At 37.3% G+C, this 130,845-nt stretch overlaps 3 protein-coding genes and 1 long non-coding RNA gene across 5 annotated transcripts; 2 read left to right on the top strand and 2 right to left on the bottom strand.

Annotated features, from left to right (window-relative positions):
- Nucleotides 1-2,002: 2,002 nt before the first annotated feature.
- On the bottom strand, nucleotides 2,003-10,246 carry gpd1l (glycerol-3-phosphate dehydrogenase 1 like). The gene is made up of 8 exons (XM_056256891.1): nucleotides 10,071-10,246; nucleotides 9,536-9,713; nucleotides 9,303-9,443; nucleotides 7,851-7,989; nucleotides 6,097-6,209; nucleotides 4,121-4,357; nucleotides 3,870-3,976; nucleotides 2,003-2,643 (listed from the first exon to the last, which is right to left on the bottom strand). Exons 1-8 carry the CDS (start codon nucleotides 10,112-10,114, stop codon nucleotides 2,547-2,549), a joined length of 1,056 nt encoding a protein of 351 aa, XP_056112866.1. The 5' UTR covers nucleotides 10,115-10,246; the 3' UTR covers nucleotides 2,003-2,546.
- A 1,017-nt stretch (nucleotides 10,247-11,263) lies between these two features.
- osbpl10b (oxysterol binding protein-like 10b) lies at nucleotides 11,264-65,077 on the top strand. Of its 2 annotated transcripts, XM_056256904.1 has the most exons (12): nucleotides 11,264-11,699; nucleotides 14,647-14,822; nucleotides 16,484-16,563; nucleotides 21,223-21,456; nucleotides 34,520-34,742; nucleotides 34,952-35,094; nucleotides 51,850-51,996; nucleotides 54,624-55,113; nucleotides 59,931-60,117; nucleotides 60,742-60,924; nucleotides 62,810-62,963; nucleotides 64,858-65,077. In XM_056256904.1, the coding sequence occupies exons 1-12, from the start codon at nucleotides 11,488-11,490 to the stop codon at nucleotides 64,900-64,902; spliced, it is 2,274 nt and encodes a 757-aa protein (XP_056112879.1). In that variant the 5' UTR covers nucleotides 11,264-11,487; the 3' UTR covers nucleotides 64,903-65,077. The 2 variants fall into 2 exon arrangements, with proteins under 2 accessions (XP_056112879.1, XP_056112887.1); XM_056256912.1 differs by lacking the exon at nucleotides 21,223-21,456.
- Nucleotides 47,191-49,094, top strand: LOC130089546 (uncharacterized). The gene is made up of 3 exons (XR_008807586.1): nucleotides 47,191-47,830; nucleotides 48,813-48,855; nucleotides 49,043-49,094. It is a non-coding gene; the product is annotated as an uncharacterized LOC130089546 (long non-coding RNA).
- Nucleotides 65,078-70,246: 5,169 nt separating the features above from the next.
- stt3b (STT3 oligosaccharyltransferase complex catalytic subunit B) lies at nucleotides 70,247-129,038 on the bottom strand. Its single transcript, XM_056256932.1, has 16 exons — nucleotides 128,551-129,038; nucleotides 95,725-95,833; nucleotides 92,028-92,315; nucleotides 91,212-91,277; nucleotides 88,638-88,737; nucleotides 82,433-82,531; nucleotides 82,099-82,245; nucleotides 79,288-79,336; nucleotides 76,594-76,748; nucleotides 74,267-74,478; nucleotides 73,389-73,576; nucleotides 73,144-73,315; nucleotides 72,819-72,992; nucleotides 71,550-71,663; nucleotides 71,190-71,396; nucleotides 70,247-70,359 (listed from the first exon to the last, which is right to left on the bottom strand). The coding sequence occupies exons 1-16, from the start codon at nucleotides 128,805-128,807 to the stop codon at nucleotides 70,279-70,281; spliced, it is 2,418 nt and encodes an 805-aa protein (XP_056112907.1). The 5' UTR covers nucleotides 128,808-129,038; the 3' UTR covers nucleotides 70,247-70,278.
- Between the last annotated feature and the right edge of the window lie 1,807 nt (nucleotides 129,039-130,845).

Genomic DNA, 130,845 nt, shown 5'->3' on the forward strand with positions numbered 1-130,845 from the left:
AGAGGAAAGAAAAAAAATGCATTCTGGAATAAAATATTTTTTACCACCATTTATCTTGTGCTGCAACTTGAAATTCTGAAGATAAATCATGTATCTGTGTTCAGGAAGAAATCTCATAAAAAAAATCTAAATAGGATATTTTATCAGCATTATCAGTTTGAGTGAAGTTACACTTTAAGAAAAAAAAAAGGAATAAATACAGCCAATGGTGTTTGGCACAGAGCACATACACATTGATATTAATATATAACTTCCTGTATATTTTGTGGTTTTCAAATTTTTTTATTCAAAGGCCAAAATAATATGCAAAGGACCCCTATATGATAATAGATAATATAATAACTATAATACATGTACAAACACATTATATATATATATACAATTTAATGACACACACATTTAGGTATTTCATCCAAGTATTTATTTAGTTAATCTTTATTCAATATTTAATGAAATGTGTTAAATACATTTACTCTGAATATTTTAGTCCTCCAAACTCCTTTCTGAGTTGGTGAGTGTTGATCATATATATATATTAGTTTATGCAAGAGCAACCAAGCCTGTCATCAACCACATTCAGTGTGATCAACACTCATATATATGTGTGTGTGTAAATTAACCACAATTTATTTTGTTATAGGCCTACCATAAGTTTTAATTGCATGTTCTTCAATAAAAAAAGTTATTGAGGGTAATTTTTATTATTATTTCAGTTTACATATTGATTGTATTTTAATTTAGATAGTTTTAATGCATTAAAACCATAAAAATAAATAATATAATTTGAGTTTTCAGTTCTTCATCCACATAACTTGTGATCTAGAGTTTACATATTGATTGTATTTTAATTTAGATATATTATGATATTAATTAAAACTATCTAAGTTTTCAGTTCTTCCACATAAATTGTGATCTACAGTCTAAATTGTGACACATCTTATGCTACATTAGGATCTTAAAATGTTGCTTCATATTTAAACCAAGATCAATGCATTAATGAAACAAACACAGAGATTATTTTATTGGTTACTTACAAAAGCAGCATTTGTTTAAAGTTCAGCCTTGATGATGTTTGTTAGAACAACTTGCAAAGATGATCACATTCTCAGAGGAGAGAATACAGGACGGGTCATTAAACAACATGGAGCAGTTTGATATACTTCATCCACTGGAGTGTTACACTGAGCTCACTGCAACATTTGCACAGTTGAATACTTTTATATGATTCAAACTCTTACATGAACACTGAAAAAATAAAAACAACACAGGAATAATAGACACACTGTAACAGCTACATGCAAAAAAACTAATCTTTTTGGGTTAGGGTTAGGTATGACCTAACCGATTTGTAAGCACAGTACAGTGCTAAAAAAAGGCCATTATGGATTCAAACACTAGCTGATCACCTAACAAGCTCCCTTGTTTGAAAAATACAGATCTCATTCCTTCATTTTCATAGTACAACTACAGATTAAGTATTTTTAATGCTAATCTCCATAAAGATGTGAGTACTAAAACGGTAACGTGAACTGTTGTTCAGCTTTTCAGGATGCTAGAATGATTACTACATCAACGATTAGGGGTTTCAAACAAGATGTTAATGCATTCCTGAAGCTTAGATATGCAACATTGTATTATTTTAACACTAACACAATAAAAGTTGTAGTAGTCAACAATGTTGTTCTGTAACAAGTTTTCAGTCCTAAAAGGGGGTTGCTGGAAAGTTGAGATGACAGATTTCAGCCCCTTTTATAGAATATATTGTCATTTGAAACAAAACAAAACAACCTCAAACCCAAAGTGAGTCCATTAAAGTATTATTTGAACTGTCTGAGAAATGTTCCTGACCAGTAAGGCATCTTCACATTTAAAGAAATCTAAATCAAATGTCTCCCAAAATGTTAGGTGTAAATGGAAGTTTCAACATTTATCAACATGAAACAATCAGAACTGAAATAATGAATGTGTATACTTAGTATTAAACCTTAGTAAAGTATCGAACGATGTGTAAAATAACCCCCCTGTTTTCTGTTTTATTAAGGATAGTGGTATTGTGCTGGTTCAACAGGATATTAACACTCATGCTATTCATTGATTCTAGTCGCGTCGTGTTGCTCTCAATGTGGACGTGGAGTGAACTTTTATGATTAGATCTCTCTATGGTCATTTAAAAAAAATAAAAATAGGCATTTCATCTCATCTGTCAGTGAGGTGATATTGTGGACCATCCACAAGAGGGCAGTCAGACAGAGAGAAAATAGTTAAAAACTCCATATTGGCTCAAACAGAGTGAACAACACATGGCTTTTCCAAAAGAAAAACTGCGTACATTCTGTCATGCACAAAACCTGCGAGGTCGGAGGCAAACCCCTGAGTTCAAGCCTAACCATTAGTCAAAAACTGGAAAAGAGAAGCTTAAAATCTAACATTGTATGAGTATATAATAGAAAATGAGAAGTGTTAGAGGTTGGAGCACCTAACAGACCGTAGGGGACGGGGGTGGAGAAGGGGGGCAGTCGCCGGGGGTTCTGGTCCCTGTCAGACACTCACAGGTGCTCTGGATGGCTCTGCATGCAAGTGATCATGTCCTGAACCGGTTTGTCCTCGAAACAGATCTGATAAACAGCCGTGAACAGGGGGAACCTGGAGAATAATGCAGATTTGAGATGTCACCAATTTTGTAAATGCATCTTGACAATGAACATTGTGCCCTAGAGCGAGTCATTTAAACGCCAGGTTGCTCCAGGAGGATTGTCACAGCAGTAGACATGTTCTGTAAGTCACTCTGAATAATACACAGTCTGTTAAATAAAGAATAATCCCAATGTATCCTGTTGTTTTTTTAGGTGATAAAAGCACAAATCCCACCTTCTAGTATTAGGTACACTACTGTTCAAAAGTTTGGTTGCTAAGATTTTTTTTATGTTTTTGAGAAAAAGTCTCTTATTGTCACCAAGGCTGAATTTATTTAATTAAAATGACAGTAAAATCAGTTATATTGTGAAATATTAATATGATTTAAAATACCCGTTTTCTATTTTAATACATTTTAAAACATAGTTTATTCCTGTGATGCAAAGCTGAATTTCAGCATCATTACTCCAGTCTTCAGTGTCACATGATCCTTCAGAAATAATTCTAATATGCTGATTTGATCAATAAACATTTCTTAGTTCTTATTATTATCAATGTTGCAAACTGCTTAATATTTTGTGGAAAATGTGATACATTTCCTTTCAGGATTCTTTAATGAATAGAAAGAAATAGAAAATTTTGCAACATTATAAAATGCCTGTTTTGAACAAATTCATACATCTTAGCTGAATTAAAATGTAGCCTTTTAAACGGTAGTGTATGTAAGATCATTTTTTATCTAAATAAAAATTTCTAATAAAATTAACATTCTAAAATTAGCAAGTAGCTAGTTTAAACGCAACAAATGTCCGTACTTTCTCTAAAATGGGAATTATTATCCAATAATTAAAATCATGTTATAATTTTGACATCCTGGCACATTTTTTAAAAGCATTTAATTGGTATTTTTATTTTGTTTACTAGAATTACTAGAAAATCACCACACTTTTCAGATGCTTCGGCGAAATAATAATTCCATACATAAAAAAAAAGAGATTTTTACTCTGCAAATGTCTTATAATGCATCAAAAATAAGCACATTATAAAATTCTAGAATCAGATCTCTTTTATATGGACTGTATTGCTAGGATACAATTTTTTAACTTTAGATTTTTATTCAGTATTGTGTCACGTGCATGAACACCATGTCAGGAGAATGTCAACCGACATAAAGGCTAATGCAAATATATAATAGAGTTATAATAACATGACAGCCACAAAATGGTTACACATACTTATCCACTAGGCCCTTCTGTTTGAGGATGTGATAAACCTCAGCAGAAGTCAATGGTCCCTGAAGCTTTTGTCCATTTAACATCTCCTTCTCAAGTTCCTCGATGCTCTGAAAGAAAAATAAATCTGTATTGATCTTTTGTGCATCAGCAAATGTGCCTAATGCTCAGCATCTTCCTTCAATCCATAAAACGTACATTACATGCCATCAGGCAAGTGGAGAAAAACAGAAACGGATGGGTTTTCTGTTTACCTTCCCTGTCCTGGCAAAAGCCTCTGCCACGCGACGGTTTCGTCCTCCGTAGCAGGTGGTGATGAGGTCAGCCACGCCGCAGCTCTCGAGGAATGTGGCGGAGGACACGGAATCGTCTTTGCTGAAGAGTTTGGCGAAAGCGATCATCTCCATCAAGCCCAGCCGGATGACGGCTGCTTTGGTGTTGTCTCCACACCGCAGACCGTCACAGAAGCCTGCGCCCACTGCAACAATGTTCTAAAACAGGGACAAATAAGGATGGAAAGGTTATTAGAATGCCAGAATGGTGCAATGCATCCAGCACTTTCCAGAAATATGGTACAAATTAGTGTCCAGCCTATTAACTTTGTAAGCGATAAAAGCATAAATGCTATATTATATACGCTACTGTTCAAAAGTTTGGGATTTGTAAGATTTGTTTTGCTCACAAGGCTTTATTTATTTGATTAAAAACTGTCAAATTATGAAATATTATTACAATTTAAAATCATTTTTTATTTTAAAATGCAATTTATTCCTGTGATTGCAAAGCTGAATTCTTATTAGCCATTACTTTAGTTTTCAGTGTCACATGATTCTTCAGAAATTGTTCTAATATGCTCAAAATAATGGTGAAATAAGCAAGCAAGGGTTATTAGAATACCAGTAAGATCTAAATCGGGGGTTCTACGCAACAAACTTCTGCATTCATTTAAACAGGTTGCATTACTTCCGGTTCTTTCTTTATTTCAGGTCTTTTGTATAGAGCAGTTTTACTCCAGACGCCTTTAAAAGGAGCAAGCAAAGATAAGCATAAGCATCCATCGCATATGCAGATTGATATCTAAAAAATGTTTTACTTTTGCTTCTTCTCACTAACATTTAGATATTTAAATCGAATAAAACGCCAACACAATAAAAAAAAAACGAACTAGGTTTGCTGATTACCTCAAAAGTCCATAGATATCGCCGTCAGTTCGTACTGTCGTTAACACTTTCTCCGACAAGCAGATGCAATGAGACATGTTTTCCTGTTTTGTTTATGTGACGTTCGGCATAAAGCCTATTGGTAACTTTGGCAAATCAAATACTAATGGACTTTACATAAATATTCTGGGCTGGACATGTCTATGTGCAGAATCTATGGCAGATATACAATTACATAGAAAAAGAATGTAACAAATAACCAACAGATGATTCACTTAGAAAAGTAGTCCCTCCTCAAAAATGATGGAAATAACTTTACAGCTGATGCACAAATTTACAGCGGAGAGGAAGAGAATAAGTTAGATTTGGGACTGTTTATCAAAGCGTAACAAAGCTATAATTTGGCTTTGGCAGACACATTTGGACAAATTTTACGATACTTTCATGGTGCTTTTCTGTCTCTTTCGAGGTTGACAGCTTAAATTCCCATTCACTTTTATTATATGGGGGGAAAAAGTACATTCTTTATTTAACATATTACAAAAAATAAAAATAAAAATCATAATATATTATGGGGTTGCAACATCATTTTTTAATAGAAATTCTGTTATATTTATTTAGCGTCGTGTCACTCCAAACCTGTATGACTTTCTTTCCTCTGCAGAACACAGAAAAGGTTTTGAAGAATGTTGGTAACAAAACAGTTTTGGTGGCCATTGATTTCCATTGTATGGATAAAAATAATGCCACCGAGACATTTCTAAAAACTTCTTTTATGCTCCACAGAAGAAAGTAAGTCAAAGTTTTGGAATGAAATGAGGGCGAATGAAAGATCTCTTTAGGTTATAAATAACCCAGAATATTTGTCAAAACTTGCCAATGTTACAACGATTTTTACAATGTATTTACGAGGAGGAAGACAGCGGCCTTACAGCATCTAATTGTAAATTCAGCAGCGCAAGCTCTTCTTTACACAGAGGTCTGAGTCGTGCCCCCGAAGCCCTGCATCTCAGGTGCCTGCATCCAGATATTTCCCTTGGGATGAGCAGCAAGACAAGACTGATATTTACCTTGAGGGCTCCACAGAGCTCTACTGTGTCAGCATCATCCACCACGGTGATTCTGAAGTTAGGCGTCTGCAGGAGCTCTTTGAACAAGTGGCCGTTCTCCAACACCTTGCTGCCTGTGGATCGAACAAAATGTTTGTTGAGATTTCCCATGGTGCTGCTTTTGAGGAAATTACTATGTGTACTACAGTACACCCATTTAAACATGAGAGTGAATCCCTTATATTTTCATTGTGTGTGTACGGAACACAGTTTGCTCAAGAAATTGCGATGACTGACATTGTGGTAATCACCATAGCAATGTTCTGCTGCCTTGTGTGTTTGATATCCGCTATTTTTGATCAAAGTAATATTACAGTATCCAAATACTCATGTTATATATATATATTTATTTATGTTCTACTATTTTAACTAAATCATTGCCAACAGAGCCGTCGTGGTTTGTCTATTCTTGGAAGGCTGCTTTGCAGAGCGTTCTCTTGAAGTGTTGCCATATCCACTTATTCTAAGCGTTTTTTGGGGTTGCTATAAAGTGATCAAGTTTATGGAGTTATTAAAGTGGGAAGGTGCAGGTCGCACTAGTTTGGTCTTATTTTTCTAACGTGCCTTTAAATATGCCATTAAAGGGATCCTAAATTGCCTTTTCAATTTTTCAACTTTAGTTAGTCTGTAATGTTGCTGTTTAAGCATAAAAAAGACCTGCAAGGTTACGAAGCTCAAAGTCCACTCCACAAAGAGATATTTTATTTAACAGAATTCACTTTCCAAGAACTACAACGAACGACTCGTTTGGACTACAAAGTGTTTTTTCCGGATCGTATGAAGTCATAATGTTACTCATTAAAACAATCCCCGCCCATGGAATATGCAAAAAAATGGGATGAGGCCTGGCTGAGCTGTGTTAGAGAAGACGGTGTTGATGCTGTCAAAGAGAAGCTGGTTTTTTTCCACCCTGTTCCCAAAACGGATCAGTTCTCACTTTGTCGGGACGATCTGTTGTTTATGGATCAAAACTTGTAAGTATGTCTTATTATTTGGAATTGCATTTTCTATTAACAGTTCCAATTATACGTTTTATGTTGTTGTTACGATGTAAACAAAGGGCAGAGCTTTGCCTGCGCTCGCCTGCTAGCCAACATTAGTGTTGATGTAGTGTTTACTGTAGCTTTTGTAAGCTCTCACTTTTGTAATACTGTTCACCACCCCTTAGAAAAATTAACCATTAAACATACTTAAGTCTGAATCAGGCTTGAAATTGACACCATACTTAATATTTACACCTGAGCAGATGAAACTCACGGTGAGGTAAGGGGGGTGGCATTTCCCAAACACGTGGTGTCAATCACAACACACTGGGATAGCTAACCAATCACAGCACATTTCATATTTCGGAAGGAGGGGCTTCATCGAACTAACGACGCGTTCGAGCCAGACTGGGGAGAGAGGAGCTGTAATAATGTAAAATATGTGAAAAAGAATGTGTTTTTGAACAATCAAGCATATTCTAGTACACACCAAAAACAAAATCTAGACTAAAAAGGGCATAATAGGACCCCTTTAACAACTGGTTGTCCAGTTCGGTTTCGTACACAATGCAACATTTTGTAAATGCGGTTGTCACTGCTGCAAATTAAACTTATACAGAACAGGATTAAACGTTAACAGGTGAACTGAATTTACCCGCAGTGTGTTCGTGGTCTATGTGGTTCCTTACAAGCACCCTATCTACAGTATTTTCTCAGTTTACATTCACTCACCAATGGTGCTCTCGCAGAACTTCTCGGCCGCCACTTCATTAGCAATGTTGGCCCCCATTAAGACACTGACATCGATGCCCATTTTTTCCCGGATGATGTCAGAGATGAGCTTCAATCCTTCTGGTCCTTCATCTATGCCCTACAGAGAAGGAAAAAAAGAGCGAATTCTATCAACACCAACGTTCTTTTAATGTAGCGTCACACCATTTCCCCCTCAGTAGATATAACTCTGAAACACAGATGTTAGGAGGACTATCTTTGCCTAATGACTCAAAGAATGAGGAGGAACACCAAAGCAGAACAAAAATAATAAGGGAGGTGGAATGAGTACACAGGAAATGGGCAGAAATCTGAAAAAGAAAACAGACAAACCATATCTTTTCAAATTAAACACGGAACACTGTGAGAAATGTAATGAGGCTACTTTTCAAATAGCGAAGTGAAGAAGATACGTTTAATTTGGTGAGGTACAACTACAGAGATGAAGCCCTGGGTGGCATAGTCAGTAACAGAGGAGACAAACTAGCACCAGGAGGTAATTTGCACGCAAAGAGTTTTTGCCAGCAGGACAGAGGGTCCTTTTTTACCCATGAGTCACTCCACATATGGTGCACTGTGCTGAGCTTTTAAAAAGACATCAAGTCTGAGACTTCTCAGCATTCTTCAGTCCTGAACATCCTGTCTGCATGGAAGAGGATTCTCAAGGTTTGACCAAAACTTGGGCTGTGTCCGAAATAGCCCCCTATACCCCCAATCACTATTTTTTACATTAGTCCACTAATATAGTTCACTGGAGGGAGTGAATGATGAGTGAGCGAATTCGGACACCGAGTGTGCCGGAAGGGCTGCTGCTTTTGCATTGTTTGTGCTTGCTGTTTAATAATCGTTTGAAATTTAGCAAACTTGCAGCTCCAGTAATAAGATGAAAAGATTTATCTTGAACTCTGTCATGGAAACTATGTATAAACCTTAATTAAACAATTTAACAATCAATTAAAAAGGAAGTTATACCTGTATGGTATTACGCTATACCCACATTGGACCAGCGAATTTTGAAAATTGATGGAGGGACAATTCAGCTGCGGGCACCATCTTCTGGTCAGACGAGGGGAATTCATTCAGTGTGCGACCCTCACAGTGCATTATGGGTATTCTCTAGCCGTTGAGCATACATCGGTTGTACACTCGGTATTGTGGTGCATTGTGGGATTGAATTAGTGCACAGTCACACACATTAAGAGCAGTGAGTAGTGAACACACTCGGGGAGCGATTAGTGGTTGGGTGAGCCATTTCCTGCCGGTATTGAGGATCAAACCTTACAAGTCCAACTTTCTAACCATTAGGCCACAAGTTAACTACCCCATAATAAAACCTTCCCTCTTCAGTATAGCTTAGGAAGCCTTTCAATACAAGTCAATTCTGCACAATGCAGATTTGCAGAGTATTCTCACTTTGATTAGTGTAATTCCACGAGCCTTCTCCGAAACGCAGCCGACCATCTCATCGCACAGTTTCCGGATGAATTGGTGAGGGACCACGAAAACCAGGAGGTCGGCACCATCCGCCGCATCCCGAAGCTGCGGCACAGCAACCTACCGGAAAAACACCATTAATCTGACACTTATTTCCACATCAGATCAAGCTAGCATTAAACAATATTTACGCACCCCACCCACTGTCTTACCACATTCTCTGGGAGTTTGTAGCCTGGAAGATACTTGACATTCTCGTGCTCTGTATTGATGATCTCAGAAAGCTTTTTCCCATTGACCGTTTCTTCAAACACCCACATCTTGACTGTTGTGGCAAAGCACTGGAGTTTCTGTGCATTGGAGCCAATAATTCTTGCAATAGCGGAGCCCCTTGGCACAGTACAACACAACAGTATATTTAATCAAAATGCCAGTCTGTTGTTAAACAGCAGTTCACTGAGACGTTTCAAGCAGGGTTTACAACCCTGAGAATCTGTTTTGCCAGCTGCAATCAAATGAGTGTTATGCAGCATGCAGCTCCATTAATCACTTGATTTTGCCCAGAATAACAATGTTTAACATATGGACCTGAACATCGATATGAATACGCAGGCAATTAAACTTGTGCTCCAGTTAATGTAAGTACTGTCTGAGCTATAGCAGTTGGTCCACGCCATATGTTCTATATATTAATCTCATTACCAATCACATATTGATCATATCTAATCATTACACGTTCATACTCACCAGTTTCCTGAACCAACAATACATACTTTCAGCGGAGCAGCCATCGCCACCTTTGCGATCAACTAGTGGATAAATGTTTCAAGTAAACAATATAGGCAATAATACTATAAAGTCAAGCAGTTTCTCGGTGGGAGGGAACGTGGTGGTCCACTTTTGACTGCGTCATCAATGATATCTAGGAATTCTGGGAGTTGTAGTTTTCTCTCTCATTTCTACAGGTTTCTTTTAGATGATTAAAATAGTTGCTGTAAAAACATTGACACACATTGGAGGATCATTTAATTCAGTTTATGTGTATAGCACTATATGGAAATAATTAGGCTATCCATTCTACTTGAGCAGATTTAAACCTAAAAAAAAAAATTAACAATAGCCTATTCAGTAAACCTATAGCTCATTATATGAATATCCATTAAATTAATGCATCCTCATAGTTTTCTTTCTTTCTTAATTTCTTTCTTTTTTTCACATGTTGCTCATAGAAGTAACAACATTTACACCTATTCCATCCTTTTCTTTTTGCAATGTGGTGGTCAAAACCTGGAAACTTTTTTACTGCTTATCTTTTGTTTTAGCCTTTTTTTTTGTAAAGACTTTGATCTACTTTTGTCTCAGACCCACAATTTCAAATGCTAAAATATGAAAATATAAAAACATGAATGGAAATTATCCCCCCCCCCCCACACACACACACACACAAATTACAAATGTTAAAATATGAAAACACAAAAAAATGAATGGAAATTATTTTTTGCGTGGAAATTATTATTGTTATTATTAATTACGACATCACAGTATAATTTTCACCCCAACGTACACAAAATAACAAAATACAGAAAAAAAATGTTGAAAATATAAATCATAAGTTAATCTTAAGTAGCTAGCAGAAATTAGCGACAGAAAGACAAATGAGTCGGCCACTTGCAACATAATTAGTCTACAAATTAATTACTAGTGAAAGTACATTTTTCAAGAGAGTTCATTTTAAATAAATAAATAAATGATAAGGTGAGTTTTTTATAATTTGTTGAATATTTTTATACTTATTCATTATTTAATTTGTATTGTTTTATTTCGTTTATTTATTATTATTTCACTTTTTTCATTCATTTTATTATTTCTTCGTGCCTATGATAATGAGGGGGCGTGGCTTTGCGTTCACTCGTCTCGCCTTCCTGATGCAGCATTCCTGTTTGAGGAGAGCGGGAGGGGAGTGACCACACACTGATTCCAATGGAAACACAGAGAAGCCCATTAAAGAGTCCAAGGCAAGGCAGCAAGATAAAAAAATGAAAGTAATCTCCAATCACGTCCTCTCCATACGATGATCATTTTAACAGTATCTTTGGTTTGGTTTTGAAACTGTGGATTTGGATTTTGAATCGTCATATTGTATGATCCAGAGTTTGGAATAATCATGGAAAAAACACTGAACATGTCGCATTCAGGGAGCAGTAAAGGAAAGTGTTCCGCGGATCTGGGGAATCCCGCACAGAGACAGGCAAGAAGCGGCTCGTATAGTCCGGGATCAGGGGCTGTTTCGGACTCTCATCCATCTCAGACCCAGAAGAGACACTTGGAGGGGATTTTGAACAAATACACCAATTTATTACAAGGTTGGCAGAGCAGGTAAAGAGTTTTTTTTGGGCGTTTGCTCACTCTTTACAACTTTTAAACCCTTACTAAATGTGGCAGGTTTATTAGTCCAATATGATGAAGATTGTTCACATTTCTGATCATATCATTCCTTCATTTTCATGACATCAGTATCTGGATCAAAGAATGAAGACACGTCATCTTCCAGCAATGCAAAGAAAGCGGTCTATTCCAATGCAATATGACGCTATGCATGAATGAAATTATATCTTTCACTGTTTAAATTTGTGGGATTCTCCCCCTGTTGATGCTGAGCATATGGGCAGCTTTATCCTCGTACTTCCATCGCATCTTAAGTTTTGGTCAAATATAGCACAATATAAATGAATAATGAAATTGATGTCGATCCGTTATGACATCATGCATGAAGTAAACAGTTTGGTTATATATTCTGTATATAGAATGTCTTATACAGAATGTCAAATCTTTGTTTGATGATTCTCCTAAAGGTTTTTGATTTGGACATCACTCTATATTATATAAAATAAAATATTTTTATCAAATAAGACTCCAGTAATGTTGCATTTTGTAAAATCTGATGCAATCTATTGAGATAGAAGATCCCACCTCTTAGTTTGCCTACCTGTTATCTAAGTTCTGGTGTTATGTAATAGGCGATTGTCTTATGATTTGATTTATCCTACAGTCTTATTGCAGATTGTATATAGTGTAATTGCATTAGTATGCTTAGTATACTGGTTGTATCTCTACAAAAGACACAAACTCTAATCTGGAAAGTTTTCTGCTTTTTAAAAACACATCAAAATATCATGATTTCATTAATAGTCCTATGTTTTAGAGGACCTTCCCAAAAATGTAAGTGTCTATTTGTAGTCAGGAATCTAAATGTGAAATGAGTCCTTTAACAGCTGAGCTGTGCAGAAACACTCCAAAGCAAGAGCCTCTCATTGAGAGCAGGAGGTTTTTTGTTTTTGTCGGATTTCATGGTTGTGTGTTCTGCAGGGTTGAGTGCAGCACAGCCCACAGTTAAGGCTCTTTCATCTGGGAGAGAGACTATGACTCATCCGTGATGGGAAATCCCTCACATCTATAATGTTGTGCTCATTCTCTTGCTTAGTCCAACGATCGATAAGGAAACAGGCCAAGCAAATAACGAGCATCAGGGTTACTGGCCCTCCGCAATGGCTCAGAAATAGCCCTCACGTTAACCCCAGCACTAGTCACTGTTTAGTGCTTAATGATTTGTGGGTGTGTGTGTGTATAACAGAGAGAGGTTTCCACACCACTCAATATTTTGACCTGATGAGAATTGGGCCTTGGAGAGAATAACTTGCTGAAAAGAACCGCTAAGAGAATGTCTATCACAAATGTAATTAATTCCCCCACTGACAGACACACATGTGAGCATGTTAGCACAGTTCGAGTTTGATTATGTCACATAATATGTCAAGCTATTCTTTGTAAAACCATGCATTTTTGAATAGCATGTAAATAATATAGAAATGGTATTATAACGTATTATACAATACATTGTGCCATGGTACCAGCATATATATATATATGTGTATATGTGTATATGTGTGTGTGTGTGTGTGTGTGTGTGTCTGTCTGTGTCTGTGTGTGTGTGTGTGTGTGTGTGTGTCTGTCTGTGTCTGTGTGTGTGTGTGTGTGTGTGTGTGTGTGTGTGTGTGTGTGTCTGTGTCTGTGTCTGTGTCTGTGTCTGTGTCTGTGTCTGTGTCTGTGTCTGTGTCTGTGTCTGTGTCTGTGTCTGTGTCTGTGTCTGTGTGTGTGTGTGTGTGTGTGTGTGTGAAATGTGACCAAAAGTAAATACATAAAAAAGTAAACATGTTATTAAAATGTATAACAATTTATGTATATTTTAATTTTTTTTAAACTAAGACCTAATCCTAGCTTAATCTAAGCCCTGTGAAACCAGGCCATAGAATAAACTAGGTCTAATTAGGTCTTAGTTTAATTAGGACATTTAAGTAGCTTTTATAAACTTGCCTTAGATTGAAACATTACTGGTGTGCATCTTTAGACAAAACAATGGCAATGACATATTGTAAGATTTTCAGTTAAAAAAGCTCAAATATGCATTTTAGTCTGGAACTAGGCTTAAGCCTTGTCTGTGAAACTGGGGGTATATTTTTTAAAGGGTGATGCGGTATAACACAATGTTCTTTTTTCACACTGGGGTAAGCAAATGTCACCAAAGGTCCACAGTGATTGTCTGTCCTGCACCATCAAAAGCAATGCATTTGTTGCTGCTTTGATCTTCATACTTTTAGCTGCTCTTTAAAATAATGATGTGTGTATGCCTAGCTTTCAGAGACCCCATCAGAGAGACTGTGGAAGAGAAACTGGCAGCACATCCATTTTTTACTAAGAGGGTGGCTGTTGTGTTATAGCACCCAAACCGTGTGATTACAATCCATTCCCTGCAGAGTTACGATCCCGTATAAAGCACCTCTCTGGTTGGCTCTGACAGTGGGGAACCAGACATGGCATGTAATGCATCACGAATAATGAGATAGAAAGAGAGAGAGACAGTAATAATGGCCACCGTAAAGCTCTCATAAGCTTTTTGTTGTAGGCCAGTTATACTGCATGTATGTTGTGTTTTCTAAGGCAAGCATCACTGTTACTACTGCTCATACTTTTGAAGTATTAAACTTTGGTGCATATTGTAACTCGCCCGACAGGTTTCTGTTACGGACATAAATAATACCTTAATTCTTGCAGCATTTTGAGAAGAAGTCCTGCTACTTTTCTAAGCGATCAGACTTAGAATTTTCAACCACTCAAAATTTGAGCAACCTCATAGCAAAACCAACGAGAACACCCTAGAAAATGCATATAATGCAATACACTCAGAACACATCAGGCATCACTCGCTGTCAAAATCCAGGTTAGTTGTAATGTCATCATCTTCTCCTCTCTGTCTTTCGTCATGCAGGTACTTTGTGTTGGACCCTGAGCTTGGCCAACTTCAGTATTTCATCAACGAGCACAATAAGGACCAGAAGCCACGAGGGTCTCTGCCCCTCATTGGCTCCTCGGTGGCCCTAAGCGACGAGTTTCCCTTCATGTTCACAGTCTATGCTGCGAATGGAGATCTCTTCAAACTGCGGGGTGAGTGTCCTCTCGTCTTCGTGGGTTTGAATCTTTTGCTTTTGCTTTTAACATGGTCATTTGTGTCCGATTTGATCCCTCCCGCCTCAATCATCCTTTAACTTGAGTCACCTCGTGCTATGTCTCTTAAGGAAGAATCTCTTTGAAAACTGTTTTCCCCTCAGGCATCCCTCTTTATCTGTGATTTAGTTGTCCACGCTCACCCTTTCTTTCCCGCCAGCTACTTATACATCAGATTAGATCTCTATACTTCTCCCTCTCTCTGTTTCTCTCTGTCATCTCAAGTACGCCTAGAGTTTTTTCATGGTTGGCATTCACTGTGTGCCACAATTTTTTATGATGGTTTTACATCAAAATTCTCTGTCAGTTCGGGGTGACTCTGAGAACTCATTTAGACTGTATCAGGAGTTTACAAGCAAAATGCCACCAGCCAAATCGGCCATTTGTAACAAAGGCAATTTCGGAGAGGTTGTGAGAGGATGAATTTCGCAGGAAATAAGCTGTCACCTCCAGCGTTATTCCCAGAAGTTTGACAAAGCCTCGTCTGCTCCCAGTGTTCCAGTCTTCTGAAATGATAATCTTCAGGTGCTGTTTTTCTCATTTCACACCTTCCCTCAATCTTACCCCAGGTAACAGACAAGCCACAAATTGAGTTTTTTGGTCTTGTGTCGGTGAAAATACTTGCATTTGTTCTACCTGGGTAACCATACAATACCTAATGGTTTATCATAGGCCATATAAAAACCCTGTCTGATATGCAACTTCAGCGTGTGCCGAAATGTTAATAATTATTCACTGAAAATCATAAAGCTTATGACATTTGGTTTCATAGGATAAAAAAGACTAATTATTTCCATGTTTGTTTGTTTTTTGCCACAAAATTATGTTTTATTATGTACAGAAAGCGAGAGAAAGTCTCTTTCTCTTGCTCTCTCTCCCACTCAAACGAGCACACATACAGTACGGACACACACTCGCACAGAAGCCTGTTGTCTTCGCTGCTCTGATGATTTTTTTGGAGTAAAATAGTTTAGCAACTTAAAAGCTACATGACATTTCTCTCTAGCGAGGTAGTAATGGCGCTGTTCTTGAAGCAGGTAAACGTATAGTTTCGCTATTAGTAGAGTTGCTGCTTCCGAACTCTGTTGAGAGATGCACAGACTCAGGTAATTCACACACGCTTAATCTCTCTCTCTCTCTCTCTCTCTCTCTCTCTCTCTCTCTCTCTCTCTCTCTCTCTCTCTCTCTCTCTCTCTCTCTCTCTCTCTCTCTCTCTCTCTCTCATTAGTCTGCTGTCAATGGCTCAAGCCTCCGTTACTATAGCTCTAAAATTACGTTTTGGAATTAGCAATGGAAGCGTGGAATGAGATGCGTAAGAAATTAATCCTACACACACGAGCGTTTCAAGGTCAAAAATATGATGTCTTGAATGTCTTAAAATTCAACATCTGAACAATGTCTTGAGGTGTGGTAGCGAATAAGTGGAATTATTGACTCCATTACTCCGCTTCACATTGTGGCCGCATTACCACCTCGGGTGTGCATTATTTTCAAATAATTCAAAGGCCAGTCGTCAATTATTCCTTACTTATTGGATTAAATTAGCTATTGAGACAACATGAATGAATGTGGCCATTTCTAGTATGTGTATCTTCTTCTAGCTTGTGATGCACGTGAGCAGCAGATGTGGATGACCCAGCTTCAGCTGTGTGCCCGACGCCACTCAGACGGCAGCGCCAAGGTAACCCAGTTACATTTAACTCGGCACACTGTGCTCTCATTTCCTTCCTTTACATCTCTTTCGCTCCCTTTTGCTTTTAAAACCAGTCTGCTCGAGGCTCTCCTCCTTTGATTTAGTTCGCCCTGTCATCGACAATGTACTTACTGTCCTATCTGTAAGTGCCTCTTGTCATCCTTCCTGTCTTTGTCTCTTTCTCTCTCACACACACAGACATTCTCTGTACTGACTGACTCGCTCTCCATTTCCTCTGACCTCTCCAGGCGCTACTCCGATGATAAACTGCCCCTGTAGTCGTGTGATTTGTGATGCTGCTTACTTTCTCTGTCTCTTTTCAGCAGAGAATAAAGTTAATCACATGATTGAATATAAGGTTCGTTGTAATGGGTGGCATTTCCAATGAGGTCTTGAGTTTGCTTATTTGGTTGAGATGTGCTATTACTTTTTTACCTGCGATTTGCGGATGATACAACAGGTGAAAAAAAATGGTAGTTTTAGTTCACAAATAACAACATTGCATTGATGGAGCCTTCTGTGACATTTTCTTCAGAAAATGTGAAGAAGTATTCTAATATTATAATCATGCTCATATATACAGAATTGCTATTGTTATTCACAGGTTTTAGTTATGATTATTATAATTCAGTGAGCAATAAAACTGCTGTATGGATATGATTTATACAGGTAACAGCTCGCCTGACATGATCATTTACTGTAAGTGTAGACTCATTTCTCTTTTATCCACATGGCACGGTTTATCTTTGTCCAAAAATATATGCAACAGTTTGATACTGAGAGGAGAAACAGACTTATCTTTATTGTGTCAGTTCACATACCATGTGACAAAAACACACTGCTTGTCACGCATTGTTTCCCACTATTGTCTGACTTTGAACAGATAGTGATTTGTATGTTTAACCTTTACTGAGTTAATCTTTAAGCGTTCGCCTCCTTAAAAACGTGTCATTTAAACATGCCTCAAGATGCAAAATGTTTGTTTCGTAGCCTAAAAGTTAATGTTAAATGCTGAAATACACATTCGACACTGGTTCAGACAGATGGTGTTTTTTCCAATTATTTATTGTAATTTTCAGCGCTCTTGAGTGTCAGAAAATGATGGTAACTCCAGCCAGATCTGAAAATGAGTGTTTACATATAGGTGAGACCAGCATTATCCACTAATTTAGAGCGTGGGTTAAATGGAATGGAATTTAGCCTTGAGGCTGAATCATTGTTTGACTTCTATTAGCATTCATTTTCAATATATGACCAACAAATGGTAGTCTAATAACACAACCCAGTGTTAGCTGCTAATGTATTCTAAAAGAAGAAAAATCCTTGCAGTCTATTTGATTAATCACATTATAATCACATTATAAGGAAAGTCATTTGAAACCACGGAAATCTGGGCCTTGTCTTCATCATCGGCCTAAGGCCAAATAACCAGTGTGTTATATTTATTCATTTAATGACTAAATCCATAATGCATGCAACAGATGCTCCATGGATTCTTTATACCCAGTTTACTTATTTTTAATTTTAAACATAACTGTAATAATTGGTGTATATATTTAATTATTTACTGGCACTGCACTGAATCTAATTATTACCTGCTGCAGTGTTAGCACGGTACTATTATGTTTTTGCATTATGTAATTTTGTCAACTTACAAAAAGGTTATAATTTTAGATAGATGTTGCTTTAAACAGCATGCCACTCATACAACGGTTTGTTTAATTTTACAGAGACTTGAGTTTATGAAGGCAAAACCGCAGCTATTGGCTCTATTTACACAACATTACACACAATTTTTTTAAGTTGCCCCACATGGGACTCAGACTCACAATCTATGGGTCAGGTTCCTGTCGCTCATCTTGTTGTGCCACTGGAAAGACGTGTTTTCACAGAGATGCCAAAAGCTGGCCACAGTACCTCTTGTCGTCTAGGCATGTGCCAAACAGGATTCGATCCCACGACCTGAATGGTCGCTGTTTCACCAGGCTGCCGAGGAGAGCCTTCGGTGTTAGAATGAGCACACAAAAGCATGACTTAATATTTTAACCAGATTAGCATGCTAAAATAACTTAATCCTAATGTCGTTTATGGTTAATCTGATAGCTGAAGAGAGCCACATTAGAAAGAATGGCAACTGGTTAGCATGTTAACCAACTAGCATGCTAAGCTAACTAGCATAAGATAACAAACACAGGCAGCGTCAACTTTGGAGAGATATTTCTCAGGAACGGTAACGAATATCAAAAATTTGTTCAGTAATTTCTGTGCGTGTAAATCTTTGGACAAAACTGGGCAAAATTTGTCGCAGTAGCGAAAAAACTGCTTTTCATTTGCTTCAATTTGGCAGACAGACACATTTTTGGAAAATGATAAACGAGATATCGTCGGAATTGGCATAAACCAAGGAACATAATGACACAAAGAAATCACATTTTGAACTATGTTTCCAAAAGTTATAAGCGTTTTTGCAAAAAAAAAAACTTATATCTCTAGAACATTAGATCACGCTGTGTTCAAACTTCTCAGGTATCTTCAGGACATGTCAAATCGTTTAAAAGACGGTATCATCGGATTTGGCATGACACAAGGAATCCATAGACACCAAGATCATGATTTTCAACATTTCAAATGTTCAACAGTTATTAGCAAAAATAGCCATTTTCCAGATCCCATGACCTGTAGGTGGCGCTGTTCACAAATTTGGCATGGACCCTCAGATCACGGTTCCAATGAAGTTTACCAATTTTCATTTTGATTGATCAAAGTTTGGCCGAGATACAGCCTCTGAACCAATTTTGGGTCTACCTCGTTAAGTCAGCTACAATACAACTTTTGAACTAAGTTCAATAAAAAAAATCTGTCATTTCTGTGCAGCTCAGTCCAAAAATAATCTGAGCCAATTTTCGTATGAATTGGACAAAATTTTAAGGAGTGGCGAAAAAAATTTAATACTGTCCTTTCTAAATGGCCACTACTGTAATGGGCAGAGTCTTAATGTAAGTTTTTGAATGTGATCAGCATGATGAGAGGAATCAGGTGCACTAAGTTTCATTTTTCCAGATCAAAGGGTTCAAAAGTTATAACTATTTGAAAAGTGAATTTTTGAACTAGTAGTGGTGCTATAGAGTTGGCCCAAAGTTGGTTTAGATTACTATTCATTACCATCACTCAAAGTATGCCAATTTTCATCATTTTCCTACGGTTCATAGGTCTGTCTTTGACTCCCATTGGGTAGGAATTATAATCAAGTAAACTTAAAATTCCAATAGGGGCTACTATATAATAACACACACACACACACACACACACACACACAATCTTTTTGTGGTTTTAAATCACAGCTGAAATCTTAGACGTCTGTACAATGGGCTGCCGTTTGACTGCAAACATAAAGGGTGGGGGAGCTCCATCAGACCTGAATAAAATACTCATTCCGGCTTGCACAGAAAACCTCGTAGTGTGATCTCATTTTGGGCCGTATCAAAGAGTGCGATCTTCATCCAGCCTAAGAGTCCATTTTGAAACTCCCAGGAGTGCAATGTTCCCTGTAGTTTCGTATGAATGCACAGGTGCTATTACATTTTGTTTTATTTTGACCTAACCACATCCTCTGTTTATATTTAATATTTTTGTGGAAAACATGATACTTGTTTTAATGAGTCTTTGATGAAAAGAAAGTTTAAAGAAACAGCATATATTTGATTAAAAAAATACAGTAAAAACTGTAAAATTGTGTAATATTATTACAATTTTAAATAAATGGTTTCTATTCGAATGAATTTTGAAATGTAATTTATTCCTATGATGGCAAAACTGAATTTTCGGCATCATTACTCCAGTCTTCAGTCACATGATCCTTCAGAAATCATTTTGATTTGCTGCTAAAGAAACATTATTATAATCAATGTTGAAAACAGTTGATCTGCTTCATATTTTTGAAAAGCATTTGTTTTAAATATAAGTAATTGTAAAAATAAAATACCCCAACTTTTGAATGGTAGTGCACATTAAATAATCGACCCAAACTATGGATGAGAATAACGATCGTTTGTAAAAGCCATGAAGCAGAGCGGTAAAATACACTCCCAAGTCTTCAGTAAACCCAGAAGCATTGTAGAAGAAAGTTTTGCTCATTGTTTTAAACAAAGTATAAATCTAGTTAGACTTGCATTTTAGTGACATTTGTGAAGCATGCATTAGACACTTGCCTTTGCGCGTTTTTCATCAGCAGCGCACTAAATGCTTTTGTGAATCATGGAAAAATGATGATGTCTATGATTAGCTTTGATGGAATGAGATTGCATTTCTGAGGTGTAGCTTTTAGAGATGAAAGCATTTGAAACGAGTGACAACCTTTATCTCTCTGCTGCGGAGAACAGGACTCCACAGGAAGCTCTCTCTCCTCCTCTCTCTGCCGTCTCATATTCTCATCTTCCACCATGCGATGCGATGCGATGCGCTTGCTTCCTCTCCCCCTCCCTGTCTCTACGTGGCTGCTGTCTTGGTCGTTTCAGGCCGATGATGCTCTTTTGCGTGATGGTAGACCGTGCTGGTGGCACAGGGCCTGTTCCTGTGCCCGTGGGGAAGCGAGGTCTGGGCGGCTGCTCTTCCTCTCGTTCCTGCTGCCATTGCTGCTGTCTCTTTCAGGGCTGCACCTCCTCCTCCTCCTGCAACACCTCCTCTTCCTCCTCATCCGGCCGGACCCGCAGCTTCTCCCTGCACCCACACCCCGTCCCACAGTGCTCCTCCATCTCCGCCCAAAGACAGACCCCCCAGCACGGGACGCCCGCTTCTGTCATCTCCATCACCCACCACAAGTCCCCCACCGCCAGCCACCGGGCCTGCAGTCAGCACCCTGCAGGACTGCACCAGGTCAAAGAGGTATGAACAGCGTCAGACAGAGCCAGCTAGACATTGCTATTAAACAAACTGATGTTTTACAGAGTCTGTCAGGGTTTTTAATTTGATTTAACCCTTGGATGCAAATTTTGTAGGATTTTTTTTTAGCAGTTCAGATTTTTTTCCGGCTGTCAATATTTTCACTTGCCCCACCACAACAATTACTAATTTTGTTTTTAGCAATGTATTTTTATTAAAACATGTTATAAAAAAATAAATGTTGGATATAAATAAAGAAAATACTTATTTATTAAATATAATTAAATATTTGTCTATTAAATTTGTATATAATATAAGTATAAAAGTATATTTTATATAAAATAAATTTTAATTTAACAACCAAATATTTAAATACGAATTTAATATATAATTATAAAAATGTATATGTAATTTTCTTTCTGTAAATGTATTCTTTATGTGTAACTTTATATATAATTTGATATATCTTTTTGTGTTAAATGTTACATTTTAGTTGCATAAACTTTCATTTCTATGTTCGTTTGTTAATTAAATGTTTATTTTTAGCACCATATTTCTATATAAAATATGAAAGAAGTGATATAACAATATAGAAAGAAAATATAATATAAAATATGATGTATACATTTAGTGCTGTCAAATCGATTAATTGTGAAAAACGTGTATAAATATATATATATACATATATATACACTGTGTGTATATGTGTAGCCTATTTATACATAAACATATATATTTACAAACTTTTAATCGCGATTAATCGATATGACTAATACACACACACATTTCTTTAAAATAAAACATTTGTTTAATATGATGCAATACATTCCTTACTGGTTTGTAATTTTCATCTTAACTGATGCTTTTAAGTCAGTCAGAAATCTATTTGGCTGTGTCTACAAAAAGCTCATCTCTGTTAGCCAGGCTAAAAATAGGCGTTCTGTCTGTAGTAGATGTTATACATAAAAGGGTTAAATATAGAATGTTGTCTCTGTTCTGCTGAGGAGTTTTGGGTTGTCACATGTTAGTAGTTATTAAACATAGCACAATGCCTCTTGCTTTAAGCTTTAAGGCTTGACAGAGGTCCAGTATGCAGTCAGCAGCACTGGCAGTTTTGAGCTGACTCCCTTACGGAGCGTCTCAACATTAGCCGGCCTGCGAGTGCTGCGTCAGCATCAGAAACTGGCTGTTCAGCAGGAAGCTTCTGTCATCACATTGTTTTGACATTGTTGCAGTGATACCTTAGTCACGATGGAGTGAGGGTGTTAGAAATGGTCAGTTTTTGACACAGAACTATGCAAATTAGACTCTTTCTCATTCATGTTTATTACAATTGTCAATTACAATTTCCTGATTACAGTAATTAGCGCTAATTGCTAAGACTAGCATCACTAGGCTATTGCTCATGCTTAGGATTTGGATGAATTCCTAATCCTAAGTATTAATCTTTGGCACGTAACTCGCCTAGTACTGCCTGTGCTATGAAAACACCTCAAACTGCTTAATCAGACTGAACAATGTTTTGTAATCTAAATAGTCTCAGACTTGAAATGAAGAAGGGAGGCGAGCCATACCATACGAGTCCAGAATTTTGCTATTGACAGACATTAAACCATTCAGAACGTACAGTTTGTATTTGCGTTAAACTATTTGCGCATAACTGTTATATTAAATGTATAAACTAATAGGCTACATTTAAATGTAATTGTTTATAAATATTAATATATTTTTTGCACAGGTAATATTTTGGTCATTTACTTTTGATGTAGTACATAAATTACTTTATGTAGTACTATATTAATATATATATTATACAGATATGGGGATTGCAGTCCATATACGCTGCGAATGCTCTGCATACCCAAGCCATTTGAGGACTTGCTAATTAATATTATCACTACTATAATTTATCTTGTTTGAGTTGTACCAAAAAGCTTAAATGAGAAAATGTTGGTAATACGTATGCAACTGTCCGTCATTTATTTATTTACCAAACTACCGTCATTTTCTTCAGATCTGTCAGTTACTAAGGGTTTTGGGGAAGCGGATGCACAGCAGCTTTGGCGCCTACGCTCTGTGTCGTCATCATTGTCCCGTGTTCTCATTGGTTTGCTGCCATATGGGGGATTTCATGCTCAGGGAAAGCTGTCCACAAATCGCTCGCCCAAACGGAAAAATGTGGTGTTGCTGCCAGATCCCAAACACCGAAAATCACATTTCATTTCATATTTTGCAAATGCCCCTTTCACACGTTGCACCTCCCTGAACTCAAACAACACTATCACAGCTCTCCGGTGTGTGTGCTGTCTCAACGGGTAAATGTAGGCTTATTTCAATAAAAGGTCCAACATATTAGAAATACTTTTAGCTGTGTTGCTGTGTGTCATATAAGAGTAAGCAACTGAGTAGGTAACACTCTATCTAGAGCGAACGTGTCTCGCTTATTACAAACCCATCCAGCATAGATGCACCGGGCACATTTTTTGACATGACGCGCTACCCATACCCGGTTAACCCTTGTGCACTGTTCGAATTCTGTGTACACCCTTTATGGAGCGGGTCAAATTGACCCTAATTGGATTCAATACAATTCCTCAAAAATCACACTATGAAAAACAACAAAGATTTAGATACAAACTGTAAACTTTTAATCAACATTTGTCAAACATTACAAAAACATTATATCTGAAAATATGATTTATAAAAATGTTTTTAAACCAATTTTGTCAAAACTGTCTTTTTTTGCATATACATTTTTTTTTACTTTTTTTTACTTTTTTTTTTTTTACTTTTTATGCTTTGAACATCGTAACTGAACAATAAAATTTTGCTGTATAATGAAAATTTTAAATTTTCCTAAGTTAACTTTCCCTAGTTTCCTAAGACCTAGTTCCCTAGTTTCATTATTCACTCACAGGGAAGTGAGAAACCAAACATAACAAAAACATACATCAAATAAATGTTTTTTATTAATTTTTTGGCTCTGTGAAGCTGCCTTTGAAAATCCTACATAAAAGTTTTGGTTAAAAGCTAGGTATTTTAGATATCTTGAATATTAAAATGAGAGCTTATTTTACTATCTGTGTCTGACAAAGATTTTCATCTGTAATTTGCAAATAATTCTAAACACTGTGATTTTAGCTTTTTCAAGTGTGTTTGGTTAGGGTTAGATCTTTTAGATACACTTGCACGTTAGAACTGGAGTTGAAGTGCCCTTACATACAATCAATCAATCAACATTTATTTACACAGCCCTTTACAACACTCAAGGTGAACCAAAGTGCTTTCCAAAAAAACAAAAAAAATTGACCCACGAACATCACAAACGTAATAGTAATTTTGTTTGTATATGTCAAAACACATCAGCATGTTGAAACTTTGCATGCACGTTCATCATGATAAATGAGAAAGTCACAAAATATCAAGAAAAAAAAACAAAGGTTAACCAGTATTTCCAACAACTAGAAAATCGAAACGGGTCAAATTGACCCGCAACATAACACAAGGGTCCCCATTCGCCACTGATATACACAGTATATCATTTACATTAAATTATAATTTCATTTTGCAAACATATGCAAAACAATTATTGTCTTCATAATATCATTCTTACAGAGTATAAATGGATGTTTAGATAAAAGCATTACTACCTTTTATAGTTTTGTGACGTCCTTGAATTGCAGAACCTTCTAAGAACCTTTCTTTTTGCTGTGTTTCAAACTATCAGTTTGTATGACCCTGCCTTGGTGTGACATTTTCGTGATAACCAGCTGCTTCTTCCATTTTTTAGGCCATATTTTTGTCCTCAAATTAGACAACACTGTCACTTTCCCTGACAGACCAAAGGAAGCATGCAGCAAGTCATTGGAAACCAGCTGAGACTCATAAAATGTGCTTTCAAAATGTGTGTGCATCTAAGCAATGAGGCGGAAATTATTATTAGCACTCTCTCTGAATATCTTGCCAGCGTATATTTTACTGGGTGTAAAGTTGGCAAGCATTTTTAAAGCGATAGTTCACATAAAATGTAAATACTGTCATTATTTACTCCCCCTCATGTCGTTCCTAAGGTAGTCATACAGGTTTACAATGACATGAGGGTGAGTAAATAATGACAGTGTTCACATTTTTCAGTAACTATCTCAAGTGAGTGCAATAGTTTACTGACATTCTCTTTAAATAGCATTTTGTGGTGGATTCGATCGTCCTCTCATTCGTCTTCAGTCATCTTTCCCGGTCCTGGAGCCAGTCCACTCCAATACACGTATTTAAACTCACCCTGGCCCATTTACACCTGCTGATATAGAGCTCAAAGAGTCTAATCTTTGGGCTGTCAATCAAAGATAGCTAGCACCTGTGCTTTAGAAAAGATACCCAGACATAAAGTGACCTCTTCTCCTCTGCCGACTGGAGATTGCATTGCTTTTTTGTCATATTCACACCAGTTGCTTTCATCTCTAATACCTTTTTTTTAAGCAGGTGGAATTCTTTTGCCGTATATTTTGAGGTTTGGCTTGAAGTTCATCCTTTCTATATTCTGTAGACGTATTAATTTAATGTCTTTGATGTTCAAAGGCTTCTTTTCTGCACCACTAGCGTCCCTAAACTAGAAAATACTAATGATGGTTTCAAACCATTTTTCGGAACACTCCCCCATCTGACATTGGTCGACTACACAGGTAGTCCCGACCCAATCTCACGCCATTGGTTGAAACAAAATTGCTGTGTTGGGAGTGGGACTTGGGATGCTCAATGGTGTGATAGCGCCACAGAGTTTATACTAATTTCTGGAAATCAACCTGCAAATGGCTTAGTTACTCACACTACCATTCAAAAGGTTGGGGTCGGTAAGGAATTTTTACTTTCAATGATTTTTCATCCCCAAAGCTGCATTTATACAGCAAAAACAGATAATGGTATATATTACTACTACCTATTTCTTATTATTATCAAGATTGACACATTGAGTCTCAACAATTGCCAGGATTATTTGGTATTTGTACGCACGAGAGAACTTGCAAAAAAAAAAAAAAAAAAAAATCTCTTGCCTAATTCACAACACGCACATGAATTTGCTCTTAACATCGTTCTGATGTTGGTGAATCTGGATTAGAGTGCATGAAGTTAGTCATTTGCATAAAAACACGCCCAAACCATGTACATATAAGGGCTTTCTGCACACGTTTTCCTTACAGCCTTCCGTCACTCTCGTCAAACTTGTCGCTGTTTGCCGACGCACTCTCGCCCGATCCTTAAGCAATGCCAATACCAAGTGTGCCATTCATAAAATTAAATTATTAAATTTATTATAAAATTTTATATGGATTAATTAATCCAACATACTTCAATATAATGAATTATAGTCATGTTAGGATGAAATATAACTTTTTAACACGATTATAAGGTTGTACAGTGTAGGCTAAGTGCTTTTTGCGTACCTGTGGTTTCAGTTTTTCCTATATTTTTTCGTAAACTTAGAATAAAATGTATTACGAAATTTTTGGTGAATCGTGATTTGTTCTAAAAGTCGTTCGTTCACACATCTCACGCACAAATTTGTGCTACGCGTGCTTAGTGAATGAGACCCATTGTTCCATTTATTTGAAATGGAAACTTTTAAAACAATGTAAAAGTCTTTGCTGTAACTTTTGATCCATTTAATAGGCTACATTCTTACTGAATAATTTTTTCAAAAATAAAAATATAATCTTACTGACCCCAAACCTTTGAACAGTATATAGCCTGGAGTTTAAGATGTTATAGAAAGTATTGCAATATTGAAAGAAATGACACATCACCTCCAGATACGATTTTGAAAGGCTCCTTGAATTGAAGTGACTGCTGTTATAGTTGCATGAAACTGTTGGCATTTTAATTATCCTGCTGCATTTATTTATATCCATGGCTTGATGTGCAATTAGTTACACTGTACTGTGAGAGGAAATTGCTCACACACAGAAATCATTTGCTTAGAGGTGATCATCGTTATAGGGATGTGCTGAAGTGTCTGTTTCAAGGTGATCAAGACTTGGTGTTTAAACTAAATTATTTAACTGCAGAATGATGTAATTGACCATTCAGAATCAGAAATGACAGAAATTGTACATGCAATGTTTTATGCATAACAGAATTTGTATACTGTATATAACTAAAGTTGGTATTATTTGACCCTAGTTTCTTTTTTTTAATCAAACACCTTCATTTTGGTATATGCTGTACAGTAAATTAGCTGATGTGTGATTCAGTTCAGTTACCAGTGTGAGTTAAAGCTGCAGTCCGTAGCTTTTCCTCTTTGTCGCCATCTCTGTTTGAAGTCTGCAATTGCAGTCATTCGCGGAATTATTAATTTTACGTGAGTTGTACATCGGCATGAAACAGCGCGGATGAACACAATGTTGTGAGGAGAGTGCGCGTCGCGGCTGTCGGTCACAGCACCGGTGTGGATACTGGCATTCAGAATCACACATTCTACTTTTTGGAAGTACAGGATGACCAACATAAGAATTTTCACCGGAAAATTTACTCTGAACAAGTAAGTAACATTCACTTTTGTTCAGATCAACTACGGGGAAAATGCATTGATTGCACTGCAGTAAATCGCGCTGATTAAATCTAACGATCGCTTATGTCGAACCGTGCAAATTATACTTTGTTCTCAAATTGTTAATGTTAACAACATCAGCTTTGCGTGACTACATTTAATGTGTTTTATGGTTACCTGTAGTTCAGAATTCATATTCTCCATAATAGCTAAACGAGAAAGGCACAACAAAGGAAACTCCATAACTGTGTGAATTAAGCAAACAATTTTGGTACTGTTACACGATTGAACTATTGAAATGTCTTACTTGTCCAGCAGAAAAAAGCCGTCTCTTCTTCCGTTTTGAACCCCTTCAAAACACGGAGTTCACGCACCAAACGCCCTGCCTATGTTCCTTGTGTTCGCATGAGACGGTTGCTGTCTTTCTCTAGCCACTTTAAATCCGAAGTAGGAAGTCTTATGGGTTTTATAACTGGTGAATCTCCAGTTGACACTGATGATTGTCGTTTGGATCTTTCTGGATCCGCCATAAGTTCAATTATGTAAAGTGCTGCGAGAAAAGGCTATACATCTCTACATCTCCACACCGTCAACATCCTCACGCGCAATATAGCTAGCCGAAACTCCTTCTTTATGTGTACGGATGTGTCGTAATGACGCAAAGACATGCTCGATTCTCCCGCGGAAACCCACCAGTACCACTGGAAATAAAATCATTATTACAAGCTAACCATTTTGAATCGAGATACGGCAAGCAGATAGTTTTGAACACTGGCTGAATATGTTTTTTTTTTTTATTATTATTTTGGATTATTTTTAACTTGAAAAAAGTTACGGACAGCAGCTTTAAAGTTGAATATTTGCATCTAACATCATGTCTGCAAAATACACTACAAATTTAGATGAGAAAACTACAAATTTAGATAGAAAATTGTGGTTTAACAAGGGCCTGTTTACTCCTGGTATAAAGACGCTTTTGGTCGATCGGATCACAAGTAGACGAGGGAGGACAATTTACATATGAACGTGGTCAGTAGGCGGAGAGTAGGCGTTGTTTTGTAGCTGTTTGAAGACGTTCGAGCGTTAACACTACGAAAGCAATTCGGTCGAATGCGTTTTCGACTGGAAGTGGTTGAAAGTGGCCAAGCTCAAAACGCTTTAGACCCTGTTTACACTCGTATTTAGTGTGGTTCACTTGTGATCCGATCGACATCAACACATCTTAATAAACATGTGAGCCAAGTATGTACACTAGGCTGTTTTTTTAAAGAAATTAATACTTTTATTTAGCAAGGATGCATTGAATCGGTGTGACGGTGACAGTAAAAACATTATATTGTTTTATATAGACCTTATGCACCAGAGAAACGTGGGCGCCGTCATCTTTAGAATATTGTCTTTGAACTTCCGTTTTTGCGGTCGCTCTGTATATTTCTATGGCATCGCTGTCCAGGAGTAATTAGCTGGTGAAGTGGATTTACTTATTGTAGAGTTAACAAAAGTTATCATGAGCATTGTAATGTTTATCATAAACATTGTAGGCTAAAGCAGATGTCTTAACAAATGTCGACCGTGAAATTTTTTACGAGCAGTTCATTCATACCTATGCAAGATCGCTGTGAAAATACAGACCGGAAGTCAAAAGACAACGAGCGCATCGCTGAAAAGGGGCGGGGCTACATAAGGTCTATAAAGTTCAAAAGAACAGAATTTATTTGAAATTTAAATTCTGTTCTTTTGAACTTTATATTCATCAAAGGATCCTGTAAAAAGTATCAGGGTTTCCTCAAGAATATTAAGCAGCACAACTTTTATCAACATTGATAATAATAAGACATTTTACTTGAGCACCAAATCATTATTAGAATGATTTGTGAAGGATCATGTGACTGAAGACTGGAGTAATGATGCTGAAAATTCAAAGTTGTCATTACAGGAATACATTTTAAAATATACTCCAATAGGAAACCGTTATTGAAAATTGTAACAAAAAAAATTATTGTATTTACTGTTGGCCTAATTTGGTCAAATAAACGCCTTGGCGAGCATAAAAAAGACTTACAGACGCCAAACCTTAAAAATAATTTTTCTCCCCAAAGTTTCGGATAATATCTAGTAGTGGCATTGCATGTCCTGTAAGAGAGCAAGCGAGAGAGAAATAATGATGTGTGTGTGTAAAAGTGACAGTGATGGAGGGTGACTGAGAAAATTTTAACCTTTCTTACTATGAACATTTTGACGGTGAAAAATGAAAAAGACATGACAAGAAAGACTGATTTTGTGAAGGAGGAACCAGAGAGGGGGAGGTAAAAAAAAAAAAAAGTAGCTGGAGCTCAAAACAATAGATTTTCTGTTCATTTCATGAGTAACATACCCTGAGAGACATGCTAGAATATAGAAGACGGATGAGTGTACTCTTACTTTGGAAAAAAATAAAATAAAGGAATTATGAGGAATTGCCAGTACCCAAGCCTGGTCAGCTGCACTTGTATTTTATTAACTAATGTGCCAAACATTGGTTACATTCTTCAAAGTTTCTTCTTTTGTGTTCCATGTTAGAAAGAAAGTCATACAGGTTTGGTATGAAATGAGAGAGTGTAAATGATGACAGAATTAAAAATTTCGGGTGAACTATGCCTTTAATGGTATTTTGGTCTTTTTCACTCAGAATTATGCAACAGTTTTGAGGGTGTGTGATCTCTCAGCTCCTGAATCTTGATCAGTACTAAACCCGTGCGCAGGGAACCTTGGGGATTCTGTGCCGAGAGCAGGTGACAGCTGTGATGTTCGTCTTTTTCCTTTAATACTCGCACAAAAAGAGAAACGGATCAAAGAGAGAGAATAAAGAGACGGATCAATTTTTCATGACAGTTGGGTTATGAACAACTGCAAAATCTCTTCTCTGCTCAAAGTTTGCCATGCTGTAGCAGACAGACAGGACAGTTAATATAAAAATCCCTAAAGTCTTTCACTTGTTGTAGAGAGAGCCGGCAGTGATATCCTGTTTCAGTGAATTATTTAAAGATGACGTCAATGTCTGTGGGTCTACAAACACATTCTAAGCCGTGAAACCACATTTAAAGGCGTAGTTCACCAGAAAACAACAATTCTGTCATCATTTACTCAATATCATGTTGTTCTAAACCTGTATGTGGAACACATATTAAGGAGAAATTTTGGATCATTTTCACACAGCCCTTTTCCATATAAAGGCCCATTCACACCAAGGGTGATAACTACAATGATTACGAAAAAGATGTAGCTCTAAGAATCGTTCTAAATATAAAAGAATAGCAGAGACCACAACTAACAATGACAGCACAGAGAAACAATATCGTTGGAATCACTTTCAGAACAATATTTTTCCTGCTGTAAAAACATTGACAGCCAATCAGAATCCATCCTGCTTTAAAGAGCTCAAGCATTTAATGTGGGAGACGACAAAACTGCAGCTCGTGGTTAGAATAAACAGAACGAAACTAATATAGTGATTGTTACTTATCTTTATAGTTATAATTCTTGGTGTGAATGGGTCTTCAAGGGATAGTTCACCCAAAAAAATTGAAATTCTGTCATCATTTACTCACCCCCAATTTGTTCCAAACCTGTATACATTTCTTTGTTCTGTTGAACACAAAGGAAGATATTTTGAAGAATATGGGCAACCAAACAGTTGTGGAGGACCATTGACTTCTATGGACATTGGACAAAAAATAGAAAAAAAGAATTTTCCTTTTTGGGTGAACTATCCCTTTAAAGGCCAATTCCCACCACACAGACAGAGGCCGACAGATGGCAACAAACACTTCGTCAGATCAGTGTGTTTCTCCTGTCAGAGTCTGTTAGTGTCTGTCGGAGTTTGTTGAACATGCAGAATCGGAGTTAGAATGTCTGAGAAGTGACGTGCTGTAATCTGGTGACTGTCGCCGTTGGTCTGTGTCTGTCGGACTCGGTGGAGTGTGAATTGGCCTTAACCGTTCAAATTTTCCTTTAAAGAAAAACAGTATATGAGTTTTACAATCAGTAATAATTACATAAATTTTTATTTTTCAATGAACTGTTGCTTTAAAAGGTTAATTTTAAGCTGATATACAGCAGGCTTGTGCAAAATTCAGAATTTCAGAATTGGCCTCCATTCAATTCATGAATTGGAATTTGAATTGAATTGACTCCGCCCCACAGGAAGTTGAATTGGAATTGGAATTGGAATTGGAATTGGAATTGGAATTGGAATGACAGGAAGTGGAATTAAATTCATGGCAATTCAAAGAAATTCTACACAGTCACACAACAGAAAGAATGCGTTGAATCTTACATACATTCAGTGTTAGGAAGGTTACTTTGGAAATGTAATTGCTTACTGTTATAAATGTGGTTTGGATTACTTTATTAATGTAAAGCAATTTCCTTTTAATTTGGTTAGTAACTTTGAAATACACATTTTACCTCATACAACTAAATACAATTAAATTCATTTTGTAATTTAATAACTTCATTTCATTACACCGTAACTAGTCACTCCTCAACCCTGCATACATTTTGTTCTAATATATATATATATATATATAATTTGAGGTGGACATTTGTTTTTATATATATATATATATATATATATATATATATATATATATATATATATATTCTGTATATAAAAACCAAATTGTTTTTTTGTTTTTTTAAAGATTTACTAAAGTAATGTCATGTCCTGACCATCATGTTCCACAAAATTACAATTACAGTAAATCAAACTTAATTATTTGTTCTGTGAAGATCACGTCTTCCACAAAAATATTATTTAACACAATTGTTTTCAACATTGATGATAATTGTTTCTTGAGCACCAAAACAGCATACTAGAATGATTTCTGAAGGATCATGTGACTGAAGACTGGAGTGATGATGCTGAAAATTCAACATTGCCATCACAGGAATATATTACAATTGAAAAATTAACTTAAATTGGAAAAAATATACACAATATTACTGTTTTTACTGTATTTGTTATCAAATTAAGTCAGCCTTGATAAACACGAGAATCTTTATTCATTAAAAAAAAACATCCCCAAACTTTTGAATGGAGAATGTGCATATTTTGTTTAATCTTATTCTAGTTTCTGAGGGTTTTTTAATATGTCTAGACTAAACCTGATTGGTTTAAGAGAGGCAGATATCTTGAGGAGACTCTGATGTTCCTTTTAAGTGTGAGTATAAGTTTCATCTATTAAAACTACAGCTGTGCTGTAATAGTGTTGCAATCACTGAAGTGTTTTGGAGAGAGAGAGAGAGAGAGGGAGAGAAATGAGAGAGAGAGAGGTATGCATGTACAGAGCAGCCTACAGTGATGAGTCATGTCCTGCAAGTTTCTGCTCCTCTTTAGTTATCTGTCTGTTTTTCATTAGAGCTGCCCAATATCTACCACCACAAAAGCCCATGGTCATTAGCTTCATGACGGACTCAAACGGGGGTGGCAAACACTACGAACTTTCCCTCACGACTCGCTTCACAGTCTTGTGCTCTAAAAAGTGAGGGTAAAGTGAGCAACATATATATACAAATATGCCATATATTCCCTGTGGGAAGGATTTGCAGTTGACAGGATGTGGTTTGTTTTGAACACTGGGAAGATGGGATTGAGCTAATCCAGGAGATTACTTTCACTCCGGGGGGATTACAGGTGTCTCAATCTACTCTAAATCAGACACCGTTAATAAAAGCCACAATATTAGATTATTGTACTGCACTTTTCATTTCTACTTTACCTCATTATATTATTTTTCTTTGTGTGTGTATATCTGCTCACCAAGGCTGCATTTATTTCACTTTACAAAACAGTAATAGCATGAATATTATTACAATTTCAACATGTTATTTAAAATATATACTATTTTAATATGTTTTAAAATGCGATTTATTCCTGTGGTGGCAAAGCTCAGTGTCACATGATCCTTTAGAAATCATTCTAAAATGCTGATTTGCTGCACAAGAAACATTTCTTATTATTGTTGAAAACAGTTGTGCTGCTTAATATTCTGGTGGAAGCTGTAATACATATATATATATATATATTAGTACACTGTATACATACCTGACCTGACCTGTGGAGTGAACTGAAGAGAAGAAGCACCAACATGGATCTGGGAATCTGAAGGATCTGGAGAGATTATGAGATGCCATTAATTCTGACCACAACTGTATATATATATATACACACACACACACACAGTATACAGTATATTAATACACACACAGTAGCCTACATACACTCTACATAAATAAAATAAGCCACAAATGCTGTAAAGTATACCAGCTGGCTGCATGTACCTGTCTAAATATTAGAGAACTAATTCTAGACACTGATTCTAATCAAGGATTAATTTACTCGAGGGCTGTTCTGTAGGTAATGGATGTAGCCCAACTGAAGTAGGTCTAAATACAAATGTGTGCTGTTCAGATTGATTTAATTAAGATGTCTTTGAAGTCCACGTGAAATCGATGAGAAGACTGTCTATTGCCCTGGCTTTTTAGGTCATGTCCCAGGCGGAGGGCCAACAGAAGAACCTGGTGAATTCCATCGAGTCGTTACCGAGCCGCGGGCCGCTGTCTTCCCTGGATCAGGACCTGCTCCTGCTCAAAGCCACGTCTGCAGCCACACTCAGCTGTCTGGGAGAATGCCTGAGTATCCTTCAGCACAACGTGTGCCAGGCTGCCCAACACATCACCCACAGCCACACGCAGGGATCCAATACAGGCGAGAGAATATGGCACTGTCTGTCTCTTCTGAAATGTGTGATGTGTGTTAGTTCAGCGTGCCAAAATGTGTTCTCTTGTTACATCATATAACATTATAGTCTGATTTATAGTATTGGAAGCTTCATTTGATGTTCAGTATCCACGAATTTTAATAATAGTACATAGTGAATGTATGATAACTGATATTTGTATATTGTACTTGTGCAGATAACATCTCTACTTGGTCAAGGCCCAAAACTGCCCCAGAAGACCACGTGATTAACGGAGAATTGGCACGTAACAACACCTCAGCTATACATCAGCCCCACTCCCCGGTTCATAGGAACAAAGAACGCCTCAAAGACACAGAGGTATTTAAAAATAGAATTAATTTGTATTATTATTATTGTATTTTTTAGAAATGGTGTCTGAAACTTTATCCATTACTGTCACTTTTGGACGACGTTTAGAAAAGGACACATTTATATTGTGTTTTTCCTAGCATCCTTTACATTTTGTATAACAGTTGCTAGTATAGATACCAAGTTTTATTTTATTTGATTATATATTCTATGTTATTTTAACTTTATCCATTGCTGTCACTTTTAGACAGTGTTGCTTTAGAAAAGGACATAGATATATTATGTTTTTCCTAGCATCCTTTACATTTTGTATAGCAGTTGCTCAATAAATATTTCTTCTTATTATTAATGTTGAAAACAGTTGTGCTGCTTAATATTCTTATGTAAGCTGTCATACATGATATATATGTATACATACATGCATATAAATGATATATAATATATTAAACTATATATATATATATATATATATATATATATATATATGTGTGTGTGTGTGTGTGTGTGTGTTACGGTTCCCTCAAGAATATTAGGGAGCACTGTTTTTTTTATTTTTTTTTATAGTTTTTTTTATTTAATTTATATTGTTTTGTTTTATTTTATTTTATCTTATCTTATTTTATTATTAGTATTATTATTTAAAAAACATATATATATAGATGCTGCCTGAAACTATATCTGCCGCTGTCGCTGTTATGAGTATATGAGTAATTTAGACACTATTTGGTCTCGTATTTCATTTCATTTTGCTTTTGGACTGCAAATAGTTTTCTTATCCAAGTTCCTTTGCAGTACTTTCTCCCTCGCTTTCTTCAAAGAAAACACCCCTGCAATATAGTCATCATTACACCCATCATTATCGTTCTGAAGCTGGCAGCTCTGTGACACGCTGCTTATCACTTTTAAAGGGAAATGATCTTTCAGGGGTAAAATCTGTCACCGGGATCTGTTCAGCTTATCTGATAATAGCCCATAAAAATCAGAAGGGTCTCTGACTCATTTAAAGTCTCCCGTAGAGTAGGCATGTCTTTGAAAAGTTTCAGAAGCGTGGCTGCGCTATTGTACGCACGCCTGCCAGACTTCTGCAGCGAAGGAGTGAAAGAGGAGCACTAATTGGACGTGTTCTAGTTTTAGCATCTGTAGCGGGTGACTGAAGATACCCACAATCCCTCTGGAGCCCTGAATGAGTCAGCCCGTCCCTCTTGGAAACCTTTTATCCGCCTGCGTTCCTCTGGATAGAGGCCAGGGCTGCTGTTTCTTCTGCGTAACTGTGCAACTGTTTGTTTGCGTGGCGTATGCATAAACAGGTTAATTTGTGTGTGAGTGTGTGCCTGAAGGGAGCTAATTCATTTTTGCGGTTCCTTTGTGTGTGCTTGTCATTAAATCGGCACCCTATGAGGATGAACACACTCCCAGAATGCAACAGACAGAATCTGTGCTATGTTTTTTTTTCTCTGAAATAGCCGGTATAATGCATCTAATTAATTTAACATTGTGACTCATATCGTTAAACCTTTAAATCACTCAGTTCGCACTGTTGAATATTAAAAAGATGATGATAGCACAATGCTGAAGTGTAAAACAAATGCACAGTATGTGTATAGTTTAGTTATTTTAAGGCGCTTCCAGCACCAAATGCAATTTTATATATGTAACATCAGCATCGACTGCATGGCTCATGGATTATCTAGGCATGAAACCAGCGAAGACAGTGAAATATGCTGATATCTGAGGTCTGAAATGAGTTCATATGAGTCCCATCAATCAATCCCATCATACTGCATATAAGAGCCTCCTTTTTTGGAAGTGCAGTGCATTTACAGTTTCTGCTGCTGTATGGATGCTGTGTGTCCGCGTCACACAGGAGTGCTCTGGTAATCTTTATCACACTTTGGATATTGCAGCCCTGGAGATACGTAATTATCCGAAGTCTTCGCACTGCGTAATGTAATTGCCATCTCCGAAAAGCCACTTCAGCTTCTGTGGGAATTAAAGGAATAGTTCATCCACAAATGAAAACCGTGTCCTCATTTACTTACCCTCATGTCATTCCAAAGTCAAACCATATGACTGACTGACTGACTTCCATAGAAAACAAAAAGAGACCTTTTGCAGGAATGAAGTCTTCTTCACTGCGAATTATCTAATCACCAATCACATGACTGTTGTGATCTACTGTGTTAAAGGAGTCATATAATGTCATTTTTGTACAAGCTAGTATGATTCTTTAGGGTCTAAATTAAAAGTTTGTAATATACTTTAATTACAAATTCTCATTAGTATTGTAAGAAAACACTTATTTTATTGGTCAAAAACAGCTATGTTTTCAGCACGCCGTTTCAGTGTATATGACTTTAAATGATAATGAGCTTTGCTCACCCCGCCTCTCTGTTCTGTGTGTACACCGTTTGTAACACAATAACACAATAACCATAACGCATTGTTCAGTATAAACGTGGGATTATGAATTATATTGAGAACATCATACATAGAAAACATGGCGTAATGTACCCTAAGTGTAAACCTTAGACGCATTCATTGTGAAGCGTGCAGCTAGCGATTTGCAAAGATTAATATAAATATTAATATAGAGTTTAATAAAACGTTACACTCACTTCAGGTGTTCTAGAGGTTCAGCAGGAACACGAATAGCTGGTACCGATCCTTTTTTCATGAGCAGCTTCTTAGCAAAACCAGCTTTATACTGACCCTTGTTTATAAAGCAGTCTGCTGAGAAATGATTCGCGCAAACATGAAAGCATTGACGTTGCTCGTGGGGAATATTCCCTTTGAAAACAAATTTAGCCACTGCGTCTTCGGCGGTTCGGATTAAGGAACATTAAAATGACTGCTGTGTTCGTTATTACACCCAAGAAGAGAACACCACAATCGCTTAGACGCCATTCTGCTCATAGACAGTGCTCCAGCATATCAACAATGACCGCGCCGGTCCGCGCAGACTATGATTGACAGCTCGCTCACGAGCGAGGGCGGGTCTGTGTTGAAACGTTGCTGTCAATCAACAATCGTGGGAGGGGCTTCCGAGCGTGTGACGTCACAAGGTCGAACGGCTTGATTTGAGACAGGGGAAAACATATAAGGAGATTAAAACAAAAACACTGGATGGATTTGTATCATTATATGATGGTTGTGTACAGGCACTGCCAACACACATTTCAGTACAATCAACTTGTAAAAGTGCATGTACCATTATATGACCCCTTTAAGCACTTTTTGGGTAAGTCTAGTATGTGATGTATATAGATATACATGGTCTTTGACCTAAGCATCCTTAGTCTGCACGTTTCTGCACATATGCACTTCTGAGACCATTACATAAAACATTTCCATCACAAAAGTGAATAAGAACTTAAAGGACATAATGCACTATAGAAGCCGTAAACAATATTTCAGACTTTATGTGAGGTAAAAGACCTAAACTTAAGTCATTATTCAATGAAAAACTTCACATCCACCCTATCTCTCAATAGCACATTCGTGAGTTCATATAAGTGGTGAAGTATGATCCACAAATTCATTTTTAATTTGAGTCGACTCATTTGTGATTTGACGACAAGCTTATAATCAATTAAATCATAAAAAAGTCAAAAGTTATAAAAATCATTTTAAGATAAAAAAAAAAAGATCAAATTTAAAAATCAGAAAAAAGATCCACACAAGATTTTATTGTCCAGAGGCCACAAATAAATTGCAAAAGTGCAAGGTGCGCAAACCTTTTTCGGGTTAAGCCCTTCATCAGTGTCATGTGCAGGGTTGGGTACCGAAACTCGGTGCCAATAGGGAACCGGTTCCGACGTAAACGGTAGTAACCAGACCGAATAAGAAAGAAAATTACGGTGCCTGATTTCGGTGCCTAACTTCATTAGGCACACACGCGCACACACACACACACACACACACAAGGTCTCTCGCTCTCTCTCTCTCCACCGTGCGTGTGCTACACAGTTTGGAGCACAGTTTCTTCTGTCTCGCATGCGCGCTCTTTCTCGCAAGGTTTGGCTGCATTTCACGTGTAAAATTACGTGTCAGAACGCCCTCTGGGTGTGCCGATAGTCTGAATCCCATATAGAATCAAGCCAATTCATTGGCTGATGGCGCCGCATCGACGCACTTACGTCGTCATACTATGCTGTCGCGCGCGCGCCATCTGCTCCTCAGATTTCTCTGCCGAAAAAGGAAGCTGGTCGGCAGCGCGAGGAGCTTGGCTGCGTCCCGTTCCCTATTGAGAGATATGTTACACCAACCAGAGATGTTCTCTTTCATAGGTTCACTCAACGCTGCGTAGCTAAGAAGCAGTGGATTTGTATTTGTAGGCTGCTGTATCACGTGCCGTTTGAACTGACGCGCTACAGCGATCTGTCACATTTCAAAGAGCCAAAACGTTATTTATTGTGTGAATCTCGTAAAAATATTGACAGAATCTGACAGCTGTGGATTTGTTCCATATCAAAAGTAACCTTCTCTGTCTTGTCTGTCAGTGTCCTCTTTGTCCACGATTTTTCTGTGTGAAAAGGGTCATTTGCGTGAGTCTCACGGTCAATGCGTGAGAGTTGGCAGCTCTGCCTGCTAGTAATCTCTATTAATCTCCAGTATTATTACATTGTTTGATACAATATTGTTTCATTTGATATTATGTAAATATGAATTTTTATTTTATATTGGTTTTATTATTACCATATGTTACTTGTATTTATATTGTTTAAAGATTTAAGTTAATATTGTGTCCAGTTTGGCCCTGTAAATTAAAGGGTATTATTTTTTGATAAAGTGTGTGCGGTTTCATTTTCTTAAGTACCGATTTAAGAACCGTTTAAGCACCGGAACCGTTTAAAAAATACCGAGTAGGTACTGGAATCGGATAAAACCCAAACGATACCCAACCCTAGTCATGTGTTTCCAAGCATACACCTGCAGTCATTTACAAACTTATTACCGTAATCAATGTAATATACCGGAAGTAAAAATATGAAATATTTTATTCAGTTGTGTACAGGTCATGTGACCATTATCCTAAATTAGAGAACCGTGAACATGCGAATATGTTCTTAGGGGGTATTTCAAGTAAAAATTTGAGGTCAAAAGTGTTTCGCCTGACAAAAAATATTGATATATATTAAATATTAAATGATGCTTTTGCCTCCTTTTTGGCGCTTACAATTTCCCTATTAATTGTAATCAAAAAGAGTGAATAATACAATATTCAGAAGGTCTTCTTTTGTGTTTCACAGATAAATAAATAAAATCATACAGGTTTGAAACGACATGAGGGTGAGGATCTTCACTTTTGGGTGAACTATCCCTTTAATATTTACAACTGTCCTTTCAGATACATTATGTCCAGATATTTTATTTGCATTTAAAACAGTCCAGTTTTGTAATACAGTATGATCAAATTAGTTGACCAGAACTAACTGCTGTATAACATTTATAATGCATTTCCCTTGACCTTTAATTTGATTTTGTGGTTATCCTACCTTCTCATTAAAGTAGACTCATCAGAATGTCCGATTACTTATTCTACATGAGTTTGAGATAATGTAATTATTTTTGATAGACAGGGCCATGAGTCGATGGTGTAGCTACCCTCCCAATGAGAATCGCCTGGCCGGTAGTTCAGCCATACCAGTTTAAAATTCACAGGGATTGCTCAAGGATATAGAGGGAACACAACAAATGATTAGCCAAGCGATTTATTCAGCAGCCGCCCCAGCGATTCTTCTCGTCTGAATGCAAAAACAGCAAGACATGCTGTAAAACTGCGCCCGAGAGGTTATAAATCTTGGCTGCGTTTGGGATTGGAGCGACGGGACTTCTGCTGGCCAAATGCCAACGCGTTCGTCTGAGTCTTTTAATTGACAAATATGTACCTTTGCGTGTTTAAATGCCTGCAGATTGTGTTTGCTCTGATGTAAATGAAACATAACACAATCTCTCGTGGCAGATTGCCTATTGTTTTCTTTATTAGAATGGTTGTACTTCATCGTAATATCCAGTAGAGGAAGGCAGAGTGCAGAAAAGATTGCTGTGATTGAAAATTGCAAGTGAACCGCAGAGGAAAGCAGTCACGACTAGCGGTCACGACTGAATAAAGCTGTCTGGGAAGGAAGTGTATAGCTTTGTGTTATGTACACAGAGCGTTTAACTGGTTCTTTTTTTTTAAGACAACATTTGTATTGGATTTTTGGACTCCTAGGATTGAAATGAGGCTGTCAGCAGTCTCAACTCAGAAAGGAGAGAGGGAGAGAGAGATTTCAGTGTTGTCTGTCTGTTCATGGTCTGATACTCTCTCTTATGTGCTGTCAGAGGAAAATAACGCCAGCAAAACTGCAGGGAACAGAAAAACAAAACCGAGCTGTGAGACATGGCCCATCAAGCATACAGATCCCAGATGTTTGACAGGAGAGGCAGCGGTGCAGATCTTTGTTAAGATTCAAATTGGTGTGTGTATGGGTGTTTAGTGTCTCTTGGGTGAGGTGTTTGTGTGTGTGTGTGAGAAGAAGGCAAACATCTGTCCTCGTCACTGTTGGGGCAGAAAGGTAACACACTCAGGAACACAACAGAGAGGGTTTGAATTTGTGTTCTTGGAAATGGTCAGTTCACCAGACATATTGGGGCTAAGACAGGTGTTCATAAGTAATTTATCGATTTGGTTCATATTTTGATTTCAGTAGTTCTGATTTACAAGAATGCAGACATTCAAGATCCATTAATGACGGTTTTGTAGGTAATCTCCCACAAGCACTAGCTATTATTAACAGTATTTGTTCTTCTTTTTCTTTTTTGTAACCCTTTACAATAAGGTCTCATTTGTTAACATTAGTTAATGCTTCAGCTAATATGAATTATCAATGAGCAATAGGCCTATACAGTATTTTTTACAGCATGTATTAATCTTTGTTTATGTTCATGTTAGTTCACAGTATTCACATGTTAGTTAGTATTATTATATTGTATCAATGTAATGTAAAATAATATTCAATATTTATACATTATTATTGTTATTGTTGTTATTATTATTTGATCCGTGTAAAATAATATTTTAATAACATTTTAAAATGTAAAAGGTAAAATTTAGTTTGTAGTTTGTAGCCCTGGTTTCACAGAGAAAGCTTAAGCCTAGTCCCAGACTGAAATGCATGTTTTTGAGCTATCTTAAGTAACTGAAAGCAACTTGCACTGACTCAAGTGCTTCTGTTTTGTCTCAAGAAGCACAATAATGTTTGCCCAGTAATGTTTTTTTTTTCTAAGGCATGTTTATAAAAGCTACTTAAATGTCCGAAATGAACTAAGGTCTAATCCTGGCTTAATCTGAGCCCTAAACCAGGCCATCAATTATTACTATTATCCTTATTTGTACACTTCAATTTAATGCTACTAGTATATAGATTTTTGGATGAGATTGGAATGTTGAATTCAAATGGTTTGACTTCTGTGTTTGCACTTGTGTGGTTCATGATCATTGTGTTCACCCCTGTGATCTGTTTGTTTCTACAGCTATTTTAATTCAACATGGTAGAGTTGATTAAAGGCCCTATGTCTGAGCAGCGTGGTTTCATCCTGTTCTCAGTGCGTAGGCACTCACGTTAACCGTGTCCCTGAAGACAACGTGCTGCCGCTGATTATTAATTCATGAAGGTGGTGCTGTTTTAAAACACTGCGTTCCCACAACCCCGTGCTGTTTTCTCAAGAGCTCTAACATGATGTCAGGTCACCTGACCAAAGTCAGCTGATTTTTATGATCGGGCCCTAAAAATGAAGGTTTCCACAAACAGTGTCTCCTATTATAAGTGGTTATTTTATAAAGTCTTTCACAGATGTCTCTCAATGCTTTTAAACCCCACTGTATTTCATCGAGTGTATAAGAGAGCTAATTGGATTCTGTATAAAAAGCATCTCTGTATGCTAAGCCGAAGCCTGGAGGCAGAGCTGTAGTTGTGTTGTGTTTGTGAACTCTTTTTTTTTTCTTCTGCTGTATATTAAATGCATAGCATAGTATAATCTGAGATCATACCAATGTGAAGTCTATAGTCCACACTTAATCCTCTGACTAGGGATTTTCTCATTTTCTCTTCCCTGTTTTTTCTTTCCTCTGTTGCTCATCACACACTGAGGCTGTGCTGATTCTAGGATTTCAGGCTTAAGATCATCAATAAAACCTTTTTTGGCTTACTTTTATTATTATTAAAACCAATGAAAATTGATAATGTCAGTCATGATTTGATTGCACTCTCAAGAGTTGAGACATTTTTAGAGAAAATTGAATTTTATGTAAATAGACCTTTTTTCCTTTTTCTGAGATTATATATGGGGGCATCATATAAAAAGGTATTTTTACTATATAGCATACTACTGTTGAATCGCTTATCGTTAAACGGTTTCAAAGATTTCACATAATATTTTTTAAATAAATAGTAGGCAGTATTCAGTGTATACTGTGCAGTATTTGCAGTATATCCCATTGTGAACATAGTCACGCAACGCATACACACACTAGGTTCAGGAGATCCCTGTAGAGTCATGTGCGGATCAGACCATGTCATGGGACCACATGGGGATTAAACACATCATTTGAAATTACACTGAACACATCACACTCTGAAACATACTGTACTAACATCATGGCGAACACTGGGTTTTATTTTATTTTTTTGACACTTGAATTTATACGTTACCATTCAAAAGTTTGAGGTCAGTGAATCTTTTTTTTTATTTTTATTTTTTATAAATTAATTCCTTCATTAGCAAGGATGCATTAAAGTAGTCAAAAATTATAGTAAAGACCTTTCTGTCATGGCAACTCTCTGAGAGATTGGCATGGTAATGGGAATAGATATTGGTAATGGTAATGTATTTGTTCTTTGCGTAATACACTCACCTAAAGATTTTTAGGAACACCACACTAATACTGTGTTTGACCCTCTTTTGCCTTCAGAACCGCCTTAATTCTACGTGGCATTGATTCAACAAGGTGCTGAAAGCATTCTTTAGAAATGTTGGCACATATTGATAGGATAGCATCTTGCAGTTGATGGAGATTTGTGGGATGCACATCCAAGGCACGAAGCTCCCGTTCCACCACATCCCAAAGATGCTCTTTTGGGTTGAGATCTGGTGACTGTGGGGGCCATTTTAGTACAGTGAACTCATTGTCATGTTCAAGAAACCAATTTGAAATGATTCGAGCTTTCTGACATGGTGCATTATCCTGCTGGAAGTAGCCATCATGAGGATGGGTACATGGTGCCATAAAGGATGGACATTGTCAGAAACAATACTCAGGTAGGCCGTGGCATTTAAATGATGCCCAATTGGCACTAAGGGGCCTAAAGTGTGCCAAGAAAACATCCCCCACACCATTACACCACCACCACCAGCCTGCACAGTGGTAACAAGGCATGATGGATCATGTTCTCATTCTGTTTACGCCAAATTCTGACTCTACCATCTGAATGTCTCAACAGAAATCGAGACTCATCAGACCAGGCAACATTTTCCAGTCTTCAACTGTCCAATTTTGGTGAGCTCTTGCAAATTGTAGCCTCTTTTTCCTATTTGTAGTGGAGATGAGTGGTACCCGGTGGGGTCTTCTGCTGTTGTAGCCCCATCCGCCTCAAGGTTGTGCGTGTTGTGGCTTCACAAATGCTTTGCTGCACACCTCGGTTTGTAACGAGTGGTTATTTCAGTCAAAGTTGCTCTTCTATCAGCTTGAATCAGTCGGCCCATTCTCCTCTGACCTCTAGCATCAACAAGGCATTTTCGCCCACAGGACTGCCGCATACTGGATGTTTTTCCCTTTTCATACCATTCTTTGTAAACCCTAGAAATGGTTGTGCGTGAAAATCCCAGTAGTAGATTGTGAAATACTCAGACCGCCCGTCTTGCACCAACAACCATGCCACGCTCAAAATTGCTTAAATCCCCTTTCTTTCCCATTCTGACATTCAGGAGTTCAGGAGATTGTCTTGACCAAATTGAACAGGTGTTCCTAATAATCCTTTAGGTGAGTGTAGATCTGCTAAGCTGCTGCTGCTGCATCGCAAGTACTGAGATTTGCTACTGCCAATTCATTCACAGACATTGCTGTGAGCATGTAAGACATGATGCTGTAGCTGCACATGTAACATGCATGAATTAACCCCTGTAGCAGATCTATACATGTGGAGCTGGGGAAGTTGGAGGGTTTCTGGAAGTGTTCTGAAAGTATTCTGGAAAATTCAGCTTTGCCATCACATAATTATATCGAAATGCTAAAAAAATTAAAGTATTACAGTACATCCCCAATATGTCACATTTTTTTTCTTTTTTTATTGGGGACAGGTTAGTGCAGGTGTGTTGACTAGTATTGACACAGTAACTAAAGGGATGTTTGATGACTGCAGGTAGAACTGGAAGTGACTGAACACACTAATAAGTATACCTGCACTTTGAAAAGTTCGATTTTAATAATTTGTCTTTAGTCAGACTGAAATTGTAGTGAATTTTTCCAACATGTTAAGCTAACTACACTTGTCCTCAGCACTGTGTGCATGCTCTGAGAAACAGAGGTGATGCATATAAAAGTAGTACAATTGGTTGCATCATAATGGGGGCGGGGCAGAGGTGAAATTGGTGTAAATGCACTATGGAAGTGAAATGTATTGGGATTGGCTCTGACAATATGGGGGTCTCAATTTTAATCTTCTTACCAGTCATGATTTCCATCTATTCGCTGCAATGTCTCTATCTCCATCTGAGCAAACAACTCATGAAGTTCAGCTGTATTTTAAACAAGAGACCTGTGGTGAGGCAGCAGAGAGAGAGAGAGAGAGAGAGAGAGAGTGAGAGAGAGAGAGAGAGAGAGAGAGAGAGAGAGAGAGAGAGAGAGAGAGAGAGAGAGAGAGAGAGAGAGAGAGAGAGAGAGAGAGAGAGAGAGAGAGAGAGAGAGAGAGAGAGAGAGAGAGAGAGAGAGAGAGAGAGAGAGAGAGAAGAGAGAGAGAGAGAGATGAGAGAGAGAGAGAGAGAGAGAGAGAGAGAGAGAGTGTGTGTGTGTGTGTAGGTTGGCAAAGTGGGAGGGAGCAGCGCTTCCTTAGCTCAGGGACAGCTGGGCAGCGAGATAAGAGTGTCAGAGTTAGTAAGAGATCGTGAAAGAGAGAGTTTTGTCGAGACCACCACAGTGAAACTATGAGATGAACACCCAAGATCCTATATCTGAACCAGCTCTGAAATGAATGTAAGTTTGAGTTCATTTGAATCCTTAGGGCAGCATGTTTATCCTGTTGGCAAGAGATAGCAATCCCTTTGGATTGCTGGGAGTGAGGAAAGTTGGAAACTTCATTCATTGTTGTAATGTTTTCATATTGGTCCTATTGTTGTGCTAGTTTTTAGCCAATGCAAAAGACTGAAGACTCCTAGAGGAAAATATCCTTGCTCAGAGTCAGAGGTTTCTCTTTAATAGCTCAGGAGACAAAATGGAGTTCTTTAGATATGATTCATGTATGTAATATGTATATAGTAAATGTATATAGGATAAATGTAGGAAACAATTGTCTTAGGAGACCATTGTATAATATGTATAGCAATGCTTAGATCATTTGGGACATTTTGATGAGAAATACTTGAGTTTATATTCAAATCTCTGGCTTTTGATCGCTGACTTTGGTATATGGTACATTAAGATCTCTTCTGAAACTTTAAAGGATTCCTCCGTTTTCTTTCCATACAATCTCGTTGTTTTCTAGAAGGAACAGCAAAGTACTTTTCCTTGCTTTTTCCTTTTATTTCACTGCATCTTTAAAACCTCTGCGAATCTAATTAGCTTTCATTTGATTTGCATAAACAGCTTCTGCATCCAACTTTTGGCTAGTTACTGTAGCTACCAAACAGTCCAACAAAACAAAACCACCCAACTGAACCTCCACCGAGAAAGAAGGACACCAAATTAATTGTTCCAAGTGTCCTTGACATGATCCTTTGCAAATCCTACAAGGACAGTGGGATATATTCAGAGCTGATTGAGCAACATGCCAGCATGGAACATTGTATTTAGTATTGATGATGCATTTGTGTGTATAGATTTGTGGTCACGTTGGTTGTGTGGCCTTGGATGTGACCTCATTCGCATGTGTTTATTTAATCATATCTGTGATGTCGTAGAGGGAAGGAGAAAGTGCTCTGCTCTTGTTCTATGAAATATTCAGTTGCAGCTCGAAATGAGGGCGTTCCATCCTGCACGATGAGCTCCCGTACTTTTTTCCGGGAACACAATATTCCCCTTTTACCATTATTAGAGAATGCAGAAGGAAAGAGAAAAAAAAAAGATGATAAATGGTTTGTAAGAGAATCTAATAAAATCTAGCCATAACGCCACGGGCAATGGTATGTGCCCAGTCGTAAGTGTTACCTCGGGGATTACGGCTAGCCCACAAAACCCTACACTGTTAACTTTCGCTGTAGATTTAGCAGCACAGTACTGTAAAAACCTACAGTACAATACTGCATTTCTATATTACAGTAAAATACCGTAATTTGCATTGCATTCTGGGTAATTTTGTTTGAGCGGGAACATTTTACAGTACATTTTAGTGTTGCTGTAACCTAGCTGTAACCTGGCTGTAACATGCCAGGCAAATATACAGGGTTGCTGTAAACAGAGAGCGCGCGCGCCGCCTGACTGACGTCAGAGCACAACTGCGGCAGTTCACTCACTCAGCGCGGATATCTCACTCTGCGGATATCTGGAAATTTGGTAAGTTAATTTTGAATTTTATAATAAGGTTATAGGATGTTACGCTATAGTGTGTAGCCTACATAGCTTTTAATGTGAAATGACAGTGAAAGTTTAGCCAGCGACGGTTGCAAAAACACTGTTCAGTTTGTTAACGTTATCTGCTCTTTCACCCCGCTGCTTGTCCTGACATTTTCAAATTTAACGTTATAACTCCGTGAATTAACATTACCTTACGGTTTATTTCGACCAAAACAGATTTGGTGATTGTTGGAACGGTGGAAAGACAAAACCGATGGTCTTTTGTGAGTTTTATTTTGTTTCTGTCGAGTTTTAATTAAATGTGTTTTACGATGGTCTGCGAGATAAAATTACTGCATTTGACATGTTAGTCTAACGTTAACTGTTAGGCCTATCTCTGTAGGGAACACCCGAGCCTGTCAGTGGTAAAAACAAGCACTTATAACAGACATAACGATATACATTTTGATCAAACTGCTATATTTGCAGTCCGTTTCCCGAATGACGAACTTGATGATTTTATGATCAATACTGGACCAAATTGAAGTCGTTTAGACACAAAATAAGACGCGTGAAAATAAGGCTTAAAATATTGCACTGTCCTTTGCAACGCAAAATGGGTGATTTATTTGGGCTTAGAGAGATGGGCTTAGAGAGATTGGCTATTGGTACCAGTTTAGCCTTTTACTTCATTTCTATTTAGGCAGGAGACCCAGTTATATTGATTATTATAATAATTAAAAATATAAATAAAGGTGTAAATTGTTGAAAAACTTCAGACTATCAGAGTTAATGATCTATTAGGCAACAAAGATAAGTAAACTGCATGCCAAAAAATCAAGTTAGAATATTTAGAGAGGTCAAGTGAAGCTTATGTTTTATTAACCTAACTTAGATGTATTGTAAGCAGATTTATGAGATATTTCCTTAACAAGAAACACATAACCGTTAACTGAATACTATTTATTTTGATTTCTTACAGCTCTACAGTGTGGGACAATTTGCAGCCTGGGAAGGAGTTTTATGTAAGTATTAGCCATGTTAATACAATGTTTTAAACTTAAAGTTTTAAAATCTAAAGATTACTTTTTTGTGTGTGGCTGTTTTTGTTATTTCTACAGAATTTTCTCTCTTCCACTGTCTGTCTGCTCATCTTTGTTGCTGTGGCTAACAGATTTTGTCATGTGTTTTTGTGTGTCATGTCTTTTTCAGTTTTGGTCATCGGTCCAAGGTTCCAGTACCACCTCAAAATCCCAGCCAAGTTAAAGGGATACTCTACTGGTTTTTCATATTAAACTATGTTATTCCCTTAACTAAGACGAGTTGATACATACCTCTCTCGTCTCAGTGCGTACACTACATCGCTGTCTTGCGGCGAAACTTTGTTAGATCTTATCTCAGCCCTGTTCATTCAATACGTGCCAAGAAGAGAAGCGACCAAACACCTCCACGTTTTGCCTATTTAAATACAGTTACACGAGTAGTGTAACTCGACCTAGGACGGTGACACAAAATAAAACGTTGCGCTTTTCTAAGCGTGTAAAATGGATAACATATTGTATGGCAGAAAACCATAGCAAGTGCTTGGGAGCACTTCGACTCGGCGCAGTAATATCATCTCTCGTGAAAAGTCCGCTCCCGTTGAAATGAGAGGGAGGAGGAGAGGGAGCGGGGGGAGAGGACTTTTCACGAGAGATGATATTACTGCGCAGAGTCGAAGTGCTCCCAAGCACTTGCTATGGTATTCTGCCATACAATATAGTTATCCATTTTACACGCTCAGAAAAGCGCAACGTTTTATTTTGTGTCACCGTCCTAGGTCGAGTCACACTACTCGTGTAACTGTATTTAAATAGGGAAAACGTGGAGGTGTTTGGTCGCTTCTCTTCTGGGCACGTATTGAATGAACAGGGCTGAGATAAGATCTAACAAAGTTTCGCCGCAAGACAGCGATGTAGTGTACGCACTGAGACGAGAGAGGTATGCATCAACTCGTCTTAGTTAAGGGAATAAGATAGTTTAATATGAAAAACCAGTAGAGTATCCCTTTAAGTATGTCCAGCTACAGCTGCAAGTCATGCAGTTTCTCAACCTCTCTCTTAAATGCGTTCACATGGTTTTAATAGTGTAATTGATCAATAAATTTTTTTTTGGACAAGAACATTGTTTGGATTGTCTTTTGATTTGCAGTTATTCTGAAGTTGCATTATAATATTATTGCCTATAGATTTATATACTGTAATAACTACATATTATATAGTTATAATATCATTAGTAATTTGAAAATTACAATGTTTTGCAATAATGTATCAATATATCAATATAGATATTACAGTACAATATCGTATAAATTACAACAGAAGCAGACAAAAATGACAAAATACAGTAAAAATACAGTACAATACTGTTTTGTAGTTTACAGTACTGTTCGTGTGTACTGTAAATTGAATTACAGTACAGTTACTGTAAATCGAAATACAGTACCTTGCTGGCAACCTTGCTGCCAGTACTGTACTGTAAAAATACAAGAAAATTGTTAACAGTGTACTGTTTTACTTTACAGTCTAACCATATCGTAACCCATTTAGATCCCATCTGCTGCCCCTAAATTACTAACATTTGTGTGCCTTGGAAAGGAAAAAAGAGTGATCCACTGAGAGAGCATCATGCGATCTTGCGATCTTCGCTCATCTTTCAACACTATCTACGTAGAGCCCTTAGAGGAAGGGGCTTTTTATGCACTTCCCATGATGCTTTGGGGCAGGCGCTTCTGGACCACTTCTTTACATTATGCATTAGGAACAATGTAAGGTTTTTGCATGAGCGATTGAAGGGGTACCAATTAACATTAGCCAACCAAGACTGCATAAAAATGCACAGTTGCCGTGCAACCAAAGAGCATCTGTCATTTGGAGAGAGAGAAAATACATTTTTGATATAACATTTTGATATAATCATATTTTTTTTTCAACAATTTTACATGTACCTTTACAATTTACCTGTGAGTAAATGTGGTTGTCAATTCCAAAAAAACGTACAGTGTGAACGTATCCTTAGTATCTCATACTTTTGACTACTATGTCATAATTTACCATTATGCCCTGAAATGAGGCTTAAAGGATTAGTTCACTTTTAAAAAAACTTTTGCTGATAATTTACTCACCCCCATGTCATCCAAGATGTCCATGTCTTTCTTTCTTCAGTCGAAAAGAAATTAAGGTTTTTGATGAAAACATTCCAGGATTTTTCTCCATATAATGCACTTTGCTGGGCACCAAACGGTTCAAGGTCCAAAAGACAGTTTCAGTGCAAACTGCAAACTGTTCAAAGGGCTTTAAATGACACCAGACGATGAATAAGGGTCTTATCAAGCGAAACGATCGCTCATTTAAAAAAGAAATAACAAAGTTTAAGTTTTATAAGCTCAAATCCTCGCCTTGCTCTGTTCTGTGTGACTCTCCTGTTCGAACTCGTTCATCAAAATGAACGAATCTTTTTCCGAGTCAATTCGTTCATTTCGTTCGTTAAATGAGCCAAATGACTCGAAAAAAGATTTGTTCATTTTGATGAACGAGTTCGAACAGGAGAGTCACGAACGTGCATCACAGAACAGAGAAAGGCGAGCATTTGACATTATTAAACTTAAACTTTGTTATTTATTTTTTAAATGACCGATCGTTTCGCTTGATAAGACCCTTATTCATCGTCTGGAATCGTTTAAAGCCCTTTGAACAGTTTGCAGTTTGCACTGAAACTGTCTTTTGGACCTTGAACCGTTTGGTGCCCAGCAAAGTGCATTATATGGAGAAAAATCCTGGAATGTTTTCATCAAAAACCTTAATTTCTTTTCGACTGAAGAAAGAAAGACATGGACATCTTGGATGACATGGGGGTGAGTAAATTATCAGCAAACGTTTTTTTTTAAATTGAACTAATCCTTTAACAATTTTATTAAATGGTAAATCACAAGTGATCTTTGTTCAGTAACATTTGTAAATTGTCCTGTGTGTGATTTGCAGAACTCCAGCCCAGAATCGGTGGACTCCAGCGAGGAGATCACAGACACAGAAGATAATGAGGAGGAAGACCTCGGAGTCTTGGATGACCAGAGGAGCATCATCCTTCATCTGCTGTCTCAACTCAAACTGGGCATGGACCTCACACGGGTACACACACACACACACTTGCTGTCCCACCCAAACTGATCATCAAGTTAATGGTGCTGAAAGAATTCGGCCATTCCGTACTTGTATACATCATTCTTCCTTTTCTCATACAAACAGGAACCACTCAAGACTATTTATCTGTTCTCAATCTCAGGGAACAAAGGATGGGTTTTCCAGCTTTTTATGATTTGGAAATTTTGACAAAAACCCACACTGTGTGCCATAAACACAGATATTTGGAATGCTTTGGAATACACAATGAATTTATTTACCAGTAAAATTTATACCAATATACTTATACTGTATATTTTATTATAAATTTGTTTTTGTTTTCTGTACAGATGAAAACGTTATCAAAAGGATTCCCGTTCAACTAGAAACAACTAAAAACGTATGCATGCCAGATAAGTAATTGGCAATGTCACTTTGTAAAGAGAGACCACGCGCCTGCGCACATACGCATTAAAACGCGCATGCCTATAGACTAAATGTGTAATACGCATGTGCCATAGAATGCATGCCATAACCGTTTTCACAGATTCACGTTTTTGAAGTTTACATGGACCTGATAACGGTATCGCTTTCAAAACCCGTTTTCAAAAACGTGCACTTTGAAACCTACTTCAAAATTTGCCACCAAAACGCCATTGTCGTGTCAATGAACGGCCAGAATGCATTAAAAGTTTTCTGTTTTCAGTTGAAAACGCTGTTGTGTAAGCGGCCCCTATGTTAATAACTAATGATTTTTACAACGGAAATGAATCAAGTAAATGTATTGTAGTCTTGCGTGGACATTGTCCAGTCTCGGACACAGATTGAGGTTATGTTCTGTTTTGTGCTCCGAGTTCCTGTGGTCATTTCATGTCTTCCTTAGTTGACCTAGTTTCCTAGTGTGGGTCTATCTTTTACCTTAGTAAATTATTGTGTCCACCTGCCCATTGTTAACTTAGTCGTTTCGTCCTGTGTATATATACACCCCTGTTTAACTCAGTCTCTTGTTGACACTATGTGTGGTTTTCTCTTCTGTATATTTGTATGATCCCCTGAGTATTTTGGTTTATTATTAAAAGACTAATTCTTGGAATTTGATATTGTCCTACGTTTGATTGAACCACGCTGTTACAGTACCATGCTACGTACAAGGAATATTAACATAATCATAGCTCAGGGGAAATTCAGTTTCATAATTATACTTTACGTAATCAGTTAACAGGATACTTTATCTGATTTGATGATCCTATTCGCCCTCGTGATTAGGAATCTAATGGACCGATTCAAGCGTGTCGAGAGGTGTCATGATATTATTATTCTAATTACTGTGCATCAGCCTCAGGAATGTCTCAGTGTTGGTTTTGATATATGTTTCTCTCTCTACTATCTACAGAGGCGTCTCTGTTTAGTCTCTCTGATATTAACATTTCCTTCTGGGCTTGTGTTTATAGTTCAGCAGGATTTGAGCAGTCATTTGGATAGCTGAGATGATGAAGTTCAGTGATGTGTGTGTGTATGTGAATTGTAGGCCTCAGGGGAAAGGGACAGAGCATTAATCCATGGAGTCAGAATCTGTATTACAAAGACAAGCATACAGCTATTATATTATCTTTGAGCACTGAGCACCAGTAATAGGCACGCGCTTACACTGACATCACATCACATTCATTGAATTGTTTAATAATATAAAATAATATTTTAGCAATATTACAAGAATAATATGCTCTTTTGTAATATCGGCGTAGATGTGTGAGTGCCACGGGGTAACCAAAGCCAAGCTGATAAAACAGCACGATTGCAAGTATGATAATGTTTTTATACACAAGTAAAAACAGGAAATTTGTATTGACTAAATTTAGGCACAATATTGCGAGTTGCTTTGTCTGTTTTGGCCCCACCAACAAAAACAGCCCAGAACAATTTCACAGCAGAGCCGTTGTGTGACATAGTGTGGGTGGTTCATTTCTGAAAGAGTCTGCATTTTGAAATGGTTGAGTGAATAATTCAGTGACTTGCTCAACAAGACAGTGGTTGAGTCCAAAATCACATACTCTCTTGAGTAGGTACTTAATTTTGAATAAGTAATTACTTCACGGCCACTGAAAAAGTACGTTCTGTATGAATGTAATCTGGACGTACCACATTCGCCATGTTGTCATTATCATGTGACCTATCAGCGTCAGTTACATCGCTTCACTGCCTATTTTTATAAATCCTCTCCCATGGCCTCATGGGATATTAAAGTGTCCATCGTATGCAGTAGGTCATCTGGGTACTTTTTGCCTACTCTTTTATGAGTACTGTGAATTCGGACTCCTTTTTTACATACTGTTTTTCTTGTTTCATTCCTGAACATTCACTCATAAAAACAGTCACTTATCACCACCTACTGGTGAAATTATGTAAACTACAGAAAGAGTTGCACAAAATCCCCACCAGTGCACAGTGACATTTTGTCTGGAACATACAGTGATACAAATAATATAAACATATTCATTTTGTGATTCATTAAGATACAAAAGGCATTCATGGGTCACATTCAGCAATATCCGTGAAATCTTTGTTTCACTCACATTCAAATACCATCAAAACTGTCTTCAGATAATGTACAGTAGGCCTATATCTTTTGTTCTTAGGTGGTGCTGCCCACGTTTATCCTAGAGAAGCGCTCCCTTTTGGAGATGTATGCCAACTTCATGGCCCACCCGGATGTGTTTTTGGCCATCACGTCTGGAGCGACGCCAGAGGAACGCATGATCCGGTTTGTGGAATACTACCTGACCGCCTTCCACGAGGGTCGCAAAGGTGCTGTGGCCAAGAAGCCTTACAACCCCATTCTGGGAGAGAGCTTCCACTGCACATGGGACGTACCGCGAGATAAGGTTCGGCCCCTCAGGACTACCAGCTCAAGCCCAGCACCTGCGGCTGCTCATTCCGCCCAGACCACCTCCAATGATGGGTTAGGATCTTACCGGCTACGCTTTGTGGCTGAACAGGTGTCCCACCACCCCCCGGTCTCTGGATTTTACTGCGAGTGCAAAGAGCGCCGGACATGCGTCAACACCCATGTTTGGACAAAAAGCAAGTTCATGGGCATGTCCATAGGAGTGTCAATGTTTGGAGAAGGTGAGTTTGAGTCTCTTTTAACTCTTTTCCCGCTATTGACAGAATTTTCCGGCTTTCCTTGTTTTCACTGTTATACGGTGGGGGGCGCTATTACACATCTGAGAGTAACGCTACTGCATCTCCTGATCAAAACACATGCGAAGAAGATACAGAATCAAGCGATATCATATGTAAAATAACGCGATCATCTACACTACACTAAACGGCATATAAATCAAAACGGCCTAATGTTACTGAATGAAATGTCGACCCAGGACGAGGTATAGGACTGTGAAGCTTTGCAGGTGTTGATGGACTCGACCATCTATCCAGACGTAGCCTTTTTTCAGCTTTTTGCTCAAAATGTTGCTTGTGTAACACCCTTTTCTATTTGAATGTGCTTTTTTGGTATGACAAATATTTCACATAAGTATGCACAATATTTTAGTACCATATTGACAGATACCAATACATTTTTTTAATTTATTGGTATCAGTAGATATTGGATATTTAATTGTTTGTAGTCATTTCCCCTAATATTACATTTAGTTAGGGTTAGGATTTTTGTTGTCATCTAATGCTGACTAAAAACAATAATAATCTAGTTGTCTTTAGCAAATCTCAGAATGAATATAATTTTTTCATGCTTCACATTATGTTGCGATCAGTGTTAATTTATCATTTATATATTATTATTATTGTTTTTGTTAATATTTTGAATTAGATTTTATTTTCATATTTTCTGTTTTCTTTTTTTTAAATATTTATATAATATGTCTTGTTTTTATTAAGTTTTTAGTTTCAGTTTCACTGTAGTACTGTTGTTGCATTTTTCTTTTGTTTGTAGTTTAAAAAAAAACTATATTTAGACAAAATAGGATACTTTTAATAGTGGTAATTTACTGATCAACCATAACATGAATATATATATATAATTATTATTTATTTTTTTAAACCTATTTAGACAAAATAGGATAATTTTAATATTGGTAATTTACTGTTGATCAACCATAACATGAAAATAATTATATAGTCTTATAGCTATCGACCAGTATTAACATCTTAATAAATACGCATAAAACAAAATTGTGCAAAACAAAATACATTAATTTATTTAAAAAAATTAAACAGTGTAATTCACAATGAAAGATAAAAGAGACAATGTACTGTGCAAAGTACCAAATCACAGCCAATCAGAATGTGTTAGTTTAATATACAGCTAAGTAGAGCAGGATTTTGGACCAATGAGATTTCACAGTGGGCAGGGCTACATAATGCAATGCGAATTCAGTGAATCCAGTTCAGTCTTTGTTTTCATACTTACCAAAACATTTCTAGAAAGTAAAATGCTAATATAGTTTCTTAGAAGCATTTATTTATTCATAAAGTTGTGTTTTGTTTATGGCGATCATTTGTCTGCTGGGATCATTGAGTTTTGTTCATTACTGTTTGATTAAAGCCTGAGGGTTTGCTCATTCAGGCAGAACTGTGTGTCCAAAGAGCATACTGTTTCCAGATCAGCTGATCTGCCTCAGGGCCTGTGATATTTACTGGTGCTTGTATCACAACTCCATCTGTCTGCAGGAACAACAACAGAAATGTACGGCTGTTTGAAAAACCCTCCCCTTGATGTGTCACTTCACACACTCACTCGATGCTTCGCTCAGGTCCCAAAACTGTAGAGCTGCCAGCAAAGGGAGCATTTTCACATTCTGCCTTCATTTAGTTAATATACCTTGTTTTGGCCAGGTTCTTCATTGAGAATGAAATCCCATTCACGTTGTGACAAATGGCAGATGAAGCCAGATAAATGTCATTTATAAATAAATACACATGTTTTTGAAAAAGTATCTTATGCTCACTATAGTTTATTTGATCAAATATATAGCAATGTTGTAAAATACTATTACAATTTAAACAACTATTTTCTAATTGAATATATTTTATAATGTAATTTATTCCTGTGACGGCAAAGCTGAATTTTCAGCATCATTACTCCAGTCTTTGGTCTCACATGATCCTTCAGAAATCATTCTAATATCCTGATTTGCTGCTCAAGAAACTTTTCTTCTTATTATTAATGTTGAAAACAGTTGTGCTGCTTAATATATTTGTAGAATTGTTTTTCAGTATTCTTTGATGAATAGTACATTCAACAGAACAGCATTTAATTGAACCTAAGCATGTTGTCAATACTCCCGAACTGAGAGTTCAATGAAGTGGAGGATCATGCAGGATGAAGGTAGCTTTTGGTGAGCTTAACCAGTTAAAGGACTCTTCTGTAATTAGGACAACATTAATTACTTATAAGACGCCTTGCACTGATCCCCTCGAGTAATGTACACAGTGTTAATTGGAGCAGCAGGAATTTTAGAGGAATTTAAAAAGGATATTTTACACAAAAATGAAAATTATGTCATTTACTCATTCTTGATTTTTCATCATCTATCAAACACGAAAACAGATATTTTTAAGAATCTTCAGGCTCCTTTCCATATAACGACATTTCGTATTTGTATACGTTTTCTGAAGTCATGTGATGAAGAACAGATCAACCTGTTATTCACTGATAATCTGTCCCTCTGTTAACCCTAGAACTGACACCAGATCATTAAGTCACAGAGCTGTTTGTAAGTGATTCAGTCTGATTCCTCAGTGATTCATTGTCTATTTTGACATTTTCATTGAAAAGAACTGGCTCAAAAAACAATTCATTCTCTGATCACTGAGATACTGTTATAGTTTTTGTTCATATTTTCAAATCCTTTTTTATTTGTATATTTTTCATTTTAGTCATTTTTATTATTATTATTATTAATATGTCTGTATAGTTTTTATGCATTTTTATTTCAGTTTTATTTTTATTTTAGTACATCAAGTTAAACTAATTGAAAATGAGAAATGTTTCCTTGGCATCAAGCTAAATGAAATAAGTTTAATTGTTTTATTTTATTTCCGTTAACTTTTAAATAGTTTTTAGGGTTTTAGTTAACTAGACCCTAAAAACGATTTAAAAGTTAACGGAAATAAAATAAAACAATTAAACTTATTTCATTATGTAAACTTATTGGCATGAAGATTATCTGGTAACACTTTACTTTAAAGTCTCGTTAATGCTGAGCTAACAATATATTTCTTTAAATCATTTATTATCTTAGTTAATGTTAGTTAGTTAGTACAAATGTAATTGTTTATTTTTTGTCCATGCTTTGATTTAAACCCTCTGGTGCTCTTCATCTGGCAGTCAAAAATGAATTGAATTTTAATTCATTTTTTTTTATCTCAATTAAATTAATGTACTTTTAGTTTGATAATGTTTTTTTATTTAATATTTATGCAGTAAATGCATTTATTCACTTTTTGAGCATAAACCTGAAAATGAAAATTTCAACTTAAACTGTCATAAATCTGGAATGTTTTGGTGCACATACTTGTTTTGGTCTATTTTTAAGGATGACAGATTATTGCTGAAGTGAAAACAGTTTTATAAAAGTGAAATTAAAAAAAGTTATAAAATTTCTGTTATTATTATGAAAAATGCCTTTTGACATTGATTAATCAGGACCTTTTCGAATCATATCCATGTTTTTTTTGTTTTTTTGTGTGTGTGTGTGTGTGTGTGTGTGTGTGTGTTCACATAGCAGGTGCCAAAACCTTTACCAAGTTTCGTATCATTCCTATAAAGCAAAAAATTTGAACAAAACGCTAAATTTTTCATTCAAAAATGACCGAAGAGCACCAGAGAGTTAACATGTATTAGTACACGTTGAAATGAACTTTGACTTAGATCAGGGGTTTTCAAAGTCAAAGACAGTGGGCTTCCCTTCTAACACAACAAATACACTATGGCGTCTGAAAGATATTCACTTTCCTTATGCATGGATCCAATATAATTATAATTTCCACAACTGTTTACTTTCACTTTACACATAACTGACTGTTTGCATGAATACTCCCCAAAACGGGCATTTTGAAACCCATTGTCAAATAGCCTTCCAGGTTTGCCTACAAATTGACATCATGACTGAATTAAGGATGCTTGAACACCCTTAACACGGTGAATGTCCCTTCTGCAAATCAGCCATGTCGGCTCAATCAAATGTGGTTTCCTCATGCGTCAGCACAGATGAATTCATCTGTCCTCTACTGGGATCCTCAGAGAAGCTCTGTTCTCAGCATTTTCACAAGGAACTGGGCCGAAACACGCTTGACCCTTCTGGAGCTGGGAGCTGAACTGCACAACCCCCCCCCCCCCAGCTCTCTTGTCTCTGGGAAACAGATGTGCTGTTGTCAGACCTGGATGAAAGCCCACAGAGATTTTGCCACTAGACAGCTGTCCATTATGTAACCAGAATAAAAAATAGGCCAGGCCCGCTTAGAGAGCTGCTGCGAACATGCTCGCACTGATCAGATTTTACCTGAGTTATACAGATAAACACAAGTAATCATTTTAATGAATAACTTCCATCTGTAGTTCGAGATTTCCATTATAATATAGTGTATTTAAATCTAAGTACACTATAAAAAAGTGATATAGAAAGATTCTGTCATCCTGATGACTGGTAAATCAGAACAGGTCAAAACGCATGACACTGGACTATACAGAAGGATTATAGTGGATATGAATTCCTGAAGGAATGCTAATATCATTTGTAACAACTTCTAATACGCTCAGTGGTTTCAAGTTTTGCTTCAGGACTTGCTGTAAACACCTGCGGAGCACTGGGATCAACGTTAATCAGAATTAACTGGTTTGCTTTGTATGGAGCTGAGCTGGAACCATTCTAAGCGCTCTATATGAGTCTGTGAACCGAGTGTGTCCTGTGTTTTTATGTTAGGAGTCCTACATCTCTTGGAGCATGACGAGGAGTACGTGTTCACGCTGCCCTCTGCTTACGCTCGCTCCATCCTCACAGTGCCCTGGGTGGAGCTGGGTGGGAAAGTTTCCATCGGCTGCGCCAAAAGCGGATACTCCGCCACCGTCACATTCCACACCAAACCCTTCTATGGAGGGAAAGTTCACAGGTGAGAGTGAAGAAGCTTGTTTTATTTGAGATCAGGTAAAAACATGCATCATATTTTAATATGTATTTTGCTGATGGTAAGAGTTGGATTATTTACTTATTATATAATAACAGTTATTTTTTGTCATCTTTAAAGGGGCAATAGGAATTTTCATTTATTAATCGGTTGTAGCGAAACTCAAAAAACGAGACCTTCCCCAACTTCCTGAGTTGTCTATAAAAGCCTGAAGGCTGATTTTTATGTGAAGGACTCAGGACGTTTTTGCCGTGATAATAAAAAAGATGTGACATTTACACGCTACATCCCCTCTTCCTTCAGTGGCTCATGAAATGAATGAATGCATGTACAATGTTCAGGATACTAAAAGAGCTATTCTGTAATGTCAATGTGTCATACAAAGAAAAGGGGTTAATTCAAACTATAGTCACAAATAGCCAAATCTATATAGTCTTAAATATACTTTTATAATCAAGCTATCATGGTGAATTGCGCAAACACATCCACCAGCAAGAAGTTGCTGGCTGCAGTTCACTTATTAGCCACTGGTGTTGCTAAAAACAATGGTTTCTGAATTCTACATATAGCCCCTTTAACTTACCGGTACTTTCTCTTTTTCTTCAACAGAGTCACAGGTGAGGTAAAACACAATCCCACCGGTACCATTGTATGCAAGGCTCAGGGGGAGTGGAACGGGACCCTGGAGTTCACTTACAGCAGTGGAGAGACCAAAGTGATTGACACATCCAAACTCCCAGTCATTAAGAAAAAGATCCGCCCACTGGAGAAACAGGCCCAGTATGAATCGAGGTGAGATTTTATCACAAACTTCATTTCAATAGGGATAATGTGGGCATTTACGGGAGAATTGATACTTTTCCAGAATTTAATTTAATTTCAATAATTCTTATTTTATTTTTGCAATTACATTTTGAGCCACTAGTAATGCAGAAATCACAAACGACAATTTCGGTGGTCTTTTTTCTTTTGTTGCAGCCGTAGTCTAGCTGATTTCACACATGCACGAGTCATGTTGAGTCATGTATACAACAAGTGTTTGAGTCTGGGTCGTCCCCCTACTGACCCTACAAATTAAAAATTGTCAAAATGATCTGATTATCTCACTTGCCAAGGTACAAAATGGACTAAATATATTTATATAAACAATTGTGTGCTTTTATTTAGATTTAGCTTGTTCTATTCATTTTGCAGAAGTCTATTAACTTCAAATGGAAGCATAGTGAAACCTTCTAGGGAAGAGAGTTACTCAGGCAATGCAAATATATAGTGAGTGTGAAAGATCAGAACTCAATGATCCAGATAATGCCACGGTGGATGAGCATCTCTCATTTTAGAGCATTTTAGCTAAATCCTGCCCCTCTAGAGCTCTTATACGATACTCGTGACCCTCATGCACTGCTCTGGCCCTGAGTGAGCTGGACGTTTCACTTAATAAACTCTAATGCTGCTTATTGGCTAATTGTAGAGCAGAGATTTAGCCGGACAAGTCAGAGCCCCATCTGAGTAGTCTAATGCTCTCAGCCCGTACCACAGCCGCGTAATGCAATCAAAAGAAGATATAGCGGCTGAGAGGTGCTTCTGAAGTAGTGCTACACTTGCAAAAAGTGTGGATCCATTGATCCTTGAAAGTTTTGGGATAAAATGTAATAAAATATTTGGCTGATTCATCATTTGAGGTTGATTTTCTTATCTTGATCAATATGGCTAGACGCATCACCCTTGACTAAACAGCAACGTTTTGCAGCTTATTCTATAAATATATATATATATACACTGTATATAGATAGATATATGTATATATATATTTATTTATTCAGATATATTTCAAGTATATTTCAAAAATGAACAAAAATGGCGAGTTGATAATATAGATTTTAAAATATATGTACAAAAATATCTTTAAATTTGGCTATTTTTTAAATAATTTAAATCTAAATATACAATATATTGTCCAAAAAAATATTTTAGACAATAAACTGCATTGAATTTTGCCAACGTTTATTTTTGTTCAAGATTAAAAACTGTATTTATTTTTCTTTTGAACTCTTTCCCCGCCAATTTTCTGTCGTTTATGGCGCAACGCTTCCCCGCCATTGACCAAAATTTCCGGCAATCCATGTTTTCACTGTTATACGGTAGGGGGCGCTATTATGCATGTTCTGAAAGAGGACAGAATCTCCGCGTCAAAACACAGGCGTGATAAAAGCATTCCTTATGTAAAATAACGTGATCATCAAATTAAACTGCATATAAATCAAAACTGCCTAATATTACAGAATGAAATGTCAAACCAGGACCGAGGTACAGGACTGTGAAGCTTTGGGGGTTTTGATGAATTCGATCTACTCCATCTATGTGTTGAACGTCATTCTGAATCCGATCCGGATTTTTTTTTACTTACCCACATTCTAGTGTTGATAAAAAATAAAATAGGAAGCTTGAATAAAATGTTTCAATTAGCTTTTTTTTCCTTAAGCCATGCTGTTAACAACATTTAGCATATAATTTAAATACATATTGACCAGAAAAAATGTCATATGGGGCAACCGCAAAAAAGTTTGCAGGTGCAATTTAGGAGCAAATTTATCTGAAGTATATGATTCCACAACAATATACAAGCATGAAAAAAGTATCAGCCTGTGGTATTATCCTGTCTTGTGGCAATGATTGACAGACGGCTGTGGCAGCATGTGACCGCGGCGCTGAAGGCCGGGGACATCGATGTGGCCACTGAACACAAACACCAGCTGGAGGAGAAACAGAGAAGAGAAGGGAAGCAGAGAACAGCCAGCAGCACCACCTGGAAACCCAAGTACTTTATCAAAGAGGTGAGGCTTCCTAATTCTGCATCAAAAACCTGATGTAGACTTGCAGCCTCAAAGCCTTCGTTTGTCCATACAAGTCACATTTGTCATTTTGCTTCGCATGTGCAAAACTACATATTTTCATAATTGACTAGTCAGTACTTTTACTAGTCAGCTAATTGGTCTTAAAGGGATAGTTCACCCAAAAATGAAAATTATCCCATAATTTACTCACCTTCAAGCCATCCTAGGTGTGTATGACTTTCTTCTGTTCAGCCAAACACAATCAGAGTTATATTACAAAATATCCTGGCTCTTCCAAGCTTTATAATAAAAGTGAATAGAGTTTTTGAAGCTCCAAAAAGCGCATCCATCCATCATAAAAGTAATCCATACGGTCCAGTGGGTTAATAAAGGCCTTCTGAAGCAAAGCGATGGGTTTTTGTACTTTATAACTTTATAAACTATAATCACTGGCTTCCGGTAACGGCCATACGTGAGTCTAGTTCCGGTGAAAGAGTGACCTCTGACCTGACACATGGCATATTGACGAACGCAGAAGCGCAGAGGATAGAGCAAAACAAAACACCGGTCACGGATTAGAAGTCTAAAACGGGAATTTTTAAAGACAAATGTGGGAGGAGCTTGCGTTTGTTGCCCAGCTCAATTAGTTTGAACTGTGAGAGGCGTCTACTCTCACATAAGCTGACGCTACTCCTACATCCTATGTCATGCGTCGGGTCAGAGGTCACTCTTCCACCGGAAGTAGGCTCGCGTACGGCCGTTACCACAACCCAGAGATAATATTTAAGTTATAAATATGGATACATTTCTTACAAAAACGTATTGCCTCGCTTCAGAAGGCCTTTATTAACCCCCTGGAGCCACATTGATTACTTTTATGATGGATGGATGCACTTTTTTGGGCTTCAAAATCCTAGTTACCATTCACTCCCATTATAAAGCTTGGAAGAGCCAGGTTATTTTTTAATATAACTCTGATTGTGTTTGGCTGAATGAAGAAAGTCATAGACACCTAGGATGGCTTAAAGAGGGGGGTTAATTATAGGATGATCATTTTTGGTTGAACTAATCCTTTAAGAAAGCCCTTTATAATTAGGCTGGTTTCAGTTCACCAGACCCTGAACGGATTAGTTTCTTAGGAGGTGGTTACATAAGACATGTTCATATGTTCAAAAACAGCAGATGGCAAGATCTCCTCAGGTTTTTTAAAATTGAAGGAAACTTTATAAAACTACAGTACTGTTGAAATTTGGGGGTTTTTTCACATATATTTCATACTTGATGATAATTAAATTCAGTGAACCAATTGATTTTTCTTTTTTACTCTTATTAAAAATTATTCATTATAAACTTGTTCAAAAGTTTTGAAAATGTTTTTTATGCTCACCAAGGCTGCATTTATTTACTCCAGTCTTCAGTGTCACATGATTCTTCAGAAATCATTATCATATGCCGATTTGCTTTAAGAAACAGTTGTGCCTTTTTAAAAGTACAGCATTTATTTGAAATATTCTTTTGTAACAATGTAAAAGTCTTTGTCCCTTTTGATCAATTCAATGTATCCTTGCTGAATCAAGATCGTTTAAAAAAACTTCTTTCAGAAAAGAAAGAAAAAAACTCTCACTGAAGCCACCTTTTAAATGGTAGTGTGTATTGTGACCCATACTTAAATGTCATGGTTTAAAAAGGAGCTCAGAAGCACCCATCTATGTGTTCACAATTCACCCTCAATACAGCATTTTACATTGTCACCATGTTTGGGACGGGGCCAAATATTATTAATTTCCCTTCACGTCCCGCCTCTTTTGATTAGCTCCAGAGTCATGCAGGATATTGGTTCTCATATCAGATCTAGCATGTCTAACATTTGATTCTGTCCTTGAATTGCCCGCAGGGGGAAGGATGGGTGTACCACAATCCTCTATGGAAGACGAAGTGATGAAGAAAAGCCGGAGCCACATGATTCCGGTCCGTCACAGCCCCCCCGCCCCACAGATGGGAGTGGCCATGTAAACGAGGGGCTGGCCAACCAATGGGACTCAAACAGCAGGGAAAAAGATTGATCCTTTTCTCCAACTTGTCGTACGGAGAATGAAAGGTGCCAAAAACAAAAAGACTCTAGAGTGGTTAAAATACCTCAAAAGCCCCTCCGGACGATGGAGATTTGGATGTGGAGGCCTGAATTGTGTGCCCTTGTGCAATATCTTTATATTTGAATATTACTTCTGGTAATCAATACTACAGTAAAGTGAATTTTCACACAGAAGAGATGTAGCATCTGTATCAGAGTATAACACAAATAACCGATAGCTATTATTTTAGAACACCATAGAGCATTCTGGTTATAGTATGTGAGGAGTATGTATTAATGTTCAAGTGACCTCACCACCCTCATGTTCTTATGTATTATTTGAATGACTGAATCTATCTTACCATTCGATGACAGTATTGTGCTTCAGTCGAGTCTCTCACACCTGAAGAAAGAATAAAATTGATATTTGAAGGAATGGATTTTAAAATCATTTGATTTTCCTTTATGATTTAGCAAGGTCAGTGATATGCATGCTTTTCAGCCACTTATCTGAACTATTCATTAAATGCTGATTAAAAGTTAAAAGTTGATTTCTAAAAAGCTGCTCTTTTGAAATTTGACTTTTTGACAATTTAATTTCTTCTCAAAATACACTATTTTGTCAACATGCAAGTGTTTATTAACTTAAATGTGCCAATTAAATTAACATATCAGGATATTTCACGTAAAAGTATATGGATATGGTGAAGACACAGTGTTTCACAGCTATATATCAGCAGTGTTTAGTAACTTGCATAATTATTCATCTCATACATGCTTTTCTCCCCAAATTTAGAAGCATCACAAATTTATTTACATGGCCATTCTATATTGTGAATAAAGCTATACGGTATGACACACAGTTGGATTTTTATTTAAAAGAACATTTAAAAGAGTAAAAAGAAGAATTAGGGAGAATATATTAATAATTAATAATTTACTGCTATTGTGTGAATAATATGTAATTCATAATAAAGTAACTGTAATCTGATTTAGGATTTTAGAAAGTAATATTACAATTACTACATATCTGGAATCTGATTATGTAATCCAGATTTCATGTATTCAGTTTCTACCCAGCACCGATTCTATTTTATTTTTAAAAACTATGTTACACTAGTTGTTTTAATAGGGTGCGAAATGAGACCTATTTTCTCAACAAATGCTCATTGAAAGGAGAGTTGCTTAACCTTTAAAAAAAAAAAAGATCAACCTCAGATCATTAACCTTTTCTATTTTCTATGAGGTTTGTCATTTTTGGGGAGTGTCTAAATAGTTTTAAATCCTTTTTATTTTTTTATTATTCAAATAAAAGTTAAATACATGTCAAAATGTATCCATATAAAATATGTATAATAATAATAACAGTGCTACAAATTTAAGCTACATGAAGCATTTTGAATAGGTATATTTTGGGACCAAATGTCAGTTATTGAAACTTACATTTCCCATAATGACAAAAATTTGCTTGATCCTTGAGCAATGGTTGTGGGGTTGATCATTCAAAATCATGGCAAGGTGGGATAGACATTTGTTGTGTTTAAAATTAGCTACTGTTCATGCTTTGTTATTGTTACATAATCTATTATTATTCATAAAATGAACCATGCCTCGAATGCTTAAAAAAAGTAATTGGACCCCAACGTTTACAGCTTTCATGGAAAGTAGGCTACAATTTATCTAATGTAATAAACAGCAGTTCAACTGATTTGATTTTGCAGATCTTAATCATGCACATCATCTAAATAAGGTAAAGTCAACCACATCCAATTATGTAACTTGCTCCTTTTTGTAATTGTGACTTCCATAATTGGCCTAGTGTCTTAACTGAATGAAGATGTGTGTTGAGGGCCTGACTGAGACAGACATGCAGAGCTTATCTCTGTCTGTGCAAGTGAACATAAGGTATTGAGTTTTGATTAAAACACTCCATTAGCACAGATTCAACGCAGCACTGTGATTCTACTGGATGACTTCCCCCAAAAACTGTTTAAAATAAAGAAACTTCTGCCAAAGTTGAGTGTAGGCTAGTACACTTCACATGTGGAAATAGTAAGGAAAGGTCAACAGCCAGCAAGCAATTTAAATAGCTATGTAACCGACATATTTACACATCAGGAATATAAAAACTGGGAGAAAAGATTATTAAAGTAGATTTCATATATTCAGATTTCATATGAAAACCAATTCAACGTGATCTCAGCTACATCTGAATGAGAAATCAACGGAGTAAACAAAGATGATGCAAAGGTTTACGGTTTGCCTAGTTAGAATGTCGTCATCTTAAAATCATTTTTTCCCCTGCCTTGATGAAAATATTCGCTTGAGACTGCTATCATGACGCACTTTTCCAGAGTGATAGTCACATGACATTTACAGCTCATCTGATTCGCATAAGAAGTTCTGAAGGCGGCAGATATTGACCGCGTCCCTGGTGTGATGTGCTAGAGCTGCCACCTAGTGGACACTTGTAGAGCAGCACCAATGCAGTACAGATGGACTTGAGCAGATGTTTAAAGTGATCATAATGCCTTTCCGGATATTACCTTTCAAGTGGTGTGATATCTAGATATTTGTGAATGTAAACGGTCTACAAAGTTTCAAAGATTAAAGTGCAAGACAATGGAGTTATTGTCTCCCAAAAGAAAAGAACGATTCTGAACTGCCTAAAATGAGTCGTCAGTAATTCCAGTCTTCCTGCACAAACCCACTAGGCTTTGAACAAATTTGCATAATGGCAGCCTATGGTCATCACCTAATGACATCATCTACTTTGACCCTCAAACAAACACGGTAGTTGTTACTGAGCCCTGAGAGTTTGGTTCACATTGCCGACATGTTGAGAAGACACTCTTTTCTGAGCTGTGAAAGTAATGCACTATCCCTGCCAAAATTGCATACTTCCCTACTACATAGTAGGTGAAAAACAGTATGTGACACTGTCTAAATTCACAGTACTCATAAAAGAGTAGGCAAAAAGCACCCAGTTGACCTACTACTACCAGCAAGATTCTGAAGTGTGCGTAGGATGGACACTTTACAATCCCTTGAGGCCACAGGAGAAGAATAGCAGGGAAGCGACACAACTGACCCTGGTAGGTCACATAATGACAGCATAGTACTTCCAGATTACATTCATAATAGAACATACTTTATTTATTGGTCGTTAAGTAACTGTTCAAGATAAGTACCTATTCAAGAGAGTATGTGATTTCAGATGAAGCCATTATGTATACAAGTGCTGAGGTAGCTGAAATTCAGATATGGTAATGTAGGGTTTGGTTTATGACTCGCACTGTAAGCGGTAGACCAATCACAACAGACTGGGCCGTCTGACCAATCAGAGCAGAGGAAGCTCTTGGAAAGGAGGGGTTTAGAGAGACTGGATCCTTTCTGAACCATTTCAGACACTGAGAAAAGAGGTGATGCTGCAGTGTATATTATGAAAGTGTTGTTTACCTTGGATACATGTAAACCTATTGTAGGAGAACAGCAAAACAATATTAAGGTATAATATAAATATTAACTTTTAAAAAAATACAATAGGAGCATTTTTTTTTACTTTTAACAGAAATAGTATTTAGACTACAAACAAAATGGAAAACATTTCTTGAAAGCAGACATGGATAAGGCAGATTCTTTCATTAATTCTTTTAATCACAAATGGCATAAACTCATTCTCACAAACAGCATCTTTGCCTTTCTCTCGCTCTTTTTAATTATTATTTTTTTTAACTTTATTTTACAATTTATGGAATAAATTTTCACTTGAAAAAGAAAACAAATACAGTTTTTGCATTTCAGGATGAAAAGCTTCCTCTTCTCAACTTCAAATTCATTCTTATTAATAAATACCTTCTCCTAAGATTCAGAGCCCTCTGAGAAGAATAATATGGATATGTTGTGGAGAAGAGGGGAAAAAAACAATTTTCCTTCTAATTATCTTACAAAAAACAGATGAAGCAAAAGCAATACACGTAGGGTTGAAAACCAGAAAGGCAGAAAACGAAGAGGGGAAAAGTTTAAATGGCAGCCCAGAAATCAAAGAAAACCCATTGGATGTTGTAGGAAGCACCCTTTCAACGAAGAAAAAAAAAAAAAAAAAAAAATTGGAATATTCACACTAAAAAGACGCACTCTCCACCTGCATGCTACTCAGTAGTGGATCCACATTAAGGTGAACTAAGACAAAGTGCATTCAGGCTAGTAATGCAGCATTTTAATAAACCTACAACTAATTCAATTCACTCTTTGTCCTGGCAGACAGTTGTTTAGGAAGAGGGAGAAAAATTTTGATTTCTAATTGGCCCAAGAAAAAACATCTGATCTTCACAAATGTGTGTGCAGGAGATGCCAAGCCACAGCGCCCCCTCTGGACAAAACACATGAGCAATAAAGGAAATAAAAGCGGATTCTTCTTCATTTGAATTTAGAATTATTGCATAAAATCTTACAACCAAATAGAAAAACAAACCAAAAACATTCAAAATTATGTAACAAACAAAATTATATTCAAAAATCACCACAACAGTTAAACATTTACTAATAATCGAGTCCTTTGCAGTGTTTGCCTTAAAAAAAAAAGAAAAAGAGAAAAAAACCCCCCTCAAATTCAGAGCCACAAAGACCCCACTGCATTGTCACATAGAAACCGGGTTTGTCAGATAACAGTTAAAACCAAGAGAGCATTTTAGTGGCTGTCGCACTGCAGACGGCTCCATATTCCTCAGATTTGATTTTTTAATGGTTTTTATAATCAAAAGGTAACAATTTATCACAGGCTCTAACAAGACAAAAAAAAAAATCTCTTTGGTGCTCCAAGGTTCACTGAGCTTAATGAATTCATATTTGTTGGTTGTTTTAGCATTCGGTTGTATTATATCAAACTGTACCACAAAAATAGTGCCTGCTGTTTGAGACACGGGCAGCGCTCTCGCTTCACCGGCATATTCAAGTACAAAATAAAAAGCAAAAAAAACAACAAAAAAAAGAACATAAGACCAAATTAAGTCCAGAGTTGTCAGATTAAAACTGCGGTGCAGATCCCCATCCTCCAAACGCTCATGGAACCTCCGCATCATCATGGCAATCGCAGGACCAACAGCCTCCAATCAAACGTTCTCAGGTGGGCGGCGCCAGACAACATGTTTGTTCTTCTTTTTGATTGGTGGATTACTTACTAGTTGCACTTGTCCTTGTCTTTTGTTTTCCTCTTTTTCCATTCTCAACGTTTTCATTCAATAGCTAAACAGACTTCTTGTTCAGTTTCTTGCCTTTTTTCAGAGCCAACTTGTTTTTGATGTATCCCCTCTTCCTTTTGGCTGTCTGTGAACCATGAAAAGAAACAAGTTAATTACATATGCAATTGCCTGTTATGATCGGTTATTTCAAAACTATTATTATAACAATTAATTTGATTAATTACATTTATTTAAAAGGCTACATGGTGGACCTTAAAGGGATAGTTCACCCCCCAAAAAAGATCAATTCTGTCATTATGCCAGGAGGTGGCGACAAATGAGTGTTTCAAAAAGTTTGTCGTTGAATCATTCATTTTAAAGATTTATTCACAAACGCTGATTCATCCAATAACAAAAACAATCGAAATTGACTCGCATTCAATTTTTTTTTTTTTTTTTAAATTAATATATTTTTAAATGAACCAAATGTTGTCAGAACCTCTAATTTGCATGTTATTTTGTTTAGTTGTGAATTCTTTTTTTCTTCAGAATCATAGGAAAATCACAACCTCCATTTTACACACAAAAACCAAACCAAACAGTTGATGGACACCACTGACTTCCATGGTATGGGGAAAAAAATACTATGGAAGTCAATGGGGTCTATCAACTGTTTGGTTACCCATATTCTTGAAAATAACTTAATTTGTAAGAAAAAAATTCATTCAGGGTTTGGAACAACTGGATGGTGAATAAATAACAGACATTTTTGGGAGAACCATCCCTTTAACAGGCACTTTGTGCTAAATAAATGATCAATTAATCATTTAAGTCAATCAATTAAGAACATTCCTGAAAATGACTACAAATGCCCCTATTTAGCTTTAATTCTATTAAGTATTAAAAACTCTCAAGTTACACAGTCTCACATCATTAAATAATGCTGCTGTTCTAATGGAATCTAGAGGGAAGAACCTTTTTTGAGGTGTACTTCTGCTTGGCTGCGATGTTGCGGAGCTTGTGGTCCAGAGCCTGTCGGTTCTCTTGCTTCTTCACCCTGTAGATGCGCACCAGCCAGTGCTCAGAGGTAAACGCCTCCTCCAAGTGTTTCAGACGGATGTCCTTGTTGCCGATCTCTGCGTTCCGTGTCCGGTCAAATCCAGGGGGTGTGCGGAAGTCCAGCTGTGGGAGAGGCGTTTGCTGTTAGTTTTGATCTATATACACACATTACTACACTATCAAAAGGGCACAATGGTGATAGCTAAAGGATCAGCCATTGTTGTTACAACACAATTAATGTATAGACCACCTGAATTAAAAGGAAGCACTACTCACTTGCATTTCCCCAAAGCGGTAGTAAGACATCTTGTACATCAGGCAGTTGAGCAGGGTGGGAGAGCCGGCCTTATCCACTCTAAACTCTCCCTGCGGTGTGAAGTAATCACTTTCCTACAAAAGAACAAAAAGACACCTCAAAAAAAACAGCAAATATCAGAAACATGTGAATTATGTATAATATACATTTCTCACTGTGGGCGACCTGAAAGCCCATCAACGTAACTGTCTTGAAATGTATTGTAAAAGACAGTGAATGTTACATAAAGCTTTATTAATTGCTGTAGCGGCGGAGCGTTTTTAAAGAGGACTCATTTAGAGACGCAGCATCTCAGAGAGAGTTAACGTGACAGTCTAACAGCATGCTAAAGCACAGCACACCATCAGCATGATCAAACCCTGTCAGAGAAGCTCATTCGCTCTACAGCACTGCTACAAAAACACTGGTTTTTGTTTTCAATGCCAAACCAAAGTTTTTCACATACAGATGACAACGTCGTCAACGTTCACACGGATACACGAAAACGATTCAAAATGCTGCATTATGCTACCAGGCCAGTAGTTGGTGATGTCACCCATGGACTGAACAAGTAACATGCATTTTCACAAATTCACATTTTTTCAGTTAACACGGAGGCGATAATGGTCTCGTTTTCAAAAACGTGCACTTGTCATGTAAATGTACAGGCAAAAAGAATGAACAGTTTTCCGGCCCTTAGTTGAAAACGATGTCATGTGAACAGACCCTTAGACTAAAAAAAAAAAAACTTTTGCATGATACAATACAATTAGTTCCCTTACCTTTACAGAAACACTATTCTGAGCAATAAAGGGAAATAAATAAAGTAAAAACAAAAACAATATACTAAAAGAAAATTATACATTTTTAATAAAAAAATAAAAAAATTAAAAGAACATTATAATTGCCCTTCCCTAATCTATGACTAGATATAGCACACCAGACATCTAATAAAATAATTGCTAAAAAAAATTGTAGATATTAAATAAAAAACTTGAACTAGCTGACAAATCCCTGCCCATCTCTAATCTTTTCCTTTATTACAAATTCAATAATGCAATAAAACAACTAATCCCCTTACCTTTACAAATACACTATTCTCAGAAAAAAGAAAACATTTATACCAAAAGAAAATTATAAATTGTTGTTAAATATATATGTATATAAATGAAAATTATAATTGCCCATCCCTAATCTATAATGATTACAAAAATATAGCACACTGGACATGGATTGACATTGACACTGACCCGGATATCTTTAGGATGCTCCCCCTCAGCGATGCGCACCATCCACAGGAACTTGTTAATGTCGTCGCCTGAGTATCCAATCACTCCCCCAAAGATGATCAGAACGTAATCCACATCCAAGGACTTCATTATCTCATAGGCTGCACTCTCATTGGAGGACATGGCTTTACCGACCTGCAGAAGGAACAGAATATAGATGGCGATATTTCAGTGTCCTCAAGATGGCGCTACTGAGACCAAGCACTGATACCATGTCAAAAGCAGTTCATTTCTTCTTCTACATTTAACCTTAACCTTAAACCCCCATTGTAATGTCTGTCCTCACCAGTGCTATGTGGCTGTTATTCCACGTGTTGTTGTCCACCAGCGTGGTGCGGTTGGCCATGCCGGCTATCTGATATCCGTAGTCCCACCAGGACATGACTCGAGCGTGTTCATCTGTATTCTGCCTGAGCCAGTAATACGCTTCACGGAAATCGTCCAGAATGTTGCGTGATCTGGAATGAGGAAAAATCGATAACTCCAATATTCCTTTTAAACGAGAAATAGGCCACATGAAGGTGCCCTTACCCGTCATGGTTGTATGATGCCAGCACTACACTGGGACTGGAGTAGGCGTTGCTGGTGACCCACGTGCAGTGCACCGCAAACATCATCAAGAGCATCAGCATTAACATGGTAACAATGCTTTTGATGTTGGGGCCCAAACCCTCTTCTGGCCGGTCCTGCTCCGACACGTGCTTTCGGACTTTGCCGGCCTGCAAATGCACATGGACACACCGATCAGACAAAATACAGATGAGCTAACAAACAAGCTACCCACCAATCACCATTCTGTTCTCAGTAACAACAAAGCATTTCCTATAAACCAACAGTGTCTTCAACAGGGGTCTGGTGTTTGATCTCAAACTATTGTCAAAAAGTCATTAGAGTTGTTATAATAATAATAATATTAATAATAGTTATTCAATTTAAAATATTAGTTATTAAATAGTTACATAAAATACTGCAATATTATACATCATAAATATTATAAAGTTATTAAACTAATTGGCATAAGAATAATCACATAAACATTGCAATAAACATTGTTGTTCTTTTATTCTCCTTTGTATTTCGCTTTGGACAAACGCGTCTGCTAAATGATTAAATGTAAATGTAATCATAGCTATAATAATAATAATCATCATTTTGATTTTATTTAAAAGGTTTATATTAAATATATAATGATGCTTTATTATAGTATAATAATAATCATAACAAGGACAATGATCATTTTTTATAAATATTTAAATGCATGAACAATGACAATAATAATTATCATCATTTTATATATATTATTTAAATTCATTAATTTGGTACCATGCACGGTTTTGTAAGGCAGGCTTAAAACTGCGACATTTTATCCACCAAGGGGTCCTTGGCCTGACCTTTGACCCTTCACTCACCTTATCATAGAGGTTCCCCTGATTCCTCTTGTCGTCCTCATCACTGCTGTCTTCAGCCGGTGGGTTCTCGCGCTTCATATCATCGCCCAGGTAGTGCTCAAACACACTGGAGAAGGCGATGGCTGACAGCATGCACACCACTGGGGTGAGTGTCAGCATCAGACGCACCATCACACCAGCAAAGTACACTGCGCTGATGGCATATAGAGCCACTAGGGGGCGATGGAGAAAACAGCAGTTATGATTCCAGAAGACAATGTAGCACTGCAGTGTAATGTTTATAGTTCTGTACTGGATAACTCCAGAGAGAAATCGAAAAACACGGAAGTGGGCCTTTAAACATGTAGCAACATGTCGTCTGTTCAAGTTCCCTTGTTTATTCTACTGAAAGACTTCAGTAACTCCATGACAGCCGTTGAAAAATAACAAACTCTTCTGGGGACTGAGACTAATTCAATGCATTCTGTTCCCAAGCGCCTCCACAAATTGAGATGCTCATAGCAAACATCAAAATAGCAGTGAGTGTTCTCAAGTACAAACTGGATACAATCACCACATTGTAATATTGTTCAGAATAAACAGCCTGCTGAGAGATATAAGCTCGAGAATGTTTAGTCGCACTTCTGGAGACTCAAAATTTAGGTTTTCTTTTTTACAGAAAAGACAGTGGAATTTACCCTGATAACATTTCATATATTTTTAATTCTATAGATCATTATTTTATGAAGACTTTTATAAATGAAGGCTTAAAATGATTCCAAGGTTAGTGGGAGAAATATTGTATTTAAAAAAAAAAAGTCAAAGACATCAACCGAATGACAGAGTCCTCAAAAAGTTTTAGAATAACAATAATAATATATTTGTAAAATGCTTGTGTGGATTGATATTTTGTTAACTAATATATGTAAATAAATTAAATAGTTATTAAATAAATATACATTTCATAATTATATATGTGGGTCAAAATATGCTAAAGGGTAATAATGGAACAGTTTTAAAAAGCGATTTTTCAGTATTATTTACAATAGGATCCGCATTGAGAATAAAAACAACTGTGCATCAAAACCACTCCTTTCCTGGTAAAAACGGAACTTAATTTTTCAAAAGTCAATCAAATAATTACCTAAAAATCAAACAGTTTACACCTTATGCACGTTAGCATGTCCGTCAAAAACTTAGACTGGCTGTCGGTTGGAAAATTAGAACTTAAAACAGACATAATACACTCATGGGGGCATCAATCACTGAATACTTGCGGGCTAAGAAATAATTATTACCTTACAATACATGTTTTCAAAACCACATCATTTTAATATCACGACATAGATGTCTGTCAAAAAAATAACATGCACAATACAAGGTAGTATTTACAAAAAGCAGAGGTTCAGGAAGTGAACACACTACTGGATGTTTTGACTGTCATCGCTTCCCGAGAAGAGGGTAAAAAAAAAATGGCGGCCTGAGCGGCTCCAACATGCTTTCTGTCAGAGACGATACCGTACCTAATACATAACGCAAGTGAGGAAATAAATTTGTTCTTCACTAGCAGAAATTGAATCGGAATGATCAGGGAACTGAGTGAAATACTTCACACTGCATGTTAAAGAGAATAAACGGCAATTCAATAGAAAAAAATTCACCGGGTAAGTGAACATTGTTCAACATGCTGGTTTTGACGGATATTTTTATGAGCAAACTACACATTCTGATTCTGCCATTTCTGATTTGAATACGTTCAATATTTTGACTGATCATTTGTTCATAATTTTGGCAATAGATGGACTGTTAAATGAGTGAGCTGAGATGAGTCCCTGTAATGGTCCAATTTGACTCATTTGCTGATGTAATATATATATATATATATATATTATGAACTTGACAGGTTTTTCACTTTCCATTTTTTTTTTTTTTTTTTTTTTTTTTTTCATGTTGAGATGAGTCCCTGGTAATCGTCCAATTTGACTCGTTTGCTAATGTAATATATATTATGAACTTGACAGGTTTTTCATTTTCCATTTATTATTTTATTTTTTTTACATGATTTGTTATATTTAATTACCCCTTAGCAGGTTTTAATTCGTGTTAAATAAATTAAATATGTATCACATAAATAAATAATTGTTAAGTCAACAGTCAATCTATCAAGAAATACTGATAAATAAAAAAAGCAACAAGAAAGCCAAGATGTCTGAGTTGAGAAGGTAACAGACATGCATTTTCTGTAAAGCTGCTTTGAAACAATGTGAAAAGCGCTATACAAATCAACATGAATGGAACCGAATACAGGCACGTCGTCTGGTGAATGCAATGACATTACACATGCTCACCAAAGACTCGCTCATCATTGATGTTCTTGATGCAGAACCAGAGGCCTGCTGGGAAGGTGCAGACCAGGATGTGCAGGTCAAAGAAGAAGGAGACCCAGGTGGTGGGCTGGTGCTCTGACACCGATGCGATGATGGGGATGTGGATCTTTGCATATCTGAGGATAACAAGCAGGGAGGGCTTTGTTAACTTGCTATGTAAAAAAGTTGCAAATGAAACTCACATTAACACCAAAACATCTGTTTGGCTCTTGGTTAACATGAACTAAGCTGGCACAACCCAGGTGACGTCAGACAAAAAGACACGTCGTTTTAGAGGAAGAACAAAAATGAAAGATTACAAAGACAGTCACACATCATAAATTCAATTTTAATTTCATATTGCCTTAAAAACCCATCTCAGAAATGTTTCCGAAAGGAGCTCCATTGGGTTGTGTCGGTTTCGAGAGCAAAGCGTCCACAAAATCCATATCAAAACAGCTCTTTGAAGAATAAAGCCAACTTTAGATCCGCAAAAAGCAACTTCAAACGCAAACAAAAAAAAGTGTCACGCTCTAAGGACTAAAGTTTGCATTATAAAAAGAAATGAAACAAAACCTAGTAAGTGAAACAATGTCAATACTTTTGGGCAAGCGAAAACCTCCCAGTTTGTGCTAAAACAGGTCTGCTTGTTGTGGAGTTGCGCTGCTGTTCTTCCTCTCAATTTTGCTGCATTACTGCGCTCAATTTTGGTGACTATCAGTGTTCTAGTGATCATTATCTGGCGACCTGACCTTCCGAATAGGTGCTGACTGAAACGCAGATGGCTGACTGCGCACAGCGAGAGCTCGACAGGACTGTGGGTCTCCCTGCAGAGCTGCTGCATTAAGGGAGTTACACATTTATGAATTTATGATGGGCGACGTTTCACTGACGGCAAAGAACAAAAAGCAGCCGGCAAAAAGCAAACGGTTTTGCGGCTGCAAAGTAAAAAGGTACAAACATTGCCATACCGGCAGGGCTCCCAAAATAATTGAATAAATAATCAAGATTACTATACAGGCCTATCAGGAACGACAACCTGTCCTATTGAGCGTGTTTCAAGGTCCACAGCTGTTTGATCTGTTTCACTTCTGTTTGTGGCGATACACAAATTAAAGTCCTGGAAAGTTTTATGTCACAGCAGCAACTTTCACCATACTTGTTGTAACACCCAAAATACACTGCAAGTGAGTGATGTGACAAAACTAGAACGCTTCATGAGAACTCGCGCTGAACTGCACAGCTCAAACACTTGCAGTGACAGCTTGATTGCAATGGGATGGGAATGTTCTAGCTTTGTCAGCTTCCTGTGTGTATATATATATATATATTAGTTTTAAAATAAGTAGTTTTTCATGCAGCTAAGAGAGCAAATGTGACTGACCATTTAGGTGACTGTTTAGGTCTTGATCTACAGATATAACATATCTAAAACAGCAACAAATTACTTAAAGAACAGTTCAGGATTTTACCTTCTTTAGTTTTTAAATGGAAATGTGCGAGTCTCATGAAATCTGCTGAGGAATTGTTTGGGTCCAATTTCATTTCGCTTCAAAATCAACATGATTTTGTTTATATCAAGCCTTGTTTTATGACTGATACGATTTTTTTGCATTGTGACAATTTTCTGGACAGTTGAGCAGATTTCCCCTCCAAAATCTAATTTCTAGAATACAAATACATCAATCAAACTGTACTGTAATCTAAAAAAGTATATAATTTGAACTTTTTAAAATGACTATTTATACATGTGGCTGTTGTACAATTATTTATGCTAAATTACATTCCCATTTAGTAATAAAGAACACGATATTACAGTAATGAATATTATTGGAAAAAATAAGAAAAGAAAAACAGAGACATTATGGTCATGAACACCTTAAAAAAAAAAAAAATTGTAAAGAAATGTGACCCAGACATGTTTATGTTGCATATATTAAACTTGTATATTAAGTTAACCTCACATTATAAAGCAATACATTGTAGCAGACCAAACCTAATTTTTTTTTTTTTTTTTTTTATGTTTTAATAAAATAAACAATGAGATTCAACCAAACTACTAATCAAAAATTGTGATTTATTTTATGATTCTGGGGTGAAATATGACCGAGACATTTCTTAAAGTCCCCCTGTAGTCAATAATTGTATCCCTTAAAACTCATCTTTGACCACCAAAATGACATTTAAACAACATATTTGTATGTAGAAGAGAACAAGGCAGATTTCAAACTGTGTTTTTGGTTCACTGCAGTTTTAAGGAGAAAATACTCAGCAATGGTGTTTGTCTTTAAGCATATTTGAAACGCCACATAGACATATAAACATTAAAAACTTGATTTTCACCACAGGGGCTCTTTTGTGAGATTAAACTAAATTCTATTAATCCCTCCCAAAAATGTTATTACAATAACAATTTCAATTTGTCATAACGGCATAAAATTTGCCACATGCTTGTGCACTAGCAGCGGGGTTTCATTGGTGGTGTGAATGAATATCAACTGAATGCAGATATAAATCACGCTACTTGAGCCTGTGACAAAATCAGCTCTTTTGTTGTTAAGCCATTTAACAGGGTGTGCTAACGAGCTATTAGCAACTCACTTGTACGACCGAGCAGCAAAAAAAAAAAAAAAAAGTGTTCAGAAATAGTTTGTGTAAACTATTCAGCATTCTTACCCTGTGTCCCAGAGAGAGTAAAAACGCCCACTCCAAGGAGCAATGTACCCTGAAAAGCACAAGAACACAACAGAGTGATTAAACGATAACAGGCACACGCAAACCACCCGACCATTACTGACTCAAGAGCACTTTCAAGCAGCTTCTGAGGCGCTGATGAGCTTGGACTACGTCCAGTGAACCTTAATACCACACATATAGCCAGCAACATTTTCAATTAATCTGCACCGCGAGACTGCGCTCAGTTTGAAAAGCAGTGTGGCGAGCGGAGGGAAGTGTTTAATGAGATCTCAGAGGCCTTCTGCAGACGAGACCCTGCAGCAGAAAGATTAATGAAAGCCTCGGGTACGACGGGAATACAAGCAAATCACCCTGACTTCATATATGCCGGCAGAGGTGTGGTGTTAAGAGGCTGAGGTCATGAAGTCACGCTGTATTCAGGTGAGAAGGCAGAGAATTGGATGCGATGACGTGGATGTTTTTCTTTTTTCTTCCCTCACTGAAAGTTGTTTGGTTTGGATGATTTAGACAAGGGTGAAATATAAAAGAGTTTGCCATCTCAATGCCATCAAGGGTGATATGTTGAAGGAGGGGAAAAAAAAGTGTTTCATAGTCCATCAGCATTGTGTCCTCTAACTGACAAGTAAACAGCACTGGACCTTTTTTAATATTACACTGGAAAAAAACCCAGCTTTTTATACTGCAAATCAGTCACGCAGGGCGACAATTTATTATGGTGCAATCTATTTACTGACAATCTTGCAAAATAGTGGGGCATAAAAAAAAAAAAATCTTCCTATGACAGTTATGACCTTTCAATAGAGAGTGGGGTAAGATATGTCAGTGGATAAATCTGTGCCAGACCCATCAAATCAAAACAGGCATCATTTTTAACATGTAACCAAATATTTATATAGGCCTCACCATAATCAGTTTACAAAATTGATAATACAGCTTTTTTTTTTTTTACATTGATAATAATAAGAAATATTCTTTGAGCAACAAAGCAGCATATAAGAGACTTCTGAATGATCATGTGACACTGGAGTAATGGCTGATCATAGAAAAAAAAAAACATTTTAACATAACTTTTTTTGTTATAACTTTTCTATTTTAATATATTTCCTAATATTACTTTTTTCCTGTATTTATCATCAAATAAATGCAGCTTTGGTGAGAATAATCTTGCGACTCATACAACTAAGATTATTAAAAATCTTAACGACCCCAAACGATAGTATAAATGGTTCACATTCCCGAATTACAAATTTTTAAAAGACCATTCAAAAAGGTTGAGTGGGTAAGGCTATCTTTTTTTCTCCATGTTTGTATGTAATAGATGATTTCTTCTATTTCAGGATGTTTGCTATCATCTGATATTAGAATATTAATTTTTACCTCTCACTTCTCCTTGCCCAAAAGGATGCACAGTTTACCCCACTCTCCCCTAACTGATATCCAAGCAAAGACCTATTTTAAGTCAACATTTTTGGCAGAAAAAAAAAGAAAAAAAGTCACATTTGTGGCCAAAGTTCAGTTTGAAAATGAGTTCAAAATTCAATTTTTATTCAGAGATTTTAAATTGTTCAAATGAAATGCAGCTGTAGTAGAGCTGGGCGATTTTTTCCCCTAAAAAAAAATCTGCGATTTACGATTCGATTCGATTTTTTTCTATACATTTTCTATAACTCTGTGTTGAACTGATAATCACTCTTTTGTGTGTTAAACACAATCTACTTAATACAGAAAACTTCATTATAAAGAAAAACAACAAATCCAAAAAATATATGATCATAATCTATGACAAAAATGCTATTATAAACTAGATTAGTAGATAATTCAGCAGTAAAATTTAGTCACAAGTGCACAATAATTGTATAAAATCTGAACATTTAGTGAAAAAAACATTTAGTGGGGAACAAATAAGAGCACTAAATCTGGTAAAATGTTACACATTGCTCTTTGTATTGTTGTAAAATACATTCATGAAAAACAAGATAACAAAAATCAAAAAGATCAATTATTATATAGCCTAGTCTACTATAAAATTGAGACATGTTTTAAATGTTTAGCACAGCTATTTAATGAGGCAGCAACATATGATAAGATAGGACAGAACAAGAAAGGCTATTAATAATCTCATTCCGCAAAAGTATTATGATATGAAAGGCTCCAATACAGTGCGGCACAAAGCGCTTATGCGCATCCCGAGAGCAGAATGATGCGCTTGAAGCAACACGGAGTCACAGCGCGCTGCGCGTCGAGTCCGCATTGAAAAGTTCAAAGCACAAAGGAAATACATATTGATGCGTAGTGTATTATACAATATCTATCTATGCAATCGTTTATTGAGCCTTTTCTTTTAACAGTTTTAAATTTCAATTACTGTGCGAGTGAAGAACAGTTATAGTGCTCTGACTCTACTCTAGTGTTGTGATCTAACCGACACCCGGTAGAAAGTAACATGATTTAGTTACAGCAATAAAGTCCAGCAATATAAAGTTGTTTTATGCGAAACCATAGACCTTTATCTACAGATCAAGTATAATAATAGTAACATTGAATCATCTTAGAGAGAGTTTCATCGTGTTGACTGTCGTACCCGAACTGCGCCGCAGGGAGCGTGCTACGGAAACCCTGAAGGAAGATTTGGCGAATGCAAAAATGTATGTACGCTATATTGAAGAGGGGGAGAAAAACAATCTAAAAAATCGATTTTTTTTAAATATGAATCGATTTGACCTACCAACTCGATTTTAAAATCAAATCGATTTTTTTCCCAGCCCTAAGCTGTTGTCCCTTTGCACTCACCTGTGTAAGTCAGGTAAATGACAGTAAGGAAAACCACCCCTGCAGCCATAGAAACGCCCAGAAAGAACAGTGTCTGGAACTCCTGCCTGGTCAGTCTGTCCTTCAGATACTGCAGAAAGGCGTAAGCCTGAAGTAAAGCAAATACACCTGCAAACGCAAATGATCCATTAGCCCATTTACTTAACTCTCACACACGGTCATGAAGTACTGCTGCTGATTGGATGTGATGTAAATGATTGCCCTCATGGCTTTATGGATTTGAGTTGAGAGTGCTGCTTTTAAATCAGTGTAAATGAGCAACAGTTAATGAAGAATGGAGGCAAACCGGTCTTACCTGCTGCAGCCATGTGCTCGCTCGTCCTGATGGGCTGGAACCCTACGAAGGGGATCTGCATGGACAGCACCAACCCCACTATATAAAAGGTGCTGTAGGCTGAGATAAAAAGAAGCAAAGAAAGTGAGAATAGCCCTAGATGGTCATTGCGTCTCAAAAAAAAGAAAAGAAAAAGACTTAAGACTTTTCTTATGTGAGCACTTAAAAGGATGGGTCACCTAAAAATGAAAATTCTGTCAATATTGACTTACGTTCCAACCCCGTAGGACTTACTCTTTTCAGTGGAACACAAAAGGAGTAATTCTGAAGAAAATGTCCCAGTCGCAGTCTTCCATGCAATTACAACGAACAGTGACTGATGGTGAGTCTGTCAAGCTTAAAAAAAAAAAAAAAAAAAACACGACACAAAAGCACCATAAAAGTAACTTGAATTTGGTCTATAAAACTTTATTTCCAAGTTTTCTGAAGACTTGAAAAAGTTATGACTTTAATCTTAGCCGGTTCCTCAGATAAAGCAATTATATGGCTTTAGAAGACATGGAATCTAGAGCATCAGTCAGCTTTTATTGTGCTTTTGCATTCTTTTAAATGCCTAATTTACCAAAACTGCAGAGAAAATAGCGACCAGCTCAATTCTTCAAAATATCTTCTTTTCTGTTCCACATATATACACAAGTCATGCAGGTCTAGTACAACATGAGGCAGAGTAAATGACAGTATTTTCATTTTTTGGGTAAACTATCCTCATCCCTGAGACCAATTGATTATGTTCCTCGACTGCAAGTCACTTCTGCTAGATGCATAATGTAGACTACCATTCAAAACTTCAAGAGAGTCAGTAAGATTTTTTGGAAAGAAATTAACACTTTTATTCAGCAAGGATGCATTAAATTGATCAAAAGTGACAGAAAAAAAAATACATTAATACATTTACAAAAGATTAAAATTTCAAACTTTTTATTTATAAACTAATCATGAAAAAAGGTAGACAAATTTCCACAAAAATATTAAGCAGCAACTTGTTTCAACATTGATAAAGAAACGTTTCTCGAGCAGCAAATCAGCATATTAGAATAATTTCTGAAGGATCACGAGGCACTGAAGACTGGAGTAATGATGCTGAAAATACAGCTAGCTTTGATCACAGGAATACAATTATATTTCACTGTTTTAAAATGTAAAAACAAAAACAATAGTAATATTTTCCATATTACCGTTTTACTGTATTTTTGATCAAATATGCAGCTTTGGCGAGCATTTGAACAGTAGTGTAATACTTAATTCATAACCATGTTTAAAGAAAAAAGGTTCACTTTGCACTCTCCTAATGCAAACGCTCCAAATCCTGCATTAAGGCACTTAATATTGTTAGTTCCTTATGATTAATTGCCTGTGTGTTTCCCCATTTGCAAATTGCTAAGAGTCTCTGCAAAGAAAACAAATGAAAAAGGTCTCTTTAAAGCACCACCAAAATTTGCAACGTATGACTTCTAACTGACATGAAGCTATTTAATGAATTCCTGATGGTCCTGGATTTACATTGAGTGTGTTTACATGTTCTTAACCCAATAATGCTTTATAAGCAGACAAAGCGTGTGGTCATCTAAATGATTTAAACAGTTTTCCTCTATCTAGGTCATAAACAGCTTAAGAATAAATCGATCGACATACCCCGATTTCTCCCGCCATGTAAACACCTTAACCTGCATTCTGTCGGCTTATTGAAGTGTGCATGTGTGATGTGACAAAAGCATTCTTATACGGCAGATTTAAGCACATCCAGCCACAGCGAGTGTTTCGCGGTAGTGTAGGAGAAATATATCGCAAACTCCGACTTTTTCTTGACTCAAGAAATACCTCATCGCATGCAGCCAAAGGACGAGTGGTACAGTTGTAGAAACTTCAAATACGAGAGGAGAATGAGTGCAAGTTTCCTGCTGACATTCTGAAATACTCTGGGGTTTTTAATGCTTTATTTAACATCACAACTCACATATTAAACAGAGTAAAATACATGCTAACGTTTTGAAATCACCACAGGGCAACAGCCTGTTTTATCAATACAGTCTTGAAAATGCGGTTACTTGCATTGCATTACCAAGAAAAGGCCACTTAGAACTTAGTTTAACAGACACAAAATCAAGAAATAAGCTATTTTAGTGCACAATATACATATATTCCTCCATTTCTAAACCAGCTATCATTGTGTTTCCAACCTGTCCCCATATTATCCAAAGTGACAAATACTGCACGATAAAAACAAAACGGTGAGAAAACACTGACACGCCAGTGATGGAGAGCAGACATTCTTAGAAGAATGGGAACCGCAACAGTCTGTCACCTGTGCGATACTTGACTGACAGCTCCGTGAAGTGGACCCCTACCTGAGAGACAGGTGTTGACAGCCTGTCAGAAGAGAGGTCCAGGTATGAATGTGGGTACATGAGATGGCGATACAGCTGCGCAGTAGAGGAAACCGAAGCCGCTTGTGACAAAGTGACTATGAGCTGTCAGTCTTTGAGAAGCATCAATTAAGGGCCAAACTGGAACATGTTCACTCCAAAATAGGATGCTCTAATGAGACAATACACACATAGCCCTCCAGACACACAAACACTTCCTCATTCATGGACAGCTGACAGGCTGTTTTGTGAAAGAAATAAAAAGAAAAAACCTCTGAAAAGGAGGTGGTGAAAAGCAGCGATTAAATGGGTTGATTTAACTAGTGACAAAATATTCAGGGTCTAGAGTTAAACAGGACGTTCTGGTTCCCTACAACAGGGACTCCCTGGAAGTGGAACAACAGACCAGAAGAGACTTTTCCCTCTTGCATCGGCACCTATAACGGGAACCCTGTGGTGACGTAATCTAGTTTGTGTCGTTTCTGTGCATGACACAATAGTAGCAACACCAAGGACAATGTGGAAGACACTCTTTTAGATATTTTGTTGGTTTTGTGTTATTAAGATGAGACATGGATAGGTGACATGCAAATCGAAAGAGCGGGGAACATTGACAACTCAAAATCTCTTTGGATAACGTCAATACACTCAAAACTATTCTGACATGTTGGACTACTTCTGAAGTTTCTGAAATGTGCATTACTTCCTGCAGTGGGAAAGTGGCTAAATTCTCACCGAGCCATATTATCTAACTAAAATCTGGTCCACATCACAACTTATTCTGGCCAAATTAGACACCTAATTAAACAGGAAGAGACTGTCAGACAGCATGTAAAAACAAAAACCATGATTTGACGCAGGTTTATCTAAGATGTAAAACAACAGTGCAATAGCATCAGCTTAAAGTCATGGGTCTCTAAAGTCCTGAAAAAAAGTTCAGATTTTGATGTAATGACTACCTCAAAAAAAAAAAAAAAAAAAAAAAAAAGTACATCAGATCTACTTGTCAATAGGGCTGGGTATCGTAACAAAATGTTCGGTACCGATACCGATACCGATACCTTGACTTCGATACCGGTTCCTGAACGATACTTTTTTCGATACCAATTTTATGTAACCAGGTTTTACAATATAACATTACCTAATTTTTTTTTCAGTTTGTTGACTTTTTTACACTCATATTTTGAGTATGTAAAAAAGCACCAATGCTAAAGTTTTCTATGTTTCCTAATCATTTAACAACATGTATTCTTTACTTCAATGAGCTCATTGTTTCTGCTTTAACTTAATGCATTAATTAACGATGAAACTGAATGAAAATTAATTGAAATGCATTACACGGTCACCTCTGATAACAGATCACTCTAAATTGTAATTTAGACATGCATTTTCTGTAAAGCTGCTTTGAAACGATATGTATTGTGAAAAATGCTATACAAATAAATGTGAATTAAATTAAATATAGGCTACTGGGGGGCGGGATATATACCTGCACGTGAAGCTTGCCGCAAAGCACTGGCAAAAGTAGCCTAATGATTATGGATGTGGAAACAATAGCAAGGAGATATTTTAATTGTTTATTAATGAACAAGTGTTTACTAATGGTGTGTTCACACCGAACGCGAATTTAATTATTTGTGCGAGTAGATTACATACATAGTCAATGCAAAGACGCGAATAGACGCATCATTCGCGCCGGGCGTCGCGAATGACGCGAATTGGACGACGCGTTTGCCGCGAACGTCTTCCGCGCAAGTTGAAAAATTTGAACTCGAGCTGAAGATTCAAGCGTCGAACTAGACGCGATAGACGCGTATTTGACGCTCTATTCGCGTTCGATGTGAACACCATTACTCTCAAGTGTGTTTTGTGCGCTTCAGTGCCTAGATTTACCGTGTTGCCGGTCTTGGCAGCAATGATCTTGTCGAAAATATTGCATCGCGTGCATCTGGCATCGAGTCTGGCACATAACATAGGTACACTTTGGATCATTTCCACATATTTTCTATCTATCTGGGTTGGGACGCACGCTTACACACACACACACACACGCACACACACTGCAGCCTCACGTGCGACGAGCCGCGTCTCTGGGCAGCCGCGTAAACTAGTGTTTTTCCGCCACAGCCAATCATGCTGCATGCTTATTGTTTCACTGACGTTGACGAGATTAACCACTTAGGTACCGAAATGTGGTACCGAAAAACAAGACATGTTTCGATACTCGGTAGTATCGAGGCAATTCGGTCGGTACCTAAAAAGTACCGAACTCGGTACCCAGCCCTACTTGTCAATATCTACACTACTGTTAAAAAATTCAGGTCAGTATTTATTTATTTATTTTAAGAAATACATAGGCCTGCTTAAGCAAGGATGTATTAATTTGATAAACAGTTACAGTACAGACATTAATAATGTTACAAAAACTGTATCATTGTTTCACAGGAATAAATTTCATTTTATAATGTTAAAATTTGTCTTGTCCTTTTAAATTCTAATAAAATTTCATAATTGTACTGTTTTTATTGTATGTTTTATCAAATAAATGATTTCTTGGTGAGCATAAGAGACTTCTTTCAAAAACATTTAAAATAATCTTACCAACCCCAAACTTTTGAATGATAATTTAGTTTGCTTATTACTGAGAGCCTTAAACAAAACTCTGAATATCTTGATTTGATGTTATTAACCTGGAACACCAACTTTGGAAACCATAGAAAGTCAAGTATCACCCAGCCAATCAGTTTGGACATGATTTCCAGATAGTTCTAGCTATTTTTGAGGGCAAAATATACATTAAACAGTCTTTAAACTGTTAGCTAGCAAAGAAAACGTCACTCTAGGAGGAGACACGGTGAAACAGAAATGCAATAACCAGATCCCACTGGTTTTACACCATTCTCCATCCATCTCTGAACATGACTGCTGTTCTTTGTTCAAGCACTGGCCCCATAAACCGAGAGCAGTGCTACTTAATCTAATCAGTATGATCTATTAGGAGAGGTAGCAGTGATACTCATGTGGAGTCGGGCCATGGCAAATATGTAGTGGGACCTGCGGCAAGTGCAAAAACTTTCCAAAGCGGAGACAAACTGAGCTAATACCCAGCATCCATCAGTAGTGCATTTCGCACAGGGCAGCTGCGCAGAGTGTGAGAGGCTAATAAAGATTTAAACAAAATTAGCCCAGTGGCACAAGGCCTCATTCTTTTATCAAAGTGCTCGCTTAGTAGCCTCACAAAAACATTGCACCTTTAATTATTCATCCACTTAAAAAAAATGGCATAATCTGTCAAAGACAAAGAAGGACTCCAAAAATTACTCTTTGCTCTTGAAGGAAAAGAACTGGTGTCTTTTTTTTCACTTTGCAGAAGTGACAAGCTTATTCACGCTAGCAGAGGACCTAATTCACAGTTAGCATGTTGTTTTGTCATTTAAGACTGCGGATGTGGAGCCAAAGGTTTTTTATGCAACATGAAGATCCATGTACCCTCTGAACAGCGCTGCTTATGATTGGTTGTAAAAAAAAAAAAGGAAAAAAAGTAAAGTGGGCGGAAAGATTGTCATTAAACGTCAACTTTAAATGCTGCTGTCAATGTGAAGATAGACGAACACTTCGCAACCACGACTGCGCAAGAGTCTCAGCATTTCCAAATCAAAAAGCAAGTGGGAAAAAGCTGGTTCACGCTTCATTATTGTGCGGGAGAAGCACTACGCAGCGTGATTGTGTGGGCGATGAAGTGTGTACTTCATACAGGAACCAGAGACGCTCACACAAACATACACACAACACAGGTGACTCACCGATGTACAGTCTCCTGCTGAAGCGCTGCATAAGGAGCAGCACGAAAACATGGAGGGGAATCAGGTTGATGATGAAGACGTATCCTCCCCATGCAGACACCTGCAATACAAAACACGTCGTGTTTCACACTTCCAAATATTGCAATATTTTAACTCATGATATTGTATCAGTTTTCACATTAAGAATCATTTACATTTTTAGATAAGCAACTAATACTTCAACATACTAATAATGATGTGTATTGGGTATTTATGTTATGTATATTAATCTTCATAAGTATATGAAGTTTAATTCACATTTTGAATAATAAGAAAAACGTTTAGTCTTACAATGTGTACAATTTATTGTCATTTCAGTATACTTTACTCTTACTCAGAGTAAAACTGACTGACTGAAAAATGAATGAATGACATTGACAAAAATATTACATTGTATTTAACAACAGTTGTCGCAAAGCAAAAGCATGAGGCTGTCAACGCTGGATGAGACAATGATTGTTGCAAATCCATTTGTTCTTGTCAGAAGTAGTGTGAGCGCTTAAAGTAGGTTGGGGCATCAGTTTACTGTCAGGGATTTGTCGTGTTGCGCTGCATCCAGTGTAGACAGCATCACCGATTATAATGGGTTCTACTGTCTTGTCGCGTCCGGTGTAGACAGTGTTAAGAGTTTAGAGTCAGAGGAAAAACTGACTAAAATTAATGAATGACATTGACAAAATATAAAATTTGATATAAATTAAAATAGTAAAATACAAAACTATTAAAAAGGACATTTGACAAAAGACAAAAACTGAATGTGAACACCAGTGTTCGCCTTTTCGACCAAAATCATTACAAGTTTAGAAAATACTCGAAAGCACCAAAGTCTAACCATGTCTACACCGGGCACAACCACGGTCACATCGCAACATCTTGAGGCCGTCTACACTGGCACGACAAAGCAACCATTGCAAATCCATGTCAGTAGCAGGAGTATGTCAGAAATAGAACCCATTCTGGGATTTATCGTTTGGCGCCGCAACCAGAGTAGACGGACTCACTGATTACAATGGTTTCTATTGTCTTTTGTTACGTCGTGCCGCTCTCATCTGATGTAGTCACGGTGTAATGCCAATGAAAGAGAAACAAGCGAGGAAAAGATTACAATATACCAGTTTTCAAAAACGACACAGTAAAGGTAAAGAAACGTAATGTATCGTGACCAAGTTATATCATATCGTCCAGGTCCCTGCTGACTTTCACCCCTATTACACATCACATTTACAAGAAAACTCCATTAGCACACTCAGCCTTTGAAACCTCTGCACATTTCTAGGTCACTTAGAATGTCCCGCTCAAGAGAGACTCTCTCAACTCATGCCCCCGGTAGCGCCCCTAGGCCGTGTCGGACTGTGCTGGACCCCAAGGTCTTGATGGAGCAGATGGCTCAGATTGCACTGGTGTCATTTATGTTTATAAACACATTTGGAAAGCCAGAGATTATTGGGGGCTGGGCAGGGCTGTAGGCTTCCATTATTAATGAGCGCTGCCTTCCTCCAGGGGAAGAATCTCAAGTTTCAGAAATGGCTGATATTCATAACCGACTGGCGCATGGCCCCCACCAGGGTGGCAAGATGGATTGTGGTGTTTGTTTATTCATTTATTTTACACATCCCATTAATGGGTTGAAAAAAAGAGCAAGGGAGATGTGCGACCAGAACACCCAACACTACTGATGGGAATCATAATAATTTAATGATTCTGTTTCAGATTACGATTCCACTTAACGATAACGATTACAGTTGTTTTAACATTATATTACGCAACATTATTTTATAGCAATTGCGCAGTTTTACGTTTCATGAACCTTACATAAAACAAAGTTTATGATTCACCTGATAACACCAAGTAATGACTTGCAGTTCAATGAGTGAATCAAATGTTAATTCCTAACTTATTCACTTAAACTAAAACGGTGGAAAGTGCGACTCATTTGAGTCGTTCTGACTGATTCAGCAAAAAGAATTGTCATTTATCACCAAATTGGACTACAATTGTCACGCTATAAACTACCGTTCATAGGTTTGTCGTCAGTAAGACTTTTTTTAAAGAACTTAATACTTTGTCATCCTGTTCTCAAAGAATCCTGAAACAAATATTATGCAGCACAACTGTTTTCAACATTAATATGAATAATAATGAATGTTTATTATAATAATACATGTTGAAGACCAAAATCAGCATATTAGAATGATTTCTGAAGGATCATGTTACGCTGAAGACTGGGGAAATGGCTGCGGAAAATTCAGCTTTGCATCACAGGAATAAATTACATTTTAAAACATTAAAATAAAAACAGTTATTTAAATTGTAATATTTCACAGTATTACTGTTCTTACTGTATGTCAACAAATACAGTTGAGCATAAGAAAAAAAAAAAATCTTAGACACCACATTTTTGAACGGTAGTGTAATTTCCTATAAGCATTGGCAGGAAAAACTGTCTGAGTATTTTACTTTGGTGTTACCCAGTGTTATTCACAGAAATGAAATGCAGTACACCAACTGAAGGTAAAAAGTCCAATGAAAACTCACCATGTAAAAGTAAGAGAGGCAGCAGCCGATGGCCCAAAAAACCGAGCCAGTTTTCACCGATTTCACCTGTGTGGAAAGGACACACTTAGGTTAATTCTGCTAATCCCAAACAAAAGGTCTGATATCATCTCCTCAAACAAAGCCAAGATGAGGAACACTCAGAGATAAGAACGACCAAGGAAATTCAATGTTTAAGTCAAGCTTGACAGCAAAGTCCTTGCAGTCTCAGCTGACAACAAGCTCCAGAGAGAAGGGATGGGTGCCAAAAAAAAAAAAAATCAACGCGCCACAGGAGACAAAGTATGCTGCCACTGCATCCGTTCCAGCTGTCTCGTTGTTCAGCTAAAAAAAAAAGTGATGAATGTCTATCAAGGTTAATTCATCATTTCGACTGTTGTGGGACAGCGCTAGAGTTTCTGAAATGTATATTCATTCATTTTAGAACAGTTCTAAATGGGCACCTTAAACCATTATAAACACATTATAAAAGTAGTCCTTGTGATTCATGCTCTATATTCAGAGTCCTTTGAAGTCCTATGACAATTCTGTTATGAACAGGCTAAAATTTAAAGTTATTCATTGATAATATTCTCTTCCAGTGAGCTGTTAACTTGAGAACCGATGTAACTGTCAAAAGAATTCAATCAGGAGAACTTTATCATTCAGATTCATCAACAAATGATTCAGACCGATCGTGTGAACCGATTATGATTATCAATCATTTCACATCATTAAACTTGATAGTTTTGAAGAAGAGGAAAAAACAAACAAATAAAGAGAAACACACACAAATTGTTACATTTTAATCCAACTAACCCATAAGTAGTAGGTAAACTGCAAGGCAAAAATGGCAATGCCCTCGTTGTCAAATGAGCCGGCCACAGAGCGTGAAATGTAGCCGGGTACAATGGCGATGAAACACGCTGCTAGCAGCCCGGCACCCTGGTTCCACAGCTCCCGCGTCAACAGGAAGGTGGAGATGGCAGTCAGGCCACTGAAGACGGGGGCCAGGAACACGCAAACGTCACGTATGTGCACAGTCACATGAAGCAGATTCAGTATGTAGTGGATCAAGCCCGCCGTCACCATCAGACCAGGATACACCTGCAAAAGACGAGATATGAGAGTTGCAATCGAATGCAAAATTGATTAAGAAGTTTGCCTGCAGCAATTCATCAATAAAATCAAGATCTGTAAGAAAGCCTGTAAACATTCCTAAATATTTGATTGGCCGTAAGACGGAGATAATGAAAAGCTTAGCACAAGCACTCCCTTAGGAGCCTTGTAATCAATCAACTTAAAGAGATAGTTCTCCCAAAAATTATTTAAAAAAAAAAATGTCTAGGACATTTAAAAAAAAAAAAAACTGTCTAGGACATTTAAAAAAAAAAAAAAGTCCATACAATTAAGGTCAATGGTCTCCATTGTTGTTTTGTACCCGCTTTTCTTTCATTTTATGAATAAAAATAATTCTTCAAAATATATTGTTGTGTTCCATCACAAGTCATACAGGTTTGGAACAACATGAGGGTGAGTAAATGACAATTTTCACTTTTGAAGCTGAATTTGGCAGTTAACCTGCAGCAAGAAAGGAAATACCCTGTCCTTTACCTCCACAATCCCACCCTCTCTTTTTTCATCTCACAAGCGAGTCTGCAGGCTGCTCTGGAAACAGACCAACCTGCTCTGAAGGCCGTATATAACGACTGCTTGAACTGTACACAACAACAGATGCTGTTCCCTGCCTCCTGTAGCCCCCCTACAGCTCCAACACCAGAGCTGTCAGATGTCAAACGTTAGCCAAACTTTCTCCAGCCAACTCATTAGGTTCAGCAGCACTGCGCAGTCAGTGACAGGGAGTGTTAAAGGGGGTGGCCATATTTAGGGACGAAAGATGCTGTTTTCAAGAAGAAATCATCCGGAGGCTGTCTATCCATAGGAGCTTGCACACAAAACAACCTTTGGCATGCATTTAACTGCATTTTTATCATACAGAGGTTATGGGGTTTAACAAGAACCATTGTCGAAATGCAGACAAAACAGAACTTGCAATTTGCAGAGCAGAACTTGACTCACAAGCAACTGTATAGAATGCAAACATTCGGCATAAGAATGCAGCAACAACAATGTGGACATCAAGCATTCAACTACAAATAATTAGTGTAGTCATATTTCTGAATCGTGAAGTTAAAGGCAAAGAATTTTTTTTTTCTTTCTCAAAATAGTCTGGTGGTGGGGTGTGAATGGCAGAAATCACTTGTTATTTTGACGCATAGATTAAAAGTCCTGTTGATTCACATGCATCGATCATAAAATAAGGCTTAAATGATGAATCGTTTGTGTTAAATAAGAATTGATTTAAATAGAGAAAAAATAAAGTACCACTCAGATATGAGTATATTTTACAATGGCTTCAAAACATGGCTCATAAGAAAAAGGAAAGAAAAAAGAAAAGAAACACTTTTTCAATTAGGTTCCATTTATGATCAATACTTAACTATAGAGCTGCACGACTCTGGATAAATTGAGAATCACGATTTCTTTTGGTTTCAAATAGAGATCACGTTTCTTCTAGGGGTGGGGGAAAAAATCGATTCTTAGATGCATCGCGATGCGGACGTGGACGATTCTGAATCGATTCGCAAATGTAAAAAATCGATTTTCAAAAAAAAAAATATATATATATATTTATAATAACGTAATATATTGACGGAACTCTGAAGCGCGGAAGTGCAGTGCCCGGACCGTCTGTGTTGTGCACATAACAGAGACGCGATGACTGAGTGCGATATCCAAACACCCTCCTCGTTAAAAGCTGACGTGTGGAAATATTTTGGCTTCTGTGAAGTTGAAGGGGGGAAAGGAGCTGGACAAGAGCCACACTATTTGTAAGCTTTGTGGAATAAAACTAAAATATTTCGGAAAACACAACAAATATGAGAAGCCATATGACACGTTTCATATGGCCACCAAAGCACATTTTTGTCCCGCCAAAGCCTTTTTTGATCGGTGAGGGATGTAGAAAAAAATGACTGCTGCGCTTGACAGCCGCGAGCAGAGAGAGATAGAGAGAGAGAGCGAGAGAGAGAGCCCCGGCCGCGCGCGCGCACTCACGTCTTCAAACAACACGAGCGCTGTTTTGGTCTCTCTCTCCCTCGCGCATATCAAAATCAATTGACACGATAGTAAAAGGTCGGACGGAAGACCGCAGTTTCACGTCGAGCATTTGGAGATTTTTAGAGATTAGAGACTCTAGGCCTACACTCAAAGAACAACATATCACTAAATTATAAAGGCCTGTCTAGTTAGTGTTGCATTTTGTTACTGTGTTCTACAGTACAGTATATAAGCTGAAGCTACAGTAAGCTGTTCAAAAATGTTCATTTTGTCTTCTTAATGATTAAATTGGACAATTTTCTTCTAGAAAGACAAAGTGTTCAGGTGGAGAAAACTTTTTCTTTACCTTGACATGTTTCGACTGCAACCTGCAGTCTTCCTCCACCTGAACAACACCTTGTTTTTCTAGAAGAAAATTGTCCAATTTCTACAGTATGTTGGTTCTGATCTACTTCCTAAAGGAAATAAGCCTTTCATTTATTTGTTATTGTTTAGTTCAACTTGATGAGTCACAACACAATGTGATGTATTCATGTTGATGTTCTACAGAACATAAGCTACATACACGACACAGAAAGTGCTTTAAGTTGTTGTTACTCAATAAAAGAGTTAAGTAATTCAGCAGCTGACTTTTTTTAATACTGCAATCACTTTGTAGTGTATTTTCATTTACTGTTGTGAAATGGAAAATCAATAATCACTAACCGAGAATCGTTAATAATCGAAAATCGACTGTAATCGAATCGGGACTTCAATAATCGTAATCGAATCGAATCGGGAAATCAGACAGATTAACCACCCCTAGTTTCTTCCATGATTCTGAACAGACAACTAAACAAAATAACATGTAATTTACTAGAGGTTCTAACAAAATGCTAATTGCTGTGGTCTATTTAAAATGTTTAATGAATCTGAATGAATTTTTCAAAAATTGGTTTGAATGATTGATTCAATGACAAAAACATTTTTTTAACAGTCACTTGTCGCCAAAGGTGATTTACTCTATTTTGATAGCTTCCGTAGACAGTGTTTATATCCGAACTATAACCTTATCCCAGTTCTTCTGTGATATATATATATATATGTGTGTGTAACAGAAATAACGATAGGCCTACACTGGTTGAAAAAGTTGAAAAGACTGTTTATGAAACTGCTCGAACACAGATTTTAATATTCTGTGCGATTTTGTCAGAGGTTTAATAGACATGCAAATCGTTGTCACTTAGGAATGAGATTGCGTGGGTATTTAATTCGAGATTGCGATCTTTTAATAATTAATCGTGCAGCTCTACTTAACTACTTTAGTTAACAGAAATTAACAATGAACTGAACAATACTTCTACACCATTTATTATTCATAATAATTTTACCATATTTATATATATTATAAACTTACCGTCCCTCCCACTATTCTGCCCAATGGGTACCAGGCCCTCTCGTCAAACCAGTTGAGAAACTCATAAAAACCGTTAGTGGTGAGATGATGAGTCGATCTGTAGTTGAACCTGTAAACAAAGAAGAACAGAAGAGGTCGTGGTGTCACTTCTAATGAGAAATGGCAGCATTTTATCAACCCTGGCATGTCACAATGCGTTTCATGGTGAGACGAGGTGGATGTTGACAGTGTTCAGAACACTGTGTTCGGACACTGCCTAAATGACAGATCTTTCCGTATAAACAGCCAACTATCACCAGTGTCAAACCACAAAGACTAAAACAAGAGCATCCACTAGGAAGCACTGAAACGGTTAACTACGGTAACTAAAATAGACTATTTAATTAGATGGAAAAATGTGTTTTTGTTAAACTTTTCAATCGTTTAATCTTGAAGGACACGTGTTTTCAAGGACAAGATTTGTTGCTCACTGTGTTTCAGTGCACACAGACAGGAATACACCTGTTCAATCAGTCATGCATACTTGAACAAGGATTTTTTTTTTTCTGCTTTGTCCTTTAGGCTAGTTTTTCTGCAGCAAAATGAATAAATAACCAACAATGATACAGAGTGTATATTAGAAAATTAACCATAAAAAAACTACAAAAGGTAGTTCAGATTTGCACATACCATGCCAATATTTTCACAGGCCCCACATAAGAAAAATAAAAAATAAAATAAAAACTGATTTCTAATATCTAAGTAATACAAATACAAGTATGTAATTATAAAAAAATACACATGTATACACATTATGCATATTATTATTATTATAATATAATAGCTAACACTTCAGTTTAGACTCCAATGCTCACTAGTTGTGTATAAGCATGCCATGCACTATTAGGATATTAAGCCGCGTTTCCACCGCAGGAACTTTCCCCAGGAACTAGGAACTTTGGGGTGGTACTCCGTGTGTTTACACCGCAGGAACCAGGGTCTAAATGAAGTTCCGGGTAAAAATTTCCCCCCCAGAAAGTCCCTGCTGGCGAGGTAGTACTTTTTCAGAGTTCAGGAACTTTCGGGGTGGGACTTGTGCGCTGAACATGCTGATTGGTTCTTTTACCTTGTTCTCTCTGCCGGATGGCGCGCGTTCGTCCCATCCATCTCACGGTCATGTCCGCTATAGCTAATAACAAACGTTGTCTATCTAGCATTACGAGCTTTCTGAAATGAATACGCTTTGGTATTAGTGTTCGTTTTGTTAATTACCTCGTTAGTAAACCAATAGATCGCACACAAAAACAGCACAGCTTGAATCTCCTCAATACTTCAAACTCAAAACAAGTACGCGCAGACTGGGAGGAGCAGTCGCACGCAGTTCAACGTCACCAGACTAATCTTCCCGGTACTTTAGTCCACGGTGTAAACGCAGTGAGCAACCGTTCTGGGGCAAAAAAAAGTTCCTATGAAAAAAGTTCCTGGGACAAATAGTTCCTGGTAATTGCGGTGGAAACGCGGCTTTAGATGCTCATTAGTAAAACACATATTAATGCCTTATTCTGCATGACCATTAGGCATGTGCCGGTATCAAATTTTCATGCTGCGATTAATTGATTGAGCTTTTATCACGGTATACGGTATTATCACGATATTTTAATTGCTCAAGAGAAACGGATGGATTGGGGGTATCTAAAAAAAACAACTTGCATCACAATGTGTAATTGTGATTGTCTAAACATTTGGTAACTAAACAGAATTTTATTAAGTTTAGTGACAACATGTTACAATGTTTACATCATGTACAATGACTGGTAGGCTACTGTTTGTATTATTGCTTAACACAATTTTCACGATTTCAATTCAATTCTTGGATTTGATTTCAATCTTGATTCAATATTGACTCATTTGGATAAATATTAGGTAGGCTACAGTAGATAGCCTGCATGTAAATTTTTCTCAAGAAAAAAATATTTCTCACATAATGCTGTAAACATACAGAGAGAAATTAAATATAATGCGGTTTTCATTATAATAACAATTATATAATGACACAAGTAAAAATATAATAAATAGGTAATATAGTCCACATATTTAGCAAAATACTGTAGTCAACTATTTTTTCTAGTCAACTAACGTGCTGGTCATTAAATGGCTTTCCTTAGGTAAAGGTAACATTCTGTGACATAATTGTTCTCCTGCAGTTTTATTGACCTCTTTCCGTGGTTGAAAAACACTGATTGATCGATATTATGTATGAGGCATATACCTTTCGGTAAGTTGTACTGTATCTTTAAATAAAAAGTAACAGATGATGCGCTACAGTCACGTCACATTTACAAGCGCCAAAACGGTATTTATTGTCTGAATTTCATAATAAAATGGACAGAACCTGAGAGCTGATTTTTTTTTTCATATCAAAAGTAACCTGCTCTGTCTAGTCTGTCGGTGTCAGTGTCCTCTTTGCTCCGCGATTTTTCTCTGCGTGAGAAAATGGATGCGTGGAGTGGGAGCGTTTGAAAAGTGTCAATTGCGTGAGTCTCAAGCTGAATGCATGAGAGTTGGCAGCCCTGCTTTTAGAAGGGGGATAAATCGTCGGCAGTGTTCCTTCTTCCGCCATGCTTCTTCTCCATGTGAGGATTGTTTACATTAGACTAGAGTGCGCACTGCGCGCATGCACACAGTGCTTAACATGTGGGGATTGTTTACATCAGAGTGCGCACGTGTTTTGCGCAGCATATACGCAGTGTTTTTTTAAGCGGTTGATGCGTGTTCTAAAAATCTACATTCGGATCAATAATTTTTCACGGTATTTTGAAGTGCCCACGATAACAGTATCGTGCATATTCATTACCGCGATTTATCGCATTACCGAAAACCGGCACATGTCTAATGACCATATTACATCCCTTAATCCTACCCATTACCTAAACTTAACTACCTTACTAACTATTAATAAGCAGTAATTAGGAGTTTAAGGCAAAATTTGTAGTTAATAGTTAGTTAATAGTGAGAATTGGACCCTAATCTAAAGTGTAACTAATATATATAAATATATATATATATATATATATTAGGGTGCATCAAATTTGAATGGGAAATTTTAATTTCAAAATATCAATTTGGCTGGCATTGCATTTTGTTCCAATTAACATAAAAATGACTTTTGCAAAGTTTTGAGGAATTCCATTGAGATTTAGGGGTGCCACCTAACACATGAACTTTGGCGAAATTTCAAAAAATGTGCAATTTTTAGTCTAATTGCCAAAAGGTTGACCTGGGAATGTTGAGTACAGTGAACTTTTATACAGCAACATATTCTATAGGGTTATCAAAGTAAAAGTTGTTTGCTTGCCCTTTGGGCAACTTGGGCATTTCTAAGAATTCAACTTTCAAGATTCTCCATTCATTTGTCCTATAGACAAAATGAATGGAGGTCAATGGGACATGTTCACGTGGCCTTACCCTGAATTTTGTGCCGCAGTGATGGATGTCGGATGGATGTCTAGTGGCTAACTCACTGGCAACTAACAGGGCCTAATGGTAAGATGGTCCAGACTGATCTCATGAAATGGCGTATGTATGACACGCCAATTCGTATTTCCATTTTTGGCGTGCTATCAACACACATAATCGCTTTTCAGCGTGTTTATCAACGCCGTTGACTTAACGTTACATTACTGTATATAAATATATGACCTACCCCAACCCCGTCCCTAAACCTACCCGTCACTGGGGTTAATAGCATTTATGAGTCTTCCCCTACCATCCTAGGAAAAAAAATATCGCTCCCCAGATGTAGATCTACATTTTGCTTCGTTTCGCTCGGACATTTAACGGCGTGTACATACACGCGGAATCACTCGGACATTTAACGGCGTAGACAATACATACAAAAGATGACGGTTCGTTTCGGCGTGGACATACACGCGGATAGCTCAAAATGCGTATAGATAACACGCCACTTGACGGATGTGGGCTTGACGCCACGATCGGGACACAGTCATTGACCACGTTCATTGCACGTACATTGACCTCACTGTGAAAACCTGGTTCAGGAGGACCTCACCAATGTGGTGCCAGCACTCAGACCAAAGCAGTGGTCGGCCCAGTGAGAGCTGTATGGCAATGCAGTCTGCTGTGAGATGGCCGGTGTTTGACGCAGTGGTGTCAAATGCCATGTTGACAACCTGGTCAGATGCAGGGAGATGTGTACATTCACCGCCTGACTCTGCAACAAGGCCACCCGTGAAGGCAGCCTGTTGCATTGGTGACATCTTCAACCTTGTAGCCAGTGACACGACACTTGGTCGGCTAAGGATGTCATGTGGAATGAAGACGTTTATTCCAGTCTTTTTATGCTTGTGGGATGGTTCGCCCTCAGATGGTGGATAGACTGTGTTAGTATCCTCCTCTGTCTCCTCATCACTCTCCGACTCCAAGCTGGACAATGCCGTCATCTCCTCCAGCTCCTTTTCACAGCGGGACTGCCTGGCTGGTGCGGCAGCTTGACGCTCCTCTCGCCTCTTGAGCTGCAGCTTTTTGTCCAATACACCAAGTGTGGCCACTCTCTCATTCTTCATGCTGGCCAAGAAAGCTAGGTCTTCTGGGTTATCAATCAGCTTTTCAACATTTGGAGGCCACAGCGGAAATGTGGCATCAAGTCTGCACTCCATTCTCTCCAATTGTTTCGCTGTAGTCTCACTGGAGCGATTGGCCTGGGTGATTTTCCGCAGCTTGTTGTTAGCATTGACTAAGTCTACCACCAACTACAATGCTACTCTCAATAAACATGAGTCATTTATACTGATAATGACATTGTCCACTCTAGAATACTGTTGATGTTAAGTTTAATAGCTTAGCTAACATAGATAGCTAACTGTGGTTAGCAAACTGTTGCTAGCTAACGTTAGCTAGATGTAATGAGCACCAAATACCTATACATTGCATGCGATTTACTCGCACAGTGAGAGTTGGTGTTTAACAAAAACATTGCTGAAATCGCACTGTATGCCCAGTTTAATATGACTTAAATGACTTATGATAAATAAGTGTACAAAGATACAATTCCAGATATGATAGTAATATGTAATAATACATACCCAACACAGAAAGATCACCTCAAACAGAAAGATCACCTCAGATTTCTTGAGCTGTAGTATTGTTTACCTCAGATCTCAATGGCGACCATTGAGCACTGTTAACCACTTTATCCAACAAAAACAGATGTACGGTGGCACCCCTAAATCATCATGTACTGGAAAAATATTTTGCATGTATTGTTTCTACATATATTGGAACACTTTTAGCACCCAGCCATACCAAAATTCAAGAATTGTGTTTTTTGATGCACCCTAATATATATATATATATATATAATATAAAACTAGTTAACATTAGGCACTAGGCATTTTTCTTTTTTTTCTAAACATTTTAAAATGTAGAAATGCTCAAATGAATACATTTCCTGATAGCCTTTATTAACTTAGAACCATTAACTTGATGCACGACAGATTAAGAAAAAGTTTAAACAAAAGCACTATGAACATGGCTGTAATTAAACTGTAATCCTCTCTAATGCCTTTACACCCCAAGTTCAGCAAACTGTGTCCTGCTATCTCTCAAAACTCCAGAGTAGTCATTCTAAACCTTTTCATTACTAACACAAGAGGAATATAGCCTTTAAAAACTCAAAGGCACAGCCCTGTGTCAATCATGCTTTGTGTTTAGAGTAAATGAAATGCCCCATTTTTAGCCCATAAAAAGCCCAGGACTGTGCAAAGCTTAGTTCACCAAAAATGCATGAGTTCATTTATTTATGCAGAATGAGCCCTGCTGAAAGGAAAACAGAATAATTTACACAATAGACCTGAATAGCAAAGCGTGCTTATGGTCAGAACATACAGAGTTAGCCTACTTCTCTGACAAAAGATCCTAGGCGCTTGGGGCAGGGTATCAAGTCCATCACAGATCCCAGACCCTCTCAACTACCCTGTGATGACAACATTGACTTCCTCAATTCACTTTATTTTTAGCAGGTTTGAGGAAAAGAACATAACAGCAATGAAAACCCCCTCCAGCCCAAATGATGCAGTACTCTGTCATTCTTGACCCAGCTGACATCCAAAGGACCCTACGTAGGGTCAACCCACGGAAAGCAAAGCAGCAGGTCCAGAAAACATACCAGGGTGTGCAAACCAACTGACAGACGTCCTCACAGACATATAACATCTTCCTAAGTCAAGCCATCGTACCCCGTGCTTCAAGGCCACTACCATCGTACCACTACCAAAGTCACCAGCTTCAACACTCAATGACTACCGCCCGATAGCCCTCACTCCCATTATGATAAAGTGCTTTGAAATTCTGGTCAAAAGTCACATCACATCCAGACTCAAGGCAGCACTTGACACACTCCAGTTTGCATACCACCCCAACCGCTCCACCGTTGACGCACTTGGCGAGGAAAAAGGCCCCACTAGGCATCAACACTCCACTGTGCAACTGGATATTGGACTTCCTCACTGATAGACCCCAGAAAGTATGAGTTGGGTACAAAACCTCTGAAACATCATCCTGAACACCAGAGTTCCCCAAGGCGGTGTCTTGAGCCCACTGTTGTTCACCTTGATGATACACGACTGTTGCGCCTGATACAACTCGAACCACATCATTAAGTTTGCAGACAACACAACAGTGGTGGGCTTCGTCAGCAATGATGATGAATCGGCCAACAGAGAAGTAGTTAACCAGCTCGTCATCTGGTATGATAACAACAACCTGTCACTGAACGTCATCTAGACTAAAGAGATCACTGTTGACTTCCTCCTGAAGTATAATGTTCATAACCCACTCATAATCAATGGCAGCACTGTGGAGTCAGAGAGAAGTACCAATTTATTAGGGGTGCGTATAACTGAGGACTTGTCATGGACTACTAATACCACATCATCACTGGTCAAGAGTGCTTAGCAGCACCTACACTTCCTAAGGCGGATGAGGAGAGCAAACCTTCCCCGTCCTGTTCTCAACTTTTTATAGAGGCACGAGAGAGCATTTTGACCAGCAGCCTCTCAGTCTGGTATAACAGCTGCACGTCCGCAGACCAGAAGTCCCTCCAGAGACTGATGATGACAGCAAAGAAAATCATCAGGACCTCCCTCCCATCTATCCAGGAACTGCATCTGTCACGCTGCCTTAACAGAGTCACCAAAATAATCAGAGACTCCACACACCCCGCCCATGGTCTGTTTACTTTTCTGCCTTCTGGCAAACACTGTCATAGCATGCAATGCATGACTGCCAGACTTAGAAATAGCTTCTTCCCACAGGCCATTAGAATACTTAAATCACATTACCAATACACAGATATGCTGGCTGTTGGACTGTCGATACATTACATAGAAGGACTGAATCACATATGCTGCTATACCTATGTGCAATATACACTGTACCCACTGTGTATAGCATTTATATAATTTTGTATATTTTCAGTATATATTTAGTTTTGATTGTCTTATATCTTGATTTGTTATTTGGTCTATCTATAGTGTAGGTCCACCTGTTGTAGTCCTGCTTGTACTACCCTTATTTTGTTTTCTTATTTATGCTTGTACTTTGCACATTTGAGCTTGGAGAAACGCAATTTCGTTCTGCTGTACACCATTGTTGTATGGATGGAATGACAATAAAGCACTTTTTGAATAATCAGGTAAGTGAAATGATCATTTTCTGCTCCAGATACTCTTTTCAAAATAACATTTTTAAATTGTAACATTAACATGACCGTCATTTGAATGTAACTTTTGTAAAAAATATAATTCTAAACATAAAAAAAAGTCAACGACAAGTTTATCCAATGTCAACTAGTCTTGCACAACCCTATAGGCCCTCACGACAGCACAACCTATTGAAACTGACATGGCTCACTTTCATTCACATAAAATATAGCATCGGCTCTGGCTAGGATCCATCGAATACTGCTCTCTTATTGCAAGTTTACGGCTCCAGTGAATTCCTGATTGCTGCTATTGTTAATGCAAGTAAATTGTGTCCACTGGGATGGAAAAGCATTACTTCTGGATTTATTTAATCAGATTCTGCATGCATGGCAAGTGTCAGCACATGGCCTGCCATCAGATTAATGTCCTCACTATTTTGTAATACAGCCGTCTCACTGGCAAGAGACGCTCTGCGTTTGCAAGAGAATCTGGCAACCTGGCGCTTGAGTAGGAGGATCGGCAGAACTGTGAATCATGTGTATTTAAAGATCCCTTTAAAGTACACAAACAGTCCATCACTGACCATGGCTGCTAACTGACACCACAACCTGCTAGCTCCCATCCCCACCCCTCTCCGACCATTTCTCCCTCTCTAGGGAGGCTAAAGATTCAGGAACCTTTACTGGCATGGTCAAACTCTCCATCACGATCTGATATCTGAACCGGATCCTTGGCATTCACTGAGCACTGCAATGTCCTTTCTGCAAAGATACCCTTGTCAGATTTTATTGCGGATTTGAAATACATTATTGAAATGCAATCTTCTGGAGATTTCTGTCCCCATTCGAACAGATAGACTCTGTACTTTAATGCCTATTACCTACATGAATAGCTGCCCTGGGATGCCGTTATGAAGATGCCCATAGAGTAAACTGACTCGCATTAAAGAAGTTCCACGGAGTTGAATTTTTATTCCATTAATGGTTGTTTCTTCAACTATGGGCACTTCTGGCCCTGAAGACTTTTAGAAACTTAACTCTTAAAACACACTTTTCACACTCTTACTAGTTTGATCTAGTTTGTCCAATAAAAAGGTGCCAGAAAGTCAACACATACATTGCAGAAGATGCAAACCTTACCAAACATCATTAAATTATGTATTTGTTTAAAATGGAATTATGTGGTGGAAATGACAAATGACTCACTTTTGGAATAAAATGACCAACACTTTGACTTGCTTGAATTTTATGCATCCTAATTACACACAATTAAATTTTATTTTTATATTTTTTTTGTAAAGTTTCGAAAGCATCATCTTATGCTCACCAAGGCAATGCATAACGCTCTGAGCACCACTGCTCAGTGCATGTATTTGATAAAACACAGTAAAATTACATTAAAACATAAAATAAGTGGTTTCTATTTTAATGTATTTTAAAATGTAAATCATTCCTGTGAATTTTACAGCAGTCACATGATCTTTTAATTTCTTCAACAACAAAAAAATTACTGATTATTTTTAAAAGGTAGTGTGCCACAAGTCTCATTTCAATGGCACTGTTGCCTCCTTGGTAAACTAACCTCTTACAGAAATGCAGCAAACTGTGGGACGGGCATTTAAAAACCTGATTTTTTTTCATTTTTATTTATAAATTTGTTTAGTGACTCAATTTTAAACATGCATTAATACATAAAATCCATTATAATAAAATGAAGTGGGACAAAGTCTGAATGTGGAACAAGGATGAAACAAAGCCATTGAAACGTAGCAAAAATAAATGAAGGAATGGAGAAAAGCTTAAGACTAATGTAACCTTCATATAATTTTTTTTTACTTTTAATAAAAATCAATCATTGTGACACAAAAGTTGAAGAAACACCTTAATGTTTCCGTGACTGCATTCTCTGCGACAGGATACAGAATCACAAGGGAAGTCACCTGGAAATGACCCAGGGCGACGCTGAGCCAACAATGTGCAGGAGAATCAGATTTTGTGACTGTATTATCAGCTGGATACATTGAGATGTCTTTATGCAAGCAGTGAACTGGAATTCTTTCATCTGCATTTAACCTCAGTGACACGTTCCCGCTCAACGTTCCCGCTAACTCTTGAACTTCATAAAACTCAATTTCACACTGCGTGGACATACATGCAGAGCTTTGAAAAGGTCCCATTCAATGACGTGCAGCAACCTAACATTTATTAACAGCCACTGCAGAAGCCACGGCATAAATTGCTGCTTAAAGCCTGTCTGGAAATGCTAGACACAAAGGTTGTTTAAACTTTGAAGTTTCTTGTAGACAGAAGGGCTAAAGTCCAGAGTTGAGAAGAAGCGCTAAGGTACTTGGAGAAAGTACAACGGATTTAAGCAATTAAAGGTACCAGGAATGGTTCAGAGTTCATTAAAGCCTGCAGTAAAGGCAAGGCCGTGTTAATAACTTGTTGCTGGGCAAATACAACTAAAGATAGAACAACCAGAGTTACGAAATCAAGTGATGAATCAAATAATTGCCTGTACAGCCTGAAAGAGCTCAACCTTGTAGCATAAAGGAACGAACGCTGATGGGGATATTGTGGGAGGTTGACAAGGCATTTTTACTTGACTGAATTATCCAAAGGCGGCAACAAATTGTGTAAACTTCACTGTCTCCAGCTTCGAAACTCCAACTATTATTTAAAGCAATTGACTTCCGGCCATATTGTCTCTGAAAATCGCTCTCCATGTAAGTGGCCGTTAAGACCTGGTATAAGGAATTATGGGACCAAAAAAAGAAAGAGAAAAACAACAACAGAGCAAGTGTATCAAATCTGAAATGTCTCACCGTGACATAACGAGACTGAGGGGCTAGCCTGGACTCAAGTGTTGGTTTCTGATTACTCCTCCCCATCACATCTTGTGCATCTCAGAGGCCAAAAGTCAGACATTTTAGATTTAGCTATTTGCTCTATGCATTTCTTCAAGATAGAGGCTGTGGAAAAATTATTGTATTCATTTATACAGAGTCGTCAGGCTGGGAAGCTTGTCATTAAATTTGATGGCTGACATTACGCCTGTATCACCTTCATCAATTTAATCAGGGTGCAGGCAAGGAAAGTACAAGGAGTATGGAATCTGGAGCGGATAGGAGCCCGCTACTGATGCAAAAGAAAAGAGTTGCAAAGATGGAAGATGACAATCTCTGAGAAAAGATTGTTTAAAAGCAATCCTAATCATAACTCATCCTTAATTTTCCACCATATAAACAAACACAAATGAAGGATAAAGCACAACTCAAATGTGTTACATCCAGGCCAACTGTGACCAGAAGCAAATAATTAAACATAAAATAATCTACAAAAGGATTTTAATAAAATTCTGCAAGTAGCATTGAAAGAACATTTACAGTTCTTATCTTCCGTATTGCGACGTACAATAGTGTAAAACAGTTGAGTGGATGGAGGCAGATCTGAATGCAAGCTTGTAATCGATTGAGAGAAAGAGGTGGGGTTTAAGCGGACTACATGATTAAATAAGTCTGGATAATTTTACTAGAGAGAAGTCTCATTTCACAAGATCGAGATATGTAGCCTATATTTTATCAAAATGTTGAGGACAATAAAATAAAAATGATAAAGCAGCACATGAATACTGCACAAAAAGATTGATAATGCATTTATAAAATAGATAGGGTGAATTTCCATTTCATACTGACTAAGTGTTTTTTATTGTGCAAATTGTGCAAAGCTGCTTGTTTTCTACATTTCATTGTGTAGCATCTAGTGTTGTTTGAATGCAAGCATCATGTTGGATCAGGTTAACCTGAAACTTTCCCTATTACACATGGCTCCTTATTAATCAAAGAGACGTTCAGACAAACCAGAGACTATTGGATTTTTAAAATGCAGTTTTGCACATCCCTATTTTCTAGATAACAAAAATAGATGTAACCTCAGAGATAAAAACGCAGTCTGTGGATGTTCCTTGGGTTTTTTATTCCTTCACTAACCTTTTTTCTCTTCAAAAAAACCAATTACTGTGATCTAATAAGGTAGTCCTCCACCCTTCAAAGAATTAAAAAGAGGGTTTTATGCTTAATGTGCTCTGAAGGTGGCCGTGGGGCCAATGTATCTGACCTCAATCAGTATAGCCCAAACAAACACACATCTCGAACTCATTAACATCAGATTCTGGTTCAATCGCACCACAAGCTTGTCACGGCCCGTACACACATTTACACAAGAAAACCACAGATGAGATACAAAACTCACAGCTCAAAACACAGAACAAGGACTGTACCTTCATCAATAAAATGGTAACAAAAACATGTCAGCACCCAATGGAAAACGTAAACTACATTTGTACAGCACTTCAGCATTCTTCATATTACAGCCAGTGTAAAACAGTCATCAAAGGTGTATTGTAAGGTGTCATCTTACAATACAGGTGCTTTGTGAATCCATGGATCCTTCCGTTAAAAAACAAAGTGAAGAATGCAAGTTAGAGCCAGGTTGGAGTTTTGATGGAGGAGTGATGGGGCTTCAGCTAAGTTTGCTCTTTTTACCTGCTCCATTCAAAATGGGCCTGTCTAAGCAAGACTGCTTCAGGCAGAGCAACTCAGCAGAAAGAGGTCTGATGGCTGAATAATATATGGAAAAGAGTTATGGTTTATAAAATGAGATGCGCTGTCTCGGTGTGCATTAAATATGTCAGGGAGTGCTGGTGCTTTGCAGAATCCTCAACCCTGTGAAAGATAAAGACTAAAATTCAAAAATGTCCTGTAATTTTGTTACAAACTGAAGTGGGTCTTTTTTGCACTGATTTTTAAATTCCAGCCAATACGATAAGCCAGTAATTGTTTTAATGTCATTGGTGATCAAAATATCACCATATTAAAATTCTATATATTTTGAAATATGAACCACATGTGAAGTTGGATATTGCATTCCTATTTTGATGTCACTGCACAGCTAACTCTAGTCACTTTATTTTGCTGTCCAACTGAAACATAAAATGCATAATCAATTTAAGAATATGACATCTGTAAATAATTATTTATGAATTTAAATAAATTCTGACCTTTACAAAGCACAATACATCATATTCACTAGAGATGTAATCCATCAGATTGAATTCTTTGGACTTTCTTGTGTTTTACAATGTTAGTGAAAATGAGACTATTTTAAGGTGACGTGGTTACATTGTACTTACTCAAATAAGTACGGAGTAATTCATTTATTACATGTACTTACTATAGAGTTATGTATTGAATATGATTAATGGTTGATGTATTAAGGTTTCATTTGTAAAGATTATTTAACTACATTAGTTACCATGAACCAACATTGAAAAATACGTCTGAAGCATTTATTAATATTAGTTAAATGTCAATTACAAAATTTACAAATACATTATTAAAATCAAAAGTTGTATCCGTTTATATGGACATGACGTAGCATATTTAACAAATGTATTGCTCATTTGTAATGTTAGTTAAAAGCATTAGCGTTAACTACTGGGATCTTTTTGTAAAGTGTTACAAAATGCATGCAAGTAAAAGCATGAGATGGTCTGAAGCTCAGAACACAACCAATGAGAATGTCAAAAGAGCATTCTTGTGCATCAATGGCTCCACTACTGACCCGAACTCTATAAAAGAAAAACAAAAAAGGATGAAAAAGATTTCATAACTGAACAGGCAGGATCAAAAGATCAGTCAGCTGTATAAAATTCAGAGATTGTTCTTTTTAAAAGGGGAAATTGTGCTTCAGAAACTCATGAAAGGCCTGACTATATTTAAGAATCCAAATTCACGCATCAAGCACGTCTGGTCAAAGCAATCTGAATGATTTAAGCATTGATCAAGCCTCATACTACAAAACCTTTAATCTCTTTAAATCGCTGATGGGAGGAGGAAAACCAAACAGCAAATGCCAAATTCACATCTCACTTCCTTTGTGTTCATTTCCTGGAGATTTAATCCAACATAAAAGAAATGATTGACCTTGAGGAACGATACGGAAGGTTTTCCGGATGAGGACAAGGAGTTCGTCCCGCCTGACACAAGCACATCAAAGCGACGCTCTTGGAATAACTTTGAGGGCCCGTAATTGGCAAGGGGGAAGCTTGTGCTGTGAATGCAAAGCTGCTCAGCTAAGTGAGCACATCCTAATTAAAACCCATTCCGTTTCAGCACACAAAGACGCCTGCAACGTATTGTGTATCACACACAGAGCAAATATCTTTACCCAAGTGGGCCGAAAAACCATAGCAATTAATATTTCGCATTTCACTGTGTGATGACAGATTAGAAATCCTCTGTCTGCAATAATTAGGCAATCAGTGCTACTTTAAATCTTACATTTCATTAACTAGACACAGAGACTGATACGTTTTTCCTGAACTAGATTTTTCTGTAATACTCCTCTGAAGATGGCTAATGATCCCACATCTCATTGTCAACAATAATCATCTGGCACAGAAAAAACTAGGACCTTCTCATGTCAAATGAAAAAAAGAATTCATTTCAAAATGACTGGCAACCACAAAGTTTGCCAAGACCTTGTTTACACCAGGTACACAATATAATATACCTGTGTAAACTAAAGACTGCAATTTAATTCAAACTTACTTAACTCATTCAGATTTGTGAACCGATTCATTGTAAAGAAAAGACTATTTGAAAAGACAATAAGAACTATTTGCTAAGATTAATGGATTTGCAAACGAAAACTTTAAAATGTGAAATTTAAAGTTTTTTACTGAGGTCTCAATCTTATCGTGTCTAGTTATGAAAAAGCAATGCACCTTTAAAAGATTTGAAATATAAAAACAAAGGTTGCTTTTTTTTTTTCAACCCCCAAAACAACTACATTATTGGAAGACCTTAATATATAACTTGATTTCATAACATTTCTTGCCACAAAAAAAACAACCTTTCACCCCTTGTTAGAGCATTATAAATCCATGAGTTTGTACAGCTGTGAACTATCATAAGAAATGGGGAGGGTGGATCATTACATTGCAAGCGACCTCACGGACCACATACAGGTTTTCAATAAGCAGGGGAAGCTAAGGTGAAAGACTCCAACAGTATGAAGGAATAAACCAGTACTGCCCCCATAATCATGTTTTCACAGTCAATTGGACTGTTAACTGCTCCACTTTGACCACAAGCAGAGATGACACTGCATGAATGAAACTTGAGTGGGAGAAGGCTACAGACACAACTAGCCCAGCTACAGAAGCAAAGAAGAAACTAAAACCTTACTTCCATTTATGTGTGGGCGATATACCAGTTAAGGATAAAGCAGGGCGCAACAAATATTGTTTCTGCTGGCCAAGTAGTTCAGATTTATACTTGCTATGCCAAAATGTTCACCAGCTTTATCACAAAATGGATACTTGTTCTGCATCATTTTTTTCTTCTTCAGAATAATGAATTGTATCTTTTTTTATTAAACAGCAAATTCTTTACAAGCATATTTTACAATAAATTGATTAGGTTAAGCCATAATATCTGAAAATTATAAAAGCCATAATAATAATAAACAGAGCAATTCCAATAGGGTCCTCACACCATCAGTGCTCGGGCCCTAATAAATAAAATTAAATTATAAAAGCCTCTTTTTGTTTGAATTAACAATATGCCAAACAGAAAAACTTCAAATTAGACAATATTAAATGATAAAAACATTTTATATTATATAATGTATAATAATAAGAATAATTTATCAAAATATTGCTGCAAGTAGCAATTAAAGGGTTCAAATAAACCCAAAAATGTCATTTCGTAGGAGGCTGATACGGAAGAAATTTTTGAATGAAGTCTATTATTTTTGTTGTTTTTTTGCGCACAAAAAGTATTCTTGAACCACTGTAAATCACATTTTAATGACGTCATTTCTTTCTGGGCCTTGAAAGTGGTAATTACATTGCGGTCTACAGAGGGATCGGAAACCTCAATTTCATCAATAATATCTTCATTTGTGTTCAGAAGATGAACAAAGGTCTTATGGGTTTGGAACGACATGAGTGTGAGTAATGACAGAAATTTCATTTTTGGGTGAACTAACCCTTTAAGGGGCCAAGCATCGCGGAGGCAGAATGAAAAGCTAAAAAAAAAAAATCAAGGCAGTGATTTTTATTTTTGCACTCTCTGACGAAGGGCAAAAATAAATAGACATTTGGAGACAGTTTTAAGCAAAATGGTTGAAAGAACAGAAATACAATCAACGTGACAATTGCTTATAACTTTTGACCAATAGGTGGCGCCTACACCAAATTATCTGGTGTGGTCAGTGTCAGGTGGCAATTACACACAAAATTTGGTCTAGCCAATGTCTAATCTTTCCAGAGATACAGCCTCAGATTCAGTTTAGCATTATGCCAGCAAATTCATTTATGCTGTATACGAAAATTGTTTCATCCATTGAAACTAAATCCATAAAATTGCCACATGGGCTAAAGATGATTTGACTTGAATTTGGTGAAAATTCGGAAAAAAAGTTCTGAGAGGACTTCAAAAAGGAGGTTTTAAAGAAAATCGAAATGTATCCACGTATACAAAAGATATCCATTTTCTCGGCATGACCCAATTAATCTATTAAGACCAGTTTTATTACAATAGGTAAGTTTCACCAAATCTAAAGAGACCATTCTTGAGTTTTGGTCAAACTGTTCAGTTTTCATCTCAACCACTAGGTAGCACTGTGCTGAAACTGCAGGTACCCAAAGGTCATGGTTGTCATAACACACCAAGCGTGGACAGAATACACTAAAGCGTTGCAGAGATATAGCCTCACATGCATTTTGGTGTGCTCTTCGTCAAATTCGTTCACAAATTAATCAAGAACGGTTTGACGAATCAACTTGAATTGCATGTTTTTTTCCTCATGGTCTGAAGATGATCCGATTATATTTTCGTGAAAATAAAAAGCAACGGTCTAAGGAGTTCTAAATAGAGTTCCAAACAAATCGTCTTGAGCCAAGAAAATTTGAAAAAGGATTGAGGTAGACTCTGAAATTACTGTGGTTATTAGACCGTTAGACTCTTCCTTTAGACTCTGTGTGAGGAGGACATTTACCTTTCCTTTATATCGTCCACCCATCTATTTCCAATACAACACAGACCACAATCAGTTCTGACTATTCAAAGGCAAATGACATTAAGGTTATCTTACCATGAACTGAAAACATTCAGGCTGCCAAACACTGAAATGTTAGAGACATTCTCATTTCAGGTGAGCAGGAAGTAGTAATATTCATGAGCTGGCTAATAGACAAAAACGAAGAGGTCCCAAACCTGGATTGACTTGCAGTGGCATCAGACAGCTAAAGGTGGTGTACAACACCACCACTAGGGATGGGTATCGAGAACTGGTTCCATTTTAGTACCGGTTCCAAATTTCCAAGAACTGGTGATTCGATTAGAAACGCGCATTCCACGTATCGGTTCCTGTGTGCGCATTTTAATGTGATTTAAACCGTTCAAGTACAAGTCGCACGCGCTATTTTCTGTGCTGCACACACATCCAAAGCACACTCACAGAAAAAGTTATTTTAATCCTACACTGTTACACATGCCATAGGCACCATAGGCAAACGTTTTTAGCCTATATTGATTTGTGTTCATGCTAATCAGCTACAATGATTGTTTTGCAAGACAAAATAAATGTCAACTATATCCAAGTTATTTTTTTTACCTTAATGGAATTTAAATTAGGAATCGATGAGGATTGTTAAAATTCAAACGATACACAACCCTATTCCTTACCACAATTTTTTTATTAGTCGTTTAATAACTTTAATGGAACCGGAAACGTTAGACAGAACCGGAAAATTTCTTACGATTCCCAATCCTAACCACCACAATACCTGGTGCAATTTTAATTCTCTCCTTCTGGAGACTAATTAATCGGCCGACTTATATTCAAGGCCAGGCAGAGGCAACGAGAGCCATGTGGTCCCTGAAACATTACAATTCTCCTCATATCCTCCAATAAAAGTAGAATCTCATTCAGATATACAAGAGAGCAGCTCAACTCCACAGGCAGCTCAGAGATAAGTGGCACTCAAATGCTTCTTCAGATCAGAATGCCCGTCACAGACAATGCAGCCACGGTCAGGGAGATACAGGATGAAAGCTCAATTAACACAAGGGTGGATGGATAATGCCATATGGATAGAGAGAGCGGAGAGGGAGATAAGAAAAGGATTCAAAGAAAACAGGTGAAGGTAAAACAGAAATATGAGCTTCGCGTTGCAGCCCTTATTTCTGTTGTGCAAACATAACATAAGGGTTAGATGTGGGCAATATAATCAAACACATTTCACAGTATTAATTTTATATAAGAGATAGGAGGGTGGGGGGGGGGGGGGGGGGGGGTCTTTCAAAAAGAGGCAATATTTTACCTCAATACTGCAATGAGATTCTAACTCACATACTTATAAATACAGACAGCTTTTTGGCAGATAAGATAAAGAAATTTATATTAAAGAAACTGTATACACATTGTTTTTTTCATTAAAATATTTCAGATTTTTTAAATAATCTAATTTAAGTAACCATAATAAGTTAATATTTTCTCCTTTTATTATAGAAAAAACAACCGATAATCAGTCAATTTAAAGGGACAATGTGTACTTTATGTATTTTATTATATAAAATCAATATTTTTATTCATAAATATGTCCCAGGGTTCCTGCACACTTTTGAAAGTCAAATTTAAGGCTTTTTAAGACCTTTTTAAGACCTGAAGAAATCAAAATTAATACCGTGCATTAGGGCTGTGCAGTATTGACAAAAATATATATTGATATTTTCAACGTTTTGTTGATAATAATTAGATGATATTTTACTGATTGTGTTTTTGTGCTGGTGCCATGGCTGGTTTAGGTCTGTTGTTGACAGCTGACTCACGAAGATATTCATATTTTTCATATTCTATGCAGTGGTCAGTTCACAGCAGTGACAGAAATTAATATATTAATTAAGGGGCAATATTTGCCACCTTAAATTGATTTTTTCAGGGGCATTTTCACCTATATATGGACATTTTTTCTAAACTTATTTAGAGTTATGCATCACCTTTAATGTCAAATACTATCATTCAAATTAAATTATACAGTAATTATACAATAATACTTAATTATATAATAATCATACAGTACCACTGTTACCAGTCAAATTAGATCATTCAATCAAAATCCATCTTTGCAGTGCAGAGGTGACAGAAGCGGCATCAGAAGTGGCATTAATATATTTACACTCCATTTACAACTGCATAAATAAAGCTATGAGATATATATTTTTAAATCAATATTCAATATTTAAATATGAAATGATTTCTAATTTTAACATTTTATTTAAAGGGTACTTTAAATATGAAACCGCAGCGGCAAATCACTGTTGTGAGTAAGTGAGTTGAGGGAGTCATTCATTCAACCGATTCGTTCAAACGGCTGATTCATTCGGGAAAGAAGCGAGTGATTCGTTCAAAACGCGGATTTCAATCAAGAAATCATCGCTGTCGGTTGCATTGAGACTCTGCTACGGTTTCATTTTAAAATGATAGTCGGCGAAATAAAGGGAAAACAAACAATATTGACAATATTGTGTCTAAAAAGTAACTCAATGTTAACTTATTGTTAATTTTACTGTTGTACAACATAAATATCACACTTGGAATCGTGCACGGGAAAACGGCACTCTTTCTGATGTGATATTCTAATATAAGAACATAATATGATATAAATATAAGACAAAAACTAATTTGGAGACATAACAGTTACACTGCACACATCACGCAGTGAAAGCACGAGACAAATGCGATGTCAGCTTGCAGTGCCTCGTACATTGTTAAAACAATGATTACAATATCATAATAGACAATACACATCGCACACCATACGCACATAAAGAATGAACTTACAACTGAACTGACATTTACGACCTTTCTTCTCCTTCTCTCCTCTCGCGTGCAGGAGACAGTTATGCTGCCGCGACTCGCGAGTGACGCGAAATGTCACGTGAACTAGCAAATCCACAAAGATAGAATAATAAATAAATACAAATACGTACGCTAATTAGATAGTTTTAATTTGGAAAGCTTTTAGATATGTCTAAGTCAAAGTGTCATCTAAAATTTAAGACCTTTCATAAGTAAAAATAAGACTTTATAAGACTTTTTATGGCCTTAAATTTTAAAAATCTAATTTAAGACTTTTTAAGACTTTTTAAGGATCCGCGGGAACCCTGTGTCCTCAATGGTGTACAAATACCTCTGCCAATTATCTGACTTATCCTCGTAAACGAAGAATTTATTATCTTTATATACATGGGACGGGTAGGTCCACGGAGGCTTCCATGTAGTTCTGCCATCTTGAAAAACTATAATAGCAGAGAGGGACAAAAAGTACTCGGCCAACGCGTTTCCACAACGCGTTTTCGTTCAGAGCCAGCGTCACGTAACTGAAAGCAGCAGAAGCGGAGGAGCAGAGCAGTGAGAGGCGCTTGTCACTGCCACGGCAAGTTTAAAAGGCTGCATTACACTGTTATTTTTAATGGCGGACCACCATACATATGCCGAGCCACAGGAGAAGAAATCCTCGTCACCCAAAAAGTCCAAAATAGATCGTAAAAGGAAACGTGACCGGAGATTACAAAAACACGAGTTATTGTCGGGATAGCTTTTTCCAGGTGGAGAGAGCTAATGCAGGAGAAAGATTTCAAAAGAGACGCTGAAGTCCTGCTTTCTTCTCGACAGGTAACGTTAAGTCAATGTTACAGTCTTAATTACAAGCTTTTTTTCATTGTTTGGTTGTGTACTTTATTTTATAAGGAAAACTCGACAAAGTGCTATTAGAAGACATCCTGTCAAAGCTTTTTGGTACATAACGGCTACCGTAGATACAACACGCATTTGAAAAAGCGAGGCGCTGGAGATCACAATTCGTTTGAATGCAAAACACATTTTCACCGCTAGATGGGAGAAATTCCTACACATTGTCCCTTTAAAGTCTCACATTATGGCAAAAACTAATATTAGTATATATAACTTTAAATTCCGATTTAAATGAGCCATTTTTAAAGCCGATGTAAAACAACCAATAAATATACAGGGCTCGAAATTGCCACCATTTTGGTCGCATACGGTCCCAAAATTGAATCTGTGCAACTCAATTTATTTGGGAGCATTTGTGCGAGTGCAAACAATTGTTGTGGTGCGATTTTTTCCTAGAGATGCACCAATCGACCGGCCATGAATAGGAAACAGGCCGGTTTTTAGTTTAATTTTTGCTGATCTCTATTCTGGACTTGCACACAAACTGTATTGTAATCATTTCCCGAAATGTCATTTGAGTGGGGGCTTATATGAATGTGTCTCTAAAGAGAACTGACTGCCTTCAGAATAGTTATGATGGCATTTTCTTTTCATCTTACCTCTGTATATAGTAGTGTTTATAAGCGCAGATGCTTTGTTTACAGTGGTAACCAAAGAAACGCTTTTCCATAAGCGCCACCTTCTTTCAGAGAGTGAAATTGCATTTTCATTCAGTCAATCTGTTTTTTTTTGTGGAGGTGTAACAATTTCACAAAGCTAAAAGTCAGACCATTCTGTAATTGCTTAAAGTCTTGAAATTATGCAATCTAATTTAAATAAAAAAACAACTACTCATGCTACATGCGTGAAGCATCTTTGTTTAGATTGTGATTAAAATGCAGTGTTTGCCTCCAATTCCAAATGGCTACAGATGAAATTTAAGGCCTGTTATAGAGCAAATAAACAAATTAATTTCAAGCCCTGAATATATGTTAACAAATGCCTGTGATGCCGTAGGTACATTTGTCATCTTGCTAACTTGTCCAGGTCCTCCTCTGTAATTTTTCACAACAGCCTGATTCTTTGTTGCATGCAAATAACATAAATAGTTCCCGCCCACTGATAGCAAGCAAGCGTATGCCTACCACAATATACAGCACAACAATCTCTACCGGTCGACATTTAAACTTTCAATCCAGCCCTAATAGCAGGCTGTGTTATTTGCCTTAGAGAGGTTGAAAGAAGTGCACAAGCTAAAGCAAGAGAGAGAAAAACGATAGACAGAAAATACACTAGAGGAATTAAGAGTAGAAAAGCAGAACAGGAAACGCAACACTCGAGCATCCAAAAATGAGAAAGGACAGAGCAGGCTTGGGGCAGTGTGCTGGATCTAAATGAGACACCCAGAGAACCAAGTGTGTGTGTGTGTGTGTTGCACTGAAATTATCTGGACATGAAACAATTACTCATTTGAGCTCTTAAATCAATGAAGCCCCTGGCTGGAAAAACAGGGAAACGCCGTTTGAAAGCAATTGAAAGTAAGGTGCTCACAGAGTTATTACAATTTCCAACTATTTATGGAGCTCAGTCAGTCCAAACCTTTTTAATTGGTGTTATTTACAACAGGAACAGGATGAATATACTTTCCTTCAGTGTTAGAAACCAGCATTCATTCAGACCAAACCAAACACCTGGTGCAACTAGGGTTGTAATGGTATACCGGTATGACGGTTTATCACGATATTGACGATGTACGATTATCATATGATATCGTTAACATTTGCTTATCCACGGTTTTGGGAAAAAAAATATTTAACCAGATCTCACCTGCGCATATGCAACTTCTTTCCACTTGACCGCTTAGACTCCACCCATACATGTACAGCGGAGAAAATGTCTGAGACAGAGGCTGCGAATTCTGCAAATCTCTTTCCCCCGCCGAAAAAAAAAAAAAGTTAAAATCTGCAGTGGGAATACTTTGGGTATCCAAAAAACAAACGAGGGGTTGTCCTTGAAGATGGATATCCCGTTTGCAAGAAATGTGGAAGAAGAGTGGCTGCAAAAGGAGGAAATACGTCAAATATGTTCTCCCATATTTGCGAACCTCCTTGCAGATAAAGGGGTATGTTCCATTTATAAGGCCGTATTATTTCCGTGTTGCTGCGGGAATTTACAATATAACGCAGATGTCACGTAAAATGCGCGATTTGATAGATGGATGAATAAATCTAAAATATAGCTGTATATATGAGTGTCTATTAATATACAGCGCAAAAAGCAGCGCCGTTTCACCTAGTACATACTCAAGTATGTGTGACGCTCATGGTGTTTAAAGCGTCTGCCATCTCACTCACTATATGAGGACGTGAACAGAAACATATCCAGAGCTGCTCTGAGAGAACTAAATGGGCACTTCATAATTTTTTTCAAAAGAATCATCGTCAAATACACCGACTGAAACTCATAGGAGTTTAGTACAACCTGTCAAAATAAAAGTTCGGTTTAGCTTAAAGAAATAATGACTGAAATATATTACTGTTGTACAATAGAATGTAGCCAACTTTAAGTTAACAACAATAATAAAGTTCTCTTTATTGTTTTCAAACAGTTTTTCAAACAAAAGTTGTTACATTTCATCTGATTGCATTTCCAATAATATATTTGTATTAAATCATAGAATCTAGACAAATTATGTCAGACAACCCAGAAGTTCTGAGGAAATAAAATACATTTCATAAGACTATTATCTTATAATTATTATCTTAAATAATAATTAAGAAATTAAGAAGGAAAATAAGTTAAGTTTTTATGAATTTGATTGATTGATTAGACATGTTTTTGATTGAGGTAATATCCCACATTTCAGTTCCCATTTACATCAATGTTGTCGGTTCATTATGTGGTTGAGTAGTTACACTTGCAAAAGGAATCGAGTTAGATCCTACATCCAAACAAGCCAAAGCTTGTAGCTTATTTCATTGCTAAAGACATGATGCCCTTAAGAGTAGTATAAAAACCTGGCTTTCTCAACCTGATGAAGGCGGCATTCCCAATGTACAAGGTACCATTCAGAACATACTTTTCCACCAATGAAATCCCTCGCATGTACAAAGAGGTGAGGGCCAGTGTTGAACAGCTGAAGGAAGCTGTGTGGATTTCAGCCACCACAGACCTGTGGACCAGCAGTAGTGGAGGAGGGGAACCATTTATAAGTTTTACAGTCCACTACCTCTCCTCAGATTAGCAGCTTAAGTGCCATTGTTTGGAGTCTAATTTTTTTCCTGAAGACCACACCTCAGAAAACATCTCAGAGATGTTTGAAAATATGCTCCAGGATTGGAAGATTTCAAAAGAAAGTCTGTGTGGAATTACCATAGACAATGCAACAAATATGAAGAAGGCCTTTGCAGAGTTCCCATGTGTTTGGCTCACTTGTTTTGGCCACAATATAAATCTGGCCATTAGCAAAGCCTTGGAGATCCAAAGGGTTGAATCTGCTGTCAGGGCATGCAGACACTTGATTCAAGGATTTTCTCGGAGTTGGAAAAGGAAAAGAGAATAAAAAAAACTTTAAAAAACAGGCAGACCTGGAACTCCCCGAGCATGCCCTCATCCATGACGTGGTAACAAGGTGGGGATCAACTTATGAGATGATCTCCAGGTTCCTGGAGCAACAACAGGCTGTCTGTGCCGTCCTGACTAGTGACAGGAATACATGGCATCTCATACCAAAAGATAATGACATTGCCACACTTGAGAATGTCAACCAGCTCCTTCAACCGCTCTATGACCTCACTGATGCCCTGGCATCGGAGAAACAGGTCACACAGTCCTCACTTACACCGGTACTGGAGCACATTGGCAGTGACATCCTCTCTGAGCAAGCTGAAGACAATCTCCTCATCAGACAGATGAAGCAAGTAATGAGAGAAGACTTGCAAGGGAGATACACAAAGCAGGTGGAACGAGTGCTACAGATCTCCAGCTTTGTGGATGCCCGATTTAAAGGAAGCTGAATGACACAGTTGAGGGATGTGTGGAAGAAGCTGTGAATCTTGCAACAGCAGTTCCTTTTGATAGAGAACGTCATCAAGCAGAAAGAGAAGAAAATTGGGCAGGAGAGAGAAGCAGCAGTAACACCACCACCACTAAAAAGAAAGAAAAAAAATCTAGTTTGCTACAGCGAATCACTTCATCTAGGCAGAACAAGGCAACCTCAGGCAATGAAAATGTCAGTGATAAGGTGCAGTCTGAAATGAAGATGTACAAGTCTCTTTGAACCATCACGGACACTGACCCACTGGCATGGTGGAAAATGCATGCTGATGAATCTTGTGTCCCTGCCATGAGTGTGCCTTCGGAGAGGATGTTTAGTACGAGTGGACAGGACACATTCTCTCACCTCAGCGGTCAAGAATGAACCCTGAAAATCTTAACATGATGCTTACATTTCTTCCTCATAACTTGTTCTGAAAAAAAAGCAAAGAAATGCATGCTACTATGAAAATATTAGGGCTGTAGTCAACCAAAGAAATCCTTAGTCGACCAAAGTCCTGTCCTGCGCAACGATTAGTCGACTAAAAAAAAAAAAAAAAGACACGTTTTGATTGAACATTTTTGAACAATTGTCATAGCATTTATAAAACAACAACGAAAAAACATCAAAAATACATAAAACTATAATAATAATACAATTCTTTTAAAATTAAGTGATTTTTTTTTAACTGCAAAGTTAGGAGCTCTGTCCTAGGTCTATAGTAGGCTAACAGTCACAATCGCGCACCTGACCACACCACACGCTACACAAAATATAACTGCTATCTACCACAATGAAAAATCCTAACAAAAGCTCTCGTTTACAGGCTGTAGCCTATATTCTTCTTTACTTGTCTTTCAAAGCTATGGGTTAACTTTTGTCCAGCCGATCTAGGAGTTTTAAAACAAACAGACAAAAAAACCCAAAGAGCCTAAAAAACAATCCTATTATAATAATAATAGGCTGTATTGTAGGACCGCATATAGGTTTATTTTCGTTTTGTTACATTATTTAGGCTATTTTCAAATGCATCAAGTGTACAAATAAAAACAAAAACATATCAAGAAAACACAATCTATTGAGTCAGCATGATAAAGCCGTTAAAGGGACTGCTCACGTCTTTTGCGCGCTCAAGTTCGATTTCAAATGTAGGCGCGCGGTGTGCGCGCTCATGATGGAAGCAACGCGCTCTTTTTTTTCCAAGTGCGTCCACGCCGCATCGAGATAAAAACATATAGTGTATAAAAACATAAAAACCGAAACAAGTAGCATTATAACTGAATGAATACAGCTAAACTACCTATATTCCTTACTGAGCACGAAGCAGCAGCGCAGCCAGCCACAGGGGGGAACCGAGTGTTCTATGTGTGTGCGCTAAACTGTGGCGCTGTTACAAAATAGCCTAAATTAAAGCATTTAAAGTTGGGGATAAACCATAGGCTAATTATATTTAGAATACAGTAATATATAACTGCTTATAAAGGAATAAATATCAAATATCTTTCTATTGGTAAAAAAAATAAAAATAAAAAATACAACTGGTCGACCAATAAGAATGTCAGTCGACCAAGATGGCATCGACCGATTAGTCGACTAAACGACTAAAGTTGACAGCCCTAGAAAATATAAACAAACATGGCCCTGTGCACTTTTTGCTGAATGCACTTTTGATGTATGCTGTTCAAGAGGAAGGACAGTTTGGTTTATTCTTCTCTAATCTAAAGAGAAATAACTTATTCCTTATTTTGTTCAGCTTTATTTTTTCTTTCATATTTTTTCAAAAGGTAGACTCATACTTCGCTAAGTTTTTTTTTTCCATTAAAATGTGTTATAATAAACCATATGTTCAGGGGAAAAAAATCTGTTTGAATTAATTTAACATTGTAGCTGATGATTATAATAATAATAATGATTGTTTAATACTGTATACCGTGAAACCGTGATATTTTCTGAGACGATTATAATACCATGAAAATCTCATGCAGTTACAACCCTAGGTCCAATGCAGGTAAAACCAAGTTTCAAAAGCCTGCAAATCTCAAATGTAAAGTTCTAGATGCATGCTTACATTTTGTCCAGACTCAAAAGATTTATATATATATAAAAAAAAATTATATGCTTGCTGAATCACCAGCGAGTGTCAGCGGGCTCAAATCCAAAGACGAGGCCCAATCTGTCCCCAGGAAACCAATAACCCAGAGGGACCTCCATCCCAACCTCTACAAAGGGACTTGAGCACTCACTTGCAGTTAAAAGCTTCTCAACATTCACATGACTAACAGAGCTGGAAAATCAATCTGAGCCAATGCACGCCTGCCAGCAAGAAAAGAAAAACTCCTCCTGCATGTCAAAGTAGATTACTGAACGAGAGCACACAATAGCCTGAGAGGTGTCAATGCCACACTTGAGAGGACAGTCGCATGTGTGCAAGCAAACAAAAGGTAAACACTATAAATCCCAACAATCCAATGTCTTATTCACAGCAAAATAAATGGCATGAACAAACAGATATAAATCTAAAAAATGCAATCAGTGGGTTACATTAGACCACTTGAATGCTCCACAATTGCACAAAAGGCAGAAAAGACTAGACAATAGTGATGCGCGGGCCGAATCATAACCCGGTAACCTGGTTATTTGATAAGGTTACAATACGAATGCCGTAGCAACTTAACTTGCGTGAGGTCCATAAAACTTTGGCGACACGTCACGAAAGTGGCGCGCCAAGCAGCTCCTGCCGCCAGCCACGACAACAACAACAACGGAGAAATAAAAGTGAAGATGGAAGACGAGGTGCGGGAGAAATTGAGGTCGGGAATTTACCTGATTAAATTGAAAAGAAAAATAAGGTTAGGCTGCTAAATCTAAAGTTTGGGAGCGGTTCTCAGAAATAGTTGCAGCTTGTTGCCAGTTTACAGGGCGATGTTTCCAAGCACTTTCAGGCTGAAATAAAGGCTGTTTTCATTTACATTACAATGCCTAGTAGTATGTCTATTTAACGGTCGCGGGGGCGGGGCTGGTTGTAAAAATAGATACAGGTGCGGTGCGGGCTGGGGCGAGCCAAATAATTTCATAAAAGCCGGACCCGCAGGTTGGAAAAAAAGCCGACCCGCGCATCACTACTAGACAAGGATTGGCAGAAATTGAAAAATCCAATTGACGACAAGCCAAAAAAAAATTATTTCATACATAGCATAGACAAATGTTATGCACACCTATTCCCATATTCCTACATTTATAACAATAACAAATGTAAAAGGAATAAAATAATTTAAATTCTTATTTAAACAAGCAAGGACAGGAGAAGGACAGGAGAAATGATTTTAACATTGAAAAAAAAAAAAAAAACAACTTCAGCATTAACAGATGCCGGCAGATTTGCCCAAGTGATTTGCCCATTTCAGATTCAGAATATGCAGTGTTTTATGCACACTCTGAATGTAAATGGGATAATGACAGGCACGGTTGGCTGACCCATCGTATGTAAATGGTTTAGAAAACTATACCAATACAATTCAGAAAGGTCATTAGCAAACAGCAATGACCTGTTAGCTAATTAAATCTACTCATGCAAGTGGTGCTATATAGTCATATAGTAACTTACTCCATTAGTCAATGAAACCCTGAGCCAATGAGAACATGTGCTTTAAGGGGTGTTCACACATAGTTCACATTAAATGGCCAATTCTCTGTGCTGTTGTTTGCTAGTAGGCGTTCCTACTGGACTACTGCAGTATTAAACTGTATCAGGCGGACTGTAAAACCTTCTTCCTACACAAAGATGATGTCTGGCCAACATATAAAGCAACCAACCACCGTTTGTTAGTGTTAACATGCAGATCAGGGGACTGACTAATAGACCACAATAATAACTAGAAAAATAACTGAAATAATAGACCACAAATAGGAAATTCAGTTCTGCTCATCGATGTGGTTAACGTGCTACTAGTTTTTCTCAATTGCTAAAATACTAAACCCTATTCTCTGAAGCAAAGGCTCAGTGACCTAAATATTTGTCAGATAAATCACTCTTTTGTCAAATCCTTAAATAAGTTCAGGTAATTAGACACCATTTCCAATTCTTCTCGTGCACTTTTTTAGCAAAAATACTCACTGAAACACATTTCACACTGTGATGCAGCGTGTTGGAAAACGGTAAACGCAAGCGGCAAAAGTTGTCAACACAGTTGCCGTCATTTAATAACTCAATTGTTCACACTTGTTTCTAATGATGTGAACAAACCAACTGTACAAAATAAAAGTCAGTTCAGAGTGCACTGGTGTGTGCACTGAATGTTGATACGAACAATGGATGGAAACGATCTGAGAGGGAGAGTAGGAAGAGTACGTGTAAGAGGTGGTGGATGAGGAAAGAGGAGCACAAAAAAAAGATCGGAGTGTGTTATCAAGGCTGGATGCGGCACAACAAAAGATTTTTTCCTATGCATGGCAAGGGACAGCATTGCCTGTGATGTGGACAAAAATTCCTCAGACCAAATGCTGAGGTAGAGTGAATCTCTCATTGACCTTGATTTTGCAGTTTTGCCTTTTTTTTTTTTGTGTGTACTATAACATTTTGGGCTTTTGCAGTTGGACTACTGCTGAATATACAGAAATTCAATTATACAATATTCAATACAATACTATACTTGCAGTACATACAGTATACAAGTCACCTTACTAAGTTGCAATTACAGTACTTTTTTTCACATGCTCTGGATGCTGTGTTCTCCATTTTTTTATGTAGTGTCTAATGAATGCTCTGTAGTGTTTATTGACTGATGCGTGTATGATCTGAAAGATTTGATTGATTTTAAGAACAGGTGAAAAGGTTTTATTTTGCCAACAGAGTCAGTGGTTTTGTGAATGTAGTCTGAAGATATGGTTTTGTTTAAAAGTTGAGAAAATGGGTGATGGTTTCAAGAAACTGAAAGTGCCCATTATTTTTCAAACATCTGAAGACATTAATTTTGCAAACTCTGGCCAATATAGTGATGTCAAGCTTAAAAGCACTTATTGCGTCAACCAGGTACCTTTGAAAACACAAGTTTTTTGTTTCAAGGCAGACCGAAAATATGTGCACAACCTCCCAGAAATTCTTTTAATTTAGCCAATCAGATTAGAGGTTGCTAGATCAAGAAAGTACAGCGATGATCAGGATATGGATAGCATGGATAGGCCACAAAGTTAAAAAAGTTCATGACAAGACTCTTAACGCCCATAGAAACCACCAAAATTATGCCAGCATTTTTTTTTTTCATTACACAAAATGAATTGCATTCAAGTTTGTGTGTTCCATCATAAATTAAATACACTATCATTTATGACGTTACACGCTGCATGATTAGTGATCCACCGATATAGTAGGTTTTGGTAATTTAACTCTTTATGAACTCTTATGTTCAAGGTGTTGTTTTCACAGGTTAAACTATTACATTAAACAACATGCATTAAACATATATATATATATAGCATGTTGTTTAATGTATATATACACACACACACATTACATATATACAAACTATGTGTAGTTCTTCAGTAACAAGCCACCTCGCAATATTTATTTCAGCTGAACAAATTTGACATTTCTACCCTAGCATCATTTTTTGGTCACGGTGAAGTGTGTCCACACTGCTGACATGTTTACCGGCTGTAGCTAATCCACGTTGTGTGCACAAAATAGACACTGACAGTCAAAACGCATCACCACAGAAGTGCTCATTAAATGTCATTGTTTCGGTCAATGATTTCAGCCCGAAATCAAATTTATTTTTATGCCGTTTTGGGCAAATATTTTCAGTTGCATCACAAGTAACGACCAAGCTATTCAGCACCTAAGAGGAAACCAGGACCGGCAGACAACAACAAAAAAATAGCATGTTCACCTGCTTTGCATGAGGATGTTCTACCGTTGAATAACATTAATTTTAGCCTAGGAGGCAGGTTAAGAATTAGTTTAAGCACATAGATAACACTGTCTGATCTTCCATTCAGACTAATGAATGCAGAGCACCATGACCCTCAAGTTATGACTGCAAATCTGAAAATTGGGACCATACCGTCCTGCTGTTATTCTCTTAGAGAAGAAGTGTAGCATAACTGCTGAAATGCAATTTAACATGCCTGATTATACCATTCATTTGTTTAAATAATCTGTCATGGTGCGAAGTGTGACTATAAAGTTTCCGATTGATCAAATCAAAAGTTGACCTAAATCAATCCAGCGAGCCTCATTTACCACCTTGAGACTTTATATAACAGTTTGATAAACAGGTATGCCTTCACTACTCGTAACCGAGGACATAAGGAAACTATTGACAGTATGTGTCTATATGTTGAACAGGAAGTAAATGCTTTTGAATCTCAATTGGATGCAATTACTGCACAAGGGGTTTCAAATTCAATTCAAACCTATGAATCATGAATGGATTAAACATTTAAGTGCTAAAAATACACCATTATCTCTAAAGCAGAAGTTAAGAGCTTGCATTTGACAGCTCTGCAGATCAAAATAATTACACTTATCTGAAAATCTGACATTGTTATGAAACAGATTTTTATGAATAAGCCACATTAATAGTATCAGGAGGTGATAATACTGTACGCCAAGCCATTTTAACACTAAATTCTTTAAACTGAAAATATATTTTTTGTTACTAAAACTTATTTTAATTACCAGCGGTCCATGTTATATCATCATCATCAATCGGCTGCAAACAGGGTAGGTTTGCAGTCGGTCACAATGTTATATTATATAGTGAAAAGTAATCCACCTCCCCTCACTCACTCGTTTCATTTGCTCCGGATGAATATTGTTGGTGCTACAGGGCTTGAATTTCAGCTTGGGATTGCGTATAATTTTACTTATTCCCGCAGATTTTGTGCTCACACAAATTGTGCGCACATAAAGCCGCCTCTCAGAACTAAATTGAGTTCTTTTCCGCTGCTTATTGCGCTTAAACAGTCAAATACACACAAAATAATGTCAAAATGCCAGTCTTGGCAAGTATTCACATAAACAGTCAGTTATGTTTTAAGTGAACGTAAACAGTTGAGAGAAAATGAAAGAAAATACACATGTAACAGTATATTAGTTTCATGCGTCAGGTCTTAGAGTGATTCCAATAAACCTGCTGCCAAATTATGAGATAATATAAAAAAATATATCTTATATTTCCCCATAGTATCGATGTCAAAATTGTGGCTAGTGAAAATGCTGAGTGGCTTGTAACTTTGGAAAACCACTAGTCACAGTGGCTGGTGAGCAAAAAAAGTTAATGTCAAGCCCTCGTCCCTGTATAATTACTTACTAGTGATTAACAATAATCAATAGTAAAAAATCATCCATGTTAAGTAAATGTGATCCAATAGTGAGTAATGTCTTGAATTTCACAATATATTACTCATGTTTCTAATCATTTTCCAAACAGTGAAAAGTAACTATTCTACTGTTACTGGTTAGTACACACTTGTGATTGTTCACTTTAGTGATGTGTGGTTCAGATATTCACTTCTGACTAGTAGTACCCATTCAAGTTTTACCACTTCCTCTAATCATCAGGAACTTATTTTGAATACATAGCCGAAGCCATTCTAAGTAGCCTACTTTACATATTCCAGTTTTCCTAGTACTAGTTGAATAGACACTGGTAATTGTTTACTCCAATTGTAATTAGTCACTATCTCACTGACTAGTAGCCAAGGACTGGTCATAGTATGTAATGAATGTGCAATAGCAAATAACTAAATAGATGCCTAACACAACTAATGATGTTAGTTAGCTTTTAGACACTATTGAATTGCCTACTAATAATTAACAAAAAGATATAGTAACAAAATAAATTACTAGTATATTAAGAAATAAATGGTAAAACGACTTAATGCCACAAAAACTGATGAAAACGATTTTTGACATAATATTTAGTAATAATTTGATGATTTGGTTTTTAGGACACCTTGGTGTAATATTCATTAAATATCAACAGACAGTAATCAAAAGTCGTGCAAAATTAGAATAGCATGTCGCTAACGCAATCACAATCAATTTCGTTTATCGTGAATTATAATAAGATGGAGGACAACTGCCATGCGGTTACGTGTCAAAATTGTCAAGCATGGACCCGCACAGAGACAAAACGCTTCCTGAGACAATTATGAATGAAGGATCGCGGCAGCTCTGTGCATCCGCACGTAACGTTACATTTCATTCACGGCGAGATTAATCGTGCATTACATCCCCAAACGTCAGATTATAAATGCGCCACAACCCGCCCGCCTTTATACTCACCAAGGGTCAAACTCGTGAATGATGCTCTCGAAGCGAATAACTGCGAAAAGTCGAGAGCTGAACCCTGCCAACCAGGCCAGAAAGAGAATGGTGAACGACAGCAAAGACTGCCATCCCGCCGGCTGCGTCAGTCCCCCGGACAGGCCTCCACCGCTGCATCCAGCCGGGGAGTTGGGCCGTCCGTTGCCCGAGACCGAACCTCCGGAGTTGGAGCTCGCTTTGTGCTTACAGTCGGAGGCGGTGTGGTGCTCCGCCATGTTCTGGAGGATTTGGTTAGGAAAGCACTTCCCACCGCCACGCACCCCTCTTTCCACCAACCCGCTCCCTCCTCGGCGCCAATATTTCTGCGCAACCAGGCCTTTGCTCCAACTGCAGGAATTTGGCGTTGTGTATTAATAATTTGGATTTATTTGCTGCAGATTCGGCGTCTGAGTGGCATGCTAACCGGCACACGAGATCCACTGGTAGGAGGGCGGGGGAGGGGGGTGAACAGGGCGGTTCTGTTCCATACACAGCAGGAAGAATCTCTCAGCCTCTCATAGCGAGACAGGTAGAACAAGGCGGGTCACACGCGCGACCCATTCAGCCAATCCGCTGCAAGCAAACCACTGACAGGAGCCAATGAGATCACTCACAGCCTGGAACGTTGACAAACACAAACGGAAAAAACGTTGACAGGAGGTTAGCCAATCCCGTCCCTGGTTTTCAATAACGAACACTCGTTTGAGCCAATCAGCACGAATAACCGTCGTGGCGCTGTGCCGCGATACACCAATGAAATAAATGAATTTTGTATAAAAAAAACTGCCTTCACGTTCATATTCACACAGGCCACTACGCAAACGATATTTTTATGCGGATGTCATTGTCTCACTCAAAAATGACCGTCTCGTCATCATTAGCCTACTCACCCTCATGTCGTTCCATAGGAGCTTTTAGGCATAACGTTGATGTTTTCAGCAACTCCAATTATATGGATAAAGATGATATGAGATTAAATGGCTATTGGTTACTTTTTTCACGGATGAAACTTATAGAAGTTATAGACAGAAATTCAGAATTTTCATTTTTAAGATTAACTTTCCCTTCTGATGATAAAATGTTTGGCAAACATTAACCGTGTAGCCTATATTAGCCTACATCTGCATGCTTTGCTTTGCATGTGTCATTCGTTATGCCAGCTACTGCATGGTGCCTGCTTTTGGACACAATTTTGAACACATACTGCACAATAATAAACTGAGAAGCTGCAGCAGTAAAATATTTAATAATGGAATCAAGAAGACCAGCTAAACAGAACAACCTGAGAACACCGCAAAAAAAGAAAAGTAGGCCTAAAAGGTCTTGATCTGTATTTTATAGTTTCTCTCCAGTATTCATCCTTAAATAAGATAAATGATTTAAGAAACAAAATTGCGGTAGCCTTCAAGCTGTAGCTGTCCTGAAAACAATTATCAGGCTGTCTCTGCCATTTTTATTAGATCTGAATGACTTTACAACTGACACATGGTATCAGCTAAAAGTCACTGAAAACAAATCATTAAAAAAGAATAGCTAAATAAATCAATACAATGGTTAGATAATCCCATTCCCAACAAGCACCTTTAAGCACTATTCTTTTAAACCAGCTTTATTTATAACCTATGGTGTGGACAGTGACAGAATACTTAATTCATGTAAATGTTTATGCAAATTGATTTAATATAGGATCTAGGAACCTTACCTGTACCATATGATGGTGATCTGAAATTCACAAAGTGTATTCTCTGCCTTGATCAGGTTCTCTCGAATTCTCTTGTATCCCCCCTAAAACATGATCTTTAGGCTCAACCACTGAAACCACTCCACAGTGTCATTCCAGGTTAGGTTTTCTAAAAAAACAAAGAAATTCAAAAACCACATGCAGTATAGATCATACCGCCTTTGGCTTTTCAAAGTTTTGTGCAGATCAGCATGCAGAAATTGCTCTGGATCTGCTCGAGACATCACAGGCACAGTAGAAAATATCAGTTCCATAACATCTCATACAGCAAGATGTAATGAGTTTTAATGGTAAAAACATTTATTACCACAACTGTTTCTGAGCTATATTTTTGACTTAACTTTTCTTTATTTCAAGGGTAATTCAGCAGTAAGCGTGAAGGTCATGCTTAAAAATAACTAGGTTTTTAAAGCAACCTTCATCAGTCAGTGGATTGCTCTGGCTTCAATACATGTTCAAGTTATCCATTAATGTGACATTGCAGATGTGGTGTATAAGTTATAACAGTGACAGTTTAACATTTGGTTTAGTTA

Source organism: Rhinichthys klamathensis, unplaced genomic scaffold, assembly GCF_029890125.1.
Source record: "Rhinichthys klamathensis goyatoka isolate OS25496 unplaced genomic scaffold, OSU_Roscu_1.1 h1tg000006l_1, whole genome shotgun sequence".
NCBI lineage: Eukaryota > Metazoa > Chordata > Actinopteri > Cypriniformes > Leuciscidae > Rhinichthys > Rhinichthys klamathensis.

What these genes read in the sequence shown, in the direction of transcription:
- osbpl10b (XM_056256904.1), top strand. Translation starts at nt 11,488, where the DNA reads ATGGAAAAAACACTGAACATGTCGCATTCAGGGAGCAGTAAAGGAAAG. An exon ending in GACTGCACCAGGTCAAAGAG is followed by an intron (nt 21,457 to 34,519) that starts GTATGAACAGCG and finishes CTGGCTTTTTAG; the next exon opens with GTCATGTCCCAGGCGGAGGG. An exon ending in CACGCAGGGATCCAATACAG is followed by an intron (nt 34,743 to 34,951) that starts GCGAGAGAATAT and finishes GTACTTGTGCAG; the next exon opens with ATAACATCTCTACTTGGTCA.
- stt3b (XM_056256932.1), bottom strand. Translation starts at nt 128,807, where the DNA reads ATGGCGGAGCACCACACCGCCTCCGACTGTAAGCACAAAGCGAGCTCC. An exon ending in CGAGCACATGGCTGCAGCAG is followed by an intron (nt 82,246 to 82,432) that starts GTAAGACCGGTT and finishes TTGCGTTTGCAG; the next exon opens with GTGTATTTGCTTTACTTCAG. An exon ending in AGAAGTACACCTCAAAAAAG is followed by an intron (nt 70,360 to 71,189) that starts GTTCTTCCCTCT and finishes CATGGTTCACAG; the next exon opens with ACAGCCAAAAGGAAGAGGGG.
- gpd1l (XM_056256891.1), bottom strand. Translation starts at nt 10,114, where the DNA reads ATGGCTGCTCCGCTGAAAGTATGTATTGTTGGTTCAGGAAACTG. An exon ending in GTGGAATTACACTAATCAAA is followed by an intron (nt 7,990 to 9,302) that starts GTGAGAATACTC and finishes CCTTCTCTGTAG; the next exon opens with GGCATAGATGAAGGACCAGA. An exon ending in GTTCTGCGAGAGCACCATTG is followed by an intron (nt 6,210 to 7,850) that starts GTGAGTGAATGT and finishes TTCGATCCACAG; the next exon opens with GCAGCAAGGTGTTGGAGAAC.